This window comes from Tenrec ecaudatus, chromosome 7, assembly GCF_050624435.1.
Source record: "Tenrec ecaudatus isolate mTenEca1 chromosome 7, mTenEca1.hap1, whole genome shotgun sequence".
Taxonomy (NCBI): domain Eukaryota; kingdom Metazoa; phylum Chordata; class Mammalia; order Afrosoricida; family Tenrecidae; genus Tenrec; species Tenrec ecaudatus.
In genome coordinates, this window is record NC_134536.1 from 159,684,164 (window position 1) to 159,828,342 (window position 144,179).

Here is a 144,179-nt window from a genome sequence, read left to right on the forward strand (position 1 = left end):
GCCAATCTTTGACTAGCTCTTCCGTAAAAGTCCCCAGTTAGCAGCCGTTTCTCGCAGATATTGCAGAGCAGGAAGGGCCTTTGGAAACCACAGCGTCCGCTGCTGCTGTGGGGGCGGAAGCACGGGACAGCGTCCCTTGATGCTGGTGTCATGACAAGGAAGACTGGACTTAGCTCTGTACCCCTGTCCTCCCCAGACCTCTGCTCCCCCGCACCAGCCACTCACCGCCACCACTCACTGCCCAGTTGACGTGGCGGACTCGTGGAGAGCCCACGGATGTCCGAGTCGAACTATACTCCATAAAGGTTTCAATGGCTATATATTTTAAAAATACTTTTATGAGGGGCTCTTACATCTCTTATCACCATCCATACATTCCTCCAATGTGTCAAGCGCATTTGCATATATGCCGCCACCATCATTTTCAAAGCATTCCCTTCTCCCTTGAGCCTCTGATATCAGCTCCCCATTTCTTCCCCCTCTCTCCCCCGCCCACTCTCCTCACAAATGCATGATAAGTTATAGATGGTTTTTTCTATGTCTTACATCGTCCTCTGTCGCCCCTCACCCACTTTCCTTTATTCGTCTCCCTGGGAGGGGGTTCTAGATTCATCCTTGTGATCGATTCTACCTTTCTCCCCCCATAACTCTCCTTGGCCCTGAGGGGTTTAGCTATCCTCGACTCCCTGTGTTGTGGGCTCTTGTCTGTAGCAGTGTACATGTTCTAGTCTCATCTGACTTGTAAGTTAGTGTATTAGACAGGGTTTTCTAGAAAGATAAAACTAGTTGCTGATAAGTATATATATATATTTATTTATTTATAAAGATAGATATCTAACATAAGAAATGAACAGTTAAATTATAAAAATAGATATATAATATAAGAAATGAACAGTTAAATTATACAACAGTACAAATGGCTCAGTGTGACTCACTCCCGTGAGAGAGTTGTGAAACATTAGCAGTCCTTCAAGTCTTGAGGGCAGCCAGGTAGTCCTCTGTAGAGAGAGAGAGAGAGAGCTAAGCTATCCCAGCACAGGCAGCAAACAGCAAGGCAGGTCACCAACTGTCAGTTCTCAGCTCTGGAGATGTAAAGTTCATTCGAGGGGTCTTAAAGAGACCTCAACTTACAGCGACACAGTCCACAGGCTAGGTGTCCCACAGGTAGTGTGCCCTTTAAATTGAGGAAAAGACCAAGCAAGGCAGCCGCACACTGGTCCGATGATTATAGAACGAGAGACAAGAAAGGTGAGGCTCACCGAGCCACTTATCTCTCCGCCCTTCAATTAATCCCACTTGTGTTTATCGGCCAGGCTGGCACAATAAACTATCTCAGGTAGAACTGAGGTCATGATAATGGGAGGAAGGAAGCACCAAGAAGCTAGAGGAAAGTTGTGTGTTTCATTGGTCAATAGCTATTGTATTTTACAAGTCTCATTAAGCCTTCCTTCGAAGACTCCTCTAGGTGGCCGGCTTCTCCGTTAGGTGATGAGCAGGTGACCCATGTGGATCACTCCGGAACTCCGTCAGCCGTGCAGGGACCTCTTCAAGGGCCCTTTTGTTTCTACTCTTCCCGGACTCTGTTTCTCTCTGCCCAAATCACGTAGACCTCTCCCAGCTCAGGCTTTCTGAAAATAGTTCCTTGAGACTTTTTCTTTTCTATCACCTCTGGACTCTTCAGTCTGGTCTTCCTGGACTTGTCCCCTGGTGACCCACCCAGACTGTTTGTAGAACCGCCCGTGTGTTTGCTGTTCTTCCCCATGCTCAGTTACTCACTGCCGGTGCCACCCAGCCTCCTGGAATGTGCTCTCCACCACATCCTTCATGGTTTTGCTTAAAGGACTAATGATCCTGCCCCCCCCCCCCACCAATGGTCAAAGCGATGCCTGTTCACTTTGGAAGATCCAGAAGAAACGACTAAGCCCTCATCTGAGCACAGTCCAAATATAGATACCATCATCATCCTGGTGGGTGTTCAGCTAGCATACACCTCACCCCAACTCTTTCCTGCTTCGGGCATTCCTACGCTCGTATTATTTCTGCGCCCTCCCACTCCACCCCCAATCTGCTCTCTCTCATTCTGTGAGTCACGTTGCTCATTCTTATCAGGACCTTCTCAGAAGCCTTCCCTACCCCTTGACTAGATTCCCCCACTACATACTCATAGTAGCCGGTACTTTTCCATATAGCATTCAGCACCCTTAGGAACGTAGAGCACAAACCGACCCCATAGGATGTGCACTCATGTGTCTGATGTCTTTGTGACCTACTTGACTTGATGAGAAGTCTGTCCAAAAGCACCGTGACTGACTTTCTCGTGTGGACTCCAACCACCGCAGTGTCTCCCACGATGCCCCATAAGCAGAATACACAGCCTCGTCGCTCTAAGACACCTTTCTGGGATAACTATGTGTCTGTCCTCAGTGCACTTAAGAATAATCAGTTGAGTAAATACAATTGATCGAGAGTGTGTCATGGCTCCAGATACAGAATGCAGTGCTACGACACACGGAACTCAGGAACAGGAATGGGAGTAGCAATACCATGGGGGAGGGGGGCGCAGGGGGGGAAGGGGGAGGTGTGGAGAGGAGGAGGGAACCGATCACAATAATCGACACTTAACCCCCCCCCCTCCAGGGGGAGGAACAACAGAATCCATGGGGGAAGGGAGACAGCGGTCAGTGTGAGGTGTAAAAGTAATAATAATTAATAATATACCCAAGGTGGCGATGAGACAGCATTGGCTCGATGGCGGTGAGTTGGGTTGGTTTTGGAGACTGTTGAAATCACCCCTCCAGATACCCTGCTGTTCCCAGTGCCCCCTCCCCACCCTTTTCCCTCATTCTGTTTGCAGGCTCTCTCCTCTCTCCCTCTTTTTATTAAATCATTTTCTTGGGAGCTCATACAACTCTGATCACAATCCATCCATCCTTCCGTTGTGTAAGGCACATTTGTACATGTGTTGCCCTCATCATTCTCAAAACATTTGCTTGCTGCTTGAGCCCCTGGTATCAGCTCATTTCTCATCCTTCTCTTGCTTCTGAGACCTTTCTTCTTGCTACTTATTCTGTCAGCCCTCGAGTTCTATTGATTTTCCCCGGGAAAGATCCAGCCTCACTTTCACATCTCCACGCTCCAAGCCACCAGGACCTTGCAGCCTGTGTACAGACGCATGCCTTTGACCTTGTCCCTCTCTGCTTCTAGTCTTGTCCTGCTCCCACCCCTTCTCCACATTGCAAGCAGTGTGAGCTTTCACAGATGGAAGTCAAAGCCGTGCTTCCCACGGGCTTTTAGGGACAAATTAAAATACTCAACGTGGCCTACCTGGTCTTTATGGATCTTTCTCTCCGCCTCTGAGCTTTAATATCTTGGATTTCTTTTAGTTCCATGAGCTTTCTTTTTTTTTCTTCTTCTTTTACATTTTACTAGGGACTCATACAACTCCTACCACAATCCACACACATACATACATCAATTGCACAAAGCACATCCATACATTCCCTGCCCCAATCACTCTCAAGGCACCCGCTATCCACCCAAGCCCCTTGCATCAGGTCCTCTTCCTTTTTCCCCCCTCCCTCCCCATTCCCCCCTCCCCCATATGCCCTTGGTAATTTATACATCGCCACTTCGTCATATCTTGCCCTATCCGGAGTCTCCCTTCCCCCCCTCTCTGCTGTCTCTCTCCCAGGGAAGAGGTCACATGTGGATCCTTGTAATCAGTTCCCCCCCTCCAACCCACTCACCCTCCACTCTCCCAGCATCGTCCCCCACACCCTTGGTCCTGAAGGCATCATCCACCTTGGATTCCCTGCACCTCCAACCCTCAAATGCACCAGTGTACAGCCTCTGTCCTATCCAGCCATGCAAGGTAGAATTCGGATCATGGTAGTTGGGGGGAGGAAGCATCCAGGATCTGGGGGAAAGCTGTGTTCTTCATCGATACTACCTCACACCCTAATTAACCCATCTCCTCTCCTAAACCCCTCTATGAGGGGATCTCCATTGGTCGACACTTGGGCCTTGGGTCTCCACTCTGCACTTCCCCCTTCATTTAATATGATATATATATACATATATACACATATATATACATATACACATACATACACACACTTATATCTTTTTTTTTTTGCATGATGCCTTATACCTGGTCCCTTGGGCACCTCGTGATCGCACTGGCCGGTGTGCTTCTTCCATGTGGGCTTTTTTGCTTCTGAGCTAGATGGCCGCTTGTTCACCTTCAAGCCTTTAAGACCCCAGACACTATCTCTTTTGATAGCCGGGCACCATCAGCTTTCTTCACCACATTTGCTTATGCACCCATTTGTCTTCAGCGATCCTATCAAGGAGGTGTGCAGTCAATGATATGATTTTTTGTTCTTTGATGCCTGGTAACTGATCCCTTTGGGACCACTCGATCACACAGGCTGGTGTGTTCTTCCATGTGGACTTTGTTGCTTCTGAGCTAGATGGCCGCTTGTTTATCTTCAAGCCTTTAAGACCCCAGTCACTATCTCTTTTGATAGCCGGGCACCATCAGCTTTCTTCACCACATTTACTTGTTCACCCACTTTGGCTCCAGCCGTTGTGTCGGGAGAGTGAGCATCATAGAGTTCCAATTTAATAAAAGAAGGTATTCATGCATTGAGGGAGTGTTTGAGTAGAGGCCCAAGGTCCTTCCGCCACCTTAATACTTGACCTATAAATACAGACACATAGATCTATTTCCCCATCCTCCTATATATATTTGCATGTACATGTCTTTGTCTAGACCTCCATGAATGCCCTTTGACTCCTAGCTCTTTCCTCCATCTCCCTTGACCCTCCTCCTGCCCCACTACCATGCTTCATCGCCACCTGGGCTAGAGTATACCTCTTCTCTAAGCAACCTTACCCTTGATCATCTCCCACCAGGCCTGCCACTCCCCCCTCTCCACCATCTGGGGTCCCACGCTTTTCCCTTGTCCCTGGGTTTGTCAGCACCACCCCCTCATCCCCCCTACCCCCCCACCCCAAGTCCCCCCAGAACTGTTGGTCCCGCTGTTTTTCCTCCAGATAGTTCATCCAGCCTGTCCTATTCAGACAGACCTGTGGAGTCACTAACATGCACGAAAACTAGACAGAGGAAAACAAAGCAACAGTATACAACCAGACAACAAAACAACAAAAACAAACCACTGACAAAGAACAGAACAAAACAGTTCACAAGAGAAAAGCTTGTAGTTAGTTCAGGGATCGTTTGCTGGCCCTTAGGAGCGTTTTCCAGTCCAGTCTGTTGGGGCACCACGCCCTGGCCCCAAAGTCCACTTTCAGCATTCCCTGGGGACCTTGCCACTCCATTCCCTTGCTGTTCCACTGCACTCCCCCAGTGACTCGCCCCGGCGTGGTGGGATCAGGTCAGGTGCAATTCCCACACTGTGCCTCTGGTGCTGTCCCCTGTATCACCCCCAGTCACTGAGGGGCATCATGTCTCATAGTGGGGCCAGCCATGTTGTTCTCTCTGTGGACTGGTCCATGAGCTTTCTTAAAACTCTGTTACTGTCAGTCAGGGTGCGATTTAGCACCAACGAAGAACACAGCTTTCCCCCAGATCCTGGATACTTCCTCCCCACAACTACCATGATCCGAATTCTACCTTGCAGGACTGGATAGGGCAGAGGTTGTACACTGGTGCATATGGGAGCTGGAGGCACAGAGAATCCAGGGTGGACGATACCTTCAGGACCAGGGGTGTGAGGGGCGATGCTGGGAGAGTGGAGGGTGAGTGGGTTGGAAAGGGGGAACTGATTACAAGGATCCATATGTGACCTCCTCCCTGGGAGACGGAAGGCAGAGAAGGGCGGGGAGGGAGAGTCCAGATAGGGCAAGATATGACAAAATAACAATGTATAAATTATCAAGGCCTCATGAGGGAGGGGGAAGCAGGGAGGGAGGGGAAAAAAAAGAGGACCTGATGCAAAGGGCTTAAGTGGAGAGCAAATGCTTTGAAAATGATTAGGGCAAAGAATGTATGGATGTGCTTTATACAATTGATGTATGTGTGTGTATGGATTGTGATAAGAGTTGTATGAGCCCCTAATAAAATGTAAAAAACAAAACTCTGTTCCCTGCATATCTCTTCACTTCCTCTGCCTGACTCGCTTCCATTTAGTTTTGGCGAGGAAAATAATCTCTGTCACCTTGGAGCATGCAGATATGATATGGTTTTGCCCACTTTGGGACTTGACTACACGAAGCCATCACATGCCTCTCTGAGACTTATTTGAGAACTCTCTGGCTTTTAGAGAACAGATATCTTCGAGTCACCAGTTACAAGGAAGCATTTACAATCCGCTCTGGGACCTAGAAAAGAGCTCTATGGGGATGAGCTGCTAACCACAAGGTCAGCAGTTCAACACCACGAGTGGCTTCTGGGAGAAAGTTGAGGCTTCCTGTTCCTGTACAGAGGTCCGGCTTCGGGAGCCCACAGCAGCAGGTCTACTCTGTTCTTTGGGGGGTTAGAAAGGACTCTCTGGCAAGGAGTTCGATTTTGGTTTGGGTGTTGAGTGGGACCTAGAGACCCGAATTCAGATTCCTGCTTAATTGGACCTAGATCTGTTGTTAGGTGCTGTGGAGTAGGTTGTGCCCCATAGCCACCGTATGCACACGGAATGAAACACCGCCCTCACAATTGTTCCCGTGCTGGAGCCCATGTTACAGCCACGGGGGGGGGGGGGGGGCTGTCAGCTCATCTCCTTGAGGGTCTTTTTCCTTTCACTGCGACTCTGCTGACCACGCACGATGTCCTTCTCCAAGGACTGGTCTCTCCTGGCAGCATTCCAGAGCATGGAAGATGAAGTCTCCCCATCCTTGCCTCCAAGGAGCACTCTGGCCATACTTTTCCCCAGCCAGATCCAGTTTGTTCTTCAGCGGGCCTCTCCATTTCTGCTCGGGGAGACTCCCTGAACTCATTTCTTGATGGACATAAGGACGCTGTTGCCTGTCCAGCAGCCTTTGCCCCTCTCCATCCCCTCCTCATTTTCTTCCCAACTCTGACAGTCTTCACACTGTGACTTGTCGCTTTCAAATTCCAACGTCAAGGTTGTGGATTGTAGGGAGGAAGAGACCCCGTGTTGAAATATAAGTGATGCAAACACATTTATTAAGTCTTAAATACGAAAAAGGTAAGACGTAGGCAAAAACAGTTTCTTGGAGGAGGAGGCCACCAGCCTGAGGCCATCGTGGTGCGCAAGGGCTCCAAGAGAGTAGCCTGCTTCCATAGGACACGAGACACGAGGTCACCGGAGAAGTTGTCACGAAAGTGAGATTGGCAGCAGATCAGCACATCACAGTTTCAGGTTGGATTACAGAAGCGGGAAAGGGGCCCCGATTTGGATTTGTGCATTACTCTAAGCAGGGGTCCTCAAAATTTTTAAAACAGGGGGCCAGTTCACTGTCCCTCAGATGCATTGGAGGGCCAGAGTATAGTTTAAAAAAGAACTATGAACAAATTCCTGTGCACACTGCACATATCTTATTTTGAAGTAAAAAAAAAAACAAACGGGCAAAAATACCCGGTGGGCCGGATAAATGTCCTCAGCGGGCCGCATGTGGCCTGCGGGCCATAGTTTGAGGACGTCTGTGTCTAGAGAACCAAGGTTATGAGATTAATTGGGGGTCCTCCCACCAAGGACCTTCGGATATGACTCACTGTCATGAAGACCTTGATGTTGTTAAGGGCTGGCCAGTTAGTTCTAACACAAAGGGAGCCTATATACAACCCAACCCAACCCAACCCAACCCAACACTGGTCAGTCCTTCGCTATCTTCACAATTATCGGCATATTGAGTCCGTTGTTAGAGCAACTCTGTCAGTACAAGGTTCTGCTGGTATTCGTGAGGTTTTCAGTATCTGACAATGTTTTGCTACTATTCCGAAGGTTAAAACATTTTTTAAAGCAATTTCATTGGCACGTCATCCACATATCATACAATTCAACAGCTCAACCATATCAAGAAAAGTTGTACCGTCCTTACTGCAATCAAGTTTAGAACATTTTGTTCTTCCTTGTACTCACTGTGAATCATGTAATTATTTTTTTTTCAATTGTGGCATCAATATGCACAAGAAAATATCCTTCCATTCAACCACTGCTACATCTGTAGTTCAGTGCTGTTTCATTATACTCTTCTACATGTATGCTCTTGGTGTCGTATAACCATTACTGAAATCCCTCCAAATTGTTCCATCACCATTAACATAAACTCAATGCCCCCAAAGCAAAAACTCTTCCTCTGGCAGACAGACATTGACTCAGTACCTCAGTGCCTACTTGCTTTCTGTATTAAGACATATATATCGTTCCAGCAGACCTGTGATTGACACTCTCAGTGAATATTATTGAAAGCTTTGCCTGACAACCAATTCCTGTTGTTTGTATAAATGTTGCCCAGTCATGTAAGGATTTATTCTGTACAGGTGAATAGTTGTGATGTGTAGTTAGCCTACCCTGGTGCAATATCCTTCTCTCAATAGTGTCTTACAAATTAGTATCAGGGCCTAATCAATGACACTATTAATGGAAGATCCTTATACTCCAGGGAGACAATGGATAACAAGGGGGGGTGGGGGCGGCTCTAAGACAAGCCGAAGGCGGATCAAAACAGAGATCTGGGAACAGATCTGGGAATGGACTTTTGGCTCACACTAAATCCTAGCTACGATTTGAGGGAAAAAATTAGTTCTTATAACATGGCCCTGCTCGATACATGGCCTCATGAAGGAAGCATAGGCAATATGGGAACAGCAGCAATGTGTAGTGAAGAAACCGGATGGTGTTTCTGGCTACCAGATAGAATAACGTGCCGGGTCTTACAGGCTGGTTTCCAAACAAGCAGCCGTCTGAGCGAGATGTCAACTAAGCCCTCATGGAAGAAATATACCAACATCCACGACCCAAGGATTGTAAAGGACATAATCCAGAGCCGAAGAAGGGACTAGGATCAGGGCCCAAACTGTGAGATTCTGGTTTGCAGATGACAGTGGAAGCCAAGATACACGTGTGAGGTCTACACAGGAAATAAGCCTCCAGCAATTTGCCTCTGTTCTTAACTGAGGGATGGCAATAAAGCAATTACTAAACAGAGCAGATTGGAGAGGCGACTACAGGAAATCATAATGATAAACCGGACTTGACCGGTTAACACCTTGTTACTTGATCCCCCTCTCTGATACCCTTCGGGCCTGATCTGGTTGTTAATAGTGTGCGTGTGTGTTTCATATTGAGGTTTATCTCTGATGTATTTTGTCCCGGGGGATAGCCGTTTTGAATTGTTATACATACTTATGCTTTTTGGCATAGGAAACCCAGGATTGATGAAGCTACAGAGACCAGTAGACAAAGGGTCTCTGGGGGAAGAGGTACGATGGGGGAGAGGGGCGTCAAAGGGAGGTAATATCAAAGAGTTCAAGAAGGCAGAAAAGGTTTTGAAACTGATTGAGGTAGCAATTGCATCATACTGCGTGATGTGATTGAACTATATCTGTAAGAGCTTCGGGAATGGTTGAGAAATAAATGTAAAAAACAAAAAACAAACAAACAAAAAGAGCTTCCAAGATAATGGTTTTGGGGAAACAACACAAAGCCCCAAACTCTTCCTCCTTCCCCCAGGGTAACCAGAGGTCAAGTTTGTGTCCTTTTTCTCTTTTGAGAAGTTTTCTGGATCATACACACCCATAGTTAAATCGCTTTAAAAAAGAGGGGCGGATACACAATCGGGGTCCATTCTCATTCTCCCTCCCCACTCCCGCTTCAGGAGGTCTTCAGAAATGGGCAGCCTGTTTGTTCTTTGCAGGATGTTCTCAGTCTCGAATCTCTGCAGAGACCTCTTCACCTGGGGCGACCCTGCTGGCATTTGGGATACGGGTGACACAGCTTCCTGCATCACAGCAACATGCAAGTCACCACAAACTGGCAAGAGTGCTAGTACCCAAATGCCATCCAGGGCACGCCCAGGCAAGTCCCCAGGGCTAGACTGCTCCTCCCAGGGGTGGCTAGGGAGTGGGAGCGATCCACTTGCTCAGTCACTCTGCCTGGGGGCAAAGCTGTTCACTTTCTGGGTTAAGTTAATGATCTGAAAGAATTCAGTGGAGGCTGAATCCATGGGGAGACTCTGAAACTGAATTTAGAACTTCCCCTGTAAATGTAGTGCACACCCTTCTGCAAACGTAATGTGCGGAGAGCCGGGACCCTGAATCTGGACGACTGATTTCCTAAACTGTGAGAAAATAAATTTCTGTTTATGAAAACCACCTCCTTTTGAGATTTCATTTACAGCAGCACAAGGACGCTGCCAGTCTCTAAGGGAGCTTTTCCTGATAGTGATGGAGGGGTGGACGAGGTAACCTAGGGTTAATAAAAATACTAGATATATAATCTAATTTAAGATTTACTTGTTGGAAGTCCAAAATGTAATTGCTCCTTCCCTGGCAGTAGAAATTTATTTTAATCTTAATCAGTATGGATAGTCTCCTAACGCAAAGTAGCCAGGCACAAATCATAACCCATTGAGATAAGCAAGGAAGCATGTCCTTCAGGGGGTGGCAATCTGGTCACCCATGGAGACACGTAGGTAGAGATAATGGTTTCCTGGGTCCATTACAACACTTTTAAAATATTTATTTATTTAAATGTAGGCCAACAAAACTTGTTTTTGCCAACGAGTTTGGCGCCCACTACTAGCTTGATTTTTTTCACTGGATTTTTGAAGGACTGTGGAGGTAGCAAACACCACTGTCTCCTTCTGTCTCCTTCTTGCAGAATAAACTTGAGTTTCTCTCATCAACCTGATCTCTCTTTGGATGAAACAGTGACAGGCTATCATGGATCCCGTGTCCTTTCCAGTCCCGTGGCTTACTGTACACCCTCTTACGTGACCATGTCCTTTCTCTGTGTTTCATGTCTGTCCTGGCCACCAAGGGCAGGCGCCATCTGTCTCGTGAGGTGAAGTATTCCCAGGACCAGTACAGTGCCTGGTACTCTAATCAGCTGTAAGCAAATATAGCAGATTCTCATGAGAAATCCATTGATTTGTCCTCCAATAGTTTCTCAGACACTGCGTGTCTTTTGTTGTCTAGACTGTACTGACGCCTCTGAAACGGATGTTCCTTGCCTTAACGTTATTGTACTGTGCACCCAAGAACAATGTCACAATTTTCATAATGATTGAAAAATAATTTCATTTCATGAATTCATCTCCTGATGGTAACTTTTCCAATAGGCACCATCTTTAAAAAAAAAATCATTTTATTGGGGGCTCTTACAACGCTGGTTACAATCCATACATCAATTGTATCTGACATATTCATACATAGGTGCCATCTTTGAAGTAGCAATAAAATTGGGAAGATGGTATTCTAGCTGGACAATTGATTACGAACTTAATGTGACAAGAGTAGGTAACATATTAAAGAGAGTTCCATTTGGTGCTTCCTGGAGGGCAAGAACATTATGCGTGGGAGGAGGTGTGGCAACTCCTTTGGGATAATGGGGATGGAAACCCCTTCTCAGACATAGCCTGATGGATCTCTTGGCCTGCATACTTTCGGGGGTTTTGCTTTGGTGGAAAAAGAAGGGTAAGAGCTAACTGTCTCTTTCATGAAGGCAGCCAGCATCTGCGGATAGGTAGGTATTTATTCAACATCTACACTACGTGGACTATAAGGAGTGAGACTGGGATCCCTCCTTCAAGAAAGCGCTTTGCCATCTAACTGATGATTCAGTACATGAGAGAAGTACCAGGAAGGCAAGTGGAAAGCCAGGCATGGAACCACCAAGAAGACTCCAAGAAAACTCCGGAGTCACAAAGTTGGGAGAACACTCAAGTTCAGTTTAAGATGCAAGCACACCAACTCACCGTCGCTGAATCAGTTTTTAAAGCATCGTTGATTCTCATGGTGGCCTACTGAGCTCCGGGTCGGGCTGCGAACCACAAGATCAGCAGTTCGAAACCACCAGCAGCCAGTGGGAGAGAGGCGAAGCAGTCTACTGCCATTGAGTTACAGTTCTGGAAGCCCACAGGGGCAGTTCTACTCTGTCCTGCAGGGTTGTTATGAGTCAGATCTGATTGGTTGGCAGTGAGTTTGGAGTGTTTTTTGAGGACAAATGAACAACACAAAAATAAATACAAACTACAAAATAACCATAGAGGAAGCAAACAAAAAAAGAATAAGGAAATAAACAAATGCATTTTCTCTTTCTTCATAGATAGCCAGGGTTTTGTTTCCTTGACAACCTGAGTTTCCTGACTACCTGAGGGCTGTGTGTGTGTGTGTGCGCGCGTGTGTGTGTGAAAAGGCAAAGGATTCCTGAGTGGTGCACATGGTGAATGTATTCAGCAGCTAACCAAAAAGTTGAATTTTGAGTCCACCCAGAGGCACCTTGGAAGCAAGGTCTGGCAATGTCCCTATGAAAAATCAGCCCCGGAAAACTGTGGCGTAGTACTACCGCGACACATACAGGCTCACCGTGAGTTGACCATTTGGACCGCAATTGGTTTGGCTTGGTTTTTTTTAGAAGGAAACAGATCGACTGAACCTCTTCCACCAAAACAAAATAAAATGATCCCAAACATCAAAAAGCAAATCCAGAAACCCACTCCTAAGCGGGTATCGGTTTTCCTGGGTGCTGGCGGTCTGGCCTGAGAGGGGAGGGTGTGGAAGCAGGGTCCTACCCCTAGGGTGGCTGTTGGCCTTCTGGAGTCTCAGACGAAACAGCCGACGCAGCTCCTTAAGGACACGGGGACGCCTGGCCTGTTCTGAAGCAGGTGAGCCCGTTCATGAAGGTTGAGCTCGAACCGATGAACCAGGAACTCAGCAAAGGTTCCTGACCCCTAGGCAAGGCCAGCTCAAGAAGGTAGAGAAGAATGCAGACTATTCTGCTGCCCACTCCCAGTGCAATTAAACCCCAATAAAAACCCAACTATATGAATCCCTCACTGCTAGAAACTCACTGCCATCCATTCAAATCTGATTCACAGGACAGAACAGAACTGCTCGTGTGAGTTCCCGAGACTGTAAACCATGCACACTGTAACTCTTTACAGAAGTAGAGTCTTGCCTTTCTCTCAAGGAGCAGCTGGTGGGTTTGAACTGCTGACCTTGAAGTTAGCAGCCCCGTAGGTAACCACCACAGCACCAGAGTTCCCTCAATAAAACTCACAGTTGTGCTAAAGAGCTATGATTCCTTATCTCCTCTTCCTCCTCTTCTGAAATAAATTCTTTCCGAAGGTACCTCTTCCCCTCCTGGTTTCGCGGACGTCCATAAGGGTGATGAGGGCCGTCGAGACATTGTCTTATGTACTTTGGACATGTTGGCAGGAGAGCCTTGTGCCTGAGAAAGGCACCGGGCTTGGTAAATTAGAGGGGCAACGAAAAACAGGAAGACCCTCCCTCCGTGAGGTCAACTGACCCAGTAGCTTCAGGCATAGGATGGTGCAGGTCTGGGTAGTGTTTCGTTCTGTTATACATTGGATCGGAACAACAACAACAATAACAACAACCCAAAGCAGCTGAAGGGCTTGGTATTGAATGGTCCTCACAAGTCTAGTCAAAGTGGGGTGGTGGTGGGCGGGGGGGGGGGGGGGATGCTAGCCACCTATGTCAAAGGATTCGCCTGTGTCTTTAGGATGGCCCAGCCCTGGGCACCCTTCGATGACCTAAGGGAAGGAGCCTGACAATTGGGAAGGTCAGGGCTAGTTCCAGGTTTGATTTCATGTGAGTCTATAAAGACTAGATGTCATGCTTGTACCTTGTACCCCGAGAGCTGTGGAGCAAATCTGACCTGTTACGTACACATGGGCATATTTACTTACATATACATCCATGTTTCTAGAAAGACAAAGAACTAATCATCGTCGTGACTCCTGGGAAGTAGAACTGGGTCTCCTTTTAGTTTTTGAACTGTTTGGGTTGTTGTTTTTTAAACATTGAACGGATGTGATTTTTATAATAAAACTGTACTCCAAACATTCACAAGACAACGACGATAAGCTGTGCAGATTGTTCATGTCTTCAGGCTGCAGGACAGCTGGGGAATCTGACTTCTGACCTTGGCCTGGAGTGTGAGTGTGCTGGTCAGTGACACCGTCCAGCTGTGGCGTGTATTGGACTAGCTGGAGCAGAGGCTAAATATAGAATCACTGTGAAGTATGCCAGGGTGATTCAGAGGGCTAGAATATTCCATTACTCCTATCAGAGAGCAGCTGCCTAGAACCTATGTTCCAGACACGGGGAAGGTGGGAGTGAGCAAAACCGATGAATAGCTTGATCTCCCAGACTGTGAAGGAAGGGGTTTGGGGATCACCCTGGCCAGCAGAAGGCCCAGGAAAAAGATATGAAGTGCAGAGGCCCCAGGAGCCTTCCCAGGCCAGGAACAGGGTTAGGGTGGGAAAGGTATTTGGCATTCCCCCCCACCCCCCCACCCCCTTGCAGGGCATTCAATACCTTAGTTCCTCTTTTCCGGATCTCCTATGCTATTTAAGGACTGGAAAGTTTCACTTCAACTTTTTAAAAATTCAACAAAACTACAAAGAAGTCCCCACAGAAGAAGCACCCCAGCCTGTGTGATCCAAGGATTGCAAATAATAGACTCTTAATCCAAAGGAGAGAATGGTACCAGAGCTTAAATTGGGAACACCTGGTTTGCAGATGGCTGTGGATGACGGAGGGAACCCAAAATCTGTTCAAAGGGTCCACACATGGATTAAGTCTCTGGTGAATTCCCCTCTGCCTGTAGTGGAGGGCTCTGAGTAGCCAGAGAGCAGTGTAAAGTTGGTTATAGCAGGTGTACTTTGGTTAAAATGCAATACCCTATCATTTGATCTCCTTTTGGATCCATTTTAAAGTTATTTCAGTGTTTAATATTTTTTTATTTTATTGAGGTTTTTCTTTGTTTTGTTTTCCTTTGTGTGATTGTGTTTGGCATGATATTGTGTATATGAAACCCAGGATAGGTATAGCTACAGAGACAGTAGCGGATAGGGACATGGCAGGGGAGGATGGGGAGTTTACAAGCACGAGAATAAAATGTTCTGAAATTGATGGTGGTGATGACTGCACAAGTCTTCTTAATATGATTGAGTGACCAAATTATTGAATGATATGTGAAGTATATACCAATAAAAAGATTTTTTAAATTAACATGCAAATAACACTCAGAAGAAAGATGAGCCTTTCTGCTCCCGTTAAGAGTTACATTCTCCCGAGAGGAATTCCTGAAACCCAAATGAAGGCTGAACATTACAGTGGGACAAGAGGAAAGTAAAAGGAAAGAGAAGAAGGAACTAGGAGGTAAAGGACATTTATGGAGGTCTAAGTACAGGCATGGACACATGTAAATATATTTTTATATGAGGATGGGGAAATAGATCTATGTGCATATATTGATAGGTTTGGTATTAAAGCAGCAGACGGACATTGGGCCACCACTCAAGTACCCCCTCAATGCAAGAACACTTTGTTCTACTAAACTGGCATTCCATGATGCTCACCTTCCGGACACCGTCGCTGAAAACAAAGCTAGTGCATAAGCAAATGTGGTGAAGACAGCTGATGGTGCCTGGCTATCAAAAGACATAGCATCCGGAGACTTAAAGGCTTGAAGATACACAAGTGGCCATCTAGCTGAGAAGCAACAAAGCCCACATGGAAGAAGCAAACCATCCTTGCAATCATGTGGTGTTGATGGGTTCAGGTATCAGGCATCCAAGACCCAGAACAAAAAGTCATATCACTGTGAATGAGGGGGAGTGCAGCTTGGGGACCAAAGCCCATCAGTAGGCAACTGGACATCCCCTTATAGAAGGGTCACATGGAGGAGATGAGCCAGTCAGGATGCAGTATAGCACCGATGAAACATACAACTTTCTTTAGTTATTTAAAGCTTCCTCCCCCCAACTATCAGGATCCCAATTCTACCTTACAAATCCAGCTAGACCAGAGGATGTACACGGGTACAAGATAAGAGCTGGAAATGCAGGGAATACATGAAAGCTAAACCCTCCAGGACCAATAATGAGAGTAGTGATACCAGGAGGGTAAGGGTAAGGTGGGGGAGAAAGGGGAACCAATCACAATGATCTACATATAACCCTCTCCCTGGGGGTGGGCAACAGAAAAGAGGGTGAAGGGAGACATTGAACAGTGTAAGACATGAAAAAATACTAATAATTTATAAATTATTAAGGGTTCATGAGGAAGGGAGGGTAAGGGAGGGAGGGGGAAAATGAGAAGCTGATACCAAGAGCTCAAGTAGAAAGAAGGTATTTTGAGAATGATGATGACAACAGTTGTACAAATGCGCTTGACACAATGGATGGATGTTTGGAGTGTGATAAGAGTTGTCCGAGCACTCAAGAAAATGATTTTAACAACAAAAAGAAAAAGAGTCACTGGCTCAGACACCCATACAGGCTGCCCTCCCCTGTCCTCTAGGCCACTGAGTTGGCGTCGACTTGGTGGCAGTGCGTTTGGTTTTGATGTGGGATAACTCAGCTAGACGTGTCTCAGAAGACAGGTTTGGTGATGGGCTTCCAAAAGGTCAAAGCCTTGAAGACCTATCTGGCAGTTGCCTGAATGTTGCTGGAGGTAAAAATTCATGCAGTCACCATGGAAATTAAGCTGCAGAGCATGGCTATTATTTCTCCAAACTCCCTTCTGCTCTCCCTTTGGAGTCCCACCCTCCCCTGAGCCCACTGGAAAGCCCCTGGCAGCCACTGATCAGTCCTTGTCCTTGCTGTTTTGTCTTCTCAGGAAGGCCATATCCATAGGCACCTTTTCAGCTCAGCATCCTGCCTCTGATAGTCGCCTACGTTGCTACGTGTCCATAGTTTCCTTTTAGCGCTGAGCCTGGCACGAATGGGAGAAAGGAGAGGCTTTCTACTCCTGCAAAGCGTTCCGCTCTCAGAAACCCACAGTAGGAGCTCTGCCCTGCCTTATGACGTCTCGACCCATATCAGCGAGTTTATGGTACGGCTATTTCACAATTACCCTTTTATGCATTTCAACCCAGTGTGTGGGTGTTACAAATAAAGCTGCGGGGAAGATTTAATGTATGGTTTTTTTGTGTGTGTGAACATGTTTTTACTTCTCTAGGATAAATAACTAGGGGCTTGATGAGTCACCTTTTGCTTAATTTGGCAGGAGTGTAAAATTAAAAAAAAATTTTCCCTCCATTCGGATAGATTTGCAGGAGCCCTGGGGGTACTACCTGAGAAGCTGCTAACCAAAAGGTCTGTGGTTCCATCCTGGTAGTCCCTGGAAGGAGAGCGACAGGACAGTCTTCTCCAGCAAAGACTGACAGCCAGGGGATGTGTACACGGGGTCTATGAGTTGGAGTAGATTCAATGACAGGCTGTTTAAAAATAAAATGTCGTGGTATCGCATCATGGCTTTCATGTGCCCTTTCTGAGTGGTTCATAATGTAGGACACTTTTTATGTGCCCATTTGCTTTCTATATATTCTCTTTGGTGAATTATTTCTCCTTTTTAAAAATAAAACAAAAGTGGGTTCATAAGTGTGTCAGACAGGGTTCTCTAGAGAGACAAAACCAGACTGCTAGTCATTATATGTATATTTTTATAAAGATAGATAGATATATAACATAAGAAATGAACTGTTAAATTATATACAGATAGATAAATAATGCAAGACATGAACAGTTAAATTATAAAGCAGTACAAATGGCTCAATGCAACTCACTCACCTGAGAGAGTTATGAGACACCGGCAGTCCTTCAAGTCTTGAGGGCCGCCAGGTAGTCCTCTGTAGAGAGAGCTAGGCTATCCCAGCACAGGCAGCAAACAGCAAGGCAGGTCACCAACTGTCAGTCTTAAAGGGACCTCAACTTACAGCGACACAGTCCACAGGCTAGGCATCCCACAGGTAGTGTAGCCTGTAAATTGAGGCACAGAACAGGCAAGGCAGCCGCACACTGGTACGATGGTCAAAGAGCGAGAGACAAGAAAGGCGAGCCGCTTGTCTCTGCTCTTCAATTAATCCCACTGTGTTTATCGGCCAGGCTGGCACAATAAACTATCTCAATAAGCAAATTTGGTGAAGAAAGCTGATGGTGCCTGGCTATCAAAAGATATAGCATCTGGGATCTTAAAGGCTTGAAGGTAAACAAGCGGCCATCTAGCTCAGAAGCAACAAAGCCCACATGGAAGAAGTACACCAGCCTGTGTGATCACGAGGTGCTGAAGGGATCAGTTATCAGACATCAAAGAACAAAAAAATCATATAATTGTGGGCTCATTTCCCTGATACTATTGCTGAAGACAAATGGGTACATAAGCAAATGTGGCAAAGAAAGATGATGGTGCCCGGCTATCAAAAGATATAGCATCTGGGGTCTTAAAGACTTGAACATAAACAAGTGGCCATCTAGCTCAGAAGCAACAAAGCCCACATGGAAGAAGCACACCAGCCTGTGCGATCACGAGGTGTCTAACATCATCAGAACAAAAAATCATATCATTGTGAATGAGGGGGAGTGCGGAGTGAAGACCCAAAGCCCATTTGTAGGCCACTGGACATCCCCTTACAGAAGGGTGTCAGGTAGGAGACAGCCAGGGTGCCATGTAGCAACGATGAAACACACAACTTTCCTCTAGTTCCTAAATGCCGCCCCCCCACCACTATCATGATCCCAATTCTACCTTACAAATCTGGCTAGACCAGAGGATGTACACTGGTATAGCTAGGAACTGGAAACACAGGGAATCCAAGGTGGATGATCCCTTCAGGACCAGTAGTGTGAGTGGTGATACTGGGAGGGTGGAGGGAGGGTGGGTTGGAAAGGGAGAACCGATTACAAGGATCTACATATAACCTCCTCCCTGGGGGACGGACAACAGAAAAGTGGGTGAAGGGAGACATCGGACAGGGCAAGATATGACAAAATAATAATTTATAAATTATCAAGGGTTCATGAGGGAGTGGGGAGGGAGGGGGAAAAATGAGGAGCCAATGCTGGGGGCGTAGGTGGAGAGCAAATGTCTTGAGAATGATGAGGACAATGAATGTACAAATGTGCTTTACACAATTGATGTATGTATGGCGATAAGAGTTGTATGAGCTCCTAATAAAAACGATTATACATAAATAAATAACACAGATATTTAAAGAAAAACAAAACACAGCACCCAAACCCCTTTGATTGTGAATTGGGTAGGTTTACAGAGCAGATCAGCTTTCCAGTCAACACTTCACCCACATTTGTTTCATCTCCCTGATTTCTATACTTGCAAACTAACCTCCCTCACCCTCACTGCCTCCCTGGGATGCTTATTTCCATCCCTCCTGCTTTCCTGCCCGTCTTGCCTTCTAAACTTTGTCCTTGGGCAAATGCTGCCCTTGTGACCTTGAGTGCTGTTTATTTTATGGCGGTCTTGCTCCCCTTATATTCCTGCCTGTTGTTTGGCTGAAAGGGAAGTCAGTTGAGTCAAGGGGCGGAGTGCAGTTCCAGGTTTGATGAGCGACTGACAGCCACAGTCTCAGGGATGTCACCAGCCTGTATTTCGCCAGCAAGCTGCTTCTTTCTTATAATATTGAGTTTTCTTCCACACCTCCTCCTGCGCCATCCAGAGCCTTTCAGAGCCATTGGCAGTGGTGGCTGGGCACCACCTAGTTCTCTGGGTCTCTGAGTCAGTCACGGAGGCTGAGGTTTGTGTGGCCCAGTCGTCGCGGGTTCCGATAAAGGAAGACCACTGAAACGTCCCAGTAGAGTCACTGCCGTCTCACTGTTCATACCAGGCTCGCCTGGGCTGCAGCGGAAATGCTCAAAGGGGATCTCGCTCCAGACGGCAGCCGCTATTTCCCCGGCCAATTTTCTTTTATATCATTCCGGGAGGGGAGAAGACAGAAAGCAGAAGAAAAAGCAAGTTAAAATACGGTATCACTAAAGTGGTCCTGACAGAAGTAAGACAAAAGTCTATTTAGGCAAAGTTTCAGGCGCCTTGGTTTATGATCCCAATTCCTGGATTTTCTCTCTAGCTTGTCCTCCTGGTGGAAAAGGGGGTGGGGTGGGGAGAATGGACACTCCTGTCTCTGAGAGAGACTGACAGCATCTCTTGATGAGGGGAGAGGGGTAGTTTAAACAAGAACTGCTCTGAGGGCACTTACACACCTTCATTCTTACACACTTGTGATGTTACACACTTACGCAACTTGTGATGTTACACACTTACACGACTTACACACTTGTGATGTTACACACTTACACAACTTGTGATGTTACACACTTACACAACTTACACACTTGTGATGTTAAAACTCATGACCTCCGACCAGGCAAAGGCTGCTGCTGGTGGTGGTGGTGCACAGAATGCCCTCAGGATAAAGTGTTCTTGGGACAGTTCTGCTTCGATGTGTTGATTTGACCTTGTCTATTTCAGAATAATCCACTGAAATAATGTTTCACTTGCATCTTCGATTTTCTTCACCCCTCTTGTCCTCCAGACGGAAAGACCAATAATTATACTGTAGGTGGCTGCTCAAGAGCCTTTTCAGGCCCTAGTCGTTCCTTGCTGAAGTAGGCTGCAGAACATAAACCCTGTGGGGCCCCTGAACCAAGATCCTTGGTCCCAAGACCCAGAAATCCATTTCCTCCAGGTGTGGCTTTCTAAGATGTTTTCATAACTTTATGCCTTATATGCTCCACCACATTCAGATAGGTTATTTTGTAGCCAAAGTAAATGCACAGACACAAAGATCCTCTGTTAAACACACACACACACACACACACACGATAATGTTCCTGCTCTCCTTCCCATCCCCATTTGGCTTCCACGTCCATCCGCACCTACTCACAGAGTACCATGATTTTAGGATGGTGCATACAACAGTGCTGACCTCTGTGACTGCTTCTGTACATTTTTTTCTGACCTCACACTTATTGTTTGCTCCTTCCCTTTCGCTTAACCACCACTGTCTGTCAGTTTGTCCTGCCACGCTGGCTTGTGTGTGGCTGTCATGCTGGAAGCGATGTTGCTGGTATTTCACCCGCCAGCAGGGTCACCCACAGTGAGCAGGTTTCAGTGGTGCTCCCACCCGAAGAACAGACAAAGAAGGACTCAGCTCCCCATTTAGGAGGAAGGAGCACTGAGAACCTTATGCACAGAATCAAAGCATTGTCCGGTCCCGAAAGCCCAATGATGGGATGTAGAGCTTTCTGTGAGTGAGTGCTGTTGGATGGGCCCCTTGGGATACTAGAAATGTGACCGAGGAGAGTTAATGACTCCGTGGAATCATCCATGGCGACACAAATGGGGTGAATCCTGTGGGAATAGAGCCTTGGGCATCTTCATTTGTTGACAAGGCACAACTCAAAGGAAGAAGAAACGGCTTAAAATAATCTGACCGAATTTGTGTGACATATGAATCTAGGAAAATTGGCAGTTGTCAAAGGTGAAATGAATTAAAGATCTGAGAATGACGAGGCCAATGAATGCACAAATGTGCTTTATGCAATTGATGTATGTATGGAATGTGATAAAGGTTGTATGAGCCCCTAATAAAACGATTAAAAAAACGAAAAGAAAGAAATGCATAAAGATCATCTCCTAGGCATTAGTGAGCTGAAATGGACTGGTATTGGCCATTTTGAATCAGAAAATCATATGATTGACTGTTCCAGGAATAACGAAATCAAGAGGAATGGCATGATGTTCGTTGTCAGAAGAAGGGACTTTGCAAAAATCAGTCATGAAATGCCATGCGGTTTGTGATTGGATCATATCAATCCACCTTCAAGGAGATCCAATCAATACAACTAACATTCACTTTGTGCATCAACCACAAAAGCTGGTGATGAAGAAATCGAAGAAGCGTACCAATGATTTCAGTCAGAAATTGACCAAACACGCCCTGAAGGTGCATTGATCATTATTGGAGATTGAGTGCAGAAGTTGGAAACAAAGAGGATGGAAGAGTAGTTGGGAAATATGGACTTGGTGGTAGAAATAAAGCTGGAGATGGCATGATGAAATTTTGGAAACCCAAGACTTGCTCACAGCAAATGCTTTTTTTCAACAACAACACACACAGACTTCTCCAGAAGGAATACACGGAAATCAGATTGACTACATTTGTGGGCTTCTCAATGATCAGCAGGTAAAATCAGGCCAGGGGCTGACTGTGGACGAGATTAACAATGACGCATCGATAAGTTCGTTCCGGATAAAGCTGAAGCAAAAAAACAAGTTCACGAGAGCCAAAATAACTTTGAGCATATGTCATCAGAATCTTGAAAACATCTCAGGAACAGATTAGATCCACTGACTGCTAATGACCTGATAAGCATTGGAGGACATCAAGACCATCGTTCATGAAGAAAGCAAAAGATCATTAAAAAGATCATTAAAAAGACAGGAAAAGTGGATGTCCGAAGAGATTCTGAAACTTGTTCTTAATCACAGAGTAGCTAAAGCAAATGGGAGAAACGGTGAGGTCAAAGAGCTGAAAAGAAAATTCCAAAAATCAGCTTGAGGAGGCAAAGCCAACGTCAGAATGAAACATGAAAAGACTTTGCATTAGAAAGCCAACGAGAAGAACACACAGCGTGTTTTCAAATGAAAGAACTCAAGAGAAAAAAAAAATCAAGCCTGGAGTTGTAATCTTGAGAGATTCTACGGACAAAATACTGAATGATGCAGGAAGCATAAAGAGGAGATGGAAAGAATATATGGAGTCTTTGTACCAAGTAAAATTGGTCGACCTGCCACCATTTCAGGAGCTAGCATAGGAGCAAGAACCAAAGGTACTGACGGAAGGTGTTCAAGTCGCACTGAGAGCATTAGCAAAAACAAAACAAAACAAAAAAAAACCAACAACAACAAAAAAAGCCAAGCTCCAGGAGTTGATAGAATGCCAATTGAAATGTTTCAACAAGCTGATGAATCACTGAAAACACTCACTCTTAACCAGGAAATTTGGAAGACAGCTGCTTAGCCAACTGACTGAAAGAGATCCATATTTGTGCCCATTCCAAAGTAAGATGACCCCACGGTGTGCTTAAATTGTAGAACAATACCGTTGATGTTGCATGCAAGTAGAATTTTGCTGAAGATCACCCAATAATGGCAGCAGCAGTACATGTTCAGGGAGCTGCCAGAGGTTCGGGCTGGACGCAGAAGAGGATATGGAGCAAGGGCTATCATTGCTGATGTCAGATGTACCTTGGCTCAAAGGAGGGACTAGCAGAAAGATGTTTCCTTGTGTTTTGTTGACAATGCACAGGCATTTGACTGTGTGGATCACAATAACTTTGAGTAGAATGGGAATTCTAGAACACTTCATTGTGCTCATGCAGAACATGGACATTGATGAGGAAACAGTGGTGCATACAAAGGGCACTGCTGTGATTTAAAATCAGGAAAGGTATGTGCCCTCTCACCGTACTTGTTCAATCTGTAGGCTGAGCAAATCATCAGAGAAGCTGGAATGTTTGAAGAAGAACGTGACAATAGGAATGGAGGAAGGCTTATGAACAACCTGCAATATGCAGACGACACGACCTTGCTGGTTGACAGTCAGGAGGACTGGCTTGCGGATGAAGGTCAAAGATTGCAGCCTTCAATATGGATTAGGATTCACTGTAAAGAAGACCAAAACCTTCACACCTGGACCAAGCGGTAATACCATGAGACATGGAGAAAAGATTTTGTCTTGCTGGAATCCATGATCAATGCTCCTGAAGGCAGCAGTTAAGAAATCAAAAGATGACTTGCGTGGGTTAAATCTACTGCACAAGACCTCTTTAGAGTATTGAAAAGCAAGAATGCTACTTTGAGGACTAAGGAGCGCCTGATCCTAGCCATAGTATTTTATTTTTTAAGGATATTTAAAAAAAGATATTAAATACCTTTACTAGGAATTCATGAGAGATAAACCATCGCAAGCCTAATCATTTAGACCCCAGCCCTTAAAAGGGCCGATATGCTTGTACAAATCACAAAAGTCTAAATTCTAGCTTTTTCGGAGCACAATAACCAGGAATATCAGTGCCTGTCCCTCTACTTTCTCCCGGCCAAGAGAATGTTCCACAGATGGCTCACATCTCAAAATCCATTGGAAGGGTCCCCACGTGGATTAAGTCTCTGGCCGTAGTTGATGGATGTGAATAGACAGAGCAGTGTAAAGTCTGTGATGGCAGACTCAGTTGACTCATTGTTAAGTTGTTGCTGTTTTGAATGTTTTCTGCTTTCTCTTTCATTGAGGTTCTTCTATGGTCCCCTCTCCTTTGGCAACAGGTGTTTTATTCACTGTTTGGAGGAGCCACAGAGAAATGATAAACAATGTGTGCATACTTGTTTTGTTTTGTTTGTGTACAGGGGCACCCTGGCTATATTTCTGGTGTTTGGGGCTTGAAGGGAGGATGTGAGGGCAGGCAGCTGGTCCACTCAGCTGCCATCGGCTGATGATGTCTTTAGAAACCGACCGTCGAAGAAGCGATGTATTTGGACGGTGGGGCTGGAGGAGGAATCTTGAAAAGGATCATGGATTGCTGAAAGGACAAACCAATCTGTCTTGGAAGAAGGAAGGCCAGAGAGCCGCTTGGAGGCAAGGATGGCAAGACTTTGTCTTACATCCTTTGGATGTATTGGCTGGAGAGATCAGTCCCTGGGGAAGGGCATCGTGCTTGGTAACGTGGAGGGGCAGCGGGAAAGCAGACCCTTGAGGAGATGGACTGGCACAGTGGCTGCAGCAATGTGCCTAGGAACCATTGTGATTGTGTTGTGCATAGGATCATGATGGGTAGGAACTGGCACCTAACAGCACCAACCTCACCCAAGTATGCCCTTTGGGCAGCCATTCAGCCTCCCTTCCCAAGGCCACAATTAAATCCTGTTTGTTTTCGTGTGAAAACCTATTCTTGACTTTTTCCAAAAGTGGCCACACACAATATTTTCCCTTTGATTGACTAAGTTCACTTAGCGTAATGACCTCCAGGTTCTGCCGTGTTCTCAGGTGTTCCCACAGATTCGTGGTTATTCTTTAACTTGACATAGGATTCCATTGTGTGCATGGACCATAGTTTGTTTACCTATTCTTCCCCCAACGGGCACGCCGGTGGTTTCAACCTTGTGTGCAATCGTGAACAGGGCTTCGAGGAACATAACTAATCACGCATCTGTCATGGCTCCTATTTCTCTAGGATATATACCAAGTGAAGGCATTCCTGAGTCATGTGATATTTCTCGTTCCAAATTCAGGTTGGGTCCAGAGGGAGGTCAACTGGCCAAGTTTCAAATCGCATGCCGCCTAATCAAGATTACGGTGATCTATGTTTGATAGTAAGGCTGTTACAGACCCTTGTCTGTGTATCGAGGGGATCTGCCAGCGGCTTAATCTGATTAGCTATTCTGTGGATGGGTTTGGGGCTCCCACTGGCCTCCACAGCCTTCCACCAATTGGGAGTTCACAGCTCTGATACTTTTCCCTTCATCATCGTGGGATTTTGTCTGTGCCATCTTTGGATCACACAAGCTGGTGTGCGTCCTTCCTGGGCACGTAGTTGACTTCTCACTTAGGTGGCTGCTGGCTTGGATACAAGCCTTTAAGACCCCAGCCATTATTCAGACTCATAGCCGGGCACCAGCTGCTCTCCTGTGAGAGCAGGTTGCTGTAACACCCTTGTCTTCAGTGATCATCTTCATGAGTGCAAGTACCGAGCTGGGCCGTGTAATCAGAACTGACTGTCCTTGTATTGAGGAGCCTGCCTGTTTTTTTGTAGGTTGATCTTGGTCCCTGCCATTTGGCTGACTTTTTCAGTTTTAATAATGTTCTTGCTGAGTCTATGGGCTTTTCTATGTGCAGTATCGTATCATCTACAAATAGTTTTCTTTCATTTCCCTTTCTTGTCTTATAGCCTTTGGCTAAGACTTCCGGCACAATAGTGTATAGGAATGGTGGCAGGAGCATCCTTGTCTGGTCCCCATTGAGAGGGATATGCTTCCAATTTTCTTCTCCATCTCTATCTGTATATCCTTAATTATATTGGAATTTCCCTTCTATTTCTTGGGTTTTCTTGGGTAGGATTAGGGGTCGTATTTTATTAAATGCTTTTTCTGCAGCTACTAATGTGATCATGTGGTTCTTTTCCTTGTTTATGTGATGGATTACACTGATTGGTTCTCTACTGTGAAACTAATGCGATTGCTTTCCTGACATGAATGTGACATGTTACTGGGTTCTATTGTCTAGAATTTTTTTTGAGAATTTTTGTCTGTGTTCATGGGGGATATCGGTCTATATGTTTCTTTTTAGCTATGTATTTGCCTACTCAAAAGTATCAGGAGTATGTTTGCTTTGTAAAGTTAATCCTAGAGTGTCCCAACCTTTTCTACACCCTGAAGTAGTTCGAGTAGAATTGGTGTCAGCAGACTCTCCAGTGAAGCTATCAGACACTGCACTTTTTCTTGTTTGTTTTGGGGAGCTTTTTGATGGCCTGATCAATTTCTCCTTTTGGGTTTTTGAATTTTTTATTATGAGTTAGGTGTAGGTTTATATATCAGATCATCATTTATGTATTCAATAGCTTTAATACCTTATCAACCTTCTGAATAGTTTGCCCTATTTCCCCACCCTGCCTGCTCCCATCTTTCTGTTGCACAATATTATTATCTTCCCTTCACCAAGTTAACACCTGTCTATTCTTTACCCTATTATTTTTTCTTCCTTTCCCACTCCTGCTAACCATGAAAGTCTATTTCTTTCATCATGGAAAAATAGTTACATCGATTTTCTTAAAACAGCGATCTCACAATGTGGGAATTGCGCCCGACCTGATCCCATCACACGGAGGCAAAGCACTGGGAGAATGGAGCGGCAAGGTTCCCAGGGAATGTTGAGGGTGGACTTTGGGGCCTGGGGCATGGTGCCCCAACAGACTAGACTGGAAAACACTGCTAAAGGCCAACAAATGATCCTTGAACTAACTACAAGCTTTTCTTTCTTGTTGTGTTTTGTTCTTTGTCAGTGATTTGTTGTTGCTTTGTTGTATATTGTAGTTTGGTTTTGCCCTGTCTTGTTTTTGTGCATGTTATTGTCACCACAGCTCTGTCTGAATGGGATAGGCTGGATGAACAAGCTGGAGGGGGAACGACGGGGCCGATGGTTCCGAGGGAAGGTGGATTGGGTGGAGGAGGGGGGTAGGGAGGTGGTGTTGGCAGACCCAGGGACAAGGGAACAACAAGTGATCCAGATTGGTGGTGAGATGGGTGTGGCAGACCTGGTGGGGCATGATCAAGGGCAATGTAACGAAGAGGAATTGCTGAAACCCTGGTAGGGACTGAGCATGATAGTGGGACAGGAGGAAAGTCAAGGGAAATAGAGGAAAGAGCTGGGAGGCAAAGAGCATTTATAGAGGTCTAGATAAAGACATGTTCATATGCAAATATATATATGGAGATGAGGAAATAGATCTATGTGTCTATATTTATAGGTTTAGTATTGGGGTGGCAGAGGGACATTGAGCCTCTACTCAGGTACTCCCTCAATGCAAGAATACTTTCTTCTATTAAATTGGCATTCTGTGATGCTCACCCTCCTGACACAACCGCTGAAGACAAAGCGGGTGGATGAACAAATGTGGTGAGGAAAGCTGATGGTGCCCAGTTATCAAAAGAGATAGCATCTGGGGTCTTAAAGGCTTGGGGGTGGACAGGCATTCATCTAGCTCAGGGGCAGCGGAACCCACATGGAAGAAGCACACCAGCCTGTGCGATCACAAGGTGTCAAAGGGATCAGGTATAAGGCATCATCAGAACAAAAAAGTCTTACCATAGTGAATGAGGGGGAAAGTGCAGAGTGGAGACCCAAAGCCCATTTGTTGGCCACTGGAGATCCCCTTGCAGAGGGGTCTAAGGGAGGAGATGAGTCAGTCAGGGTGCGATGCAGCACCAATGAAGAATACAGCTTTCCTCTAGTTCCTAAATGCTTCCCCCCCCTCCCCTCACTATCATGATCTGAATTCTACCTTGCAAGTCTGGATAGAGCAGAGGATGTCCACTGGTGCAGATAGGAGCTGGAGGCACAGGGAATCCAGGGCGGATGATAACTTCAGGACCAGGCGTGTGGGTGGTGACTGATTGCAGGGATCTGTGTGTGGCCTCCTCCCTGGGGGATGGACAGCAGAGGAGGGGGTGAGGGGAGACATTGGACAGGGAAAGATATGGCAAAATAATAATTTATAAATTATCGGGGTCTCATGGGGGGAGGGGGGAGCGGGGAGGGAGAGGGAAAAAGAGAGGACCTGATGCAGAGAGCTTAAGTGGAGAGCGAATGCTTTGAAATTGTGAGGGCAATGAATGTATAGATATGCTTTGCATGGTTGATGTATGTATGGATTGTGTAAGAGTTGTATGAGCCCCTAATAAAACATTAAAAAAAAAGCAAATAGCAGTCTCATGCAACATTTGTTCTTTTGTGATGGACGAACGTCACTCAGCACTATGTCCTCCACATCTACCGATGTCATGAGGTGTTTCAGTTTCATCATTAGTCTTTAATAGTGTGTAGTATCCCATTGTGTGTATGTGCCAAAGTCCATTGATCCGTTTTCCCACTCATGGGCATTTAGAGAGTTTCCATCTTCTTGCTGTTGTGAAGAGTACAATGATGAACACGGGTGTGTACGTAACGGTTGAAGACTTGTCCTTTGTTTCTTTAGGAGATAGGCTGAAGGGTTGCTGAACCCTATGGTATTCCATTCCGAGTTGTCTGGGGACTTGAGATCCTCTTTTTCTAAATGTTGGAGATGTGGGGTGAAGGTGTGGCTATGAGGTCTTTCTTCTTCTTTTGGATGTGTACATTTATTGCTTTACATTTGTACTCTTAGCCCCGCCTTTGCTGTGTCCCAAAGGTTTAGGCTTTGTTGATTTTGTGTCCTGTCACATAATATGTTTTTATTCTCCTTTGAGCCAGTTAATTTTCAAAATTTTAACTTTCTTCTATTACCTTTAAAAATCATTTTATTAAAAAAAATCATTTTATTGGGGGCTCATACAACTCTTATCATTATCCATCCATCCATCAATTGTGTAAAGCACATTTGTACATTCATTGCCCTCATCAATCTCAAAACATCTGCTCTCTACTTAAGCCCCTGCCATCAGCTCCTCATGTTTCCCCTCCCTCCCCGCTCCCACCTCCCTCACGAACCCTTGATCATTTATAAATTATTATTCGTCATATCTTGCCGTGTCCGACATCTCCCTTCACTCACTTTTCTGTTGTCTGTCCCCCAGGGAGGAGGTTATATATAGATCATTGTAATCGGCTTCACCTTTCCAACCCACCCTCCTCCAACCTCCCATTATCGCCACTCTCACCACTGGTCCTGAAGGGATCATCCATCCTGGATTCCCTGTGTTTCCAGTTCCTATCTGTACCTTGTTGTTTTTTAAGCAGGGTCTTTTCCAATTCCCATGTATTTGATTTTTTCCCTCGCTCTTCCTCTTGTTGATTTCCAATGTTATAGCACTGTGATCTGAAATATGCTTTATAGTATTTTGAGTATTTTAGATTATTGAGACTTGCTCTGAGGCTTAACTACTGGTATCCTCTAGAGATCATCCCTGTACACAGGGAAACAATTGTAGACTGTGCTGTTGTTGTGGAGTTCCATGCATGTCGATGACGCCAAGTCAGTTGACTGTGTTGTCTGCTCTTTGCTGTCTTTGTTGATTTTCTTCCTAGTTGTTCTGTCCTTCATGATATATAAGAGTTTCCTAATATTATTTAGAGTTGTCCATTTCTCTCTTCAGTGTTCTTAGAGCTTGATTTACGTACTTTGAAGTTGTTTTCATTGGGCGCATAGATTTTTATTTTAGTTGGTGTATTCTTGTTCAATTGACCCTCTAATCAACACATACTTTCCCACCACCGAGATTAAGGTAGCATCACTCAGAAGACTCAGCATGGTATCTCTTCCCTTTCCTCCCAATAATCACCATCCTGCTTTCTATCACCATAGATTAGTCTTGTCTGGAAGGTTTCCAATCATTGTACTCCATGTTCTGTGACCTATCTTTCTTTCTTGGGGACGGGACATCTCAAGAACAGCTACCTTGGGGGCAGATCTTTATCCCTGTACCCAGCAGAACATGCTCCTTATCATCCTGCTTTCTTGGTGCCATCAAGACAAGCCTCAGCCAGGGCACAAAGAGTTGGTAAAAGATGGCAGGAAACACTGACACATCATAAAGTCCAGTGAAGTGGGAAGGGCCCAGTTCCAGGAATTAAAGACATAGGTTCAGTTACCCTCTCAGACATGTTGTGTCTAGAACAAACTATGTATAACCTCCTGGAGACTCAGCACCTCAACGGTAAAATGGGAAGTCATACTTGCCAGGACTGTCATGAAGCTCGTTGACAAATATTGGAGTCTCTCTCTCCTTCTAGGCATTACCCAGACAACCAGTATCTAAACCAGCCCCTGTGAAGTCTGCAATCGTAAAAATTCAAGGTACCTGCAGTGATTCATAATAACAAACAGGCAAAAAAAAGGGGGGGGGAGAGGTTGGGTCAGTGGGGGGGGAACAAACAGGCACTACTCTGAAATGCTCAACGAAACATGATTATGATGGCTGTATTATTATGTTAAAGATGTTTGTAGTGTATCTGAAAATGTTTCATTAATGCGTTGTGGGTTTTTTTGGCTTAGAGAACTATATTATATATGAAGACACACTTGACTAACTGACATTAGATAAGAACAATATTCCTTATCTATTCCTATTAATGCACAAATTTAACTTAAAGTTCTGGGAACAGAACTAGTTGGTAATCCAGGGACTGCCTGTTCTTGGCTAACCCATTTAACTCTTACCAACAAACCCTGCCACGATGACGCGACTTTGGCCAACCAAAACATGTCTCTTCTGGAGAATCATTGTTTCGGAAGCACTGAGCTTCAGTTTTGGGTGGTGGGGAATTTGGCAAAGATTATGGACGATGGTGGCACCGCATGATTAATTATACACCTGAAAAGTGTTCAATTGGTACATGGGTTACATATGTTTTTAAAAGAAGAAGAAGGCGAGAAAGAAGAAAAAGACGGAGAATGCCTGTCCTGTGTGGAGATTTAAAAATCCAGTGTAAAAAGATAGAAATGGGGGCAAACCAAGATAGGAGCGCCACAGACCAGTGATGGGAACCCAGATAAGAAGTCCCTGAAGAACCCCTATTTTAGACCTCTGACAGGGGGGGGCGCAGCACTTGGTGCCCATCTGAACTGGTTGGGGATTGCTCAGAAGGGCGTCCCACTGAAAGTCACTTCAAAGCAGTGGTTCTCAACCTGTGGGTCTCGACCTCTTTGGGGGTCGGACGATGAAGTAGCAACGAAAATAATGTTATGGTTGGGGGGTCGCCACAACATGAGGAAGTGTATGAAAGAGTCACCACATTAGGAAGGTTGAGAACCACTGCTCTAAAGGCATCAGGGTCACTAGAAAGCTCCATCCCTGATCTCTGGTATAGCAATGTGGTCTTTAGGATGCTCACCTTTCCTACAGGATGGATGGAGACTGAAAGAGTATAAGTGTGGTTAAGCAAGCAGGACCCGGGACAGGTAAACCTGAGAGACACGGGGTCAGGACAGGTGGTTTATAACATGCCCTTCTCGCTGTTTAACACAGATATCAATCTGTTCCATGTCATGGTCCCTGTTAGACTTACGACTGTCTCTATATTGTGTGTGTGATTGTTATCTTTTTGTTTGGTGTTTATGTACACAAGATATGGAGTGTAGGTAATCTTACGGAGACAGTGACTGGACTGATGTGTTCAAGGGGCATGGGAGATGAGGAGGGGGAAGTGAACCGAGTGGGGAGGTAATAATGAGGGGCATAGGGGTACAATAAGTGTTCCAAAATTGAAAGTGAGAAAGGTGTGGCATTCTTTGTCGTGTTTGCTCAATTGATGCTTATCTGGGAGGAATTACTGAGAGGTGAACGATGGGTAAACATGACAGCGGGGTAGGAGGATAAAACTATGTATACATAAAAACATGGGCACATTTGTTTATATATGTTCATATGAAAGGTACCTCCTCCCAAACCGGATTTTTTCAAAGTTATGCATTAAAAAGCCTTTTAACCAAACAACCTTATCACCTTCAAAGTCTTCTCCATGACACTTCATACATTTGTCAAATCTGCGATTCCATTCTTGGGAACATTTTTCAAAGGCATCTGTTTGGATGGCTGACAGCACCTCCCTCGTTTATTCCTTCACCTCTTCTACATTGTCAAAATCGCTGTCCTTTCATTTGCAGAAACAAAAAGACGTCACATGGAGCGAGTCAGGTGAGCAAGATGTGTGGGGCAAGAGAGGCATGCTGATTTTTGCCCCAAACTGGCACACTGAGATGGCTGCATGAGCAGGTGCATTGTTGTGGTGGCAAAACCGGAAGAGGTATCAGAAGTCCAAAAACACAACCAAATGTATGTGAAGGGGTGTGGATGTAGTGGAACCCACAACCCACCCGTAAGAAAATTGGGCAGTCCCTCTCAGAAGGGACACATGATAAATTCAGGATATAGTATGGCACTGATAAACCTCATAACTATCCTCTAGTTCTTTAGTGTTTCTTCCCCTTGCTATTATGGTCCCCTTACCATTATACTACTATTTGTTTCACCTCATTAATCAAGTTTGATTTTCATATGTTCATTTGTATATTTAAGATTATGCGGTACATGAAAGTCAAGATAACCCTTCAGAAAAAGTTACAGAAGTAACAGCTCCCCAAGGGTGTGGGAATGGAGAGATGGGGAAAGAGGGGAAAGAGGAAAAGGGGGAGCTGATAGCAGTGATGACTGTGTAGCCTCAATTGAGGGGAACTGAACAACAGAATTGAATGTGAATGGATATTGTAAAGGCGAAACTGAGGAACAGGGCAGAAGACGGACATGACAGGGCAAGGGAGAGCAGAAACAGAAATAGCTTTATTAGGTGGGGGGGAGCCCCAAGATGAGGTTCCTAGGCCAACAGGTCAGGGAAGTCCTGCTCAGCAGCTGGGGGCGAGGGTTATAAAGGGGTGGGGAGCAATGTAGCGCAATTAGCATATGAGGTCTGGAAACCTGGAGAATTGCTGGCAGACTCCTTGCTGCTTTCTCTGAGCCAGGAACATCTGGTTTCACTGGTTATCTTATCTGGCGCCGGCTGCTGCTGACCTTTGGGATGTGCAGGGAAGCTAGTGCAGGGCCTGGACCTGCTTCCCCTTAGTCCAAAAGGGGCTACCTAGTTCAGATCTGACCCAAACATTCCAAACTTCTTAATATTGGAAATGGTGATATTTTCTGTCTTAACTACTTCCTGCTGAGATATGGTGAAGAAGGGGATAAAGAGTTGGAAGGTTTGGGGCTGGGCCGGTTGGCAGTGGACTGTAAGGGTGAAGAAGCTGATTGAAAGTCAGGTTGGAGATCTCTTTCAACTGTTCCTGCAAGATTCTAAACACACAAAGAGCTAAAAGCAAAAGTACACAGATTATCATCAGAGGCCCGATGAGGGGCATAACCCAGGCCATGGCTGTACTTGGAAACCATGAGAAGCTGGTGGTGCTCCATTGACGTTTCCTGATTTTATCAGCCATAGATCAGAGTACCTTAACATTCTGTTTAATTATGCCCGATTCATGAATGTAATAACAACAGTCTTTATTTAGAAACAAGCATGCTCCTCTATTATCTGCTGTTAATAAGTCAAGAGGTTAGCGATATGATAGGGTGACTCGTGCTAAGGATGTTAAATGCCTTTGGAGGGAGACAAGAGAGTTTTCAGTTTGATGTTCTTTGCAGTGGATGAATGCTACTTCTGCTGGCGGCTGAAGAGCCGGTAAGAGATTAACTATTAAGTTACCGTTGACTATAGGGGACCCTTTGGTAGTCAGAAAATCCCAGCTCCTTCCAGATAGTGGCACGACCACGACCGTGAACTATAAGGAACGCTTAATTAGAATTAGAATATATGTTAGGCGTCTTTTCCCTTAGGTAGATGGAGAGCTCAAGTGAGCAACAAGTTTGGCTTTTTGAGAAGTCGTTTTTATTGGGAGGCATGCAGATTTCCAGAATTGGTCAAGTGAGAGGCCAGCATACGCAGCCTGCGGCCTGCCGTTGCCATCAACAAGCAAAGTTAGATCTGAGTTAGGATAGAGTTGACCAGGGTCTGGGTCGGGGCAGTGTTAGAGTCTCAACTGCCTGGGGACAGGAGTGACCACTAAGTTCCTGGAAGTCCAGGAGCTGAGGCAAGAGGGCCGTTGGCTTTAAAGAGGGAGCCTGGTGCAGAGTTTTGTTAGGGTGTTCCATAAACATGCGGTAGATTTTCTGCAAGTGGCTTGGAGACAGCAAAGACAGGACTCGGTGTGAGAGGAGGTCCTGCAGCCTGTGGGGTAGGCTTTTCCTGGGTTAATTCTAGGGGTCTTTGGGTGAGGGAGGCGGCTGCCGCCAGGGCCCAGAGTCAGGGCTGCCCACCCTGACTGTCATACCTAGGTGCTTAGACAGACAAGCTATGTGGGACAGAGCCGGCTCCAGGGGCTGAGCCAGGACTCCTAGTGCTATACCTTGTTTTTTGCCTGTGCAGAGTAAAGAGGTTTGGCAGGGTTTGGTAGAAGCGGGGGTGGGGGTGAAGGAGGGTGTGTTAGAGTTTGTTAAAGGCAGCTTTGACTTAGAGTTAAACTCTGAGTGGTGAGGGTGGGGCACAGGCTTAAACAGATAGCAGCAGAATGAGATAGGTGTGTCTTGCGGGAGAGAGAAGTTAAGGGAGCTGGGCTGTGTCTGCTTTAGAACTGTTTTAGGAGGGGCTGCAGGTAAAGGCAAAGGAATGCTGACAAGCTGGGTTAAGGGGGACGGTGAAAAAGGTACAGTGGAAGGGGGAATGTGGGATAAAAGAGCATAGGGGTTGGGAGCTACTGGGTGTTTGGGGATCACAGCTTCATTAATGAGGCGCAGGTCCTGGACCAAGTGATAAGTGGAAGCAGCGGGGTCTGTAGGGCCAGTTCTTCCAGGTCGGGTGGAAGAAGGGGAAGGATCAGAGGGGCTTGAGAGAAAAAGTAAGGTGTAAGCCGGTTCCTAACTCATTTAAAATCTTTCTTCCCGACAGAGGGACCCGGCCCAAAGGGATTCTAAGGAGGAATGAGTAAAGGGCCAGTACACCTGGGGCAGGTAGGCTTGCCATCAATATCCATGGCTGAGCTTGAGGAAGGACTGCTTAGCCCAGAAAATGAGGGCAGGTCAGAAAAGATGGCTTCTGTGCAAGAAGGAAATTTACTCACCCAATACCTTGAGCAGTACCCCAGGCTTGGCGAGCGTGATGGGAGTCTAGTCAGGGTCTCCTCAGACCTCGGCCAATCCCAGTAGGGCCAACGGCGGGTCAGGAATTGGAAGGACAGTCTCCCCACGTGGAGACACAAAGGGCCTGTTGCTTTTCCAAGGATAGTCGGACTTCCAGTGTCTGCTTTGACCGCACGCCGGGCAGGGTTTGGTTGGAGCTCCAGGTCTGGGCACTTCTGTGACCAGTGTCCTTCTCTGCACTTGAAGCAGGTGCCAGGCGGTGGTCCTTGTTCCCATACACCCTTGTCCCACACTGCCCTTCTGAGGCCTGGGGGGATCGCCAGCCACAGGGCTGCTAAGTCTTGGGTTTAAAATGTACCTTCTGTCGGAACCAGGCATCACGGGCTGACTGCCTGCTTCTCACGGCTGTTAAAACCTTAAATGCCGTATGCACTAAATCTTGGACCAGGGTTTGAGGGCCTTTCTTCTGCCTTTTTTAAAGCTTTTAATGTAAAGCTTTAATGTTAAGCAGCTTAAAAAGGTGGCTGGATTCTTGTCAGGCTTTTGAGTGATCTTAAAATTTTCAAAATTGACTCCTATATGGCAAATTAGCCTGAAGCCAAGCCAGGACACACTGAAGCATTTTATTACGGTGGGCATGTCTGTCCCTACCTGCTTGATTGTTAATTTGATAACTCTAACCAGGATTTTGTCTGGGAACCTAGGTCAGGGTCAGTTAAGTGAGCCTGGTGGGGTGCTGCTGAACAGTGAGAAAAATGCGTTCCCTCTTATCTGTGGTTAGGGTAGAGGGAAGGATGACAAAAATATCATGTCAGGGGGAGAACCGATCTCGGAGATCTATGTGTAACCTCCTCTCTGGGAGATGGGCAATGGGGAGGCACGTGAGGGGAGACGCCGGGAGGGTGTAAGATAGGATATAATAATTATTTATAAACTATCAAGGGACCAGGGGTGGGATCGGGGAGGGAGGAGGAGGGGGAAAAAAAGGGAAACCAAGCTGATTCCAGGAACCCAAGTGGAAGGTGAATTATGAGAGTGACGAGTGCAACGAATGTATAAGGGTGCCTTGCTCAATTGATGTATGTACAGACTGTGATAAGAGCCTTATGAGCCCCAATAAAAAGATTTAAAAATATATATATCATGTCAGGACAAAGCATAAGCTTGAGTTAAATATCGAAACTCCTTAATATAGGTCGTGGGATCATTATAAAGAAGCTTAAATGCTTTTTAATTTTAGATAAATCAGTAAGAGAGAAGGGAACATTACCCAGACCACTCTTTCAGTTCCGGCCACTTTCCGGAGTGGACAAAGGACAAGGGGGGTTCTGTGATCCCACGTGCTTCCTAACCGGCGGGCAGGCGGACTAGTACAGATTAGGGTTCCTCCCACTAGGCAGGTAGATCAGGAGAAAAGGACATGGGTGGGGGTGGGGGGGCTCTGGTTGTGGCCAGAGTAGGGAGAGCGGTGAGTTGGAGGGGAGGAGAGACAAGGTGTTCAGGTAGGTCAGAAAAGGCAGACACCAGAGGGGGTCCAAAAGCAGGAGGAGAGGAGGAATTTTTAGTCAAGAGGACTGGGGAAGGGGAGCAGGAAATACAGAGAAAGGGACGGAGCTCAGAGGAAAGGCGGCCTGGACTGCAGAATCTCAGATTCTTTGAGTTTACTCGCAGAAATTGTGGAGATTTCAGAGGATATTGACATCAAAAGTGCGGCGATAACAGTTGTTACTTACCGGAGCTTTCTGACCTCTCCCTCTTGCTGGTCTCAGGGTGGCGACCATGCATTTGTGCTGATTCCCTATCTGGGAGGTCAGAGACTTCTGGTGTTGGCTCAGAGGAGGCTGAGAAGGAGGGAGAGACTCCAGGGAGTCTGAGAAGTCTGGCTCTGGGGAGGGGATGGATGTAAGAGGCACAGTGCCTCAGCCTTTGGGAGTTGAGGGGGTAATGGGGTAGGTGATGGCGAGGGGTACCCAGAATATGGAGGAAGCCTTACCGGGGGTGCAGATAAGGAGTCAGGGAGTCTGGAGAAAGACGGAAGGGGAGTACTGTCTGGGCCTGATTAAGTGTGTCTGGCTAAGAGATCTTGAGCAGGGTAACAGGTAGTAGAGAGGGACGGGAGCGAAGAAAGAAAAAAAACCTAAACATCTAGGACTTCTGATTATTTGTGAGTTTGTTGACAAAAATTTTTGAGGTTGCGGAGAATGTTACAATCGAAAATGCTATTTTTCTGGCTAGCGCAACTCAGTGTCCAATTGGTATTGAGGCCAAACTTGGTTACACAAAAAGACCAGGCATTTAGGGCGTAGATCAGGAGCCAAACCCAATTCAGTAAGGTTGGCAGTAGACACCCCAAAGGACTGTCCTTAGGGGGTTGGGACAGAAGACTTCTCATTGTGTCTCAAACTGCAGGGGGCATGGACAGAGGGGAAGTGGGTCCCCTGGTCCATGTTCGCACCCTTCGGTCAGGAGGTGGCCAGGTAACCCTGAGTGGCCTCACGGTCAGAGCTAGGGGCCCAGTGGGAGAGTCCTGGACTCTTCAGAACAGAGAGGTTCCCTGGAGCAGGCCTGAGGCTTTAACCGGCAGGCAGGGACCTCAGATCAGAGAGAGACACAATGGAAGCCGAGGAGAGGGAGGGGAGCCTGGCTTTATGGCGGGTAAAAATGGAGTTTGGTCAGGCCTTTGTTCAGAGTGAGAGGAAGGGGAAGCAGAACATTTTAGAGAAAGCACTGCAGAACTGCAAACACACACACACACACACACACACACACACAAACAGGGAGACCGGGTTCAGACACCCTCTGCGTTCCAGTGACTGCTCAGCCTAGTGCTAAGAGTCCTGTGATCTGCAGGAGTCCCAGGAGGGTGAGCACAGAGACAAAGACTGGAGACCACCTGAGCGAAGGTGGACACAGAGCAGAGACGGCAGTATGCGTTTGCTGGTCCTTGGTGTCCAGAGAGACAAACAAGACAAACGAGACTGAACACACACACACACAGATACTGACCAGAAGTCGCTTGTTCAGACAGGCTCCGGAGGGTCCAGAGGAGAGGAGGGACGGGCTGCGTCCCAACTGAAGCAGGGCCGGGACAGCACGGAGCCCATGTCCCTAACCCTCTTCCGTTTCCGGCTCCAATGTAAAGGCGAAACTGAGGAACGGGGAGGAAGCCGGACATGACAGAAACAGAGATAGCTTTATTCGGTGGGGGGAGGTCCTGGAGGAGGTTCAGTGACCTAGGCCAACAGGTCAGGGAAGTCCTGCTCAGCAGCTGGGGGTGAGGGTTATAAAGGGGTGGGGAGGAATGTAGGACAATTAGCATATGGGGTCTGGAAACCGGGAGAATTGCTTGTGGCCTCCTTGCAGCTTTCTCTGATCCAGGATCATCTGGTTTCACTGGTTATCTTATGTGGCGCAGGCTGCTGCTGACCTTGGGGATGTGCAGGGAAGCTGATGCAGGGCCCGGACCCGCTTCAGCTTTGTCCAAACCCCAGGGCTGCCTAGTTCAGACCCGACCCAAACAGATATACTGGACTGTGTAAGATATGTCAACAAAACCATTATATCAAAAGTAACAATAAAAAAGAAACAATAAAAAACTGAGGAATGGATAAACACACTCTAGCATATTCATAAATTGGATATAATGCATCCTTAAAAAAAAGCGATGAGTCTGTCGAACACCAGAAAACATAGACAAAATTCAAGAACATTATGCTTAACAAAGTTAGTCAATAAAGATAAAGATTTAATGACATCATCATTTTAAAGAAAAATAAAGAAAATTGGTTTCTACACCAAACAATAAGACTTCAAAGACTACGATCAGGTCAGGGCCAGAATGGAGGGGAGAGGGAAGGGATAGGAGAGTATGGAGGGAGAGAAAAGAAAAGATTTGATTTGATGAAACTGTTAGGTTTCTCTCTCCGGGCTAGATTTCAGCCTCGGTCCTTGGCTCCGCGCAAGAAAGATTTCACGCCGAAGCCGGGCTCGTGATCCAAGTGAATTTAATGAGAGTTAAAAGAAGTTTCAGGTTTTACACGGCACCCATAGGATTCCTTTGACCATGCTACCTGGTAGAGACTGCCCCGTGACACGCAAGGATCTCTCTCCTTCCACGAAGACAACCAGACCGCACAAGCAAGACAAGCCCCTCTCCCTCTCTGTCCCTGCCTTTTCAAGGGTTCCCAGGGGAGGCGTGGTGAAGGACCCCAGGTCGATCCCATTGGCTGAATTGCAGTCACCTGGCCCAGGTGGGCTGCTCCAGGTGTAACGCCCATCTGGGCCCACCAGCAGGAAAATCCAGCTTTGTCCTTTGCTGGCTCTCCTGGGCATGCGTCAATGGACTTCCCAATTCCCTAGGCTAAGCTGCCTAAAAAAACGAGTATGCAACCACATAGAATACATGTGGAGTATTATACTCCACAAACAAGAAATTAAAATAATAGAAATAAATGAAAGCAAAACCAAAAATACATCGTTAAAATTAGAAAGCGACATAACAGCTTTAAGGATCCTCCAGAGTCCTTCCCCTCAGATCTCAACGTGGGTCTGAGTGGCGATAAACAGAGGAAAAGTCAAGGTGAAACGGACTTGCCTTCTTCTGTGACATCCAAGTCCGTTTCAAACAAACCAAACCAACAAATTTCGTGTAAGCTTTTCCTCATTTTCTTTCTTTTTTTCCCCACCACGTACTTAAAAAAAAACAACCAAAAACCTCATGCCAGAAGTACACACAACAAAATATTCTCCAGTTCCACAACTTCTGCATGTGTAATTCAGAGCCACTGATTATCCTCTGTGTTATGAAATCATTCTCAATCTCCTTTTCCAAACGATGCCACCACCATAACATCAACCCAGTGTTCCCTCAGCAAGGACGCTCTCTCGTTCACCCAGGGTAACACCACTCAACTTTGGTTTCTTTCTTTTGGTTTTTTTTAAAGTAGTTTTCTTGATGTAATATTCACATATCATACACGTTCATGGTAAAAATCACTTTTAGAAAGAGTTGTACAAAAAAGAGGACTTGATGCAAAGGGCTTAAGTGGAGAGCAAATGCTTTGAAAATGATTAGGGCAAAGAATGCATAGATGTGCTTTATACAATTGATGTATGTATATGTATGGATTGTTGTAAGAGTTGTATGACTCCCTAATAAAATGTTAAAAATAAAAAGAGTTGTACGTATGCCATCCCCATCAGTTCTAATGCTCCCTCTCCACTCCCACATTCATGGTTTGCTTCCCCAAACCCCCATTCTTCCTCCCACCCTTCTCTCATTGTTTTCCAATTGAACCCCAAGGTTAAGACAAACCACAAACCACAGCCTGAGCCAAGCCACCAAGGACATTTCGCATGAGCAATAACAAAATCTTTTTTTTTTTAACAAAATCTTTTTATGGATGAAATCATTGACATTTTGGTGTTGTTTGTTACTGAAGAAGGAACCCTGTTGGTACAGCGGTTACATGCTTGGCCACTTAGTCATCAGAAGGTCAGTTGTTCAAACCCACCACTTGCTCCTTGGGAGAAAGATGTGACAGTCTGCTTTCGTGAAGAGTTCTAGTCTTGGAAAGCCACGGGGCAACTCTCTGTTGACCTCTCAGGGTGGTATGAGTCAGAATTGACTTGACAGCGATGTGTTTGTCCTCTTGGGTTTGGTCTCAAAGCACAACCTGATGTGTCTGGCTGAGAGAGTGTACATTTACTCCCCTCATTATATGACTTAAATGAGTAGAACCTCTTGTGACATAATCTACCTTTCTTTGAATATTTCCTTCTCTCCAGGGATTTCAGAACTCAGGGATACTGTTACCAGTTTAAAGTCCTTGATGAGAGGCAGAGAACAAACAACCCCTCCCCACCCCCAACCACCACAAAAGATAGAGGATACAAAGTGGCAAAGTGTCCAGAAATCTTACATAAAACTAGAAGAGAAACAGCTGCGAGAGAAGGAAGGAGAGACAAAGTAGCACAACAGTAAAGAGTCAGAGGACCCTGGAGACACACAGAACTGATTCTAAAACAAACAAACAAACAAACCAAAAAAACAGAACTACTGAAGCAAATGGAAACTTCATACCAAGGCTTCAACTGGTCAATCCAGTTTTTTTTACCCCCTACTGAGAATCAGGACTGCTTTTCACCAGATCCCCGGGTGATGCTTGGGTATAATAAGCACACCTGGGCATTTGTCAAAAGGTAGATTCTGATTCAGCATATTTGGGGTAGAAATGCAAATTCACAGTAGAGGGGACCCATTGGGATTGGACCCCATTGAGACACCACTAACTGTTATGATAGCCCAACAAGCATGCTTTGGCGATGATAGTTCCTGGTCATTCACTCTGTGGGAAGCAGAAAAGTTGTCCCCCAGGATGTCTCCCCATAATAGATCCCAGACCTAAGGTGGTGATTGTACACTTGGACGTCAGCTGCTTAAAGGTTATCTGCCTGAAGGTTATCAGACATCTAGAGCAATCATACCCTACAGTCAACCCCACTCTAAGAAGCACCCACTCCCTGCCGATAAGGATAATGGATTGTTTTTCTGAAGGAGAGCCCAAAGACTCTAAGGTCAAGCCTAGTCAGGGATGGCCAAGGTTAGGCTGCTATTTTGACTCTAGACCCTACCCCCCATCTTGTTTCGTGTATGCCTTCCTGTCATATGTGTGCCTCCCCTTCCTATTGTGTTTGTGCCCCTAGTTTGTCCCCTTCCTGCCACACGTATGCCTATTGTACGACCCCTTCCCATTACCTGTAATTAGGGGGACTTACATGCCCCCTGAGTGCATATATGCCTTGGTTGGAATTATTCTCTCTCTGTGCAGTTCTGGCTCCGAAGTCATGGCTGTCTGGGAGGTGAGCAATCACGTGCCTTCTCTTGTCTGATGTCTCTTTAATTTTATCCCTCAATTACACAACCGCCACTTGGACCTGATCGTGGGGGCTGGTACCCCCCACACACTGTCACATTTGGAAAAACTGAGTACCTACAATGTGCCCAGGAGTTCCTGGGTAGCGCAAATGGTGAAGCTCTGGGCTATTGACCAAAAGGTTATTGGTTTACATCCACCCAGAGATGGCTTAGAGGAAAGTCCCGGTGATCTGAAATATTACAGCCATGAGAACAGCATGGGGCACAGTTCTGCTCTACAGCACACGAGGTCGTCATGAGTGAGAATCTACTAGATGGCCTTTAAAGAACAACAACAAAACTATATACCTGTGCTGTGTGTGGTGCTGGATTTACCAAGATGAGCAAGACTCACTTGCTGGCTTCTGTCTATGGATCTCTAAGTCTAGTGTGAAACAGGGATGCTAATACTTAGGAGACAATCTGGCATGTGTAATGATACCCCCACAAGGGAACTAGGTCCACTCAGGGCAGTGAGAGAGGGACATTATCATTATGACTGAATTATGATGCTAATATTAAGACCTACAAGTGGACAGGAATAAGGCTTAGCGAATGCTTCCAGATGATATACTGTGAGCTCTCTGTGGAATAAGTCACTCACTCTACCCTCTTAGCAGCCCAACCCTGCCTTGTGGGCATTCGAATCACACACACCCCTCCAAACTCAAGGTTAGGAGGTTGTGCAGAGTGGCCCTTGGCAAGGGGCGTGTTAATTTCATCAGGCTGCTGTCACAAAGGGTCACAAACTGGGTGGCTGAGACAAGCAGAAATGTATGATCTCACAGCTTTGGAGGCCAGCAGGGCCATGTTCGCTCCAATCTTGGGGAAGGTCCATAAGTGCTTTCCTAGCTCCTGGTGAGGGGACCCCTGGTGGCACAGTAGCTATAGTGTTCGTCTACAAACACAGAGGTTGGCAGTTTGAACCCAGCGGCAGCTCCACAGCAGAAAGACGGGGCAGTCTGCTTTCATACAGATTTATAGCCCTATGAGGGCAGTTCCATCTGTGAATCAGAATCGACTTGAAGGGGGTTTCCGGGTTCTGGTAGCGCCCCCTTGTTGCTTGACTTGCAACTCCGACCAATTGTTTTCTTTCAGTCGCTCCTTGTCTCTTCACAACCCAAAGATGGATTAGGATCGACCACTCTGATGTGATCTCATGTTAACCGAACTAACATCAGCCTTTTCAAAGACCCTGTATTCCAAACAAGGTCATTTCCACGGTGGAGAAGCTCGAGTTGCATCAGCTCACTCTGCGGAGGGATACCATTCCACTCACCACAGAGGGGTGAATGGAAAAGCTGTGCGCCATAACTCTTGTGAGGGACAGTCAAGTCCGTCCAAGAAACACGGCCCCGCCCGCGCCATCCTCGCCATCCTCCCCGCTGGTGTGACCACTTGGTCAAGCCATCTGGTGGAAGGTGTTCCTCTTTCTTGGCCCCTCTACTTTACCAGGGATTGTGTCCTTTTCCAGGGACTGATCCCTCTTAATAATACATAAAAAAAAAATGCATCCAAGGAACATGAGCTGAAGTCTCCCCACCCTTACTTCTAAGGAGTACCTGGCTGTCCCTTTCCCAAGACAGATAACTCGCTCGCTGCCCTCGAGTCAATGGCAGTGATCCTATAGGACAAGGTAAAACTGCTCACGTAGGGACCTGAGACAGTAGCTCTATACAGGAGTAAAAAAGCCTCCTCTTTCTCCCTCGGAGCACCTGGTGGTTTCAAACCGCTAACCTCGTGATTAGTAGCCCAATGCATAACGCACGATACCACCAGGACTCCTAGACAGACCACGAAGGGTTAGCAGAGACGCAGTGCATGTAGTGGAAGACGAGGTCATGCTGACCAAGAGGCAGGGTGAGCCAGATGTGTGGGGGTGAGAGGATGCACATTGTGTGGGACCCGCCGGGGCCTTGGGGAGTGGCAGTGAGCAGTACATGGGGCTGGAGAAAGACTCTTGACCTATCACAGAAGCTCTCATGTCACGTTAAGATGTTTGTCTTTTTTTTGTCTTTTTTTACATTTTATTAGGGACTCATACAACTCTTTTCACCATCCATACATATACATACATCAATTGTATAAAGCACATCCATACATTCCCTGCCCCAATCATTCTCAAGGCATTTGCTCTCCACTTAAGCCCCTTGCATCAGGTCCTCTTTTTTTTTTCCCCTCCCTCTCCTTTCCCCCCTCCCTCATGTGCCCTTGGTAATTTATACATCGTTATTTTGTCATATCTTGCCCTATCTGGAGTCTCCCTTCCCCCCTTCTCTGCTGTCCCTCTCCCAGGGAAGAGGTCACATGTGGATCCTTGTAATCAGTTCCCCCTTTCCAACCCACTCACCCTCCACTCTCCCGGCATCGTCCCTCACACCCTTGGTCCTGAAGGTATCATCCACCCTGGATTCCCTGTACCTCCAGCCCTCATATGTACCAGTGTACAGCCTCTGTCCTATCCAGCCCTGCAAGGTAGAATTCGGATCATGGTAGTTGGGGGGAGGAAGCATCCAGGATCTGGGGGAAAGCTGTGTTCCCCATCGGTACTACCTCGCACCCTAATTAACCCATCTCCTCTCCTAAACCCCTCTATGAGGGGATCTCCAGTGGCCGACACTTGGGCCTTGGGTCTCCACTCTGCACTTCCCCCTTCATTTAATATGGTATATATATACATATATACATATACATACATTCATATACACATATATACACATACATACACACACTTATATCTTTTTTTTTTTGCATGATGCCTTATACCTGGTCCCTTGGCACCTCGTGATCGCACTGGCCGGTGTGCTTCTTCCATGTGGGCTTATTTGCTTCTGAGCTAGATGGCCGCTTGTTCACCTTCAAGCCTTTAAGACCCCAGACACTATCTCCTTTGATAGCCGGGCACCATCAGCTTTCTTCACCACATTTGCTTATGCACCCATCTGTCTTCAGCAATCCTATCATGGAGGTGTGCAGTCTATGATATGATTTTTTGTTCTTTGATGCCTGGTAACTGATCCCTTTGGGACCACTCGATCACACAGGCTGGTGTGTTCTTCCATGTGGACTTCGTTGCTTCTGAGCTAGATGGCCGCTTGTTTATCTTCAAGCCTTTAAGACCCCAGTCACTATCTCTTTTGATAGCCGGGCACCATCAGCTTTCTTCACCACATCTACTTGTTCACCCACTTTGGCTCCAGCCGTTGTGTCAGGAGAGTGAGCATCATAGAGTTCCAATTTAATAAAAGAAGGTATTCATGCATTGAGGGAGTGTTTGAGTAGAGGCCCAAGGTCCTTCCGCCACCTTAATACTTGACCTATAAATATAGACACATAAATCTATTTCCCCATCCTCCTATATATATTTGCATGTACATGTCTTTGTCTAGACCTCCATGAATGCCCTTTGACTCCTAGCTCTTTCCTCCATCTCCCTTGACCTTCCTCCTGCCCTACTACCATGCTTCATCGCCACCTGGGCTAGAGTATACCTCTTCTCTAAGCAACCTTACCCTTGATCATTTCCCACCAGGCCTGCCACTCCCCCTTCTCTACCATTTGGGGTCCCATGTTTTTCCCTTGTCCCTGGGTTTGTTAACACCATTTCCTTACCTCCCCTACCCCCCCACCCCAAGTCCCCCCAGAACTGTCGGTCCCGTTGTTTTTCCTCCAGATAGTTCATCCAGCCTGTCCTTTTCAGACAGACCTGTGGAGACACTAACATGCACGAAAACAAGACAGAGGAAAACAAAGCAACAGTATACAACCAGACAACAAAACAACAAAAACAAACCACTGACAAAGAACAGAACAAAACAGTTCACGAGAGTAAAGCTTGTAGTTAGTTCAGGGATCGTTTGCTGGCCCTTAGGAGCGTTTTCCAGTCCAGTCTGTTGGGGCACAACGCCCTGGCCCCGAAGTCCACTTTCAGCATTCCCTGGGGACCTTGCCACTCCATTCCCTTGCTGTTCCGCTGCACTCCCCCAGTGATTTGCCTCGGTGTGGTGGGATCAGGTCAGGTGCAATTCCCACACTGTGTCTCCGGTGCTGTCTCCTGTATCGCCCTTAGTCACTGATTGGCATCATTTCTCATAGTGGGGCCAGCCATGTTGTTCTCTAGATGTTTGTCTTTTAAAAAAAAATCATTTTATTGGGGGGCTCATAAACTCATATCACAATCCATACGTACATCAATTGTGTCAAGCACCTTTGTACATTCATCGCCCTCATCATTCCCAAAACATTTGCTCTCCACTTAAGCCCCTGGTATCAGCTCCTCATTTCCCCCCTCCCTCCCCGCTTCCCCCCTCCCTCATGAGTCCTTGATAATTTATATATTATTATTTTGTCATATCTTACACTGTCCAATGTCTCCCTTCACCCACTTTTCTGTTGTCCGTCCCCCAGGGAGGAGGTTAGATCCCTGTAATTTGTTCCCTCTTTCCACCCCACCATCCCTCCCCAAGATATTTGTCTTTTAGTGAGTGGACCACAGGGAAACTGGAGCTGTGAAGCAGGTTAGATTTTAGCTCAATTCTTCTACTTGCTATGTGAACCATGGGTGGGAACAGCAGTTCTTTCTATGAAGTCTCTTGAGATTAGCCTGAGAGTCCTTCCCTGCCCAGGGGTCATCCAAATGGACACACTGGCCTGGCAGATGCTTCGTGGATGCTTCTTCCTGTGAGGTGAAGCTCTGTGAGCTCCCTGTGGAGTAACTCACATCACGTCACTCTCAGTGGCCCCTCCCTGCAAGGTGGGTATTTGAATCATCCTGTTTTATGGTAAGGTTGTTGTGCAGAGGAATCCTTGGATGGTGCATTCGGAAAAACACAGAAGGTTGATGATTCAAACCACCAGGAGGTGGCTCAGAAGAAAGGCCTGGCTAGCTCTTTCTGGACAGCCACCGCTGGCTAGCCCTACCCTGTTCAGTTTATATTCTGCACATTTCAATGGAAGGCTAGTGGCCGGGCTTAAGATACAAACGGCTTGCACGAACCTGGAAGAAAGTTAGCATTCTGAGCACACCCTGGCGATCTGCTTCCATAAGATTCCAGTCACAAAAGCGTTACTCACGGCTGGCCACTTTGTTCTGATTCAAAGCAACCCTTTAGGACAGGGGAGAATTGCCTCTGTGCGTTTCCGAAACTGTAACTCTTTTTTTGTTTTGTTTTAAACAGTTTTATTAGCACGCATCTGAGTAACAGATCTGGTCCGGGGCTGGCCACCGTTCAAACGCAGGCTGCTGAGCGCCAATCCATCTTCCCCTCTCCGTCCTGCCCCTCTGGGCTTTGTTCCACGCAGGAAGTGTTCCACATGGCCCGTAGTTTACACTGACGTCCTGCGTCAAGCTTACCAAATCCTTCATCGATTACCTCACTCCGGGCTTGCAACAGTGGCGCCGTAAGGAAGATGTCATTTTTCAAGGTTAAGGAAACCCACCAGAGGAAACAGTGATTTGTCAAAGGTCAGGAGTTGGGTGGCAGAGCTCCGACTCAGCTTGACGTGGCCTGAATCTGAGTGCAGTGCTCAGATGTCAAGGTCATTGCCGTCAGCACCGCGCGAGCGGCCTCTCGCTCCACGCATGGGGGCTGGCAGTCAGGGGTGCTGCCTGGGTACCACTCCGAGGCTTTCTGTCGAGGAAAGCGATTTTCTGAGCCGAAGGGGGTGGGCACCGAGGAAGGTGCCCTTGGCATCGCTCTCCTCGGGTTGGGCAATGAACTTCCGCCATCTGGAGCCGGTGACGTCAGCCAATTGTCTGGATGTCTGCCAGGCTCCGCGGTCCAGGAAATGGACTTCCGGCTGAGCAGCCTCAGCCTCCTGCACCCGGGACCTTTCCCTTGGCAACGTGAAGGGCTGACCATCTGATTGCAGGGCAGGTTTGGCTTAGGGAAGCAGGGAACCGTGGAGAAAGGAAGTTTAGAGTAAACCAAGGTGGGGAAGGGGGAAATTGGGGGGGGTTATGGGGTGAGCCCAGAAGCCCCTCTGGGGTCTGGGCCCTTTCTTGGGGCAGGAGAGGATCATGTAACCCGATTGGGAGGCTTAAAATTCTATGACTAAGAGGCATAAGTAAATTGGGGGTGGAGGGGGTGAAAGGTAAGCAAAGTTAAGAAAATCTGGAAAAAGCCACCCAAGCAAGGTCACAGCCATAGGTTAAGATTCTAAGAATAGAATGTTGACGCTCAGCCTCTCGGGAGGGATTTCCCCACCCCACTCCTTCTGTCAGGAATAGACACACCACCTTTCTGAATTATAAAAACAATTCGTGGTAAAGACTAAACCACAGGTAAATAAATTTAGGTAGATGAAGTACCCCTCCGCCCCCCCTCACTCCCCACCTCTCCAGGCTTGGCTCTTCAGTCCAGTACAGTCTTTCTCCCACGGAGCAGCTTGTGGTTTACAACTGCTGAGTTTGAGATGAGTGACTCAGCGGGATCGCTCAGACAGTAGAGAGCTCAGTTGAGGATCACAAGGACTCCTTGGGATTGGAACAATTATTGTGCTTTTTTTTTTCATTTATTATTTTATTTTGTTTAACATTTTATTAGGGGCTCATACAACTCTTATCACAATCCATGCATATACATACATCAATTGTATAAAGCACATCTGTACATTCTTTGCCCTAATCATTTTTTTCTTTTCTTTTTTTTACATTTTATTAGGGGCTCATACAACTCTTATCACAATCCACACATCCGTACATTCTTTGCCCTAATCACTCTCAAAGCATTTGCTCTCCACTTAAGCCCTCTGCATCAGGTCCTCTTTTTTTTCCCCCCTCCCTCCTCGCTCCCCCTCCCTCATGAGCCCTTGATAATCCACAGATTGTTATTTTGTCATATCTTGCCCTATCTGGAGTCTCCCTCCCCCCCCCCTCTTCCCTGCCATCCATCTCCCAGGGAGGAGGCTTTTATTTTTTAATAACAGCTTTGTGGAGACAAAGGAATCCCAGGGGTGCAGCGGCTACGTGCTTGGCTGCTTGTCAATAGGTGGGCAGTTAGAATCTGCCAATCATCCCCCCAGGAGAAGGACAGGGCGGTTGGCTACAGCTTTGGAAGCCTGTAAGGGCATCCCCAGTCTGTGCTAGGGCTTCAGTAGACATCGGGGTTGACAGGGTGGCAGGGAGGGTTGGCTTTGTTGAGAGATACATAATTCATATACCATACAACTCACCCCTTTAAAGTGTTCAATGAGAGGCTTTGGTATAGTTACAGAGTTGTGTTCATCTCTAAGGTCATTTTCAGAACACATTCATCATTCCAAAAAACATAAACCCATACCCATTAGCCATCAACACTCCCCCACCCCTATGTAATCATTCATCCACTTTCGGTCTCTACAGGCCTCCCTGTTCTGGGCATTTCCTCTACATGCTATGTAGCTTTTGTTTTGATTTCTTTCACCCAGCACAACCTTGTCAAAGTTCACCATCCTAGCATGTATCTTTGCTCTTGTTTCTTTTCTTTAAAGAAAAATCATTTTATTGGGGGCTTGTACACTCTCATCACAAGCCATCCATCCATCCATTGTGTCAAGCACTTTTGTACATTTGTTGCCTTCATCATTCTCAAAACAGTTGCTTTCTACTTGAGCCCTTGGTATCAGCTCATTTTTTCCCTTTCCCTCCCCACCATCATGAACCCTTGATCATGATAAAATTATTATTATTATTGTATCGTTCTGGTTTCTTTTCAAGGCGGAATGATATTGTGTGGCATGGAATGCTCCTGGTTTCGGAGAGGTAACATCTAAAGTCTTGGAATGGCTTCAGGGACTGAGGTGACTTGTTATCTATTAGGGCTGCAGGCCACACCTAACTGGAAGGTTATCCTGAGTTGACTCACTCCGCTTTATCAGAAAACTTCAGGGGAAGGAGACATGATTCAGTTTAACCAAATGTGTGGGCTTTCTGCTCCCGTAAAGGGCTAGTCACATGGTCACTTCTCCCCTGTCCTACCGGGTTGCTATGAGTTGGTATTGACTCAATGGCAGTGATTCTTTGACTTTTAATATCAGGAGGCCCTGATAAAGGTTCTGGGCATTAAAAGTTCCACAGGCTCCCTGCTCAGAGACAGGCCTGGACGCATGTGGGTCAGTAGCTTGTCTCTTTTGGACTTGGGTGGCTGTGCCCTAGACCTGCCCTTACTCATACGTGTTTCTTGGTTTTTCATTCTGTTTGCTGTAGTAATTCTGTATCAACGTGTAGCCTTTTCTTGGGTTCTGTGGGTCATTTCCATGAATTTTTTTAATTTGAGGGCATGCTGAGAACAAGCTGGTCAGAAGTGAGGGAGATCTGCCAGAGCAAAGGGAACCCCAGATTTGTAGCCAGCCAGTCAGAAGGGAGAGGAGCCTGGGAATCCCCAATCTCATGGCTGGTATCCAGAGCATTCGGCAGACTTGGCCATCCAGAGACTATGCTTTATCATTGTGAGGTCTGACCTAGCTGGTAGCCACGGCCAGAGGAAAACATGCTATCTGTATCAGCATACTTGGAAATAGAATAAAATAGGGCTTAATTGGCTAGATCTTAACGAGTTTTGGGATTGAATATACTGAGTTTAGTTGATGCCCGAGAAGTGGAATAAAATGGATTGCCTTGATTCTAGCTTTGATTGATGCCACACCTACAATTTACGGAATATTTTCTTCTTCCTTGTAGTCGTGATTCGTGTAATTTTTTTTCTACTTATGCCAATAATCTACACAACGGAACCTTCTCCAGGTCCATAACTTCTGCTTGTATAATTCAGTGTCATTGATTATACTCTTTTTTTTTTCAAGAAAGAAAAGCTTGTAGTTAGTTCAAGGATCATTTGTTGGCCTTTATGAGTATTTTCCAGTCCAGTCCGTTGGGGCACCACACCCTGGCCCCAAAGTCCACTTTCAGCATTTCCTGGGGACCTTGCTGCTCCAATCCCTTGCTGTTCTGCTGCAGTTCCCCAGTGCTTTGCCTCGGTGTGGTGGGATCAGGTCAGGTGCAATTCCCACACTGTGTCTCCGGTGCTGTCCTCTGTAACGCCCTTGGTCACTGAGGGGCGTCATGTCTCATAGTGGGGCCAGCCATGTTGTCCTCTCTGTGGACTGGCTGCTCTAATCAGGAACATCATCCTCATGGCCTGGTGGGCCAGGCTGTGCTCCACTCTCTCCTCCTGCCCCTTCATCTGCTCCCGTGTGCTCTGATCAGATATGTCCATCTCCCGGAGCTGCAGAATCAATGTCATCCTTTGAAACAAATTCTTCTCAGGGGAGGAAGCCACTTAATTTTTGGTGCTGGGTCCAGCCTCGCAGACCTCTCCACTGGTTCCCTACTCCACGCCGGGATATTGCATTCACACCTTGCGGCACTGGGTTGAAATTATACTCTTTGTGCTATGTAACTATTGATATCCTTTTCCAAATCACCACACCAAAATGGACAGAAGCTCAACGTTTATGTCTAGGAACATTGTTCCTTGAGCTCTTTGGCTTCTTTTTGGGAGTTTCCATGACGGTTCCCGGCATGCCACCTGTTGTTTATATGAGCATGCTTGAAATGTTACAATTATGGATGTGGAAATCTGCACAACCAAGCCTGTATTTTCTGGAGGGTGTGCTGCTGTACATTCTCCGGTGCCTCTTCAGTACACTTGTGTATCCATTCTTAAAATTATTGCTTGCTTCTATGACAGCAGCAGGATTGTAATTACCACCCACCCACTGCCATCGTGCAGTTTCCGGGCTCCGAGTCACCCTGTGAGACGAACTAGACCTGCTCTGTCAGGTTTCCAAGGTGGTGAGTCTTCCTCTCATGGAGCAGCCGGTGCGTTCCAGCCATTGACCTTCCAGCTGGCAGGCCGAGGCTGAACTCATTGTGCCACCAGGGCACCGTGGTCATGATCGCGGCGGCCTGCGGTCTGTGTTTCTCTCCGGGTCTCCCAGTGCCTGGTTTAAGTTGTGCCAGTTTGCTCAATCCTGGCCATTGTCTTTCCTTTCACCTTTCAAACAAAAATCACAGCACAAAACAGTTTAACTGACATCTAATGCCCACAATTCAATGGTCTCGCACATGGAAAAGAACTGTGCAAGTTTACCTTTAGTAACTTTTGGGTTCAATCTAGTTGGTAACGTTGCCTTCCTCCTCCATCCATCCCCGATAACCATCCAAGAACGTTTCTTTGTGCATGGAGACCTCTTGTTGGCTTTTTATAATAGTAGGCTTGCCCAGCGTCTGCCCTTTTGTGGATGACTTATTTCACAGTGCATGACGACCTTCACATTCATCTACGTTGGGAGATGTTGCCAAGAAGGGCTATTATTCTTTGTCGTTGCATAGTATTTCATTGTGCGCATGCCTCCTGTTGTTGGCTTATCCATTCACCCATCGATGCACACTCACATTGTCTCCATCTTTTTACTGTTGTGAGCAGCGCTGCAATGAATAGGATACTCGTTTGTCTATTTTTGTGTCTGCTCTTATCTCTTAGGGTAATAAAGATGTAGTGGGGTTGTGGGATCATATGGTATTTCATCCCATAGTACATAGTACATAGTGGTATTTTACATTACATTTTACATTACATTTTACATTCTCACCAGCAGTGAGAATGTTTGTTATCAGAGTGAGATAATACCTCATTGTCATTTTGATTCCCATCTCTCCTTGGGAACTCACAGGGTCTGTCTGTCCACTGACAGGATGGCCATGAGAGAGACAATGAATGGCCAAGGAACCCTGGTAGGACAGCAAATGAAGTAAGCACTTGGAAACTGAAAAGTCAGAAGTTCAAACCCGCCAGCTGCTCTTTGGGAGAAAGATGAGGCAATCTGCTCCTGTCCAGACTGACAGCCTCGGAGCAGCCCCACTCGACCCTGTAGGACTGCGAAGAGCTGGAAACGACGCCACAGTCGTGGTGTTCGTTGGAGACACGGCAAGTGCTTGTGAGCGTTTCTGCCTGGACTTCTCACTTCGGTGAAGTGTCTGTTCATTGGGCTCGCCCACTTTAAAATTGGGTTGTGCGTTTTTAAACTTTCATTGGCATGTAATTCACATACCATACTACGCAGTAGTGCCAGCATATTAAGAAGGGTTGTACGACCAACACCACGATCAATTTTAGAACACGTTCTTTCTTGTACACCTCGTTATGGACTCCCTCAACTTTCCCCAACACCCCCTGCCACACTCCACTCGCTCGTTCGCTCACTGCCACCCAGACAATGCCAACCCATGGTGACCCCAGAGGGCAGGCTAGAACTGCCTCTGGGTTTCCCAGACTCTAACTCCTTTTTTTAAAAATCATTTTTATTGGGGGTTCTCATACAACTCATCACAATCCACACATACACCAATTGTGTAAAGCACATTTATACCTTCCTTACCCTCATCATTCTCAAAACATTTGCTCTCCACCTAAGCCCCTGGCAACAGCTTCTCATTTTCCCCTCTCTCCCGCTTCCCCTCCCTCATGAACCCTTGATCATTTATAAATTATTATTCTGTTATAACTTACACTGTTCGACGTCTCCCTTCACCCACATTTCTGTTGTCTATCCCCCAGGGAGGAGATTATATGTAGATCCTTATAATAGGGTCCCCCTTTCTCCCCAACCTCCCTCTCCCCTCCCAGTATCGCCACTCTCGCCACTGGCCCTGAGGGATCAACCGCTCTGGATTCCCTGTGCTTGACTGTAACTCTTTACAGGAGTAAAAAAGTCCCATCTTTTTCTCCCATACCACCAAGATACCATCAACCCAGTTACTACCTCTATAGATTTACCTAGAGTTCACATGCAGAAAAACAGATAAAACAAACAGAAAACAGTCCATCTATAAAACTAACAACCATAACAAAGCAAAACAGAGGAAACCTTTAATAGAAAAGACAGGGGAAAATATTTTTTTCAAAAACTAGAACAAATTATGAATAGGTCAAATGATAAGGCGTTAAATTTTAACCCATCTGCCACACTCCACTTCCCACACACCCTTCCTGCATGATGACCAGGCTGTTCCCATGCCTGGTCCATGGTCGGAGGGGATTCACAGGAAGCTGAATCCACGGGGATTTTCCCTTCCCCTTTCTTTTTTTAAACTGAAGCAACTTTAAAACGGGTCAAAAGGGAGGTCACGTGACATTAAATCTTAACCTCACCACAGCGGCAGTGATTGACTTCACAATGCGCTCTGTCTGATAACAAGGCTGTTCTCAAATGTCAACTCTAGCCAGAGGGGGTTTACTGGGAGCTTACTCCACAGGCATCCATATCCCACATCCTTGGTGTTAGCGTCCTCGATTCCGTTCTGAGAAGGAAGCCAAGTGGCGTAAGCCTATGATGGACGCATCTCTTAGGATGAGGATGGGGGAGAGCTGTAAGTGGAAAAGCAAGTGTTCACAGCGACCCTGCGACCAACAGAACTGAACGCTGTTGCCTAGTCTTGTGCCGCCCTCACAATTGTCCCTAGACCTGAGCCCTTGGTTGCTGCCCCGTGTCATGGAGGGTCTTCCTCTTCTTCGATGGCCTTGCATTTTACCAAACACGGTCTCCTTCTCCAGGGACTGGCCTCTTCTTCTTTGTTCTCTGTTCTCAGCCTGGAAGCTCTGCTGAAGCTTGTTCACCCTGGGTCACCCTGCTGGTGTTTGCGGGAGTTTTTAGTTTTCTTGTGAGCGTTCCACCTTTCACAGGGTGCGTTCTTATCATTTTTCTGTTGTTCGCGATTAAGAATCCTCCCTTACAAAACCTAGAAAGTGTCACGTGTTGGTTTTATAGGACTGGAAAGCAACCAAACCGTTTTTGTTTCATTTGCACTTTTTTTGAAACCCATTATTGTCCTTGGAATGATTTCTGGTGTTCACACCTGTGCAGTATTCAGGTTTCAAGGCTAACAGTGTTCTGTGTCCTTCAGGTGTGACGGGCTCTGGCTCTCAGAAAATATCTCTTCGACTGAAGTCATTTTAGTGGAAAATATTGCAGTTTTCCTTGTCTGACAGGTTTCCATTTTATACGATTTCCGGCTTTCATGGAGTTTCTAAATAGCACCTAGGGTCACCTTCATTCTTTCTTCATTCTAATATTGTTTCAATATTATTGTACTTTTTCACAGATGGATCGATTGTAAGCTCCACAGGGAGAAGGACTAGGACCTCGTTTGCTCACTATTGCCTCCCAATGAGTCAATGTGCCCTGTGCCTGGTACATGTAGATTATCTGTAACATAGAGAAGGGAAAACAGAGAGTGCAGATTCTCTATCTGTGACATAGAGAAGGGAAAACAGAGAGTGCAGATTCTCTATCTGTGACATAGAGAAGGGAAAACAGAGAGTGCAGATTCTCTATCTGTGACATAGGCTGAGTGAGTGAATGCCTGAGTGGCTTAGACTCAGACTGAGTAGCGTGCACAGGTAAGTCACCTGGGAAGTGGCCAGACAGGGGTCAAACCCAGAACTTCTATTCATTTCTAAGTAAGATTCTTATACTTCAGAGTTCTTGGCCTATCACAACCTATTTGCCACAAGAAGCCCGATTTCCTCAAAGTTTCATTTGTTGCCTTTCTCTGTAGTATTACCCCAATATGCCGTTGTTTGTGAACAGCCCGACCGCCCAAATACAGTGAGATTGATGTCCCTTGAGCCTCCGACTACTCCTCCCCCCCCCCATTCCTCTCCACCACCACCACCCCCCCCCACACACACCCCTGCTCAGGCTGTCAACCCAAAGATCCCATTTCCTGCAACGGCTCTTTGATGATGGAAAGTTCCTCTAGACATCGGACCACGACTGCATGTTTGACTGAATCTCAACTGTGATTTGGTGGAACACATTATGGTGGGGGCCGGGTTTGATGTGGGAGATTCCCTTGGGGACATGAAGGCTGTCTGTGCTCTGCACGGCGATGTCCGCGGCCTGGCTTAGGCCTGAGGCCCTTGCTCCTCCCATTTGGACTTTGTGTTTTGATTCGGGGTACATTCTGCTATCGCAGAAGGAGAAGGAAGCCAAGTGGCGTAAGCCTGTGATGGACGCATCTCTTAGGATGAGGATGGGGGAGAGCCGTAAGTGGAAAAAGAGTCATTCATCTCAGAGGTCTGAAATTGGAGACCACCCGACCTTTGGTTGGACCGCATGCCCACCTAGACAGTACTGAGTTTGGGCTCCCTCTGGTGGACATTTGGAAAATAAGACAATTGGGTGCTTCTCTGCACTATAGTAGGCGTTTCACATAAGCATTGCAGTTTTTCCTCAACGTTATCCTATAAATTGTTGTTTGCTTTAGGGTCGATTCCGAATCACAGGGACCAGCAACAGGGTTTCCCAGGCTGTGGGCCTTCGGAAGCAGATCTGGAGGCCTGTCTGCGGAGCTGCCTCTGGGTGGCTTTGAACCACCAGCCCTCTGGCTAGTAGTCAAGTGCCGAACCACTGTGCAACCCGGGGACACCTCCCTTCAGGTAGGCTTTATCAATCCTGTTTTGAAAAGAAGGAAGCTGAAAAGTCACCCCAAATCACACAAGGATTTGGACTCCAGAGCTTCCCCGACTCCCCAGAGCCCGTGTTCTTTCCAGTGCCCTGAGCTGAGGGAGCCAGAGAGGACGCAAAGTGAGATTCCCTTCGGATTCCAGGGGGGTAATGACTTTGTTTGTTAAGATGTTTTGGGCTCCCCATGCTCTGGCATTCCCCTAAATCCACTGGTGTGCTGGGGTCGGCTCAGGGGGCTGGTTCAACAGGCAGGAATTTTATTGTTTTTTAAAAACGTTTTATTAGGGGCTCATATAACTTATCACAATCCATACATACATCAATTGTATAAAGCACATCTGTACATTCATTGCCCTCATCATTTTCAAAGCATCTGCTCTCCACTTTAGCCCTTTGCATCAGGTCCTCTTTTTTCCCCTCTCTCCCTGCTCCCCCCTCCCTCATGAGCCCTTGATAATTTATAAATTATTATTTTGTCATATCTTGCCCTGTCCGACGTCTCCCTTCACCCCCTTTTCTGTTGTCTGTCCCCCAAGGAGAAGGTCACATGTAGATCCTTGTAATCGGTTCCCTCTTTCCAACCCACCCTCCCTCTACCCTCCCAGTATCGCCCCTCACACTCCTGGTCCTGAAGGTATCATCCACCGTGGATTCCCTGTGCCTCCAGCTCCTATCTGCACCAGTGTACATCTCTGCTCTATCTAGTCTTGCAAGGTAGAATTTGGATCATGATAGTGGGGGTGGGGGCGGGGGAGAAAGCATTTAGGAACTAGAGGAAAGCTGTATTCTTCATCGGTGCTACATCACACCCCAGGCAGGAACTTTGTAAGTTGGTTGTTATCCTGTTGAAGGTGGAGCTTGGCCGCGGTGGGAGTATTTACTTGGCAGAGATTAGCCAACACTGTAAATAGAGGGTCACTATGAGTCAGACTGGACTTGATGGTGGCGGGTTTTGTTTTCTGGTTTAGTTTATAAATCTGGGTTTCCACTCCCAACCCCCACCCTGCATGCTGGTTTATGAGTGTTCCACCATCCTGGACTCTCCCCTGGGGACCCAAATGTCCCTTATCAGAGCACTAGCTCAGAGCCCTAGAGTGAGAGCTGAGGACCAGGCCCATGAACTTTCTACTGTGGACAAAGAGGGATAGGCGTATGGACTGGAAAGCGAGGAAGTGCATGCTTGAGGGAGAGAGAGGGGGGCTGCAACATCCTGGTGAGTCCCATACAAAGTACCTGGGTTTGTAATCACAGGGATTTCCGGGGAGGACTTGGAGCAAGTCCTTTGTCCTTTTCTTCCAGAGTGATGGAGCAGGAGGTCCGATGTCCGCAGAAACGGGAATAGTGACATCATCAGGAGGGACCAGTCCTCAGAGGATATCATGCTTGGTGAAGTGGAGGGTCAGCGGAAAAGAGGCAGCCCTTCCGTGAGACAGACAGACAGACACCGTGGCTATAACAGTGGGCTCGGACATAACAACAAGGATGGTGCGGGACCAGGCTGAGTTTTGTGATGTTGCACAGAGACTGTGTATTCAGAGGCACCGAATGAAAACAAGTACAGTGGGGCAGGGGAAGTGCTGCCCAGCCCAGGGGCCGGCGGAGGCTTCAGTGTACCCTCTGTGGGAGGAAGGGTGACTTTGCCTTGCTCTGGAGCTTTGAGGCAGGAAGCAGCCAGTGGACCAGATCCCAGACCCCCTGAGACCACGGTTGGGAGCCATTTGCCTGGCAGGGGATGCTGGGATCTGCGAAGAGCCGAGCAGCAGTGAGCCTAAGCATCATCAGATGTCATCACCATTTGAGGACTGAGTCAGGGGCTGCCCCGCCCAGCATAAAATGAGGGTCACGTCCTTCGCGGTGGGCAGGGGAGGGGGGCATTTGTTAAGCTGGACTCCCCACTCTGACATGCTCCCAGAGGTTGCCCGGTTCCTGTATGCTTATCAGTAAACGCTGAGGAGGTTATTGCCACGAGAGAGATACCACGCAATTAAACAAGACTTCCCTAAAGGCTAAGGCCCACCGATCCGTCCGTTTGTCTGCCGGGTTGACTCTAATGTGGGTATGGTCATGGAAGGCAGGGCCCCTAGTTTAAATACCAGCAGGGTCCCCCGTGATGAACAGGTTTCAGAAAAGCCTGGTGATCTACTTGGAAAATTAGCCATTGAAAACCCTATGAATCCCGGTGGGACATGCTTCCACCAGTGCTAAAAGATGCGTCGTATGGGTGGCAACAGATGAAAAAAAAAACCTCAGTGGCAACAGCAATGGCCAGGAGCCCACAAATGACCGGGGAGGTAGCCCAGCCCCAAGTCCATCGGGCATCCAGGCATCAGAGCAGACTTGAAAGAACTAAGAACAGGAGCCAAGAGAAGAGACGAGAAGGTGAAGAAGTGAGCACTAGGCAGCTGAGCCTCGGAGCCCCCTGGCACGTGGGCTGCTTGATCCTGGCCTGCTGCCTTCATGGCCAGAGATGCCCCTGAGCTCTGATCCTCGACCACAGAGAGATACACAAGTCCTCCGTTTGCCTGCAGGTCTCTGAACACTCCTCTCGCCCATGCTTGCCTGCTGCCACCTTGTCCGTCTGCTTATCCCTAGCTGTGTGGCTTGATCCTGCACAGCCACCATCTCCAGGCAACGGAATAACTGCGTTGTGAACCATCGGGGGGGGGGGGGGGGGTGGAGGGAGGAGGGTGTTGGCTTTGGGGTTCGGTTTAGGATTAGAGGCTGTGAACAAAGGGGCACCTGGGTTGGATGGGCGTGCACAGAGGAAGCCTTTGTGGGACTCACCTGACACTTAAGGCTAATTAGCCATTGTGTACGGAAGGCTTCAACTTGTTGGGGCCACTCCCAGGTTGAGACAGGCCCGGGAGCCCTGGCTGGCAAGGCGGACACAGGAAGAAGGAGGAGGCGCCCAGTCAGAGTTGCAGTATTTGCTCAGGAGAGGTGAGCACCTGGGGCGTAGAAACTCATAGTCAGCGAAATATTGGCTGGTCACCAACCCCCCCCCCCCCCCACCTCCTGCCTTCCCTAACTACTTCTACTTCTTGGAGAGCTTCTCTGTTTGTGAACGATTCGTCCAACAAACAGTTCTCGTTTCACTTAGCTACCAGACACGTGCCCTGGCAAAGGGCAGGGCAGTCCATTTTACCCCCGCAGAGGTCACAGAAAATGGGAAGGAACACACAGAAGCAGTGATGACAGGGCGATGGGTGTGATCAAGGGAAAATGAAGGATGCCTAACGAGGTACCCCATTGCACCGGGCCTGACAAGGAAGGACCAGTGAAGATGTCAACTGTAGGGAACTGCGTGTCCCCCCACCCTGGGTTTAAGCCATGTACGACCTTGATGAATTTACTCTCAGCTTCCTGCCACACAAACTGCCCTGAGGTTTTACTGCCCTTTGCTCCTTTCCCGCCAGAGGGTGGCTGCCTTGACCCTTGCTAGGATTGGTGCTCTTTCACTAGCAGCTGCTATGTTCATTGGTCAATACATGACTGGTGGCATCTCCCCCCAGGCGTAAGGTATGCTTCATTAGCATATTTACCTGTTTGATCAGTTGCCCGCCATTTCTTCCTTATTTAGAGATGCACGACTATTGGCTACCTCAGCTGTACCTTATTTTACATGTGATGTAATGGTGCCCGCCCTTCGCTGGCTATTTAAACCTCTGCTCTCAACTCAATAAATGAGGCTTGATCAGATTCCTGTCTTGCCTCCATCTCTCCGCGCCCTTGCCCATCTTCATTCCCAGTCCCTCTTTCAGGTACCCACGTTGTTGATGACCCGCGGGACGGGACAGTCAACATCCCAGACAATTTTTAGTAGTTATTATTAGCACTTATGCGCCCCGAGTTTAATACCATAAAGAAGTTTACTAAAAGTAATACATTTAATAAATCTACATATCATTCACGGAGAGTTTAAAGCACCCCAATGGGCAGGTACAGCACTCTATGACATCTATGCAGGGAAAGAAAGGTCTTGACCTTGGAGCAGCCCCTGCCCGACCTTTCTAGAAGAGACCAGACGTACAGCAACACCTAGCTGAGTTTTCTGGGCCTTTAAAAATGGTGAACGTGCCCACGCTAAACGAAAGGCCGCAGTTCAGGAACACCCAGATCCGCCTAGGAGGAAAGGCCTGGTGAGCTACCTCTGAAAAAGCAGCCGTGGAAGCCCCGTGGAGCCCAGCTCTGCTCCGACACACACGGGCCCACCATGACGTAGAGCTGACCGCACAGGGTCTCCTCGTTGGATTTGAGTGATTGCCTCGCGGTCTATGTACAGGCTTTGTCTGAGCACAATGAAGTGTTCAGGAATTCCCATATAAATATAATAGTGTCCCATATTTGGGGGGGGGTATTTTGAAATCTCTGAGGCTCCGAGAATCCACATTGGGTTCCCATTGGTTCAAACTCCAGAATCACAGAGGTGATAAGATAAGCTTCATGGAAGAGTCCAGAACCATGTTTTCCATCAAGTGGTTATTGACTTGTCTGGGGAACAGTCTGAATGACTAAGCCACCTCCTTGTCCCTCCCATCCAGCCAGCCTCTGGACCACGTGCCACAGAGGAGGAGAAGCCAGTGGGGGGTGGGGAGATGGTGGGTAGTTGGGAGGGGGGGACTCAGCCACTCAGAATGAGGCTCCAAGCAGGAGCTCCCAGTGGTGGCTCTCACACAGCTTTTGGGATTGCCCATGAATCTCTCTACTGAACACATTCGCTTATGTCAAGGGAGTTGATGTTCTTCTTGATCCCAATTGGACCTCGGATTTGGGAAGGGAGGTGGTTGTGATGCTGTTCTAAATACTGCAGACGGGGGTACCGTAAACTGGGCAATCGAGGGTGAAACATGCCCCCCTGGGCTGACTGCTCTTAACGTCAGAAGATCCAGGAATCAGCCACGATTCCCACCGACACAAGCCACCCTGGAGGGATCGTGAGCAAACCAAAGACCAGGGGTTCAAGTCCCCTGGGCGCTGTGGGAGAAAGCTGTGGCAGGCTGCGGCTGGAAGATGATGCTCGTGGAAACAGTCTGCTGCAGCCTGCTCAGTCCTGTCGGGGCTCCAAGATGGGACAGGCTTTAAGGCACACACCATCATAGCAACCCTTTAACCATCGTCTCCCAAATCACTTGCTTCTGCAGAACTGGGTGTTAACGACCCCGCTACACCACGAACACCCTGTGAACCAAAGGTTGGCAGTCTGAAATCACCAGCCGCCCAGCAAGCAAAAGATGAGGCTGTCTAGCCTCACCTTGGAGAAGGAAGGTCAGTACTACTCTGTCCTATAAAGTTGCAATGAGCCGGAAATGACGTGAGGGCAGCGAGTTTGAGTTTGAGTCCAACAAACCGAATGGGCGAGACATGACTGGGCTCAGGGGGATGTCCTGTTGAGCATCTGAAGCCAAGGGGGCTGCAGTTAGTGGGCTGCTAATAATATTACCACTATTATTGGTAGTAATATTATTACCAATATTATTACCACTAATATTACCACCATGTATGGAGTCCTTTCTCCATGCCGTGTGCAGGCTAGGTCCTCGGTTGGCATCACCCCACTGAATACCCTTAACAGCCCACTAGGTAATAGTCTCCATACCCAGTGGGGTCACTAGGGTGGGTGTCAACCAGTCCTCAGGGTGTCTTGCCCATTTCTGCATCCCCCCATCCCCCCAGGAGGCTTTCCCCATGCAAAATACTAGCAACTGTGTTGTACCTGAAATGCAGACACCAGGAATGTCGAGAAGATCAGTAACGATGTAAACACCAGCAGCGATGAGTGGGTAAAGTCATGTGATTTGAATGATCATTGTCATTGGGTAACAATGATAGCTCCGACTGGCAGGCATTGGAAGATTCAAAAAGTCAGCATAGACTTTAATGTGGTAAGATATGTAGTTGGAGGGAACTGATTACAAGGATCTACATGTGACCTCCTCCCTGAGGGATGGACAACAGAAAAGGGGGTGAAGGGAGATGTCAGATAGGGCAAGATATGACTAAATAATAATTTATAAATTATCAAGGGCTCATGAGGGAGGGGGAGCGGGGAGGGAGGGGAAAAAAGAGGACCTGACGCAAAGGGCTTAAGTGGAGAGCAAATGCTTTGAGAATGGTGAGGGCAAAGAATGTACAGATGTGCTTTATCCAATTGATGTATGTATATGTATGGATTGTGATAAGAGTCGTATGAGCCCCTAATAAAATGTTAAAAAATAAAAGATATGTAGTTGGATTTAGGATAAATGTTTTTGTTGGTATAGCCACCTACACCACCCCCCAAAAAAAGCAACAACCCCAAACCAGACAAAAGCCACTGCCATCGAGTCAATTCTGACTCATAGGGACCCTGGATAGGGAGTCTAAGACTAGGCATCTTTACTGTGCTGACAGCTCCATCTTTCTCCGTGGGATCGCCAGGTGAGTTTCAGTCACCTGCTTTTGTGATCGGCCATCCAGCACTATCCCACAATGTCAGCAAGAAACAGTGAAAACGCTCCACAGAAATTGGATAGGTAGTCAGTGTTGCTGGGACCATGTTCCCTGGTGCAGTCCGCATTCCCCACCCCGCCCTCCCACGAGGCCCTTGTCCTTACTTCCCTCTGGAAAACTCCCTCATTCACTTCCGATTTCATACACTTGGCAGGTAGAACTAATAACTCAGGGTTGATGGAATGGGAAGCAAAGTTCTGGGGAGGCACTCAACCTAATGTGGGTGGTCTGAGGTCAAGGGGGACCCATGGGCTTCCAAAATACAGCCATCACAGGGTCTACCATGTAATCTTCCAGCTCTGGCCGATAAAAAGGAGCAGGTTATCTCTGCAAAAGATGTCTAGGAGATGCCAAGCGTCTGTACCCAGTGTTTGTGTCCAACATGCTCTGTGGCCAGCCAGCCATTGCTTGCTTCTTAGAGGTTCATGGGATCATCTCCTATTTTGGATCATTCACCCCGTTTCCCCCTCCCCCAAATCCAATAAGAAATGCTTGAACTACATCTCTAAACAGAGGCCGTTGGGTCTCCTTGTTTCTATGTACCATCAAGTGGACTGTGAGTCACAGTGACTTCACATGGCAGTAGGACATGGCATAGGGTTTCCTTGGCTGTAACCATTGCTGGAGTGGATTGCCTGGCCTTTTCTCCCATGGATTGGCTGGTTGTGTCTCGTACAATTTAAGGATAAATCAGTGCAACTGCGAGTGGTGCATTCATTTGCCAAAAGTCACCATGCGTTAACAAACACAGACCGATTGCATTTTCTCATCGTTTTCTCAAAGATTGCAGAACATCCCCATGAGAATGGTAAGAAAAGGAGAAGCGTTTACCTGGGAGGTAAAGAGGCAAACTGTTTTCTGTAGGATCTGTATGTCCCCATAAGAGGAATCACGTTTGAATTATGTTACCATTAATTCATAAACAAACAAACAAAACAAACCTCATCATTAACAATGCGCCTTCCCAGAGGATCCAGCAATATCACGATTGTGCATGTGCCCCAAAGACCTAAGAGACACGACACAAGTGGGGGTGTGATCACCTCTCCCATGTTCATAGCAGCACTGTTCACAGTGGCAGGACATTGGAAGCAGCCCCGATGCCCAACTGAGGAAGAACGGATAAAGAAACTATGGGACACGCCCACACCAGAATACTATGCATCCCTGGCAAACAGTGAAGAAAGCATGAAACACAGCATGGTTTTGGATTTCTAATTTTTTTTTTTTGTATGTGAAATCCAGAAAAGGTCAATCTATAGAGACAGGAACTGGGTTAGTGATTCTGTGGGAGATGGCAGGGGAGGTTGAGGCGAAGCGGGGAGCCAGTAGCGGTTAGTATAAGAATGAAGAAAGCATTCTAAAACTGACAGTGGCGGTGATTGTATAATTAATTCTCAGTGTAGTAGAACTATTAGATTGTATGCTATGTGAATTATATGCCAATAAAACTGTTGGAAAAAAAATTAACAATGGGCCTTACCTCTGTATCGACAACTAATCATCTCTAGAATTATTTCAGTGGATCAATGAAGCAATAAAGGGGCACATGGCTTTCTTACTCATGTGTCCTTAAGCATCATTTCATCCCCTGTTGCATTTGAATTAGAGTGCTGGCAAAAACAAACACAACACAACCAGGACAGTGTTGTTGACTGCCCAAAGCACAAACAAGTCTGTTTGGGAAGAGGTTCAGCCAGAATGCTCCTCAGCAGAGAGGACAGCGGCACTTCCATCTCGTGGACTTTGGACAGGCCACCGGGGCGAACGGTTCCAGGAGAAGGATGGCATTCTTGGTGGAGTCGAAGGGAAGAGACAAGGAAAGAGGGCGTCAATAAAAGGGATTGACATCATGGCTTCCACAACGGACTGCAACGTAGCAATATTGCGGAGGCTGGTGCAAGGCCCGATGAGGCCGTGTCCCGCTAAGTTGTACAGAGGACCGCTATGGGTCAGTGCCCACTGGACGGCAGCATGCATCCTTACATTGGAGATTGAGCAGTCAGCACGTGCCATGTAGTTAGTTGATTGTGCCAACCTGGCCAATAAACACAGGTGGGGTTAATTGAAGGGCGGAGGGATAAATGGCTCGGTGAGCCTCACCTTTGTACTTCTCGGGTCTCTTGCTTTCTGATGGTCGGACCAGGGTGCAGCTGCCTTAGCCAGTTCCCTGCTTCAGCTGGCAAGGCTCACTTCCTGCAAGACATCCCCAAGGAGAAGCCGCATAGACCTACCCCAATGCAGCCCTGGGTGCTGGAGCAGCCACGTGGAGACCCCTGCCAGTGCTGAGATGTTTACACGTTTACTGACTCGGCTTTCCTCCTGCAGTCGGCATCATTGCATGTGTTTTGTGAGATGGAGGAGGACTTTGTGAATTGGTGTCAGACATATGGGTTAATGTTGGACTTGTGGGCTTGGGCAGCACTGGGTTGGGATGTTTTCTTGATGCGCACTTAACCTTTATATAAAACTCTCTCTTATACATGAGTTTCTGTGGATTTGTTTCTCTAAAGTACTCCGACTAACACAAGTACCGTGTTGAAAATCACTTTTTCCAGCTTTTTTTTTGTAATGTCCATAGCGTTTAGATATCCCCAGGGATATATATAGTCAAATGACTATGGTTTAAATTTACTTGAAGTAGTTCTTTTCTCTGTGATTATACCACTAAGTTACGGTGTTGATTTTACTGAGATGATTTTATTTTGCATTCGAATTTTAGGGAGTTGCTTTAAGATATAGGTTTGCTGGTTATGATTCAAAATATGGGCAGGTCCCTAAGTCAGATCTAAAACAATAGTGTGCACCAGCTAAGGGGACCTTCCATTCCTCTCTCTTCAATCCTGCTTCCTCCATCCCCCAGCCCCCCCATCCTCCCCCATCAGGAAACCTTTCTAAAAGGTTTTGGCTTATCCTTCATGGAATGCATTCTTTTGTTATGCTGTGGCAAAGACGCCAAATGTCCCCTTTTTCCCCTTTCCCAATGCAGCATCTCAGATTGGACATTACGAGCTCCTCACTGCCCCATCTGGCCAATTTGCCTTTTCCCGTGCCTTTCCCGGATGCTTGGCAACCACAGGCCACGGATCACAAGAAACGTCTGCTCAGCTCCCTGCATCTGGTTTTGCTTTGCTGTCTGTTTTCCTCTCCTGGCCTCTGTGATTTCTGCTCCGTGTTTTCCCAGCGGTCTAAGGGAGTCATGGCCTCTGGGGTTTGAGCCCGGTGGGCTGACTGCTGGTCCAGAAGGGGGATGTAAGCTGGAGTCAGGAGGGCCCTGTGGGTTGGGGGCTGAGGGGAGAAATGGCTTCCCAGGAGGGAGAGGGGTGCGCTCTTGGGCGGAGTCCTCTGAGCTCAGTTTGGGTTGATGATACGCGGTTGATCGGTGTGACCGCATCCCCTCTGACCGATGGTGACCTTGGATAGCACAGAACAGCACGTGACCTTGTTCCACGCCATCCTCACCATCCAGAGTATGCTTGAAGCCATTGTTGGGCGACTGCGTGCATCTCACGGAGAACATTCCTTGTTTCCACCGAGGCTCTGCTTTAGCAAACGCCGTGTCCTTGGCGAGCAAGTAGTCTTTCCTGAGGACATGTTCAAAGGAGCCCAAGTCCAGGCTTGCCATCTGTGCTCTTCTGATTCCATTGCTTCGAAGATGGATCTGTTTGCTCTCCTGCAGCGTTCCGGTGTGCCCATCATGAAAGGACATTACAGAAGGCTGAAGGGGGGTGGCGGGGGGAGGAGAAGAGGTCAGGGAAAGGAGGAATAGAAAAAAAAACACAACCCAGAGCAGAATATAAAGAATTGCTTTTCCGCTGCATTCACATAGCACCCGGAGCAGATCCTTATCAGCCACCTGACACACAGTGATGAGGCATTTTCTGCCACCCATGCAGGTACTGTGCTGAACACTTTGCAGGAGGAAATCATTGGTCTGTCAGTTGGGTATGGGGGCGATTCTCAGGGGACACGCTTGGCGGGTGAAAACGGTTGCTGCCAACTGCAAGATTGGAGGTCTGCCTGGCAATCCACTTCTGAACACCCAGCCACTGAGAGAGCCCTGTGGAGCCCCGTTCTACTCGGGGCCCAGCTGAGTTTGCCGTGAGGAAGAAAGAAACTGGTGATTCCGGAAGGACAAACAGGCCCTGCGATGGAGTGTCCACCCATCTAGACACAGAGGCCCTACGGGACTCAAATGAGACTCAAATTCTCAAAGCCCCAAGTCTGTGGCCTCTATTGAAAGGTTTGTGTGTGCTGTATTGTCTGCTCATTTTTCTCAAGACTGACCTTGCCCCACTTGCCTGGGAAGATCCGCTAAGCTCAGATGTGGCCAGTGGCTGGCACTAGACTTTGGGATGCTCTGTGGCTTTGGAAGGGGCCCTTTTTCACCCTATTGCCAGTGTGAGGTCTGGCGCATAAACAAACACACCGAATGGACCTGTTGCCAACAAGTGGATCGTGACTCTTGGCCTGGAACAGAATCTCAGAGAAACCAACTCACTGCCATCAATTGGAGTGGACTGATAGCAATCCTATCAGACAGGGCAGAACAGCCCCTTGGGGCTGTAAATCCTTACTTTTCTTCTTAAGGGTGACTGGTTGGTTCAAACTGCTAACCTCGTGGTTAGCAGCCCGATGCGTAACCCACTCCTGAGGCTCCATGGCCTGGCACACACATATTGGGCACTGGCTACCTATGTGTTAGGTGGTTGAAGGAATGAAAAAGAATAGGGAAACGTGTGTCCTGACCATGGACTAAGCCTCCGGTGAATGCCCTGGGATCACAGTTGAGAGATGTGTAAAGTTGATTATGATGTGTAAAGTTGATTGTGGCAGAGGAGCTTAGGCAAAAAATGGAGCATCTTATGGTTTGAGCTCCCTTTTGGCCCATTGTAAAGCTGTTTCAGTTTTTTAAAAAAGCAAAGCGAAGGGGAAATACATGTGGATCAAGCTTCTGGTGAATCCCTTCTGATCATGGACAGGGGGTGGGAACAACCTTGCGAACATGCAGAAAGCACTGGAACGTGAATTGTTGCAGATGCAGGTAGGGTAAAAATTGACCACCCCATCATTTGATCCCCTCTATGATCCATTTAAATTTGCTCTAGTTTTTAATTTCGGCCTTCTTTCCGATTGGACTTTTGATCTGGTCGACGTTGGAATCCTTGATCGTTTTTCTGTTGATGCAATCCAGGATAGGTAAATCGATAGAGACGTAAATAGTTTAATGGTTCGTCAGGGGAAGCCAGCCCCTAACACGTCATTACGGGTCCGGTAGGCACAATTGTACAGTGATAATAAGTAAGTCACAGTAAAGTTATAGAGAGCATGAGAGATAGGAGTGAAGTATTGAAATAAATGGGAGTCAGACACGTTTCATGGTAGCATGCTCACCTCTGCACCGCTTGATGGTCCACGTGGAGGGAGAGAGCAAGATTTAATGCTAACCCAGGCCTTTTATATTCTCTGGGGACATGCAAGCCCCCTAATTACAGGTGAGGACATACGTCACTGGAAGGGGCTGTCCTATAGGTAATACAGTAATGAGAGGGGGGTGGTCTAGAGACATACATGCAATAGCAAGAGGGATTGGGGTATACATGTGACAAGATGGGCAGATCCTAGGTTTAGGATGGCGGCTTAACTTTGACCTATTCCCTAGATCTCCATAGGAACCATTGTCAGTAGGGTGTAAACCCCACCTACTGGAACCAAATAGATGACTGGAGGCGTCCATTGTCTTTAACAGCAGGGAGTGGGGCCACTGCAGTCTGGCAACTGGGAGGATGGTTGTGAGCATCTGACCTCCCCCCACAATGGTTCCTTGGGAGTGTGGCCGAAGAGCTTGGGGGTAAATGGGGAGCTATTTATGATGAGCACAAGCATGAAGACAATGTTCTAACATTGATTGTGGAGATGATTGTGTAACTCTTCTTGATGTGATTGAACGATCGGACTGCTTGATATGTGAATTATATGCCAATAAGACTGCCGGGGGAAAAAAAGACTGCTGCAGGAAAGATTAAATGACATTAAAAAATAAAATGAAAATAATGCATGTTGAAGATGAAAAGACAGGAGGTGACGAAAAAGAGGACAGATTGGGGGCCCACCAGTGGGGCCTGAGGGTTCTTGGAAGGTGATGGAAGGAGCCGAAGATGCTGTTGCTCTTTGCTGAGATGCACAGACAAGGCATTACTTGAAGGTTAAGAGTGGTTTCAAGTTCATGGACATTTTATCTTTGAGAGAATGACCTAGCCGGTGGTCATTCTCTGCCATTCACCTCTGTTTGCAGCAACGTTTCGTGTGGCTTGACCTCTACTTGGAAAATGTAATTAAATTAAAACACAAAATCATAACCCAGAAAACCTCTCCAAAAAGGCAGAAGAGAATCAAAACAGCCTTATTATTAAGCATTGAGCCGGAATGTGATGCCCCCTGGTGATGTGCTAGAGAAACTGCAAAGAAACCGAGCCTCCAGATCCAACTGCACTCTTTTTTTAATTAATCGTTTTATTAGGGGCTCATACAACTCTTATCACAATCCATCCATCCGCTGTCTCCCTTCACTCACATTTCTGTTGTTCTTCCCCGTGTGTGTGTGTGTGTGTGGGGGGGGGGGTGTTGTTTGTCAACCATTGCTATTGGTTCTCCCTTTTTCCTCCCACCTTCCCCCTACCCTCCTAGCATCACTATCATTATTGGTCCTGAGGGGTTTATCTGTCCTGAATTCCCTGCGTTTCCAGTGCTTAGCTGTATGCCATGGCATTTTCAATCACCGCTGATGTATGAAAAAACTGGATAATGAATAGGAAGACCAAAGATCATCGATACATTTGTTGGTGAAGAATATTGGCTATACCATAGATTAACAGAACAAATAGAATCCATATGGGATGAAAACCACGTGAATGCTCCTTAGAAGAGAATATGGGGAGATTTCCTCATCTGAACATGTTATCAGAAGGGACTAGTCCGTGGAGATGGACATTCAGTTTGGTAACGCGGGGGGTCAGCAAGATTGATTGACACAATGGACTGCGACCATGGGTAAAACCGGAGCACGAATCATGAGGGTGCACAGAAGCAGGCGAGGTTTCCTTCTGCTGGATCGAGGGTCCCGAGGAGTCAGACCTATCTCAGGGGCACTGAACCTCAGAATTCCTCCTGAAGGTGGTCTTGAGCTCAACCCAGGACGCACCTGCCCGTGACTGTGTGTATGGACCTGTGGCTCCATACCACAAATGGAAGGGGAAGCGGGAGGAAGACTCTCCGTACTCCTTCCTCAAAGGCAGGACTCTCAACGGAAAGGCTTTGGTGTGCAGAGTGCAGGAGGGTGCTCCCCTCCCCCCCAAGACAAGTTAAGTCACACACGAGCTGTGCCCCTCATACTCTGCCCAAAGGCCCCAGCCAAGGAGACGGACTTAATTCCTGCCTGCGCTTAGCCCCGTGACCTTACAAGCAGGCACGAGGCACGGGATGCCTGCCCAGGGGAAGGGTCCCTTTTTTAGAATTTTGCACACAGCTGCCCTGGGTTGCCAGCCTTGTGTGGCTGTGGGATGCTTGTGCCGTGGCCCTGTCTGTGTTTTCTCATTCCATCCACTCCAGAGGGAGGATTTTCTTGTTCTTTTTTAATTCACTCAAAGCCTCCCTGTAGGTTGCCAAGATAGTGAGATTTATGCTGGATAAAACAGGCCAGCTTGCTTCCTTCCTTTGGATACATCCTCATGACTGACTAAACGGTGGACTGGCCCGAAGAAAGGCTGGGAATTTACCTCCGGAAAACCAGCCCTTGAGCCGCCTATGGAGCACGGTGCTATGCGGACACACGCGTGCTCTGGGACACACACATGTTCTGGGACACACATGCTCGCCTTACTCAGAGTGACCTCGGTGGCAACTGGCTTTTGGTTTGTTGGCCCATCTCACTGCAATGATATTATTGTAATCATCCTCCCCCCCTAGTCCCGGGATCTGGCCTCGGCTGTGAGAACATTTCTTTATTAGCATTCTCTGTTGACTTGGCAATTCTCGGAAGATATTCTTCCCATAACCGTTTGCATCCATCATTCCTCGCTCTTTGTGGGGCGTTCTCGCGACTTCCTGCTCGGTCCTCACTCCCCGACGTCTGATCTGGCCTGCAAGGTCTGCTTTAGATGGCTTGAAGAAGCCAACCTGGACAGGTACAGGTCTCTTCTCCAGAATACGTCGCACGTAGTTGGTGCGCTGTTTGTGACAATGAGTCAGTGCTGCCTCCTACACATTGGGAGTAGACTGACCTCTTGCTCCGCCCTGTGGGTGCTTTGAAGCAGAAGCTGTTCTGTACTCAGCCCTGCCCTTGGCATTGCGCTGGCTTGATAAGTGTTCCTTGGATCCAACTAGACATTCCAGTCTGGGAAGCAAGGACACATGGTACTCAGCACGATACATTTTAATAAAGGGGGTATCATGTTCCTTGAGAAACGAGCCCTACATTGACCTAGATTGGCAACAGAACTGATACCGGGAGGGTGGAGGGAGGGCGGGGGTGGGAAGGGGGAACCGATTACAAGAATCTGCATATAACCTCCTCCCTGGGGGATGGACAACAGAAAAGTGGGTGAAGGGAGACGTCGGACAGTGTAAGACATGACAAAATGATAATGATTTATATATTATCAAGGGTTCGTGAGGGAGGGGAGGATGGGGGAGATGAGGAACTGATGCCAAGGGCTCAATTAGAAAGCAAATGTTTTGAGAAGGATGATGGCAACAAATGCACAAATGTGCTTGACACAACGGATGGATGGATGGATTGATATAAGAGTTGTATGAGCTGAGCCCTCAATAAAATGATTTTTTTAAAAAAAGAGTTCTGTGAAGAAGACATCCAAGCCATAAAATAAATCATCACTTCCTCACATGACCTGTAGAAAAGAAATTCCAAATAGCTCTCTCCTGGGGACCCACTGAGTCACACCTGGCTAGGGAAGGAGTGGGTGTGATCAGGGAAGAAGTGAAGATCCTTTTGGTTGCAGCACCCAGTGTCACCTATTTATATATCAAGGACCCAACTTTCCATCTCGAGAGCCCTGGGTTTTGTTGAGAGTGGCTTCACATACATGTTCAAGCAGGACCAGCTAGGAGAGCTTCCAGGCAAAGGAACCTGATGGAGCAGGCTCAAAGGGCCCCTGTTCGTCTTTTTCAGGAGGATGAGCCTGGTGGGGAAGAGGTGGGACGTCTCTGCACAGACAGCTGTGATGTGGTGGTCTCCAGTCGTGTAAGAGGGAGGTGGGCTTGAGGGTGTACTTCAGTCACCTGCGTGGTGCATGGGGCTACACACTGAGCTGCCCCCCACAAAGCCAGCAGTTCAAACCTAGCAGTCGCTCCAAGGCTATTACTGCCTGTAAAGACAGAAAGTCTTAGAACCCCAAAGGGTAGTTTGACCCTGTTCTATAGGGTCTCGGGAGAGAAAAGATGGGCCTTTCTATTGCCACCAAGAGTTACAGTATCGGAAACCCACAGGGGCACTTCTACCCTGTCCTATAAGGTTCCTGTGAGTCAGAATTGACTCAATGGCAACGAGCTGGTTGGAGTCCCTGGTGGTAGAGTAGGCTAAATTTTGGAGAGGCTGTTAATAATAAGACCAGAGGTTCAAACCCACCAGCAGCTCCACGGGAGAAAGAGGAGGCTTTCTATTTTCATGGAGCCCTGGTGGTGTTGTGGTTACACGTTGGGTTTTTATTCGCATGGTTGGTGGTTCAAAACCACCAGCAGCTCTGCAAGAGAAAGACTGGGCTTTCTATCCCTGTAAACAGTTATGGTCTCTGAAACTCACTGGATGGCAGTGAGTTCTACTCCCATAAAGATTCAGTCTCAGAAAACCACAGGGCAAGTTCTTCTCAGCCTTGTACAGTTCCTATGATTCAGAATTGACTTGATGGCCGTGAACTTGGGCAGCCCCTAGTGGCACAGTAGTTGTGTTAGTCTGGGTAGACCAGAGGAACAAATTCATAGACATTCACGTGTGTATAAGAAAGAGCTTTATATACAAGAGCAATGGAATATTGAGAAAACATCCCAGCCCAGTCCAGATCAAGTCCCTAAGTCCAATATTAGCCCATATGTCCAACACCAATCTATAAAGTCCTCTTTTGATTCACGCAACACATGCAATGATGCTGAATTCAGGAAGATCACAGCCCAGTGGGTGGGAGGTCTTGTGGATCCAGTGGTGTTGTAAGCATCTCAGTGCTGGCAGGGGTCTCCAGGTGGCTTCTCTGGCCCAAGAGGTCTGACTCCATCAGCCTCTCTCCATGGAGATGTCTCGCAGGGAGTGAGGAGGAAAAGAGAGGAGAGAGAGAAAGAGAGAGAGAGAGAGAGAGAGAGAGAGAGAGAGAGAGAGAGAGAGAAGACTCCCATCTCCAAGGAGGAAATACAGGAGGTGCCAGAATCCTCAGGAGGCGGTCATGCCCACACAGAAGCCTCATTGGCTATGACCTGATTGACAGCCTGGACTCCACCCCTTCACTCTGAATCCTCACATAGACACCAGATGATGTAGCTACCACAGTCGCTAAGTGCTTGCTCACTGGCCGACTGAAAGATGAGCCATTGACACACACACCCACCCAGCTCCCCGATGGGACAATCACAGTCTGGGGCAGATCGGCTCTGGGAGTCAGAATCCACTTGGCAGCAAGAGCTGTTGTTTTCTTTTTGTGAGCCTCTGGCTGGCACAAGTGGCCGTGAGGGTAAGACTTTGAATGCACCCAGAGGTGCCCAGGATGAAAAGCCTCTTGCTTTGCCTCCGGAGGACCACAGCTGAGACACCCCACAGACATTCCCACTCTGCCACACATGGCTGCCCTCCCTCCACTGAAATTCCCTACATGGCTATCGGCTTTCACTGGGCCCCTGGGCGGTACAAAAGGGCAACACACGCCCCTGCTGACCCAAAGCTTACGTGTCCTCGTCCACCTAGAGACAGGTGTCTTGTTAGAAATGCCAGGTGATCCGCTTTGGAAAAGCCCGCCATGGAAACTCCCAAGAGCAGGGGATGGCGGACCTCTGAGACGGAAGAGCCAATCCTGTCCCTCACAGCAGTTTAAAGATTATTTGAGAGCCACACATCAATTTGGACACATGAAATCACCATTATCTGAAGAATGCCCTTGGAACTATGTATCGCCGACACCAGGATCTTTGGTTTTCCCTTTTGGTTGCACGTAAGTGGCCTGGGAGCTGCGTTGGTTGACGCCTCTTCTGGAGCACAGCTTGCCTGGGACACACACGATTTCATCATGCCGCCGGATCGTCGGGTGGCAGCTGGTGGGCGAATGAGTGAGGACCCAAAGCCCTGACCGTGGGAAAGACCCTCCTGGGAGGGCCGAGGGCTGAGAGGATGCCCCAGGGACCCCACCCCTTCAGTGTCCCCACGTTCTTGAGGAGGCCAGGCATAGGCAGCTAGAATGCTTAAGAAGCAGGACAGAAGTTTATTATGGACGTCAAAGGTGAAGACAGATGAGTGAGGGAGAGAGCGAGCAAGAAGGGAGGATGGTCTTGGATGCAGCAAAGAGATTCTGAAAGGTCCAATCAACAACCCCGACATGCCCACTGCACTTGACGGAGGTGGAGGAAAGAAATGGACATGGAAGACTCCAGGGGGGAGAGTGAAGCAAGGAGAGGGCGATCGGTTCTGAGATGGGTTGCCCAGCCCCCTGTTCCAGTCAGCCTTCAGCCATCAACTCTTTTGTGGGTCTTCCTCATCCGGGGTCCTGTTCTCACCTTAGGAAGTGCTGTGTGGTGACTGAGCCTGGCCCTTCCAGCCCAGCTTGGTTTATTCTGAAGGGACAGACTGGCTCCAAGCTCTTGTCAGAGTTACTAGAGGTTCTGTCCAGGCTACATCAAAGTTCAGCATCTCCCTCGGCCCAATCCTGCTCTCCCTCCTTTACTTCCTCATCAACATCGGTACCCCCAGCTCCACACCAGTGGTCTCCGCTCCCAGAGAACCCAGTCCATGACAGGGAGGGAAGGAGACAAACCGTGTTGATGACCTTGGCTGAGAGCAAGAAGAGAAGGGCATTCCTTATGCACAGAGTAACATATCCTAATGGGAAAGTGGTGAGATATGAAAAAGTAGGACATAGCTAAAAAAAAATAGTACATGTACATGGGTGCACAAGCAAATGCGGTGAAGAGAGAGGATGGTGCTCGGCTATCAAAAGATATAGTGTCTGGGGTCTTACAGGCTTGAAGCAGCTATCTAGCAGGGAAGCAACAAGCCCACATGGAAAAAAGCACACCAGCTGGAGCGAGCACGAGGTGTCATTGGGACCCAGTAACAGGCATCAGAAAACCCATAACAAAAACACATTGTTGAGAATGAGGGGGGTTGGAGCAGAGGCCCCAAACCCATCGGTAGACAGTTGTACATCTCTCCACCGAGGGGTCATTGGGAAGGGATGAGCCAACCAGGGTCCAGTAAAGCACCAATAAAACACACAATCCTCCTTTGGTTCTTTGGGGATTCCTCACCCCCTACTCTCATGACCCCAGTGCTGCCTTTCACTGTGGGCTAGACCTGAGCATGTGCACAGGTACAGATAAGAGATAAGAGCTCACAACACACGGAATCCAGGAACAGGAATGGGAATAGTGATACCAGGAGGGTAGTTGGAAGTGGGGGGAAGAAGAGGGAGCCAGTCGCAGTGAATGACACAACTCCTCTCCCCCCACAGGGGGAAGAATAACAGAAACCATGGGGGAAGGGAGACAGTGGTCAATGTGAGATAAAAAATAACAGTGATTTATAATCTATCAAGGGGTCCCAAGGGTGGGGGGAAAAGAGGGAGGGAGGGAAAAAAGAGGAGCTGATCTCAAGGGCTCAGTAGAAAGTAAATGTCTAGAAAAGAATGGTGGCAACATATGTACAAATATGCCTGATACAATTGATGTACAGATTGTTTAAGAGTTGTCAGGCCCCCCCACCAATAAAATGATATTTAAATAATAATAATAAAAAGATACCTGCACAGCTACTGCCCGGCAACTCCATAGTTCTCTGACAGTGCAATAAAAAAATAAACCCCAAAAGTCCTGGGCCACAGGGGCTCCCCCACAATGTCTATTCCGCTGTCGTTCCTGGTGTGGCCACCAGACGGCGCGCCTGAGGCCAGACACGAACTACATTGGCCGTGGCCCCGAGAAAACTGGATCGTTTATGCAGACGAAAGAAGGACTCCGGTAGCGCAGTGGTTACGACCTTGGCTGGGAACCTACCGGCTGCTCAGCGCCAGAAAGACGTGGAGGTCTGCTTCGGTCACGATTACAGTCTTGGAAAGCGCCGGGCCGGTGCTGCTCTAGGTCAGAATAAACTGCACGGCCAGCGGGTGATGTTGACCATGCGCGTGGGAGCGCACAGTCTAGCCCCGTTCTCAGTGCCACATCCACGTGGTGTGCGCTGTCGCGAGCCACGGAAAGCCAACTAGGAGCCCGGAGGTGGGGGGGGGGAGGAAGGCGTGGTTTCCTGGTCATCCAGGTACAGATAAATCCTTCTCTGAAACTTCCGCTTCCACGGATGGGCATTCTGATCCTCTCTGTAAGGACCACTTTCCACCGAGTCGATTCCAGCTCCCGACGGAATAGATGGGCAGGACTTTCTTCCGAGGTGCCTCTGTGTGGATTCAAACTTACCACCTTTCAGTCAGCAGCGCAGGCTCCTAGCTGTTGTCAGAACTCACCAACTCCTTCTGACCCTAGGTCGTCCTGGGTTTTCTCCCCAGCCTGTGTATAGAGAGCCATCTATGGGTAAGAGTTAGAAGTGCACTGGCCTTAATCAGCTTCTCATTGATTGGGTGCCAAGCCCTGACCCGCAGGGAGAAAGATGTGGCTTTCTACTCTCGTAGAGAGTTACAGTCTCTGAAATCCACAGAAGCAGGTCTGCTTTTCCCGAGACAGGTGCTGTGAGTTGGAATTGACTCGATGGCAGTGAGTTGGACTTTGATTTTTCATCGACTCGATGACACACCATGACACAGCATGCCCCCTCCTTGTCTACGGACACCTCACTATTGCACCACGGATGGGAAACCACCAGAAATTCAGGCTAGATTCCGCAGAGCCTGTGGAACAAGGGGTCATCGCTGGCGCCACCTGTACCTTGGCTGACATCAGCGCACACCAAAAAGATGCTCACGAGGAACCTGAACATGGACGGAAAGCAGATATTCCAACAAGGGAGTCCTGCGTGGTTTGAAACCAGACCCAGTGGGCTCGCAGGGTTGCGTCCCCTCACCATGCTTATTCCATCTGCATGACGAACAAATGTTCTCAGAAGCTGGCCTATATGAAGAAGAAAGCACCGGAGGAAAACTTAGCAGCAACCTGCATGTGCCCGCCCAACTCTGCTGTCCAGAAAGCTAAGCAGGTGTCCTTGCTTCTGCGCATGCTCGGTGGAGGCGAGGGGCCACAAAGATGGATTTTATAGGCGCTTGGATCGCCTGGCTCTCGGTAACGCAGGCACAGCCTGCTGTTTGCTCGGTCCCCCATTCGGATGCAGCTTTCCTGCCAGTGGCGTTATGGATGGGAGCCAGCGATATTCCCAGATGTGGAACTTGATTCCTCCAAAATCCAAACAGGCAAACCAAATGCTGGGCCTCCTGCTTAGCTCGGGGGCGGCGGGTTGGGGTGTGGGGGAGGGAGTAACAGCAATTTACTCTTGGTTGCCTGTGGAATAGCCCTCGTGGCTCCTGTCCAAGTTAGTCCCAAGGATTTTGCTGTTTGGGCAGGGCCCTGTCTTTGAGCTGGATTTATTAAACCCTCTCTGTTGATCCTGCAGGCTTCCAGGAGAGCATGTGGGTGCAGTCCACGGAGCAAGAGAGCTGCAGCGCCTTCAGGCAGGGGCCCTGCTGGCAAAATTCCTTTCTCAGGGTGGATTGTAAAGAATAAACCAAGAGGCAACCTGCATGAGATCATGGCCTGCTTCTTTAAACACACACACACACAACTTTTTTGGTTGTGAATTATGAGAAGATTTACAGAGCATCCCCAAACTTAGACACATTCGGCCTCCCCTCATCCATGGCAACCCCCTCAGCGGGCCATAGCTGCCCCCACTTCCTTCCAGGGGCCCCGTTCTTAGGCAATGAAAACACTGAAGATTTGCTGAAGAAAGAAAAATCACAGGAATTGTGTTGCAAAAATGGAACCCGTTCACTGACGAGAGATGCCAGGCTGCTGACTTTGACGACGGAAGAAGCAGCCATGAGCCAAGGAGCCCAGGCGGCCTCTGGGAACTGGAAGGAGCAGGGAGACATATGCTCCCATAGATCCTGAGGAAGGAGACAGCCCTACCGTGTTTCGACCTATTGGAAACCCATGTCAGGCTTCTGACCCACAAACCTGTAAGATAATCATTAAGGTGCATTGTTTTTAAGCCAGAAACCCACCCACCCCCCCCCCCCACACACACACACAGCTCCCAAATAGAAGGCAGATTGGAGGGATTGGAGAATGTGGGAAACAGAAGGATTTCTCCCAAGCTGTCTCCCCCAAATATATGCCAAACTTAGCTGCTTGCGAATGATCAGGGGTTGTTTTCCCTAAGGGTTATCAACCATCTAGACCAAGCAGTCACCACTGTTTACCCCACAACAAGTAGGGTCACTCCCTTCTGATAAGGATAGTAGTTGTCTGTTTCCTTGTCGGAGACCCCAGAGAGGTCAAACCCACCCAAGGATGACCAAGGTTAGGCTGCCATCCTGACTCTAGGATTGCCCTTCTTGTCACATGTGTAACCCCAATCCCTCCTCTTCCTATTGCGTGTATTTCCCTAGACCACCCCCTCTCATTACTGTTTTACCTATAGCACAACCCCTTCCTGTGACGTAGTTCCTCACCTGTAATTAGGGGGCTTGCATGTCCCCAGAGAAGATAAAAGCCTGGGCTAGCATTAAAGATCTCTCCCTCCACGTGGACCATCATGTGGGACTGAGGCGAGCATGCTACTATGAATCGTATCTGACTCCATTTATTTCAATACTTCTATCTCTGTAACTTTACTATGATCTTTACTTATTATCGCTGTACAATTGCGCCCACCGGACCCGTAATGACGTGTTAGGGGCTGGCTTCCCCTGACAGGAGAGGAATGCGCTCAGGGAAGTAGTTGGGAGGCTCCTGATGTCACTGGAGGGTGAGAGGTGGTGAATGCTGGAGTTAGTACAGGCATCAATGGGGCAAGCGAGGCAGCTAGGAGGCAGATCTTAGGGTGGGAAGGAGGTGTGCAGAGGAAGGATGACTCCGGCAGCCAGTTAGACTGTCTGTCTTCTTCATCCATGGCTGAATGCGTTATCATAGAGTGAGAGCCCAGTGGGGGTCCAACTCGTCCATTCCATTTGACTAGGGAAGACTGAAGCAGAACCGATGCCTTTGAATATGGTACTGGTGAAGAATATTGACACTACGATGGACTTCCAGAAGAATAGTGAGTCTTGTCTGGGAAATGTACAACCACAATACTCCTTAGAGGCAAGGCTGGGGCGACGTTGTCTCATGTACTTTAGACCTATTATCAGGAGAGATTGGGCCCCGGAGGAGGACATGGTGCTTGGTAAGTGGAGCAGCAGCGAAAGAGGGGAAGGCTGTGGACAAGGTGGACTGACCCAGTGACGTCCACAGTGGGCTCATCCATAAGGACCACTGTGAAGAAGGCGTGGGGCCGGTGGTCCTTCTGTTGCACATCGGTTACTGTGAGCTGGAGCCCACTTGATAGCACCCACCACCACCAACACGCTGAAGTTCTTGGCTGTCCTAAAACTGTAATTTGGTGGAGGAGCTAAATGTGGAAGCCAGATCCCTTGCCCCTGACATGACCTCTTTTCATGGCTTGGTAATAGGGCATGCCTTACAATGGCCTTTCCAGAGGGCACGTGCCTGGGCCACAGCCCAGATCCTGAGAACCAGATCCCTGGCTGGCCTGGAACCAGTGGCTTCTTCTAGGCCAGTGTACCTTCTGGAAGACGCTCCGCCTGGACCACTCTTTATTGTGCAATACATAATCCCATCGATGCACCTAAGATCAGGGAAGCACTGAGCATTTGGAAGGAAAACTCTAAGCAAACACCACCCCCATTCCAAATCCTAACCACCAGTAGTATCAAGCCAGAACGAAAAAAATCTTTTAAATCATTTTATTAGGGGTTCATACAACTCTTATCACAATCCATGCATACATCAATTGTGTAAAGCATATTTGTACATTCATTGCCCTCATCATTCTCAAAACATTTGCTCTCTGCTTAATCCGCTTCCCTGGCATCAGCTCCTCATATTCCCCCCTCTCCCTGATGAACCCTTGATAATTTATAAATTATTATTTTGCCATACCTTACACTGTCCGATGTCTCCTTTCACTCACTTTTCTGTTGTCCGTCCCCCAGGGAGGAGGTTATATGTAGATTCTTATAATTACTTTGCCCTTTCCACCACCCCCCCACTTCCTCTACCCTTCCGATATCGCCACTCTCACCACTGGTCTTGAAGGGATCATCTGCCCTGGACTCCCTGTGTTTCCAGTTCCTATCTGTACTAGTGTGCATCCTCTGGTCTAGCCGGATTTGTAAGAATTGGGATCATGATAGTGGGGGGAGGAACCATTTAGGAACTAAAGGAAAGTTGTATGTTTCATCAATGCTACACTGCACCCTGACTGGCTCGTCTCTTCCCCCAAGACCCCTCTGTAAGGGGATGTCCAGTGGCCTACAGGTGGGCTTTGGGTCTCCACTCTGTGCTCCTCCCCTCATTCACAATGACATGATTTTTTTTGTTCTGATGATGCCTGATACCTGATCCCTTTACCATCTCATGATCACACAGGCTGGTGTGCTTCTTCCATGTGGGCTTTGTTGCTTCTGAGCTAGATGACCGCTTGTTTACCTTCAAGCCTTTAAGACCCTAGACGCTACATCTTTTGATAGCGTCTGCCAGAATGAAAAATTTAAGCATCTCATTGAAACTTCGGAGGAGCAAAGTTGGGCAGCTCTGCAGTGAGAGGGTTAATGGACTGAAGGTGGACGGTTCAAACTCACCTGCGCCTCCTCGGGAGAAAAATGAGGCTATCAGCCCACGCAAAAATTGATAGCTGATGCAGAAACTGTGAGCTGGAACTGACTGTGGCAGTGGGTTTGGGTTGAGGTTCTGTTGGTTCGTTGGAGACGAACTAGCTTGTCCCTCAAGACTCCAAGTCCATGTCCTTTCTCCTTTCCTTTATTTTAAGCCACTCAGACCAATATTTAGATAAGGAATCTGGAGGGATTTGTTTTGTTTTGAAAGAAGCTCAGTAGACGGTTTACACAGTCCACCTCAAGGAATGAGATCAACAACAATATCCCACTAAACCTTCCGTCTATGTGGTTCTTTATCTGTTGGTTTGGGGGCTTAACCTTGTAGTAACCAGGTACTGTTCTGCCGATCATCTGTTTAGGGGGTTATTTCAGTAAAAAGAGTTTTAAAAAAATGTATATAGGAAAGATTTAGAACTACAGAGGCTTACTAAAATTGTGATCACACCATCGAGCTGTGGCGGCATCCGTGAGTTTCGCAGCCGTTGCAAACCACAGCAGTTGGGGTCCACCCGGGGGAAAGGGGAAGCGTTCTACTCCTGCAGCAGTGGTTTATGGTCTCAGGAACCCACAGGGGCGGCTCTACTGGTCACCACAGGGTGACTATCAGTTGCAGTTAGCTTGATAGCGGTTGAGTGAGGGGGGTTAATTCCTCCCCTAATTTCCCAGAAATTTCTAAAATTTTTAACCGCGCCGTGTTTTCTTTCAGGGGATTTTTAAGGTCCCATGGCTGGGAAAATAACACTCTCTTCTTGTTTTCCCCATTTTTTTTTTGCCAACTTGAAACGTCGAAAAGAAAACGTAACGTGAGTTCATTATTGGTAGAGTTGAACGCTTCCCTGGTAATTGTTGGTGAGCGATGGCTGATCTGCCGTGGCTTGTCTGCGCCTGGAGTTCACGCACAGCACAAGGTAAAAGAGAAATAACCACCGAATATTTTCTATGAGCCAACGGGTTTTACTGCCACCAAATTGATTATGACTCACGCAGAGTCCTTGTTTTATGGAGTAGAATTTCTGTATAGGGTTCCCCCCCAAAAAAACCCATCTTATGGGGAGCTAATACAGATATCATGTCACTCCTTAGTTCGATCACATTGAGCAGTTCTACACAATCGTGAGCGCAATCGGGTTCAGAACATTCTCTTCCTTCCTGAGCTCCTTAAAATCCCCCCCCCCATTAACACACACGCCCCCCTCCCCCCAGGAACCCTGATTCCCCTTGCTGTTTCTGTAAGTTCGTCAGTCCTGGGTTTCATCTACGGAAAACCAGGAAAACACATAGCAGACATTCAAGAGGGTTACCCCAGTGACCAAATACATCTGAGATTAACCCCAATATGAAACAGAAATAAAAACGAAACCACACGGAGCTAGTTAGTGCATCTGAACCAGGAGGCAGGTGCGAATTTTAGTGGCATTTTTTGGAAAGAGACAGGGCCTGGAAGGTCAAGTAACCTGGAAGGTCAAAGTCATCCTGGGAGGATTTGGTGTCCTCAGCTACAAAACTCCAGATAGTGCCCTAATGTTTTTACTTCCCTTTCATTTTTAAAAATATTAAATATGAAACATAAAAACCAAAAATTTTTTTAGTGGTTAGAGCAATCAAACACTCCTTTCTTTCTTTTTTGGGTGGGTGGGGGGGGGAAGTAATGTTCTCCTTTTGACCAGCTGAGAACTTTTTTTCTCTGAAATTCAGAGATCAAACACACTTGGATTTTGAGCCCACTTTGGCTGCACATACACCGAAACTGGAACGATACAGAGACGGCCAGCCTGGACTCTGTGCAAGGATGGCACACCAATCTGTGAAGCATTCCATATTTTATTAAAAAATATGCGCGTATCATTGGATTTGTGGAGGAAGTGTATTAGATAAAGTGAGGGTTTTGCATATGCAAGCCCCAAACAAAACCCAAACTCAGGGGCCATCGAGTCAATTCCAACTCGAAGCGACCCTGCAGGACAAGCCGCTGTGGGTTTCTGCGAGGGGAATTCTACGGAGCAGCAAGCCCGTCCTTCTCCTGAGGTTCCGCGGTGCTGACGGGTTACTGGCCAGCTGGTACTCACTAGGCTACCAAGAGTCCTTCCATGGACAAAGGGGCTTCGAAAAGTTCAACGAAAAATCCCATTATCTTGTCATTCCATTGCCCCGCCCGTCGTATGTAAAAATACAGCTAGCATCTCTCCGGTCCCTCTACTGGCATGCATCCATGTCCAGAGTGTTGATGTGCGCTGTCTTTCTCAGGACTGGTGGTTGGGAATTTGGGAATTCTAGATTCCGGGCGTTCTTTATTGTTGGCGTGTTCTTTCTCTCTGCCCCCCTCCCCCCCCCCCCCATTCCTCACTTCTCCTCCGTGCACTGGCAGCATGGGTGAGCTGCTGCCCAGAGCTCATTCCTCTATGGCAGTGGGCGAGGTGGAGGGGGCGGGGCTGCCCTGGACTGACCCTGGATGTGACTCAGAGGCGTCACCGCTGCCAGGGGAGGCGTGGTGAAGCCCAGGTGCAGTGCTGTTTGGGCCTCCCTAGGCCACAGGCCCAGGCCTAGCCGGTAGCAACATGCTTCTGTTTCTTTCTTGCCGAGAGTGAAATGGTTTTCTTTCTTATAGAGATCAAAAGAAAGGACAAGGAGTGAAACAGCGCATCAAGTTGACTGAGCCTCGAGGTAAGGGCTTGTTAATAGAGCAGAGCTGTTCAGTCACGTTTCCTTGACAGTAGACTTTACAGACGTAGATTGCCAAACTTTTCTTCTGTGGCACTACTGGATGGGCTCAAATGACCATCCTTCAGATTAGCCAACCCAAACTCGAAACTCCCTGCCAACGCATGGATACTGTCTCATCGTGAGTCTACAGAACAGGGGGGAACTACCTCTGTGGGTTTTCAAGACGGACTCTTTACAGGAGTAGAAAGTCTATCTCCCACAGAGAGGCTAGTGGTTTCGAACTGCTGACCTTGTGGTTAGAAGCCCAACATGTAACCACTGCACCACCAGGGTATAAATCCCTCCTGCCACCTAAAGGCCTATCCAAACCTTGAGATGGTTTGGCGAACCTGATGCTAGTTCTGCACCCCAAGTGGGCCATTTAATTCTTTGTCATCATTCCAGAGGACCTGGACGTCCCAGCTGCCCTTGGCCATCGGACTCAGAGACCAACAGGCCACTCTTTCATGCCTGCTCATCTTCTGCATGTATGTCTCATTTCTGAGGGTGTCCAGGGGGATAATCTCCCGTAGCTGAGCGGTGGGGCCTTTTCGTTGCCTGGAGCAGGAGGCCCCTGGGCTGTCTATTCTGTCTCACTGATGCACCTGCCCATCTCGGCACAGGCTTTAAGAGAGTGTTGCGTTTTATCCTGGGCATTGAGGACCACTCTAACACACCCCCTCAATCATATTCAACCAGCCTCCTCGAGGTTGGACCAGGTGGGAGGCGCTGCAGCACTGACCTGAGTGCAGAATGGAGAAGTGGGGCCCTGCCCCACCCAGCCTGAGGATGCCCGAGAGGAGCCCCACGTGACTCCACTTGGACAGAAAGACAATTCCTGTGAAGACAGAGAGGGGACCTTGCTTTGTGACCGAAGTGAACCGTACTGATGAATTCTTTACTCCACTTACCACCTCCCCCCCAAAAAGAGGCAGTTATTGCTCAGGAGCTTCGTGCCAACATTTTCCCATGAGTCTCCAGTCAGGCAAGAGTCAATCCTGGGGAAGATATATGGGAGCAAACACCCAAAGCTTGACACGCTCCCTGGATGGGGTCCCCCACCCTCCAAAATATGGTGCACGTGACAACCAGGAAGCACCCGAGCTGTTAGCAATGCGTACGGAGCCCCGGTGGCACAGTGGGCTGCTAGTTAGGTTGCCAACCTCAAGGCCAGCAGTTGGAAACCCCCAGCTGCTCTGAGGGAGAAGACCGAGGCCTGCTGTCTGCACTGCCACAAAGAGTCACTGTCTCAGAGATGCTGCCCTTTGGGGTTGAACTCAGTGGCTGCGAGTTTGGATTTTGGCTTAAAGATTTGCAGTCTCAGACATCTGCAGGGGCAGTTCAGCGCCGTCTTGTCGGGTCGTTATGAATTGGAATGAACTCCAGGGACGTGTGTTTTTCACATAGACAGTAAGCCTGACCAGGAGCGCTAGCGGTGCGGTTAGCAAGGTCGATGGATCAAACCCACCGGCTGCTAAAAGGAGGCCAAGGAGGGGCAGCTTTGGGAGCCCCGTGTGGGGTCAGAATGGACTCCAGGAGCGTGAGGAATGAATGCGTAAAGGACCTGGCATGCCCTGTGTGGGGCTGGTAACAACGTTAGTAGTTCGAACCCCCTAGCTGCTGCATGGGAGAAAGATGAGACTGTCTACTCCTGTACAGATGGACCGCCTTCGAAACCCAAGGGGGGCAGTTCTACTCTGTGTTCTCCAGGTGCTACGAGTCTGAATCACCCGATGACAGTGAATGAGCCAAGACCCCTCAAAGGAGCCCCCGGGGTTGCATTCGCTTAAGTGCTGGGCAGCTAGCTACCAACGGAAAGGTCGGCAGGTCAAACTCACCCACTGCTCCATGGGAGAAAAAGGAGACAATCTGCAGCCTGGGACCCCTCTGTGCCAGTCCTGCTCTGTCCTACCTGTAGGGGCACGCAGTCACCGCCCACTGGACGGCAGTGGGCCGTTTGTTTGGGTTTTAGGTTCTGAAGACCCCGAATGGTACACGTGGTTCAGGCGCTGGGCCGCTAACTCGGAGATGGAAGGTTTGAGGCCGCTCAGAACGCATCTACTTCCCCAAACACGGCCATGGGAAACCCTCTGGAGCGCAGTTCCAATCTGGCCCACATGGGGTCGCCGTGAGTTAGAGGGTGTCAATGGAACAGCGCCTGATTTTAGGACTTGGTAAGGGAATTGCCCAGCGTTCCAAATCCACCCTGACCTGGGCCAGCCAGGGACTCCCAGGGACACAGGTGTGTGTGTGGTGGGGGGGAGGGGGGGTGCGCACGCGCCTGACAGATTCCAACCTCCGGCTCCACCTGGACATTTCTCAGGGGCCGAGGCTCCAGTCGTTTGTGCAATATAAACAGCAATGTCTCCTGCTTGGGCGCTCTTGAGGCCAGCCATCCCCAGGGCAGTGCCGAGCCGCCGCCTCCAGCCCTGCCTCGCTGCCCTGGCTGTCCCCCTGCAATGGGTGAGCCAGGATCAGGCCCAGCGGGGCTGAGAAGTAGACGTGAGAGGTCTTCTCCAGCTCCAGACACACTGGGCTCCCAGCTTGGCCAGACTGTCGCCTGGGGCGCCTGTGCCAGTTGGTCCCAGAAGCCAGCTCTTCCTGGAACCGGGTGTCATTTCAGGACAGGGAATGCCAGCAGTCCAAACTTGGCCCGGCAGCCAGTTTTCCAACCCCGCCTGAGATAGGGAGACTGCGGGCCTGCCAGGGCGAAGCCTCCGGCAGCCACCAGGGCGCACCGCTCCGTGCACCAGGGGGTCCGGGCCGCGCTCCCAGTGTTTCACCACGGGTGCGTTCCGACTGCGTTCACATGACCGCCATATACAACTGCGACTCGGTTCTCCTAATTGAGCCGATGGCCGACGTTCAGGTCCTCCCGTGTGGGAGGACAGCGGTGCAGCACGGCAGGAGCTCCTGCCCATGCAGGCTGGGTAGAAACACGAGGGGCTGTGCGTCTTCCTCTTCCCGTCCTCGGACCTCTAAGCCCACCCAGAGGCGCTGCGGAACAAAGGCCTGACAAGCCATCAGCCTGGGCACACGGGCTGTCCAGACGGACTCGACGGAACCGCTGTGTGTCTCTCTTCCCGAATGCCCCAGGGCGGCCTCCTCCGGTAACCACGTTTATGAGACTCCCTGGCAGCTGGCGAGACCCAGAAGAATGCGGGCGCGGGAGGCCGCCGGGAGGTCCAGCGGGCCTGGGTCTAGCTTAGCCATGCTGCTTTCTGAGGAAAGAGGAGCCCAGGGTACCTATTGGGCCATCCCGGAGGTCCGAGGTTGGAGACCAGTAAGTTGCTCTCCAGCAGAAACCCTGGAAACCCACGGGGCCCTAACAGGGTTGCTTGCAGCAAGTCAGAATGGATTCCAGGGAGGCCTGAGTCCTGAGTCCTGGACTGAGGGTGGGGCTGCAGCTGAGCTGCCTCTGAGCTCTGCGGGCTCAGAGGACTGCCCTGGACGCTGGTTGGTGAGGAGAGGGTAGCCACACCTAAGGGGAGGGGTCCTCCCACCAAGCAGGTGGCTAACCTGTTTCAGGTATGCAGGAGAGGAAATAGAGGGGGGGAGGGGGGAATAGGGGGGGGGGAGAAGGCTGTCAGCGAGGCTGAGCAGGGCCACAGCACCCTTTCCGGCTTGAAACTCATGGTCTTGGAAAACAGGTTGGCGTTAGAAACAATTGACTACGGGATTTCTGAGGGAATTTCAGGGTCATGGGGTTAGCTGTTTTCTGGTGAAGACTGAGAAAATGCCAAGCTCTTCCAGGAAAAGGGCAGCAGTCAGCCTGGCGCAGCCCGCTGCACTTCTCCAGAAATGGGGGCAGGATGTGGGAGGCCAGCACTCGTCTGTCTGTCTGTCCGTTTGCTGTGCTGTGGAGGCTTGTATGTCACCGTGATGCTGGAAGCTAAGCCACAGGTATCCGAAAGACAAGAAGGGGAACCTGTGGTGGGCAGGTTTCAGCAGAGCTTTAGGCCTAAGGTAGCCTCAGAAATAAGCCCGCGGCTCCACTTCTGAAAATTAGTCTGTAAAAGACAACAAAATGCTGAGTGGGGCAAAGTTGGAAGACGAGGCTCCTCACTTACAAGTCACTCAATGCACAGAGGCCATGGCACTGAGCTCAAACATGCCAACGGGCCTGAAGACAGGCCTCAGTTCACCCTGTTGGACACGGGGTGGCCATGAGCTGGAGTTGACTGGGCAGCAACTAATGAATGAATGAATGAACGAACCAGCCAACCACCTACCAACCCATCCAATTCACCAACCAACCAACTAAAGTGAAGGGTGAGAGAGGGGAACCTCCTATGGTACCTGTGAGGGGCAGAGAGCATTCCTGGTCACTGTTGGGGGGCACTTGGAAGGTCGCTCCATTGACTGCCTGCCCTGTGGCATTTGTGAAAAGTGAACCCCGGAAACCAGGGGTCCCTGAAGGTGTGAGATGAATCAGCAAGCCGGAGAACACAGTCACTAATATTGCAGGGCTGGGCTTCAGCAGAGGATGCTGGGAGGTTGCCTAGGAACAGGGAGGCCTGAGGACCCAGGGCTGCACAGAGCCTGTGTGTGTATCAGATGTCTCTCTCACACTTGCTGTGAGAAAGGTACACTCCCATTCCGCCAAGATGTGACTTTGTATGAGCGGTAGTTACAGACTTTCATGTCAGCTGGAAGATACGACAAAGTGCAGGGGTGGTGTTCAACGGTCGATCGGGTTAGGCCTGATGGTGCCTCCTTGCAGGCGTGGGAAACTCTCCTTCTCCCTCTGTTTCATTTTCCTGCTGGCTGACCCTGCTGCCTGCCAGAGTCACTGCCATTGGATCCACACGACTTTGCACCCACCAGCCTGTGCCAATCCTGCATTCTGCATCATTGCATGTGGCTGCATGAGTCTAAAATGGGCCTTGTGAACTAGTATCAGACTTAGGGTCTTGAGCTGGACTGTGCTGGGATGTTATCTCAATAGATGATTACTTCTTGATAGAAAGCTTTTTCTTACACATATATGAGTGTCACTGGGCTTGTTTCTCTAATCAACCTAGCCTGACACAGTAAGGAAAATAAGGGGCAGAGGAAACCCTGAAAGATGGGGCATTGACCTGTGAGGGATGGAAGTGTAGATGGAAAATATGGGATTTCCTTAATAGCAGACAGCCACAGCCTCCCACCGAGGAGCAGCCGTAGGGGCACGGGGTTTTCTAACAAGATGGGAGGATGTTTCAAAAATAAAGGCTGCTTTAAAAAATGTATTATCTTGATATGACAAAATAACAATCTGTGGATTATCAAGGGCTCATGAGGGAGGGGGAAGCGGGGAGGGAGGGGGAAAAAAAGAGGACCTGATGCAGAGGGCTTAAGTGGAGAGCAAATGCTTTGAGAGTGATTAGGGCAAAGAACGTACGGATGTGCTTTATACAATTGATGTATGTATATGTGTGGATTGTGATAAGAGTTGTATGAGCCCCTAATAAAATGTGAAAAAAGAAAAATTATATATTATCTTAATACTTCAGACATTAGTAAGGAGTAAGGACCTGTCCATCTGCTTTTTTGACAATGATCTTTCTCCCCTCCCCCCCCCCAAAGCCCTGGGAGCAGTTCAAGTGCGCACACATCGAGGGGCGGGTTGCCATGAGTCTGAAGCCTCTCAGTCCTCTTAGCTCTCACAGTCTACCAGGCAGGAGTTGTAGGTGGGGTGGGTCCCCTCACTGGTCCCTGCCCTTATGGAATCTGGTCCCTGCCCTTCCTCAAGTCTGACCCTGCCTGGGGCATTCAACCAGCCAGCTGTTCTTCAGCCACGGCGGGCAGGCGCTGGCCTCCTTAAAGGCTTGGCCAACTGGGGTTTCCTTGCTAAGCTCGGGAGCAACGACCTCTCTCTGTTCCCAAGACCCGAGTTCTTAACTTTTGTTTCCTTTGGAAACCCTGAGCCCCCTCTCTGTGTCTCTGTGTGGGAGCAGAGATTTTTCTTCTTCTTAATTCTCCAAGTAGCTGTAAAATTCCATCCCTGGCCGGGATCTGCGCATCTCCCCCTTTGAGTCCCCTGGGTAGCTTTGGGTTCCTTCATGCTGACATGCTCACCCCTAGCAGAGAGCCCAGGGCAGCATCCCTACCGCTTCATTGGCTCAGGCCACACAAAGGCCTCTGGGACAAAGGATGCACAGGGGCTTCCTGGGCTGGGCTGGGCTGGGCCTATGCCTGCACCAGGCGATTGCAGTAAAGCCCCTGGCAGGCTCCTGAAGGCTCTCTCAACAATAGGGTTCATCATCCCTCCGACCGTGAGCAGAATATGCTCCCCAGAAAGGGACCTTGTGTAGCCCCACCCCCCCGTATCCTGGTTCTGGACTCAAGTCTCTGGGCTCTGAAGGGCCCAAAGGTCTCCCCAGGAATTGGTCACGAGCATGACCCAGCTTCCGTGTCAAATGACCCTCAGAAAGCTCTTGAGATGCGTTTTGGTCAAACATCCTTGTAGTTCTAAACGCAGAGGGATGCTATTTTGAAATATTGGTACATTTATTTCCCCCGCTTCACTGATCCCCCTTCCTCTGCATCCCTCATCCTTGGGGAGGGGAAGAGCCAGCAGAAAGCAGAGTAAAAGCCCTCCTGGGAAATGCAAGGGCTCACAGCACAGGGCAAATAGTAAGGCTTCAGGGTCTTTCTTTGAAAAGGGAAGTGGGCGGGGTGGGAATCCTTTGGAGTGGAGGGGCTGAGGCGAAGTGATGAGCCTGCAGACAGTTGTGGGCCTTAGAGAGAAGGGTCCTTGCATTCCAGGTGCCATGTGGTTGTGGGACTCAGTGAGATGTTCTTTGAGCCCCAGGGTCATGGAAGCTCTGAGAGGAAAGCTGTGAGGTGCTGCCAGCCAGGCTGGGACTCAGCTCACAGCAGGACCCCAGGATGCAAGCAGGTGCAGGGGGAGTGGGCTTCTTTCTGACAGAGATGCACCAGCACCCCCCAGGGGCCCGGCCGTGGCCTTAACTCCAAAGCCCTTCCGCAGGAGCGTGCAAAAGTAGAGAGATGGTTGCCTCTGCACCGAGCAGGATACTCCTCAACAACCTGAACGAGTCACCTGAAGCTACTTTCCACTTAAAGTTGAAGCCAGGGGCACGAGGACACATCGTGTGGATGTCAGTCTGGGTACTTTAGAGAAACAAATCCACAGAAACTCATATGTATAAGAGAGAGTGTTACATAAAGGGTAAGTGCGCATCAAGAAAACATCCCAACCCAGTGCCGCCCAAGTTCACAAGTCCAACATTAACCCATATGTCCGACGGCAATCCACAAAGTCCTCCTCCATCTCACAAAACACACACTAATGATGCCGGCTGCAGGAGGAAAGCCGAGTCAGTGAACATATAAACATCTCAGCACTGGCAGAGGTCTCCACACGGCTGCTCCAGCACCCAGGGCTGCATTGGGGTAGGTCCATGTGACTTCTCCTCAGAGATGTCTTGCAGGAAGTGAGCCTTGCCAGCTGAAGCAGGCAACTGGCTAAGGCAGCTGCACCCTGGTGCGACCATCACAAAGCAAGAGACCCGAGAACTGGAAAGGTGAGGCTCACTGAGCCATTTATCCCTTCGCCTTCAATTAACCCCACGTGTGTTTATCGGCCAGGTTGGCACAATCAACGAACTACCTCAGTGTGTCATTTCCCTGACATGAAGAGAAACTGGGAGAGTGGGTTTGCAGGAGCGGGGGGAGTGGCTACGAGGGGACAGGGTTGGACATCCTGGGAACGTTCTGTTTCTCCTCTGCACGCTGGCTGTGGGGCCGGGCTGTACAAGAAAGGACATGGAGCTGTGCACTCGGGACCTGTGGCCTTCTGTGTGTGTGTGTGTGTGTGTGTGTGTGTGTGTGTGTTATATTCACAGACAACACTTTAAAAAGATTGCCGTGAGACCCGTGACTCTTCGGAATGGAGGGGGCGGGGCAGGGAATGAACTTGTGTCGCTTATCTCAGCAAGGGCCGTGTTCTGTTCCTTCCGTGGAGGCTCGCTGCTCTGGTCTCTTCCCTGGGCAGAAGGGAGGGGCTTTGACATCATGAGGGACTTCTGCTCTTTCTTTCTTGGCCTCTTCCCGGAATTAATCTTCTTTTTGATCGCCATTTTATTGCTTCCTGAATTCATCGCATGCGTTTTTTCAGCTCCTGTGAGAACTAAAATGGGTTTGTGTTTGTATTAGTCTGGGTACTTTGGAGAAACAAATCTACAGAAACTCAGGTATAAGAAAGAGTTTTATATAAAGGTTAAGTGTGCATCAAGGAAACATCCCAACCCAGTGCTGCCCAAGCCCACAAGTCCAACATTAACCCATCAACTCATATGTCCCACACCAATCCACAAAGTCCTCCTCCATCTCACAAAACACACACTATGACACCGACTGCAGGAGGACAGCCGAGTCAGTGAATGTGTAAGCATCTCAGCACTAGCAGGGGTCTCCACATGGCTGCTCCAGCACCCAGGGCTGCATTGGGGTAGGTCCATGTGACTTCTCCTCAGGGATGTCCTGCAGGAAGTGAGCCTTGCCAGCTGAAGCAGGGAACTGGCTAAGGCAGCTGCACCCTGGTGTGACCAACAGAAAGCAAGAGACCCAAGAACTAGAAAGGCGAGGCTCACAGAGCCATTATCCCTCCGCCCTTCAATTAACCCCATGTGTGTTTATCGGCCAGGTGGCCACAATCAACGAATTACCTCAGTGTTCAAGAGCACTTTCATAAAAGAGCAGCTGTATTCCTGAAGGAGAAGTCATCAGCCACTTCTGGCCCCGGTGAGTAGGGAGGCCTGGGGGCTGCTGCCATCAGCCAGAAAGACAATCAAGTTTGAGCCATGAGGCCTTGGCATCCACCCTAGTGCTACCGGGCCACAGGTGACATCGCTGAGGCAAGGACTCTGGGCGGCACAGACTGGGGACCTAAGATTGATGGTTGGGACTGCTCTGTGGTGCCGTGGAAGAAAGAACTGGAAACATCCATGAAGCATGAAGACTGGCCAAGAAACCCTCACAGAGCGCAGCTCCACCCCGTGGCACCCGGGTTGCCATGAGTGGGGATTGACTCCAGGTTGTGGTCAGGTGCCCTCGACCTGGTTCCGGCCCATAGCGACCCCAGGCACCGCCAGGAAGCACGGCCCAGTCTTGTTCCACGCTCACAGCTGTCCCTGTGCCGCAGCCCACTGATGCCGCCGTGGTGTCAATCCATCTCCTCAAGGGTCCTCCCCGCCTTCGCCGGCCCCTCCACTTTACCAGACTCGACGTCCATCTCCAGGGACTGGTCTCTCCTGCCAACATGTCCCAAGTATATAAGACCAAGTCTCACCATCCTTGCCTCGAAGGAGCACGCTGGCCCTATGTGTCCTCCTTCCAGGACCATGTACTCTGGCAGTAGGCTATTGTGGAGGGAAGGAGACCTCCACTCACCTGACTCTCACCTGGAAGAAAGGGACTACTTAAAAAAAATTTTAAAAACCAAAAGAATTGTGGTTCAGGTGAAAGTTGGCAGAGCAAATTAGATTCCCATGGCACAGCTCATGCACACATGTCCCATGTTTGGCTACCATGGGCCACGGTCCCTGCAGTACACATGCCATTTCTCCCCAGTAGCCTGTTCCCATTCACCCGCTTCTCCTGCTCCGCCTCGACTCCCCGTCTTTGCTTTCGGGTAAGCGGGACCCATTTGGTCTCGTACTGTGTGTTATTTAAAGCTGCAGGTTGCTCCTGGGGGGTTTAAATTGTATTTTACAAGCCAATGCACCATCTTCAGGCGAAAGATGAGGCTGTCTCCTCTCAGAACTATTTACTGCCTCGGGAATACAATCGAGGGCCCACTCCGGGCTGAGCTTCCTTGGCTCTGTGGGCTCATCTCTTTCAACTTCCTTTGCCAAGTTGTAAGCTACCCTGCGTGCCAGCCCGCCCGCCCTTCCACTAGAACTAGTCGAAGCCCCCGTGGCTCGTTGGGGCAGAAGAATTGATTGTGGAGTGTCTGCTGTGTTGCATTCTTGCTGCTGTCTGCACTTTCTCACCATGAACATTACTAAGCATTTTGCTCCCGACTCTGATGGGGAGGGTGGGTGGGTGTTGGCATTTGGACTATTGTGCTAACACCTACACCTGGCGAACTTCTACAGAATCTGGAAATCTGGTGTTTTCTGCGATCCAGGGCCCTGTGTCCAGGTTGGGAAACCGCTGGAACACGAGTGGCTTGACCGGGCAGGTTTCTCCCAGCTAGGGCCCCCTGGGGAGACTCCATGAAGGGGGACACCTGGGAGGGTGCAGGGCCCGGCACTCCAGGGCGTGCCGGCAGCGGAGCAAGGGGAGCAATAGAACTGATGCCACCGCCAGGGAGGAAGCATGTGGCCGCTCTGTTTTTCTGGTTCCTCATAAACCCCAGGTTTGCTGTTACCCCGCCGAGGGAGGTTAGGGCCCCAGTCATGTTCCGGATCAGATTTCCTCCCTGTCTGGCAGGTGGGAACACAGCAAATTACATGGGAAGGGGAATGAGGAGTGGGACACGTCTTGCAAAGGTCCCCACCCCAAACAGCGATCATAATGTACTTCTCCGGTCACCTGGAGCCCGTGTCTCTCAAAGTCTGAGTATTTTCTTTGTCCTGATTTTTTTTTTTATATGTCATGTCTCCAGGTTTGGGGTTTGTTGTTGTTGTTGTTGTTGTTAAAGAGACAGAAGGAGTTGAAAGAAGAGAAGGTGCTTGCTCAGAGAAAGAGTCTAACTCCTTTCGTCAACTGTCTTGCTTATTTATATATAAATATATATATTAATTTATATGGGTTGTTTTGTTGGGGGGAGGGGAAGCGATTCGTTTCCTTTTATTATTTATTTATTTATTTTATTTGTTTCCTTTTAATAAATCCCCCTAGACATGAGATTTTGGAAATCTAATCTTGCAAATAGGTATTAAATTCTCAGAGTTTAAAAAACAAAACAGATTCAGGAGTAGCACTCCCACCTACGCCCTTGCCGCTGTCTTCCTCATCCTGCCCCTCAAAAGCACCAATTTTATTAGCATGACATCGTCACTGGTGGCTGCGCTATTGAGCACAACTGCTTCCTGGGCTTCTCAAGGCTGTGAGCCAATGGAAGTGTGCCTGGCCTTTGGATCCACAGTACCGCGGGGTGGGTTTGAACTGCCAGCCTTTAAAAAAAATAATTTTATTGGGGGCCTCGTACAGCTCTTATAACATCCACACACCCATTGTGTCAAGCACATTTGTATACATGTTGCCATCATCCTTCCCAAAACATTTTCTCTCTACTTGAGCCCTTGGTATCAGCTCCTCAGATTTCCCCCCTCTCTCTCCCACCCTCCCATGCTCTCAATCCTTGATAATTTATAAATTATTATTCTTTTCATATCTGACACCATCCGCTGTCTCCCTGCACCCACGTTTCTGTTGTTCATCCCCCTGGGCAGGGGGTGGTGGTTATACGTTGACCATGACAGTGACTTCCCGTTTCTTTCCCATCTTCCCCTACCTTCCCCCTACCCTCCTGGTATCATTACTCCCATGACTGATTCTGAGGGGTTTATCTGTCCTGGATTCCATGTGTGGAGAGCTCTTATCTGTACCAGTGTACGTGGTCTGGTCTGGTCTAGCCGGATTTGGAAAGTAGAACTGGGGTCATGATAGTGGGGTGGGTGGTGGAGGAAGCATTAAAGAACTAGAGGGATGTGTATGTTTTGATGGTGCTGTGCTGCACCCCTAGCTGACTAGTTCCTTCCTTGTGACCCTTCTGTGGGGGGATGTTCAATTGTCGACAGATGGACTTTGGGTATCCACTCAGACCCCCCCCTTGTTCACATTGATATGATTGTTTGCTTTGGGTCTTCTGATGCCTCATACCTGATCATGTTGACACCTCGTGATCACACAGGCTGGCGTGCTTCTTCTATGTGGACTTTGTTGCTTCCCTGCTCGATGGCCACTTGTTTAACTTGCAGCCTTTAAGACCCCAGACGCTATATCTTCTAATAGCTGGGCACCATTAGCTCTCTTCACCACATTTGCTTATGCACCCATTTTGTCTTCGGTGATTGTGTCAGGAAGGTGAGCATCACAGAATGCCAGGTTAGTAGAACAAAGTGTTCTTGTGTTGAGGGAGTACTTCAGTAGAAACCCAATGGCCATCTGCTACCCTAATACTTAACATATAAATGTATGTTCATAGACCTATATCCCTATCATTATGTATCAATATATTTACATATGCACATGCCTATATTTATACGTCTATAAATGTCTTTGCCTCCTAGTTCTTTCCTCTATTTCCTTTTACTTTCCTCCTGTCCCACTGTCATATTCAGCCTTCATTCGATTCTCAGTAATCCTTCTTGGCTACTTTGTGCTTGATCAAACCCCACCAGGCACTCAAGGCCCTCCTCACCATCAATTTTAGATCTCCTGCTGTTCCCTTGACCCTGGGTTTGTTGGCTTTCCCCTCCCCTCCCTTCCACCCTCCCCCTCTCCCCTGTCCCCCTTGAACCATCCGTCTGTAGCTTTCTCCTGGGGATTGTAAGCAATCTGGCCTACTTTGTCTAGATACACTTGAACAAAAGAAAAAAAGTTCCAGGTCTGTCTTCTGCTGACCCTTGGGACATCTCTGATTGGGTTTGATGCGGTGCCAAACCCTGCCCACCCCCAGTCAGAAGTCTGTTGTCGGAATTCCTTGGGACCTTCATTGCTTCACTCCCCTTGCTTTTCTGTTAAGCCCGCTTCATGTTTGGCCCCAGTATGGGGTGGGGGTGTCAGACTGGCCACAATTCCAGCACTGTGTCTCCAATGCTGTCCCCTGCAGCACTGTGGGTCAGTGAGGGGACGTTGTGTGTCCTGGTGAGGCCAGCCCTATGGTTCTTTCTGTGCACTGGCTGCTCTGAGCAGGAATATCGTCCTCTGAGCTTGGTTGTCCTCGACACTCCGGTGCCAGGATGCGGTTCTTTCGCTCTCTCTTTTCCTCTTAGTTTGCCCCCATGTGGTCTGGGCAGACCCGCCACCCTCCCCAGGCTATATCTTTGGTGTTGTCCTCTGTGGTGTATTCTTCAAGGATGGGGGGCTGGAGGGGCTGTCAACGTAGCTGGGATTAGGGCCGGCCCCACAGTCCTCTCTGTTAGTTCACTGCTCCATGCCGCTTATTGCCCTCAAGCCTTGGCTTGCAGGATAAGCTCTGGTCCCTCTCTCCCTTGCCTGTGGAGACATAAACAATACCCTCCCTGTGGGTGGGTTAGTGCCCTGTCCCCTACTACCCTCATCTTTTTATTTCTTTCCTCCTGCTTTTTTGTTGGCTGCCACATGCATCCCTGGGTTGGCGCTGACTGCTGCCAGAGCGGCTGGACCTCACCCTGGGAATTTATGCATCTGGTGGCTTTCCCCCTGTGCCCATTGTGTGTATCAAGCCAACCTCAGTGGACTCATGTTGTACTTGTCCTTTGTGTTTGCCTTACTTCACTTAGCATAATTTCCTCCAACTCTTCCCATGAGACGATGTGCTTCATGCATTCATCCTTGCTTTTTAGCAATGCAGAGTACTCCATTGTATGTATGTGCCACCGTTTTTTAATTAATCCGTTCGTTGATGGAAATTTGGGTTGTTTCCAACTCCCTGAAATTGTGAACTGTGCCGCAATGAGCATTGGAGCACAGATGTCTGGACGTGGTTTGTTTCTTGCCTCTTCTGGGTATATGCCCTGTAGGGAAAGAATTGCTGGATCGTATGGTAGCTTGATTTCTATCTGTTTTAGATATCGCCATATCGATTTCCATCATGGCTGCACATACCTACAGGTCCACCAGCAGTGGATGAGACTTCCTGTCTCCCCACAGCCCCTCCAACACTTGTTGCTTTCTGATTTTTTGAATTGGGCTACCTTTGAGGGTGTTGGATGGTATCTCATAGTTGTTTTAATGTGCATTTCCCTTATGGCTAATGATCGGGAAGCTTTCCTTTTAAAAAAAATAGGGGCTCACACTCTTATCACAATTCATCAATTGGGTAAAGAACATTTGTACATTCATTGCCCTCATACTTCTCAAAACATTTGCTCTCCACCTAAGCCGCTGGCATCAGGTCCAAGTTTATTCCCCTCCCTTCCCGCTATCCCCTCCCTCATGAACCCTTGATAATTAATAAATTATTATTTTGTCATATCTTGCACTGTCCGATGTCTCCCTCCATCCCCCAGGGAGGAGGTTATATGTAGATCCTTGTAATCGGTTCCCCTTTCCACCCCACCTTCCCTCCACCCTCCCGGTATCCCCACTCATACCACCGGTCCTGAAGGGATATTTGCCCTGAATTCTCTGTGTTTCCATTTCCTATCTGTACCAGTGTACATCCTCTGGTCTGGCCATATTTGTAAGATAGAATTGGGATCATGATAGTGGGTGGGGAGGAAGTATTTAGGAACACGTTGTATGTTTCATCATTGTTATATCGCACCCTGACTGGCTCGTCTCCTCCCCGAGGCCCTTCTGTAAGGGAATATCCAGTGGCCTACAATTGGGCTTTGGCTCTCCACTCCACACTACCCACCTCATTCAGAATGATGATATTTTTTCCCAATGTCTGATACCTGAACCTTTTCGCACCTCGTGATCGCACAGGCTGGTGTGCTTCTTCCATGTGGGCTTTGTTGCTTCTGAGCTAGATGGCCACTTGTTTACCTTCAAGCCTTTAAGACCCCAGGGGCTATGTCTTTTGATAGCCAGGCACCATCAGCTTTCTTCACCACATTTGCTTAGGCACCCACTTTGTCTTCAGCAGTTGTGTCAGGAAGGTGTGCATCATAGAATGCCAATTTAATAGAAGAAAGTATTCTTGCATTGAGGGAGTACTTGAGTGGAGGCCCAATGTCCTTCTGCTAATGCTAAACCTATAAATCTATGCACATAGATCTATTTCCCCATCCTCATATATAAATATATTTGCATATGTACATGCCTTTATCTAGACCTCTATAAATGCCCTTTGCCTCCCAGCTCTTTCCTCTATTTCCTTTGACTTTCCTCCTGTCCCACTATCATGCTCAGTCCCCACCAGGGTTTCAGCAATTCCTCTTGGTTACATTGCCCTTGATCATGTCCTACCAGGACTCCCACACCCACCTCACCACCACTTTGGATCACTTACCCACCTCACCCCCACTTTGGATCACTTGTCGTTCAATTGTCCCTGGGTTTGTTAACACCACTACTTTTCCCCCACCACCCCCTCTCCCATGTCTCCCCAGAACTGTCAGTCCCATTGTTTTCTCCTCCAGATTGTTCATCCAGCCTATCTTATTTAGACAGACCTGCGGAGATAATAACATGCACAAAAACAAGACAGAGCAAAACCAAGTAACAATATACAACAAAACAACAGCAAACCAATGACAAAAAAACAAACAAAAAAACACAACAATAAAGAAAAGCTGGTAGTTAGTTCAAGGACCGCTTGTTGGCCTTTAGGAGTGTTTTCCAGTTCAGTCTATTGGAACACCGTGCCCTGACCCCAAAGTCCACCATCAGCATTCCCTGGGACCTCACCGCTCCGTTCCCTTGCTGTTCTGTTGCACCCCTTAGTGTTTTGCCCGGTATGGCGGGATCAGATCGGGTGCAATTCCCATACTGTGTCTCCAGGGCTATAGGGCTATAGGTCTGTGAAGGGACATCATGTGTCATAGTGGGGCCGGCCATGTGGTCATCTCTGTCAACTGGCTCCTCTGAGTGGGAACATTGTCCTCAATGCCTGGTGGGCCAGGATGTGTTCCACTCTCTCCTCCTCCCCCTTCACCTGCTCCCATGTGCTCTGATCAGACATGTCCCTCTCCCGGAGCTGCAGTTTCAGTGTCGTCCTTTGAAATAAATTTTTCTGGGAGACGGGGCAGGTGTCCACATAGTAGTTAGGATTGGGGCCAGCGCCTCAGATCTCTTCACTGGTTCTCTACTTCATGTGTTGTATTCACATCTTGGAGCACTGGGTTTAAGTCTGGTCCCTCTTTCCCTGTGGAGATATAAACAATACTCTCCCCTTGGGTGAATTAGTGCCCTGTGCCCCCGCTACCCATTTATTTTTTATTATTATTTTTTTTCCTTTCCCCCCTTCCTTTTTAGTTGGCTACCATATGTATCCCTGGATTTGGTCTGGTCACTGCCATACTACCTGGTCCTCACCCCAGGAATGTTTGTATACAGTAGCTTTTTCCCTGTGCCCCTTTTGTAATTTTTTTTAAAAAGCTTACCTCAGCGGACTCATGTTGTACTTGTCCTTTTGTGCTTGGCTTACTTCGCTTAGCATGATTTCCTCCAGTTCTTGATAGGGAATCTTTCCTTATCTGTTTCTTGCCCATTTGGATTTCCGCCCTTGTGAAACTTCTGGTCAGGTCTTTTGCCCACCTCTTCAATGGGCTATTTGGTTTCTTTTACGTATTATAGATTTTAATCTAATAATAAAGACTTAGTTTGTTGTGTCGTTGCTAAACATATCTTCTCAGTCTGTGGACTCTCTTATTAGTCTCTTGGAAAAGTCTTTCGATGCACACAGGTGTTTTACCTTCAGTGTATCCTACTTGTCGGTTTGTGCTTCCTCTGTGTTTGTGTCCTTCCTTACAAAGGCCCCTTGAAACTGCTGCCATGGAGAACTCATTAAACCTTGGGTGGAAACCGCTTCCCACAGTTACTTGTGAGCCAAATAACAGCTGGGATGCACCAGAGAACACTGCGGCAGGCGTTATACCTGCTGAGGCTGTTCCAGGTGTGGCCCTGGCTCCTCCCACAGCATGGCTGGGCGAGAGGATGCAAATGAGGGATATGGAGCACTAACGAAGGGGCCGGTCCAGTTTGCCACCATGCGAGGGTTAAAACGAGCCATCTCGGCAGCAGGAACCGAGGATCTCACGGCCAAGAAGACAGAAGAGCCGGGAGTGAAGCACTTCTGATTGCTGAGACGGACAGAGGGACAGAGGGCTCTGAACCAGAGACAGGGTGCACGTGTGGACGTGTGGTGGCAGTAGAGGCAGCAGCTCCAAGAGCGGGAGCTGGAGACAGGACGCTGTGTGGCAGGAGGCTCTCCTGCTCAGTGGGATGCCCTTGAGAGGCCCTTAATCATGGGGATTTGGTTTGCTGAGCCACAGAGCCGCACGCTGGGTGCCTTCAGGCTGAAGCTTATTATTACGGAGTGGTGTGTCTTTTGAGCATTCACTGGCAGAGCTGAAGGAACTGCGACATTCCCCTAGCAGAACAGAGGCCCAGGGGCTGAGGACCAGCGACAGGTTTGCCTGTGCACAGCTAAGGAGAGGCACTCCGGACCAGTCGCACTGATCTTGGACTTGCTACCTTCCGTAGTAGACCCCTAATCAGGAGGATTGTCTGTGAGTTCTGCGTGGCCATTGCAATGATTTTTTCCAATGCAGCAGAAGAGCAGAGGGTGCCCTGAGTGGGGCGCTTGGGGTCCGAGTTGGTAAAGCAAGTTGAAAAGTGGAGGCGTGTCTGCCTTGCACTCCGCAGGGACCGGCCTCAGGCTGGTGGGTTGGCTGCTCCTCGTGTGAAGTCGGCGAGTTCAGACATCACCCGCGCGTGGTCCTGCGCTCCATTAGAGCGTGTTCTCCGCGCGATCCAAGTGGCCACCGCGTCTCCAAACGGTAGATGAGGTGTCTGGCTGCGGGGGTGGGAACGGGGGTGACGACAGGGAATTTGTGTTTGGAAAAGGGGGTTGAGGAAGCTGGCACACCGTTCAGAATCTACCAATGTCCCTGAACTGGGCACGCAGACGTTGCCCAAGTGCGCGGGAGGGGGCGTGTGTGATTGTGTATATGTTCACCAAAAACGACTCACTAAAATGAACCAAGAGGTCAAAAATCGAAAAAAGAAAGCTGCACGGTCTTCTTTTTTGGACAGCTGTCCTAGAGAGGGACTAGGGCTGTGGTCCGGCCCTTGGCTGTTCCTAATCAGTTGTTAATAGATGCGCAGTACTGAATCACTTTATAGCTCAGTGCCTTTGTGCCTGGGCATGGGTGGGGGCTGGGCTCGCTGAAAGGAGCTTGAATATGGAGAATGGATTCCCAGAAGGGTGACTGCAGGGTAAAAGAGGATGTGCCTGAAGGATGCTGGTGGATAGGGCAGGCTCTGTCCGTCCCACAGGACGGTGCCATCTGAACTGCTGCCCGCACCGCGCGTTTGCACGTTTGGCAGCTCATGAAAGACCTACCTGCCTGCTCCTCACCAGCTGACTGTCTCATTGTCCGACATCCCACATTTCCAGCAGTGCTTGTACCGTCTGACTGTTTTGCGCGTGGATGATGTGTGTCTGACGGTAAGGAATGCCAACATGCCACGGGAGAGTGGCACGGGCTGAGACGGTTAAGGTTCTGTGTCAGCTTAGCTGGGCCATGGGTCTCAGGGATTTGGCAGTTACGTAACGACGCAATTTGGCAGATAAATAATGATGTAGTGATCGCCCGTTCTGTGAGCGGATTCACCAGCCCCCCACGTCGGTATGTTTCTGATGTTTGCCTAAAAGCGCAGTCTTTGGAAACCAGCCCTGCCGATCAATTAGAAGTGTAAGTTTATCATGGATACATTTAAGCCAATTGTCCTTTGTAAACATCCGTCCTCATTTGTCTCCTATCAGATATTAGCTCTCACAGGTCATCACAGAGGAACCCAATTTTTTAAATAGATATCAACATTTATTAGTGGTTACTTGGGTCAGGATAGAGAAAATGGGGGTGGAGGGTAAGGATTATGGAAAATCGACATTCATTATGGAATGGTACACTTGCCAACAGATACTTGTAATTGCTGACAAGACTTAAACCTGTATATAAGTGAACAGGCAAAAGTTGTGTGGTATACAGGGGACTTCACAAATTTGTGGGAAACTTTCATTATTTTAAAACTCATTGGCTGCCATCACTGGGGCTGTTTCTTGCTGCCGATTTGTTTGCTGGCCTACTCTTCCACCTGCCTGGTCAGGCACAGGGCCTTGATGACACGTTACAGGACTGAGACGTGCTTGGTAAGCTCAGCAAGGGCAGATTCTGCTTTGTTCACAGTGGTCTGCAGGCCATAGCCAGTCTGCTTGGTCATCTCAGAGAGCTCAGCCACTGCTCTGAGCGGAAGAGGGTGCAGGGAGTCTTCGGGAGGTGGCACCGCTGGGCCCTCGACTACACGGCGCTCAGGCTGCGGGCGCTTCTCTCAGGACCACAATTTCTGTTTTTCCTTCACTCTCATCATGGTTATCAAAACACTGATAGGTCGAGCGACTGTGGTCCAGTACTGGTTACTGCAATGAAATCAACAGCTCTCTCACAGACTGCCATCGACTTGACTAACAGTGACTAGTAGAACAGGGTAGTGTTCTTGATATACAATTCGTACATAGTACACTTCATAGTTAAGTTGCTTTGAAGAGGAGTCATATAGACCCCATCATCATCAGTTCGAGTCCTCCGTCCCCCCTCCCAAATTCATTGTTTTCTCCCTAAATCCCCTGCTTCTCCCCATCCCCCAGCCCCGTCCCCGAGAAAACATTGCATCAGTTGGTCTTTAAGCTCATTTCTTTTCAGGGCTAAAGAATATTCCATTGTATGGATGTACCATAGTCCTGGTCTACCCAGAGGCTTCTAGAAGGCACCTGGTGGTCTACCTCTGGGGGGGCGGGGGGGGGAACCTAGTCACGGAGCCTCCTATGGAACATTTGGGTCTACTCTGACACACGTGAGCTTGCCGTGAGGTGGAATAGGCTCGGTGTCGGCGTATTTATTTGCTGAATGGTTGTCTCACAGCTTGTGCACCCATTCACCTACAGCAGGGCATCTTGGCTGCTTCCAATCGTAACATGATGGTTGGAGCGGCTATAAACCATAAACCCGTGTTTATGTTTTTGTGCGGATCCCTTCTCCCTGCCCCATCATTTGAGTGTGTTGGCTTCCCTCTCCCAGGCTGCTTTGTGGTCCAAGATGGCTCTAAAGAGCTCCTCTCCATGTGGATTGGAGTCCTTGACGCTCCCATCGCCAGGGTCCTCTCCCATCTTCGGAAGGTGGGGCCTCGTCGGCTTGCCCACCAGGTTTGTGGTCGTTCGGTGCCCTCCAGTGGGCTCCCGCCCACAGCCAGCCCAACGGACAGCACAAGGAGCCACTGCCTGGTCCCGTGCCATCTTCACCATGGTTTCTCTGTTTGAGCCCATGGCTGCAGCAAAGTCTTTGTGCGTTCCGGGGGGGGGGGGCCAGGTGCCCAGGGCACAGCTTTCTGAGGAGTCCAGGGCACAGCTTTCTGAGGAGCCCAGCTTTCTAAGGCTTTGTCAGTGGTCAAGGTGTCCCCGGGGGTGGAGTTGGGGAGCGTCTCACCCTCACAGAGCCCACCTACCTCAGCTCCTTTCACCGGAGACTCTCTTTCTGCCTGTCCCAACGGCCTCCAGGTACTGGGCTTCTCCGGACGCGCCGCCCCACACCCTGTATCCTCCCAGAGAAGGGGTGAGGGTGAGTGGAGGGGTTGGATAGAAGGTTAAAAAGCACCCTCCTCACTGCTGTAGAGTCGATTCTGACTCGCAGCGACCCGATAGAGCAGAGCAGAACTGTCCCTGTGGGTTTCCGAGGCTGCGCATCTTTTTTCTGGGAGGGACGGGGAGCAGAAAGTCCCATCTTTCTCCCTTGGGGGGGCTGGGTGGTTTGAACCGCTGTCTTTGGGTTAGTATTCACTACATCCTTCGCCTCCCTGGCTGTGAGGTGCAGCAAGAACAATACTGAGAACCACAAAGTAGGGTCACCCTAACCTATCCAGCCACAGTGCTCCCTAAGAGATTTGTTCTCTTCCCTCCAAACACCCAAACCCAAACCAACCCTAACTCTGGAAGGGTTAAGTGTGACAGGGACACGCAGCAACCAGTGCCAGGAGGGCCAGGGGCAGAGGCCAAGCGGTCTGCTCACAGCGAGAAAACCTGGGGTTATTCCTGGTAGTCAGCAGGGAAGAACACATTGTCCAGTCAAATGAAGAAGAGAATAAAGTGATGGGGGCAGGGGAGCCAAGCAGTTCAGCCCCCCCCCCCCCACACACACAGAAAGGACCGCTCTGAGGGCCTTCTGAGCCTGTTTGTGGTTGGAGCAGGCATGGTGTGTGCCTTGCCCCTTCCCCTTCGCTCTCTGTCATCAAGTTGATTCTGACTCATAGTGACCTGACAGGACAGGGTGGCACTGCCTCTGTGGGTTTCCAAAACCCTAAGTCTACAGGATATAAGATCCCGGTGGAAGTTACTTCATCTGTTGTCCATTTGAGACGTAAGAGTGAAGGGGTGAAGGTTAACCTGTCCATCAGGTCGCAGTTGATGACCTCATTTGGAGGTGCTAAGGAGATAAATAGCTAGTTGGAGGTGGGACACAGGCTCACCCCCTGGGAGACTTTGCAGCTGACAAGACACATGGAGCTTGGCTAGTGCCCTGAGCTGGAGGGGCTATGTGGAGACCCCTGCCAGCGCTGAGATGTTTACAACACCACTGGATCCATAAGACTTCCCACCCACTGGGCTGTGTTCTTCCTGCATTCAGTGTCATTGCATGTGTTTCGTGAGTCTGAAGAGAAATTTATAGATTGGAATCAGACATGTGGGTTGATGTCGGGCTTATGGACTTGATCTGGGCTGAGCTGTTTTCTTAATGTACAATTAATCTTTATATAAAGCTCTTTCATACACACATGTGAGTGTCTGTGAATATGTTTCGCTAGTCTACCCAGACTCACACAATCCCCACGAACTAGAATCGACAGCACGCACACCCGGTGTCACCGGAGTTTCCCAACTAGATTGGGAAGAAGAGTTAGCGGTCTCCTTCCCAAAACCACCCACTGAAGATTATATTTAAAAATACAAACCCCACTGCCATGGAGTTGACATAGACTCCTAGCAAGCCCACGGGGCTGCCCCTGTGAAGTTCTGAAGCTGTAACTCTTGATGGGAGTGGAAAGCCTCATCTTTGCCCCCTCATAACAGCTGGTGGTTTTGAACTGCTGACTTTGTGGTAACTCACTATGTTCCCAGGGCTCCTTCCTTTGTCCTTGAGACCTGGCCATCCTGTTGACACTCTCTGACCAACAACTTTCCTGCTCTTGGCCACATTGGTCCTGTAAGGCACGGCAGCCCTGGCACAATGGGATCAGATTGCTGTGACCCCCAGATTTTCCAAGGAGCTTGGGTGGCACAGCCGTTACACCTCGGGCTGCTGCAAGGTCAGTAGTTCGAAACCACCAGCCACTCTGTAGGAGACAGATGGGCCTTTTTACTCTCCTAAAGAGCCACAGTCTCAGAAACCCCGAGCAGTTCCACCCTGTCCTGCAGGCTTGCTAGGAGTCTACATCAACTCCGTGGAAGGGAGGTTTTTAATAGAATTTTCAGGGAGTGGGTTTTGGAAGATCCCTAGCCCTTCTTCTCAATCGAGCTAGTTCAGAAGCACCCGTGGCACCTGTTGGGTGCAGTCGTGAGTCCTGTTCAGAGGAACCCTGCAGGACAGAGGAGAACGGCCCCAGGGTGGTCCCTAGGCTGTGTGGGGGTGGGGGTAGGGGTGGGCTTTTCAGAAGGAGCCCCGTGGTACACATGGCTGCTAATGGAAAGGCTGGGCATGGGGGGGGGGGCACCAGCTGTCCTGAGAGAAAAAGATGCTTCTGGATAGATTTACAACTGTAGGAACCCTGTGGGGGGATTCCAGGGGGGACCCCAAACAAAACTCTGTTGAACTGAATCCGTTCTGACTCATGGCGACCCCCGTAGGACAGGGTGGAACTGCCCGCGTGGGGTTCCCAGAGTGACTGTGCGGGAGTAGCAAGCCTGGCCTTTCTCCCATGGAGCCGCTGGGTGCTTTTGACTCGTTGGCCTTGCGGGTCGCAGCCATGGTCCTGTAAATGGATGATGGAACAACCAAATCATTACAAAAACACTCGGCAAAAAATAATAAAAACATTTAAAAAATAAAAACAGACAAAAAATTTTTATTAAAAAAATTAAAAAAAACAAAACACTGGGGGTGGCCGATCAATAGTCAGAGTTGCAGGTTAGATGACAGAAGCCGGAAAGGGACCTGGATTGGGATGCAAATACTACTGGAGATTGGAAAAGCTCGCACGATTGGTCGGGGCCCTCCTACGAAGGCAGGAAGCGAATGTCTCACGACCATGCAGACCCAGACACCCCAAATGTCATCCAGGGCACACCCAGGCTCATCCCCAAGGCTGCCTGCCCCGCCCTGGGCTGGCTAGATGAGTTGTAACAATCCACTTTCAAACGCCCTCTGCCTGAGGACAAAGCTGCTCACACTGCTGCCTGTTGGCCAGAAAGAATTTCAGCGGAGGCTGACTCTATATGGAGATGCAAACATAGATCTAGAGGTCTTGCTGTAAACCCAGCCTTTCCTCAGATCTAGTGCTCACCGTTTACTTTCAAAAATAGAAGGCAATTCTACTCTGACCTACTTATAGGGTTACCGCGAGTCAGAACCAGCATGGTAGCAATGGATGAAGATAGACAGGTCTTTTCTACCTTGAGCTGCTGAATGGGTTGGACCTGCCGACCTTTCCATTGGCAGCCCAGTGCTTAATCGCTGTGCCACCCGGGCTCCATGTCCGGGTAACACACAAGCCTCTACTGGGCATGAAGGGCCTGGGCCTGGGATCAACCCAGGTCTCCGGCATAAAAGGCATGCATTCGACTCTTGAGCCAGTAAATGAGGAATGAGGGGGACTTGGCGCTCTGGGGGTCTCCCTCAACAAAATGGGCTTTGGGGGGTTATCATTTCGGCTCCCATGGGCAGGGTGGTTCTGTGGCATATCGTGTACAGGTTTTTAAGAGTCCCGAGCGGAAAGGCAAGGAAAGTACCTGACAGAGCAGGTGGGGACTCCAGGGAGCTGCTGCTGAGAGGGATATTCAGGGTGTCTGGCCTGTCTGTGTCTCCACATTATGAACAGACCTGGTCTGGTCCTATTTCTCAGGTCCGATCACGAACCTGGTCATGCTCACCCCACAGCTGGGTCTTGCGCCGGCACAGACAGAGAAGTAAGCAAGCCATGGGTCAGCAGGAAAAGTCTCGGGCTTGCTAGCTTTGGAGTTTGAAATCAGCCTGGGGGTCTGATGCCTGTAGGTTGCAGGTTTAAATTGTCCTAGGCTGTGGAAATCAGCCTTCCAGACATCCTGTTGCCCCCCAGACTCTCGCCAGGCCTCTTTTTCTTCACCTTGCCTGTGGGCTGTCAATCGATCATCCCTTATGCCCACCCCCACTTCAACGCATCCTGGGATGTCCTTCTTATTCCGTTTGCCTCAACTGTTTGTCTCGGAATTGGCGTCTGGAGGAACTCAACCTGAGACAAACCCCTTGGTCCATGTGTGCCAACACATCTAGACTCTTCGTAATAATGCTTTCGTGGTTTCAAGCACAATTCATAGAGCTGCAAGGAAATCAATCAGAGTGACTATCATTCTAAGCATGGGATACTGCGGGGTCTGGGCAGCTGCTCGGGTCTCTCTCCTACTGGGCTCAGTAAACATGGTGAGAATGCATGGAGGGAGCATTACAGAGGCTGGGAGAAGGGCTGAGCCTGAAACCAGAGACCCACAGGGGCGGGTCCAAGGGGCACTCCTGATCAGAACCGAATAGGCTAAAGGTGGACAAAGAGATAAGGCTTAAAGGTGAAGAGAGAGAGAGAGAGAGAGAGAGAGAGAGAGAGAGAGAGAGAGAGAGAGAGAGAGAGAGGAGAACAAAGAGATGAGAAAAGGAGAAGAAATGATTTGGAAGCTAAAGAACTTCAGCGGTCGGTGAGGCATACGTCGGGGAGCGGGTGCCTTTCCGTCTCTAGTTTGGGGAAGGCTGGTTTTGGGGGTGGGCCAAGGCAGGTCACCTTCAAAGCCCTCACTGTTCTTCTCCTCCTTCCAAGTCTCCAGGCTCTTCCTTTCCCGCTGGGATTGTGTGGAATGCTGCCCAACACGGGGGTGGAGGGTGGGGTGGGGTGGGGGGTGTGCAGCTGGGGCCTGAGCAATCACGGCTCGCTGGAATGTAGCACATCCAGGGTGCTGGGGTGGGGGCAGGGGGTGGGTGGGAAGTGGTGCTTCTTGGAGTGGGACACACTCAGGAGCTGGACAGGCTCCACGTCGGAAAGGAAGGGGCTGTGGGTGGAAGATGGGGCTGCAGGGTTAGTGAAGGGCCCCCCCCAGGATCATGCCTTTGCGTGTATAGCTCTTCTGTAGGGACCGCTTCCCAGAACACGCAGCCTGTGGAGGAAGTCGTGCTGAGGACACAGACCGGAGCCCGCTAGTGTCCAGTGGCCTCTGGGAGCCCCCCTTTCATGCCTCAGCGTCAACCTAGTCGAGGTGGGGTTCTTTACCTTGTCATTCAGTGAAGAAATGCAGGAGCGACATCCTGTACTCTCCAGCCTTACTCTCCAGCCTCTGCCTGCCCCTCCTCTTCTTTTGACCGCTCTGGGGTGCGCTTGGAGGGAACAGGTCATTTGAGCCAGCCTTCAAGGTTAACCCTCTCGGATGCCTTCTGGGAAGAACTTACCAGCGCCTCAGGATTCCGTGACCTTCAGCTGTCCCTCAAACCCTCCGTCCACTTGTAACTTGAGACCGTACATGTTGCTTAAGAGGAACATTCGTTGACTTCCTCCTCTCTCTCTCTCTCTCTAATTAAAAAAAGATGCTTGTCCACTTACAAGTTTTCAATCGTGTTTTTCAGAGGAAGTGAGTGTGGTATGAGTTGGGGGTGCCGGCCCCCCACCACTAATCATGGGTTCAGTAAGCACAATTGTATGGTTGAGATATGCTTATATATAGATTTATTATATTATATTATATTAAAGTCATCGAGAGCATGAGAGATAGAGGAGATATTGCAATAAGGAGCCGGAACCTCAGCCCCCGCTAGATGGTCCACGTGGAGAGAGGGGGAAGGGAAGGTGGACAAGGAAAAAGGGAAACAGGGGAGGAGAGGGAGCCAAGGAGAGAGGGGGGAGAGACCAGTGAGATGCAACCAGCCAGAGGCCTCGATTGCTAACCCAGACTTATATACCTTGGGGGGGGGGGCATGCATGCCCACTAATTACAGGTAAAGACATATGTCACAGGAAGGGTTGTACTATAGCTTATACAGCGATGAGAGGGGGACAATCTAGGGACATGCACCCAAGAGGAAGAGGAGGGATTGGGGTATACATGTGACAAGATGGGGGGGGGGATCCTAGATTTAGGATGCATCTCCATAGGAACCACTATCAGTAGGGCGTGAACTCCACCTACAGGAACCAAGTCAATGATTGCAGGCGTCCATTGTCCTTAACAGCAGGGAGTGGGGCCCCTGTGCAGTCCAGCAACTGATCACCCTCAGGGAGGATGCCTGTGAGCATCTGACCTCCCCCCACAAGCGAGGAAGTTAGTGGTGGATTTTCATCCTGAAAAAGCTATCTTATGTGTAATGTGAGTCAGAGACTAATAAATTAACTGTGAAATACTCAGAAGGACCCAGGTTTCCCACAGTCATCATGTAAGCAAAGTGGCTGGGTGGGGAGGGCAGGGGGAATGGGGCCACACAGAGCAGTGGCCAGGCTCTCATCTCTCGTGAGTCTCTCGTGGGTCAGCTGTTTGCCACTTTGGAGAGGATGTGTCTACGGCGAAAGGGGCCATAGATGTCAAGGAAGCGAATCATATGTATTTTCCACTAGAATGATAGGATGAGCCAATAGAACAACATGATGTGATGGTTAAGGTTTTGTGTGAACTTGGGCGGGCCAGGATTCTCAGTGGTTTGGTAGCTAAGGCCTATCAATTCCTCACGATGTGACCTAATGCAATGTAATAACCCCCAGAATGAAATCAGCTATGAGAAATCAATTAATTAAGAAGGTTCCGGTGAGATGCAACACATTCGGGTGACGGCTGCTGCTTCCGATGAAAGTGAACATGGTGGAAAAGGTTGCTTGCTGTGCACTGGGCCTGGATCCTGCTTGTCCTCCGACCTCCAGTTCTTTGGATGTGAGCCAGCGGCCTGCCCGTACCTGCCATGCATGTGCGCATAAATAAGCAGCCCGGCTTTTGCGTCTCGTGAGAACCTTCCCTGAGACATGGCATGGGTGAGGAATCCGAGTTAGGCTGTTAGTTGGGTGCAGGACTCCATGACTGGTGCAAATGCTACATGTTCAGCTGCTAACTGAAACATTGGAGGTTCAAGGCCACCCAAAAACACCTTGGAAAAAAGGCCTGGTGATCTTACCCTAAACCAGCTCACTGCCAGCAAGCCGATCCTAACGCACAGTGAACCTACAGGACACGGTAGAACTGTCCCCGTGGGTTTCCAAGGCTGTAACTGTGTTAGCTGATATGGAAAGCCTCGTTTTCCTCCCACAGGGAAGTTGGCAGTCTTGAACTGCGGATCTAGTGGGTTAGCAGCCCAACATGTCACGGTAGGAGTCCCGACTAGGTGCATTTTTTGTTGTTGTTGCTGATTTGCAATGAATGACGATTTTGAAAGTTCATCAGAGAACCATTTTATTCCTGTCTGATTTTCAGCATCTCCAGGGTGAGTTGGTAGGCCTGGGAGGGAACAGGACAGATAAGGCCACAGCGGGCAGCAGACACAGAAGAAATGCAGGCGTGTAGAACAGCTGGTGGCCAGGTTGTCGGCTGTCAGCACGCTGTCCTCGGGCGCCCTGCAGGGAGCAGGCTTCACTCAGCATGTCTCCACAGTGGAACCCCCGTGAGTGGGCTTCCAGGGTGTCCACAGTTGTCCCCTTGGCAGATTATGTAGGCCCATCGCGGTGGGTGAGCGCTCACAGATTAGAAGGACGTGGATCAGATCTGAACCCTTTGTGAGTGGGACCCCAGGATGTCCATGGAGTCGACCCCTTAGCAGGTAATGCAGCTCCATCACGGTGGGTGGATAGTCATCCATTAGAAGAATAGGGATCAGTTTGACTGCTTTTCTTGAAAGGCCCCATAAAATTATATGGGGTCATTAAAATTCCTGCCCTGGAGCTGGAAGTAGTGATGGGGAATTAATAAAGGAGCCATTGCACCACCCCGACTCAGAGGGTGGGCGACAGTCTCAGCAGCAGCATCCTTTTGATCCAACAGAAGCCAAGAGTGAACGGACTCAGAGGGTTGGCGACGGTCTCAGCAACAGCATCATTTTGACCCAACAGAAGCCAAGAGTGAACGGACGCCATTTTGAGAATCAGCTGGAGGAACGCTGTGAAGTGAGGAAGGAGGGAGGAGGTAAGAACTCAGCGTGTGACCCTTGCTGGGAAGTATTGTGGTGTGCAGTGGAAATGACAGGAAGTCCCACAACTCTTGGCACAAAGACCAGGTGGGGTTGGAAGCCCCGGACCAGGCTCGGTGGGTGGAGTCCGGCCGCACAGCTGGTTAGCCTCAGTTAGGAACGGCTTCTCTCATGGAGTGTAAAATGAGGAAGCAGAATGTCCTATCCGATTCGGAGAATGTCAACATGTAGCTGCTTCCATTTCATGGCAGTGGTCAGCATTTTACAATACTTGTTCCGTAACATCTATTCATTGCCTTCTTCTTGGGAGAGGAAACATCAAGATGATTGACCTCTTGGCAAAAGGTCAAGACTAAGGAACCTCACACCACCTACAGGCCACTGAGGAAGTTCTCCAAATGAAAAAGAAACAAACTAGAGGAAGCAGGAACAATGTAATCTACAGGACGACAGGCTAAATGTATGCGATTCTGTTGTCAGTGGTTTCCAAAATCCGAGTCATCTAGAGAAAGCAGAAGGACAAAAAATCAGAGCAGATCATTGATTAGCAAGAAATTGTCCTAAAAGTTAATAAGGGGTATCAAAAGGCACTAGAAGTTTCCCTCTGCGTAAATTTGTCCTTAATGATGGTGGCATCTCCAGCAACCTTTATGACACCTCCCAACTGGAGACAGCACATCAAGGAATCGACGAGGAAATGACAAGGATGTGGCCGGACTCGGGGGCACACACTCCTGTAAGCAAAAAAAAAAAAGTATTGCTTCCAGAGTTCTAGTTTATACAAGCGCAGTTTATTCCAAAATGTTCGCACACCTCTCTGTGATTGGTGGAGACTGAAGACAAGTGCTTGAAGGTAGTAGATGTGTCTTACACTTAGTAGAGTACCTTCAAAAAAACAAAAAAGGTCCACTCAAAACAGGGGGTTTTGAGGGGTCTTCTGGGCCAGTTACATTCAGGCAGAGAGATCAGATTAGAAGGTTACGGTAATTGCTTTTGGGGGATTCCAAAGAAGTACTCGTGATAGATTTTCTTGAAGGATAGTGGATGATCACAGGGGGTTATGATGAAGAATTTTAAAGAACATTAAAAACCACATTGATGAGAAAAGGGACTGAAAAGTTGGGTGAGGAATTTTTTCCATCGCAACAATTTACCTGTTCATTCTTTAAAAAAAAATTATTGGGGCTCGTACAACTCTTATGGTCCATCCATCCATCCATTGCGTCAAGCACATTTGTACATCTGTTGCGATCATCATTCTCAAAATATTTTCTTTCTACTTGAGCCCTTGGTATCAGCTCCTTGTTTTTCTCCTCCCTCCCCCACGCTCTCCCACTCACAAACCCTTGAAAATTTATAAATTATTTTTTTACTTAAAAAATCATTTTATTGGGGGCTTTTACAACAATCCATACATCAATTGTATCGAGCATATTCGTACATATGTTGCCATCATCATTTTCTTTTTTTATTACTAATTTATTATTATTTTGTCACCTGTTCATTCTTAAAGGAGAGCAAGCACTGTCTCACAAGATTTTCATTGGAAAACCTTGTCTCATTCACCATGCAACTGATTTTTCTACTTCAGACTTCTTAATCCCCACATCCAAAGACCGTTTGAAAGGAACATGATTTGAGTTCCACAAGAATATCAAAACTCACAGAACCTGGGTAGCTCAGTCAGGAGAGTGTCAGACTTCTAATCTGAGGGTCCTAGATTCAAGTCCTTGTTCAGACGACTTTTAAAATTCCAGCTTCTTCTCTTTTTTTATATATATATATATATATATATATATATATATATATATATATATATATATATATATATATATATATATATATAGAATACCAAAACTGCTGGGCTTAAAAAAAAATCATTTTATTGGGGGCTCACACAACTCTGATCACAATCCATACATACATCGATTATGTAAAGCACATTTGAACATTCATTGCCCTCGTCATTCTCAAAACATTTGCTCTCCACTTAAGCCCCTGGCATCAGCTCTTTGTTTTTAATCCTCCCTCCCTGTTCCCCACTCCCTCATGAGCCCTTGAGGTTGGGGTGGGAGGAAGTTCCCTCAGTCACTGGGTCCACAGAGGAAAAATAGGATCTCCCCCAGGCACACAGACAGGAATTCCCCAGTAAGAAGTTGGGCGGAATATCCCCCCACCCCCCACCCCAGGTCAGCCTGGCTTTCCCCAGCCTCGGGCTACAGCTGCACAGGGTGGAGCTCACCTAACTGGGTGTGGGGCAGGCGTAAGTGTCCTAGGCTACAGGGAGTGGTCTGGAGGTGGCAGTTAAGGGTCAGAGAACAAGGAAGAGACAAAGAGGAGGAAAAAAATTTTAAAGACTAAGCCCAGCTGAGACTGGGGTGGTGGTGGGGGGGCATAGAGAGAAGGGAGGAAAACAAAAGTAAAAGTAGCTGAGCCCAGGTGCCTGCCCGTGGGACTGCGAGGGTTTAATTCCTGCCCCTAAACCGCAGCAAGCGGTAGCTGTGTTGAGATTAAGCCCCTGTGCAGGCTCCAAATGATCCCAGTCCTGGCAGAGACAGTGGCTGGGCTAAGGTCAAGCCCTAGCTGGCCTCCACTGTGGTAAACCAAAAGCTCACAGCCCCTCAATACCTTGTGGATTGGTGCCGACTTATCTTTATGTTGCTCCTCCTGCGATCCAGCAGTGTTCAATTTCCCTCTAAGCAACTCTCCTGGGCTGAATTCTGCGGAGTCCCCCTGGTATGTGTTACTCAGTCACCATCTTCCCAGAAGTCTCCGAAAACTGCTGTTTTGACATGGTCTTCATTGAAGCATGTAGAAGGATTTGGAGAAGGATTCGAGAAGTAGAAACAATGCCTTTAGAAGTGTGTAAACTTAGATGATGGTTATGTCTAGAAACAATCACTTCACAGTCTGACCCTTTGGTTGAATAAAGATTCCTATGATGTGTCCACCACTTGTCTGCCACTTTGCTGTACTGTGATACTTTGATATCACTTCGTTGTGCATGAGTGGTCCTGCGACACTGGGAAGTCATGCCACTACGATTTCCATGACCCACGGAGTCACTCAGGTGAGCAGGTTTCAGAGGCGCTTCCAGAATAAGACAAACTAGCAAGTTGGAATAGTCGGTGAGGAACTACCTTCAGAAAATCTTACAGGTAGACAGAGAACATGTCTGGCCCAATACTGGAAGATAAGCCCCCCCACCCCACCCCCGGAGGTTAAAAGGCACTCCAAATACAACCGGGGACCAGCTGCCTCCTTAAAGAAACGCCTATCGTGATGATGTGAACGTAGCAAAGCTTTAGGGACCTTCATTTACTGACGGAGCACAACTCGAGGTGCGAAGCAGCGGCCGCAAACATTCCACAACCATCAGAACACGGAATGTACGACGTATGAAACTAGGAAAATGGGAAGAGTAAACAATGAAATGGGATGAATAGAGATCAGTCTCCTGAGCATCAGTGAGTTGAAGTGGGCTGGTATCGGCCATTCCGAATTTGACAATCAAATAGTTTACTAAGCTGGTAATGACAAATTGAAGAATGATGGTATCGCTTTCATTGTCTAAAAGAACATTTCAAGATCTCTCTTGAAATTGATATCAATATGCCTACAAGGAAGACCAGTTAATATGACTGTTACTCAAATTTATACTATATTAATTATATTATATTATAATTAGTCTTGGTTGACTAGAGAAACAAATCCAGAGACAGTCATATGGGTACAACAAAGAACTTTATATCAAAGAGTAATTGTATATTAAGAGAACATCCCAGCCCACTCCAGATCAAGTCCAGTATGTGCAATACCAATCTATAAATTCCTCTTCAGACTCACGCGACACATGCAATGGTGCTAAATGCAGGAAGATCACAGGCCAGTGGGTGAAAGTGTTGTGGATCCAGTGGTGCTGGGAGCATCTCAGGGCTGGCGTGGGTCTCCATGTGACTCCTCCAGCTCCTGGATCTGGCTCCATCAGCGTGTCTTCCTGTGTCTTGTCAGCAGGAAGACGAAGCAGAATGTGGGCTTGGCCTTCAGTGAGCTATTTATCTCCATAGCGCCTCCAAATGAGATCATCAAGCTGCGACCTGATTGACAGGCTAAACTCCTTCACTCTTAATAGTCTCAAGTTGACACCAGATTATGTAACTACCTCAACCACTAAAGCTCATGATGAAGAAACTAAAGAATTTTACTAACTTCTTCAGTATATAAGGGGCCACCCCTAAAAAACTGGGAGGAAAAAACTCTGCTGGACAGAGCTTTCATAATATGCATTCCCATCCCAACCACCCCCACTAGGCGAGCATCTAGCAACTCACTCTGAGTTAGTGCACCCAGCAGCATCACCTGGGAAGATTCTCGCTGATCACCGGGAATTTTTCCACAGTAAAAGCAGTCTCGTTAGAACCTCGGTTTTTGTGATGGCCAATTGAAGAGAGCAGCATGTGGTTGTGAAATTTTATTTCCTGCTCAGGAAAAATGTTGCTAAAACTGTTGAGATGTTGAACACAGCTTACAAGGACAGCATTATGTGAAAAACCCAAGTGTACGAGTATTTTTTTTTCATTTCAAAAAAAGGTGCAATGCCGATCGATGGCAAACCTCGTTCTGGACGTCCATCAACTTCCTGAACGGACGAAAATGAAAACTCATAGTCCATTTGGAGTCCGTTCCACCAGGTCAGAGGGTCAGGCTTTCTATTTAGAGGTTCTGAAAGGATTGTGCAAGAGTGTATGACAAGGAAGACCTGATTTATGGCACGTGGGGGATTGTTTTGCCACCATGACAACATACCTGTTCACGCAACCTTCTCAGTGCGCCAGTTTTGGGCCCAAACCAGCATGCCTCTCTTGCCCCACACACCTTACTCAACTGACCACACTCCATGCGACTTCTTTTTGTTTCTGTGAATGCAGGGGGACATAAAAGGACAGCAATTTGATGAAGAGGTGAAGAAAAAAAGAAGGAAGTGCTGTCAGCCATCCAAAGAAATGAGTCTGAAAAATGTTTCCCAGAATGGAATAGCAGAGTTGACAAATGCGTTAAGCGTAATGGAGAGTACTTTGAAGGTGATAAGGTTGTTTTGTTAAAAAAAAAAAAAGTTAAATACATAGCTTTGGAAAAAAAAATTATATTTTTGGGTGGGTACACCCTCGTAAAATTGATCAGGCATACAATCAAGGTGCATTGATAATTATGAGTGATTAAAATTGGAAAACGGGAAATAGGGAGGAAGGATCAGTAGTTGGAAAATATTGCCTTGGAAATGGAGCTGGAGACGGCAGGACAGAATTTTGCAAGGCCACGGACTCATTCCTTACACAGCCCTTTTTAACAAGATCCATGGCAAGTACACACATCGGCCTTGCCAGATGGGATACACAAAAATACAATTAATTACATTTGTGGCAAGAGATGACGAAGAAAGACAATATCGTCAGCTAAGACACGGCGAGGGGCTGACTGTGGAACAGACTATCAATTGCTCTTCTACAGGTTCAGATCGAAGCAGAAGAACATGAAAGTAAGTGCACATGAGCCGAAACACAATCTTGAGTATATCCCACCCGAATTTAGACACCGACCCAAGAATAGTTTGAGCACTGAACACTACGGACCAAAGACAAGCTGAATTGTGAGGTGACATTAAGAATTCCAGACATGAAGAAGGGAAAAGGTCAAGATTGTATAACTCTGCTTAATATGATTCAACTACGGAATTGTATGAGATATGAATTATATGCCAATAAAACTGTTAAGAAAAAAGACACAAAAGAAAGAAGAGACCAAAGTGGATGTCGGAAGAGATTCTGAAACTTACTCTCAATCAGAGTAGCTAAAGCAAATGGGAGAAATGATGATGTAGAAGAACTGAACAGAAATTTTAAAAAACCGTTTTATTGGGGGCTCGTACAACTCTTATCACAATCCATACATCAATTGAATCAGGCATGTTTGTACATATGTTGCCTTTATTCTCTTCTAGACATTTACTTTCTATTGAGCCCTCGGTACCAGCTCTTTCCCCTCCCCCCCTTCCCCGCTACCCTCATAACCCCCCAATTGATTGTACATTGTTATTATTTGCATCTCTCACACCAACTGCTGTCTCCCTTCCCCCATGGTTTCTGTTGTTCTTCCCCCTGTAGAGTGGGTTATGTGTCAGTCATTGCAATCGGTTCCCCCTTTCTCCCTTCCTCTCCCTCTCTTCCTCCTACCCTTCCGGCATCACCATTCCCACTCCTGCATTCGGTGTGTCGTGACCTCCCATCCCTTTCTGTACCTGTGCATATGTTCCGGCCTAGCCTGAATTGAGAAGCAGCACTGGGGTCATGGTTCTGGGGGTGAGGAAGCCCCAGGAACCAGAGGAATGCAGTGTGTTTCACTGATGCTTTACTGCATCCTTGTGACTCATCCCCTCCCTGTGGGCCCTCTGTGGGGAGATGGTTCCACCAGCTACAGATGGGCTGAACAGACATTTTTGAAAGACAGCTTGAGAAGACAACGCATTACAATGAAATTTGCAAAGACCTTGAGTTCGGAAACTCAGAGGGAAGGAAGAATTCAGCATATCTCAAGCTGAAATACCTGAAGAAACATTCCAGCCTCAAGTTGAATTATTGAAGGAATCTATGGACAAAATATTGAATAATGCAGAAAGCTTCAAAATGAGATGGAAGGAGTACCCAGAGCCACTGTGTCGAAAAGAATCTGTCAGCACTGTACTGTTTCGAGAGGTAGCGCATGACCAAGCACCAATGGTCGTGAAGGAGGAAGTCCAAGCTGCACTGAACGCATGGGCCAATGCAAACAAACAAAAACTCAAGACTCCAGCGATTGATGGGATGTCAACTGCAATGTTTCAGCAAACTGACGCAATGTTAGAAGAACACGCTTGCTATGCTGGAAACTTGGAAGATTGGAAGAGATCCCTGCTTGTACCCATTCCAAAGAAAAATGACCCAACAGGGGGTTGTTGTTGTTTTTGAAATGATTGAACAGTGTCATTAATATGACATGCAAGTAAAATCTTGTTGAAGATCATTAATAGCTGCAGCAGTGTATCAGAAGAGAGCTGCCAGAAACCAAGCCAGATTCCAAAGAGGACTTGGAGTAAAGGCTCTCGTTGCTGGTGCCAGGTGGGCCAAGAGTCTGGGAAGCAGAGCTACATAAAGAAGGATTTGGCGTCAGGACTGGAGGAAGGCTCATTAACAATGCTTGTGAACAACCTTGCTTGCTGAACGTGAAGAGGACACGAAGCACTCCCTGGTGGAACTCAAAGACCGCAGCCTTCAATATTGAACAATAATGAGAAGAAAAATCCTCACAAGGGGACCAATAAATAACAACCTGGTAAATGGATCAAAGATTAAGATCATCAAGGACTTCATGCTGCTTGGAGTCAGTGTCAAAGCTCATGGAAGCGACAGTCAAGAAACCAAATAGGATTTTGATTTGGGACAATCTAGGCCATTAGACCACTTGAGAGTGATAAAAAGCAAAGGTGTCATTGTGAGGACTCAGGCATTCCGGATCTAAGCCAGATATATATATATTTTTAATTTTAAATGAAACATCTTTATTTTGTGTGAAATCATTTGATTCCTAAACATGTCAACTTTTCCCCCCTGATTTTTAAAAATTGTTTATTTATTTATTGTTTTTTTGCATGGTTTCTTTTTATTTATTTATTTATACGTTTTATTAGGAGCTCATACAACTCTTACCACAATCCACACATATACATACATCAATTGTATAAAGCACATCCATACATTCTTTGCCCTAATCATTTTCTTTTTTTTTAATTAATAAATCTTTTTATTGGGGCTCGTATAACTCTTATCATAATCCACACATACATCAATTGAGCAAAGCACCCTTATACATTCGTGGCACTTGTCATTCTCAAAATTCACCTTCCACTTAGGTTCCTGGAATCAGCTTGGTTTCCCTTTTTTTTTTCCCCTCTCCCTCCCTCCCCGTCCTGATTTTTTTATAAATCATTTTATTGGGGCTCATACAACTCTTATCACAATCCATACATATACATACATCAATTGAGTAAAGCACCCTTATATATTTGTTGCCCTTTAAAAAAATCATTTTATTAGGGGCTCATACAACTCTTATCACAATCCATACATACATCAATTGTGTAAAGCAAATTTGTACATTCATTGTCCTCATCATTCTCAAAACATTTGTTCTCCACCTAAGCCCCACCTCCCTCTATGCTCCCAGTATTGCCACTCACACCACTGGTCCTGAAGGGATCATCCACCCTGGATTCCCTGTGTTTCCAGTTGTTATCTGTACCAGTGTACATGGTCTGTTCCAGCCATATTTGTAAGGTAGAATTGGGATCATGATAGTGGGCGGGGGTGGGGAGGAAGCGTTTAGGAAGTAGAGGAAGGTGTATGTTTCATTGTTGCTACATCGCATCCTGACTGGCTCATTTCCTCCCCGAGACCCTTCTGTAAGGGGATGTCCAGTGTAAGCTGGGATATTTTCAATTATCGCACACGAATATATCCCATGATATTTTCAACAGTCTGACAAACAAATCTGGGTTTGAAGAAGGACAGCCGGCATGCTCTTTCGCATCGAGGATGGCGAAACGTATCTCCAATACTTTGGCCATTTTATCACACGCAAGTGACAGTCCCAAGAAGAAGACTTTAGACTTGGTAAAGTCGAGGATCCGCTTAAGAAGAGGAAAGCCTTCAACAAGATGGGTTGATACAGTGGCTGAAAAAAAAAAAAATGGCTGAAGTATCAATGATGAGGTTGGCGCCGGACCAGGCAGTGTTTCGTTTCAGGTGATATAGGGATGCTACCAGTCAGAATCGGCACCTAACAACATGTGTGTGCAGCAGCACTGTTTGTCTTACCCTCATGACAACATGCTATAACATGGAACAGTAGTTGGTAGGTGCCAACGTGCGTGGACTCTGACTAACAGCGACCCTGTGCCCAACAGAATGAAACTCTGCCCGCTCCTGCACTGTGTGCCTTGCAGACATCGTGGCGATGGACCCCATTGTGGCAGCCAAGGTGCCAGTCTGTCTTACGGATGGCCTTTCTCTCTGATGTCTTTAGAAGCCGATCCCCAGAGCTTTAGACAGCTCCTTCTCAAATGCTAGCAACTATCTCATAAAAGAAGCAAGCCACAGGCAATGTTATTGCGATAAAATCATAGGCCCCATAAGCTCCTTGCTTCCCGGTTTTTGTTTTTTTTGCAAGAATTGAGAAAATGCAGTTAACAGAGCCCAGGGCGGTGTGAAGGAGTTGGTGCACAGAAGAGGCGAAAGATTGAGGAATATATTAAAAAGCAAACGGGAAAGATAGTATCGTGGTATTAGGAATGGAACAAGAACATTGATCAACCTAGAGAACATGTCAGGAGCTTGGCTTTTAGAAGACATACAGCCATGTCTTCCTCCCACACTCCATTCCGTATTTTCATTTTTTCCCACACTTAGCTCCTCCCACATTTGCATTCCTTTGGAATTGATTTGGACCATACAGTGGCGATAGCATGAATTATTACTTTTCAAATGGTCAGCATATTGAAGCAATGCCATTTATGTAACGAAAGCATGATTGCTTCCTCTGGCTTGAAATGCAGATTTTGCCATACATCAGCTTTTTAGGTACACTCAGGTCTGTGGGGGAGGGGTTGGAGTTGGCTCCACTGAGCTGCTTGCTCTTGCACCAATGTCACTTAACTTCCACCATTGGAATTTTCCAGTCTATGAAGGGGCTTCACAACGTTCATGAAAAAATGGAATTAAAATATAATGGATTTTTTTAACCACTAACGTTTTGAAGCCCCCATATATTTTGATGTCTCACCCACTCTCTACCATTGAGTTAATCCCAAGGCATCATGACCCTATAGGAGAGGGTGGGGCTGCCCCCGTGGGTCTCAGAGACTGTAGCCCTTTATGGGAGTAGAAAGCCTCTTCTTTCTCCCTGGCAGTGGCTGGTGGGTTCCAACTGCTGACCTTGTGGCTAGCAGCCTGACATGTAACCCTGCACCACCAAGCCTCCTTTTTAATTCTAGGACTTAGGATTTCCTGCATTATTATTAGTTTTCGAAATTTTCTTTGAAATCCATAATATTAGGGGAAAAACACTATGATTGGGATGATCGTATGTTCACATGTAATCTGGGGGCGGGGGGAAATGATCTATTTGAAATTTTAAGACTTCTTAGTCAAGAACTTAAGATATTTGTAGTAATATTTATAGTCTTTTTAAAGTTTTTCAGAATCTTCTTGGAATGGAGATGACTATTTCCTTGGCGTCTGTTCCAGAGCCTTTTATATATTGATATCATGAATGGGATTAAAAAAATTATTTCTCCAATGTTGTTGTTGTTAGGTGTCATGCAGTCCGTCCTGCCTCATTGTGACCCTCTGCACAAGAGGACAAAACACTGCCGGGTCCTGTGCCATCTTCTTCACAATTGTTCCCCTGCCTGATCCCATTGTTGCAGCCATGGGGCCAATCCATCCCCTTGAGGGACGTCCTCTTTGACCCTGACCCTCCCCTTTACCAAGCATGCCGTCCTTCTCCAGACTGGTCTCTCTTTACAATGCGTCCGAATTATGTAAGGCCAACTCTTGCCATCCTTGCGTCTGAGAACCTCTCTGCCTTACTTCTTCGTGTACAGATCGGTCCTTCTGCGGGCCATGGTTCTTTCACCACACTTCAAACACATAGATTCTTCTTCAGTCTTCCTCACGCAAACCCTATCGGCATAAATTGGAATAGATCTCAATTTTGAAAAGTGAAACTTGAATGTATTTTAAAATATTACACTATGCTCATATTCTGGCAGATTGCCATCAATTTTTTGGTACTCCTTTCAGACTAAGGTTTTACTTGTGGACTGAGACGCTGGTGATCTTAAACCTTCTTGCACAGACTCTTCCGCTAGCCACTGTGTTCCCAGAACGTCGTCTTCAAGTCACCCTTCAGAAGGAAGACCTTTTCCTTTGCTCTTTATTCATTGTCAAAGGACACCTCCAAGTCCCAAGTAAGACAGGCTTCTAGCTTAATGTCTACAGATCAATGCTGGGGATCACCATACAGAAATAACAATACCTATAAACAATTACTCCGTATGAGGCCCGGGGCTAGGAGGATGTAAGTATTGTCCTATTTATGTCTTAGGATGACCCTCAGTTTCTTTCAAATGTGTACTAGATTAACGAGTAAACAGAATCTCCAACAATATTCTTATAACAAAGATGATCGTGCATTTCTCTTTTTAAAAAATTTATTGCATCTTACTTGTTTGATTAAATAAACAAACACACCGAGAAGGCGGTTATGGTATAGATATCTTATTTCTATAATAGATTAAGAAGCCACTGATCGATTTCCACGAACTAGCTTCGGTGATCCTTCTTATCTTCATGCTGGGACTTCAGGAACTACTCAGCTCCTGCCGCTATCACGAAGGCAGCACATCCCCATTTGAATCCTTTTAATATTGCACCAAGGAAGGAAACATTTTTTGGAAATCCACCCATGTATCTCCAAGCTTTATTGCGGCCCCATGGATCTCTTAGCTCCTGTGCAGCCAGCTTCTCCTAGACAATTTCTAATGGTGTCCCTTCTATCTTCCACTGTCTATAATCTGGAAGTTCCATTTTATGATGGCCATGTCCAGGGGCCATGTGTACAGGAAGAGATACTGACGGCAATCTGACCTCTCAGGACATTCAACGGGGCATTTCTTATAGGTGCTTTAAAAATCCTTTGTTTATGACTAGAATTTTTAAACGTACACACAAGTAGTCCAAAGAGTAGCAGGACTCTCCGTGTCTTATCACAAAGCTTATGCAGGGCAACATTTGCCAGGCTCCTTTCATCTACCGTACCACCTGTCTCCTTCCAGAAGTCTGGGAAGACAAGTTCCTGACATCGTATCATCCAATCAGGCAATTCTTCAGCAGTATGCCTAGTCCTTATCGAGCCCCTACGTACCGAGAGCAACAATTCTGAAGCGGTCAGAGACTCTCCAAACTGAAAGCAAACCCTCCTGCAAATCATTGCCGACCAGTCCATTCCCACCCAGGGTGATCCCATGAGTCTCCGGGTAGAATTGTACCCCATAGGTTTCCAATGGCTGATTTGGGGGGAAGTATATCACCAGGTGAGTCTTCTGAGGGGCCTCTGGTTGGACTTGAACTAATGGCCTTTTGATTTGGCAGTCTAGAACATTAACTACTGGCACCACCCAGGGATTACTCCCTAACAGGTTCTATTGAGGGTTTAAAACCATACGACCCAATCTACCAACTTCAGCATTGGGGTGGAGAAATATCTAAGCCAAATCCCACCTGTCATGAACTCTCCCTCATGCCTAACCACTTTTTGCTGCCCTAAGAGGCCGGTATCTGAATTTCCCTTCCCTGTTGGGAGGATGATAGAAGCTCAATTAATATATGTGGACGATGCTCTAGGTCCCGACTAGACTGAGAGTGGGGTGTTTTAGCTGAGATAACTGAAGTTGGAAGAGCCGAGTGGGCTCAGGATAGGAGCTGGAGAGACAGGGCTGAGCACCAGGTCAGGGAGGCTGGGGAGAGGAGCTTCAGTTAGTGGTTACCAGGAATGGGAGCAGTTGGGAGCAAAATGGAAGATGGGAAAGAGCTGCCTTGAACGGACTCTGCGCGGCTTTGCCATTCATCCGGACAGTCCACGGAGCGCTGTGCTCCTGGGCGTGGCAGGCTGATTGGGAATTCCGAGGCAGGGAAAAGCGCCACCCACACTTGTGCTGAGAAGCTGTGGCTTCCGGAACGTCTCCAGTGGCCACTCTGGTGGGTTCTGGACTGTGTCGGCGGGGAGCAGCTTTACAGAACCATATTTCGGGGACTCGCCCTTCCCGTGGGCCCAAGTATTTGGTGCTGGCCGTGGTGTTTGATCCAAATGCTCACGCCACTAAAAGGGCTTGGGGAGTCTTGTGAGTGGCCGTCTGGCATTTCCTAGCACCTGTCAGCAGCTCATATTTTCTCAGTCACGAGGGGTTTATCAGGGCACTGTGACATTCTGCCAGCAATTAGATGGTGATCCCAGAACTGCTTTTCCCTGGTGGGGCTAAGAAGCGTTCCCATTATGCTGGCAGCCTTTTGGCCACAAAGACATGGTTTTAGGACGCTAATGTGCAATCATTCATTAAATATTAGTAAGCAAGCACAAGTAAGCTTGGGCTTGGCTTGCATATTGGATAATCCATCTGGTTCCTCAGCCTTGTGATCACTTGCAGCCCTGACCTGAGTTGTAAATCCCCCCTTTCTTCTCTCATCTGGTATCGGTGTCACTAATCTCTGGAAAACTTGATCGATCTTTCTTGACTTGATGGGGTGGCACTGATCCGGCCTCTCTCATCCGGGTCCCTTCCCTGCCTATGTTTAGTCAAGAGGTTTCCAGCAGCTACTCTTGGCGATTCTTCTTTTACATGCTAACAGTTATAAAATGTAATGGTATGACCTCCTGACTCTCCACAATGCAGTCCTGTGTCGCTGCCCCCACATCCTCACCTGTTTCTGGGAGGTTTCTGGTGCGGGACCCATGAGTTCCCCACCACCACTCCCCTCCTTGTCTTTCCCTCTAGGACTCTGTCCGTCCTCTAGCACCTTGGAGAAAGTTTTAGACAGCATAAAAAAACACACACCAAAAAACAGCCCATTCTCCGAATCTGCTACAACACCCTAGAGATCACCTTCCATCCAAGGACTTGGGGAATTCGGTTGTTTACTGAGTCACCGGTTTAGGAATCAAGAATCCTGGGGCATGGAGCGGAGACCTACACTGACCCACAGGAGGGTGTGGTGAGTGGCGTCATCATGTGGCTTTGGAAATGATAAGGCAGAAGAGGGCCATGTGCACTTGGCCGAGACTTCAGCCTCTCTTGCAAGTAGGCGTGGCCATGTGCCCAAAGTCTCTCCCAGGGGATGTGAGCAGATGTGCAGGGGTCCAGTTGTAGGCCTGGCCGCTTGAGAACCTCCCACGCTGACCCTTCATTCTCTTGACACCCCAGGTGACCCCAGAAGCCATGAGTAGAAGATGGCAAAGTCCTACTCGACGGGGAGGAGAGCTGTCCTGGAGTCCCAACCTGACCTTGGAGTAAAATGTTACACCTGGAAATGTCAAGGTCTTTTTGTTCCCAGCGCCTCTCCTACCCGAACTAATGGAGGGCGAGATCAAGAGGAGGCGATGTATTTTCATCTCTCTCTGTCTGCTAAAGCCACTGTGTGGGATCCATTCTCCCTCGGCTCCTAGCTGAGAGTTAGGATAGATCTCTTGATTGGTCAGTTGCTTTGTAGAGAGTCAAAGGTCATCGAATTCCCCAAAGAGTTCAGGATTTCGTGATCTCATCTCTGTCAAAGGTAAAAACCCCAAATTTCCTGTATATTTGAGCCCTTTGCCCTTCCTCTGAGTGTGCTTCTCCGTGAGCTCTGAGGGGTGTGGGGTGCGCAGCTGGGTCAACCGGAGGCACTCACCAAGAGGTGATTTTATATGAAGAAGGCATCCCATCGCAGTCTGACTCAAATTCCTGGGTCTGATGCTGGCTGGAAGCCTACTCTGGTTTATGGAGCTGCAGGCTATGGTGCAGCAGGGGGAGTCGGGAAGCAGGGAGATCACAGACTGGCAGGTGAAGAAATGAGTAGACTCAAGGTTGGTGGGAGCATGGAAGGGCGAAGAAAGCTCCCTGAGTAGGCAGCCCCTATAGAGTTGCCCCACATGGTCCCAGCTATGAGGAAGGCAAAACCCAGGGAGCGGGGGTCTCACTGTCTGCTTAAAAATGGCCACCCCCCAAAAAAAATGGCCACACCCCAACAAGGCATCACCAGGCTCCCACCTGACTGACAAGTCCGACACCACCTCTACCACACAGGTACCATCACATGATAATCTCTTTATACCATTTATGCTTTGTAGCAGAAATAGATAGTGTTCTTTCATGGTTTGTCTCCTTATTAATCGGATGCCCAAACTTGGGCTGCACCTGTAGCTATTTGGAGTAAGTTGGAACCAGATTTCCCCAGCATCCCGGGCATCTAGGTGTGGCTATGGGAAGAACTTCTGGCCACCTGGGCTCCGAATCACAGTGATGTGAGCAACCTGTGATTAGCGGGTGGGGGTGGGGCGTCATCTCGGATTTCACACTGAGGCCAGCCCTCTTGGGACTGGCAGCACAGGCAAGATGTAAGGAGTAGGGTCTCACCCCCCCTGGAGTCACTAGTTATGCAGACCACGGTCCTTAGAGATGAAACCGTGCACGACAAAGGCATAGACTCTTGTCTCTTTTAAAGCTGGAGACATTGCCCACTGTCCCCCAGCACACCAGCATGTCCCTGATCACCCTCCACTCACCTTACTGTCAGTGGAGAGTTCTTGTGTGGCATAAACATTTACTGGGTGGGTAGGCATAGCTGAGTCTTCCTCTCATTGGGCATGTGGATGGCAACCCTTCCCGTTGCTAGAATTCCCCTCCCGCTGACTTCTCCACATGGGCCAATGCCTTTCCCTAGATTGTTCAGTTAGATTTCTTTCTTCAGCCTCTAAGAGCCTGGCACTTCACACCTCTCTTAGGAGCACCAAATCCCTCCCAATGGCCCTCTTGGGATCTAAGATAATCTGACCAGCTCTCTCTCATGGTGGCTCCACATCTGGTTTGCAGGAAACCTCCTATACTGAGGGGTCCCTGGAATCGGAGATGGCTGGTTGCCTGGCAGCCCAGCAGCCTCTCAGCTCCACCATGAGGGCAGCTAGCCAACATCCCGTCTTTTCTTTTGGTTGTTTGTTGAAAACATACACAGCTAAGCCTATTGCAATTTGGTAATACTGATTACAACTTGGGAGTTAAGCAGCCCACTCGAACGCCCCTTTCCTGACTTGTTCCTCTCCCAGGAATGTCCACTCCCTGCTGGAAGTTCTTTAAAAAAAAAATCATTGTACTGGGGGCTCGTACAACTCTTATCACAAGCCATCCATCCATCCATTGTGCCAAGCGCTTCTGTACATTCGTTGCCATCATCATTCTCAAAACGTTTGCTTTCTACTTGAGCCCTTGGTATTAGCTTCTCGTTTTTTCCCCTCCCTCATGAGCCCTTGATAATTTAGAAATTATTATTATTTTGTCATGTCTTACACTGACCGATGTGTCCCTGCACCCACTTTTCTGTTGTCCATCCGCCTGGGAGGGGGTTTTATGTATATAATTGTAAACAGTTCCCCTTTCCTCCCTGCCACCTTCCCCTTCCCCTCCTGGTATGGTTACTCTCGATATTGTTTCTCAGGGGAAGCCAGCCCCTAACACATCATTACGGGTCCGGTAGGCGCAATTGTACAGCGATAATAAGTAAAGATCATAGTAAAGTTATAGAGAGTATGAGAGATAGAAGAGAAGTATTGAAATAAATGGGAATCAGTCATGATTCATGGTAGCATGCTCACCTCTGCCCCACATGATGGTCCACGTGGAGGGAGAGAGAGTTTAATGGTAGCCCCGGCCCCTTTTACATTCTCTGGGGACGTGCAAACCCCCTAATTACAGGTGAGGACATACGTCACAGGAAGGGGCTGTACTATAGGCAATACAGTAATGAGATGGGGGTGGTCTAGGGACAAACAGCAATAGGAAGGGGAGGGATCCTAGGTTCAGGATGGCGGCCTAACTTTGACCTATTCCCTAGATCTCCATAGGAACCATTATCAATAGGGTGTGAACGCTTGGTCTCAGGCCTCAAGAAGGAATAGTTTATTGTCCCCAGTAGCAGGGAGTGAGGCCTGCCCTATTGTCTGATTGACTAACTGCCCTAGAGGCCTACACTGTAGTCTGGTGACTGACTACCCTGGGGAGGATGTCTGTAAGCATTTGACCTCTCCCCACAAGTCCCCCCTTTAATTCATATATAAAAGTCAAAAGCCACATAGGCGACATGGTTATTTTCTATACATTAAAAACTGTCAAGGCAAAACTTCATGATCCAATTGATATAGCCAAAATTCAGGCTTAATAGCAACATTTTGAATCCAGGTGCTGGGGGAAAAGTCCCCTATGTCTATCCGCTATTGGAGGAAGGCTAGAGATTGGATACTGCGGCGGGAAGAAATAGAGCCAAATAGGAATGTCTGCTTCTATAGTTAAAGCCGCCGGCCACACAGCAACCAGCTATGTGCTTGTAAGAGACAACCTTTGATCAGCACCATATAGGAAGGTAAATTGAGGAACAATGTCATGAGAATGTGATTAGGACTTACCAATTACTCACAAGGGTAAGGGTCCCTCCCTACCACTAAAAACCTAGCCTTCCAGGCTCCTTTGCGAGACAATGAAGGATTCATCCTTAAACACTCTCTTCCCATTCTCTGCTCCTCACAGTATGCACGAAATTCAAAAGTGCCATAGAGGCCCTGTGACTCTCCTTCATATGCCTTAGCTTTCTATAGAAGCAACATGTGACAGCCAGGACAAAAATTGTGATAATGAACAGCACTGTTAGGCTGGAACTCAGGCTATGAGAAATACTTTGAACCCAAGCACGAGGGTCCAATCCTTCCATGCCCTTCACCAATTGCTTAATTGTATCAGAGCCAGGAGTTGTCTCAAGCCTCTCTTTGAAGGTATAGAAAATATCCTTTTTAAGCTGATCAACATCTAATGAAATGTTTCCCTTAAACCCTTGCAAATGTTTCCTAATCAAATCCCAATCATGCAATGTCTTATTATATGGGTAAGGGGTTATACAAAAAGCAATTACATTCCAATCACATTATAACATTGACAAGTCCAAAATCTTGATCTTTCAGCAAAAGTCTGCAGTAATAGTCCAGTCACTATTGTATACAATGTTCAGTTATGATAGCGTCCCAGAGTTTCTTTTACACAGCGTCAGCAATGGAAGAAATATCTCAGCAGTCAGCAATCGCCATTCTCAGGAATCTGCCAGGTCTTCTTGACGTTTTGGATAACTTCAGCAACAGGACAGGGTCAGATCACACATCAGCTTCCCTGCTTTCTTCTGGGCCTTGCTGGCAGAAGAGAAACCCACCTATCTCCATTGCTTTGAAAATATAAACAAATAGCCCCTCTCTTCGGGGTGTCATTAACCTGAAAAAGGAATTATGATTAATATTGGGTGTCTTCTCCATCTCTTCCTTGTCCATCTTTCTCCAAACATGGTTGCGTCCTTCTAAGGAGAGTCCATCAGTTTTATTCTGTAAAAACATAAATGCATAACCCTTTCTCCAGGTGTATGGACCTGGATCCCAAACGAGGTTTCCATCATCTTCAGATTTCTTAGGATCAATTTTCTCTGTAGAATTGAAAACGTGTTTATCTTCCCTAGTTTTATTACAAGCTTTTAGTAAGGAGAAAATTTTTTTGGTTAAAATGACTAAATGAACTTTGTCACACATAAGATTCCTCTTCTCACCCTTCTGTTTTAACAATTCAGATTTTAAAGTGCTGCTGGCAATCTTAGTTAACTTGCTAGGCATTGACTCAGTATAAGGACTAGTTAGATAGCCTTCATTAGTAAGTAAATTTTGGCTTCCAACTCTCAGGGAATGAAGAGAGCTAAATTGTGAGAACTTCTTACTATACTTTGAAAGACTGAAAAAATTCTTAATAAATTTGTTCATCTGTTCTTTAAGTAATTTACCAAACAGACATTTTTTCTCCAAGCTTACTGATAAGGTTACAGGCTCAATTAAGCCACTTTGCCCTTCAGGCTTCTTACACTGGATGATTTTACAATCTTGCAATAGTCTCTCTTGGTTAACTTCACTCATTCCTTCCATGCTGGATTTAGGGGAAGTTAATGGGAGGGTTTTAGGCCCTCCTGAATGCCCTAAAGCAATGACCCTACATCCAAAGTTTAAAAACCTTTTCTCTTCAACTTCTAATTCCATGTGGGGGCGCTGTCGTTTCCCCACAACAGCATTCCAAAAGACCCCTTGATTTAAAGGGTGGTCGAACTTCTCAAGTACTCTTTCCTGATAGACATACATTTTTACTCTAGGAATGCAAGGAAGCAAAAATTGGCTTAAGCGATCTTCTTTTATAAACCATGATATATCAGAATTCATCACTGCCTTAACTTTTTCATAATCTCGTTCGATAATTCCAGCAACAATCAGAACACCTTGAGAATTTACATTAGACTTTCCTGATAAACATCCCATAGTTCTTTTAGGTAGCAAATCCCAACCGCCGCTCTTAATTTCTGATTCAATCACAGCTTTTGACTTTACTTCACAACTCTGATCAACTCCAGTAGCAACTTTAATTTCTTGAGTACTTAGGTTAAAACTTCCTGATAACAACTGTATTACTCTTTCAATAAAAGGCTCCTGTTCTTTAGAATCAGCAAACTGCTCTGAGGGCTTCTGAGCCATCTCTTGGTTACTCAAACCAACTGCAGCGAGAACAGAGGCTGGGATTTTGCCCGTTTGGCTAGGTCTGGTCTCCTGCTGTGAGACTGGGAGATACCTGCCATCTCTGCCATTCAAAGATTCTCTCGCAGGGTTGGGCAGAGGCCTTGCCTTCTGCGCTCTGTTAGGCAGGACCTAGATCAAGCTCCCTCCTCTATTTTCCCGCTGGGAAGCCTTTTCTAATGGCAACCCTTCACTGTTGAACTTTGAATGACATTGGCTCGCCCAAAGAGTTCCCTTCCTACAGCGGGGGCAGAGTTCAGGTTCTTTTAAACCGCAATTAGGTGGCCCTGGCCCATGCTCTGGCGCAGGCCGCCGTTTGCTTCCAAGCCCCCCCCCCCCCCCCCCCCCGCAGGCTGATCGGCCTGTGCTGTCTGTACTCTCTTTGAAGATGACCCGTCTTTCCGCAACTAAAGCACTCTTTCCTAGGTCTGATATAATTTGCCAAGGCCACTGCCATGATGTCTGCCTTGTGTTCCTCTGCCTCTACACTCCTGCATATCCTAAGATAATCCAGCAACGTGCCCTGTTCCCTGTAGGGACGCAAGGCATTTTTACAGTGCGTATTAGAGAAATCCTAAGATAGCTTATGCACTAGGTCTCTTACTGCCTGCACATTCTTCACACATTTGGAAACAGCATCTTCCAGTCGGGACACAAAGTCAGCATAAGGCTCATCATTCCGTTGTCTTATAGCCGCGTAACTCGGCTTTCTCTCTTCTGATGGAATGATCTTTTCCCAGGCACTTAAGCAAACCTCACGTATCTGTCCTATTGTCCGTTCAGTAAACTGTAGTTGAGATTCAACTGTGATATAGTTTTCATCTCCTAGTAATTGATGAATCCCTATATCTATTCCATCTTCCGCATTCTTGCGTGCTTGTGCAAGGGCTGCTTCCTTCCACAGCATTTGATATTGCAAGGATTCTGAAGAGGAAGGGCAAGTTTTCACTACAACTCTCCAGTCTAGCCGTCCAGCTCTCAGACTCTGCTAAGGCCCTTACCATGCTGATTACAACATATGAGTCTGGGCCATAATCGTTGACTGCCTGCTTAAGATCTTTCAGTAGCTTAAAGGGAAAGGCAGTATGTCGCCTTTCTTGACTCCCTTCGGGGTGCTGCTCGTCGGGCTCCCTGTCTATAATTCTAACGGGATAAGCTATTCTGAATTCTAAATCTGCTTCTTGAGCTATAGTCTTCTCCACCGGTGAGAGCAAAGGTGCTTTGCCTCTCACTTTCCCCGCCTCACTTGCTAGGTTAAATCTCTCTATTTGCATTCCTTTGGATCTAATCTCTTCTCCTCCAGCACTGGCTGGCTTGATAGTATTGTAATTCCCTGCGCTATACTCTGGTGGGGCAGATGCTTCTACTTTGCTATCTCCTGATTTGAACTTTGCCTTCTCAGCTACATCTAAAATTTTCTCATCTGCCTGAAACTCATTCTGTCTGCTTCTCACCTGATTTAAGTCTGCGTAGCTTAGAGGTTTCTCACTACTCTGCTGGTCTTGATCTTTCATTCTCTCACCCTGCAGCGGCTCCAATACGGCTTTAATCTGCACCCACAGCTCCCAGGTCTCCATGGGTATGCTCTGTCCTTCCCTGTGAGCTTTTCTTAAGTTAATGGCTACCTTATCCCAGATCTCCATATCGAAGGTTCCTGACTCCGGAAAAGAAGGGTTAAATTTCTTTACCAATTGAAGAAACTCTTTCATTTTCTTATTTGTTACCCTTACATTTTGTTTCTTCAAGAGGTGGCAAAGAGTGATACCACACTCTGTATCCTTGCTCTTTGCCTGACCCATATCTCACTCGGACTAAAACACACTTAAAAAAAACCTGAAAAAATGTCCCGATTCACCCTCACTGTCCGATGAGGCCGTACAATTGTTACACGGGATGTAACTCAAGAGAGTTCTTTTCCTACAAGCCCCCACGTAATGTGCACCAACTGTCAGGGGAAGCCAGCCCCTAACACATCATTGCGGGTCCGGTAGGCGCAATTGTACAGCGATAATAAGTAAAGATCATAGTAAAGTTATAGAGAGCATGAGAGATAGAGGTACTGAAATAAATGGGAGTCAGACACAATTCATGGTAGCATGCTCACCTCAGCCCCACATGATGGACCACGTGGAGGGAGAGAGTGTTTAATGGTAGCCCCAGCCCCTTTTATCTTCTCTGGGGACATGCAAGCCCCCTAATTACAGGTGTGGACATACATCACTGGAAGGGGCTGTCCTATAGGCAATACAGTAATGAGAGGGGGGTGGTCTAGGGACATACAGCAATAGGAAGGGGAGGGATCCTAGGTTCAGGATGGCAGCCTAACTTTGACCTATTCCCTAGATCTCCATAGGAACCATTATCAGTAGGGTTGAATGCTTGGTCTCAGGCCTCAAGAAGGAATAGTTTATTGTCCCCAGTAGCAGGGAGTGAGGCCTGCCCTATTGTCTGGTTGACTAACTGCCCTAGAGGCCTACACTGTAGTCTGGTGATTAACTACCCTGGGGAGGATGTCTGTAAGCATTTGACCTCTCCCCACAATTGTTCCTGAGGGGTTTATCTGTCCTGGATTCCCTGTGTTTCTAGCTCTTATCTGTACTCATGTACATCCTCTGGTCTAGCCAGATTTGTAAGGTAGAATTGGAGTCATGATAGTGGGGCGGGGAGGAAGCATTAAAGAACTAGAGGAAAGTTGTATGTTTCATTGTTGCTACACTGCACCCTGACTGACTCGTCTCCTCCCCAAAACCCTTCTGTAAGGGGATGTCCAGTTGCCAATAGATGGGCTTTGGGTCTCCACTCACGCTCCCCTTTATTCACAATGATAGGACTTTTTTTGTTCTTGGTCTTTGATGACTGATACCTGATCCTATTGACACCTTGTGATCACACAGGCTGGTGTGCTTCTTCCATGTGGGCTTTGTTGCTTCTCAGCTAGATGGCCACTTGTTGATCTTCAAGTCTTTAAGACCCCTTTAAGCCGCTATATCTCTTGATAGCGGGCACCGTCAGCTTTCTTCATTTGCTTTTGCATTTGCTTATGCACCCATTTTGTCTTCAGTGATTGTCTTGGGAAGGTGAGCATCATGGAATGCCAGGGTAATAGAACAAAGTGTTCTTGCATTGAGGGAGTACTTGAGTGGAGGCCTGATATTCATCTGCGACCTTAATACTAAACCTATGAATACATGTACAGAGCTCTATTTCCCTATCGTCACATATAAATATATTTACAGATGTTCATGCCTGTATTTAGACCTCTATAATTGCCCTTGGTTCTTAGGAAACCTTTTGAGTTGCTGTCATCAGTTTGATCTCAAAGAGACAGTTCCTCACAGAGCATAATGCTCTTTCCCTAGTTCAGCTGAACTATCATTTCAATTCAAGAAGACTTCAGGGAGCAATTTTGGTTTGATGTTGAAAGATGACCTCAGGCCACCATCTCAGGAGCTCATCCAGCCTTCGTGGCTCCGGAAAGCCTGGAGTCCCTGATAATTCAAGATTCTGCTCCACACTTACCCCCTTCTGCAGAATCTTTGATGAAACATCGCCTGCCTTTCTGTTTTCAGACATGCGGCAGTCTACATGTCTCCCACAGCGCAGAGAAGTCATGTGCCATGGTCTGAGGCGGGGCGGGAGGGGCGTGTGTGTCACACTGAAGTCCCTTGCCCTGGATCTGAGTTTAATACAATGACTATTTAATGCCCACAGCTTTGTCATCGGGTCAAGTTTACTGTACGTGGCTGTCTCTTGCCTTAGGAATGAATGTCTCTGACTTCTTCAAGCCCTTCAGGAGACTTCCTGCCCATTCTAGCCCACTGTCTGACTTTCTTTGGGGATAGTCCTAGGCTTGGAATTGTAAAGGTGCTTTCCTACCTAAGGGTACTTAATCCTCTGCCATTTTCCTCGTAGGGAGAGGTTGGGGTTTTGACAAGATCCTTTTAGAAACTCACAGGAGGGGGAGGGGGAGCGGGGAGGGAGGGGGAGGGGAAAAAAAAGGCAAACGAGCTGATTCCAGGAACCCAAGTGGAAGGCGAATTTTGAGAATGACGAGGGCAACGGATGTATAAGGGTGCTTTGCTCAATTGATGCATGTATGGATTGTGATAAGAGTTGTATGAGCCCCCAATAAAAAGATTTATTAAACTAAAAAAAGAAAAAAAAAACAACAAAAAAGGAAACTCACAGGAAAGGCGTTGGTGCCACCCGTTTCCCCCCACCCCGCCCCCAAGATCGCAAGCTCCTCCCACTTACCTTGAAATACTATGAATTTGTACCACAAGTTCCCAGATATTCCAGGGTTCTCAGAGGACTTTACATCCCCCTGCAGAAGCTCCTGAAAAATTCTAAACTCACTGCCATCGTGTCGATGCTGACTCATAGCCACCCTAGGGAGCAGGTGGAACTGCCCCGTGGGTTTCAGAGACTGGAAGGCTGTCCATAGTCGAAAGCCTTCCTCTCAAGGAGGGCTGGTGGTTTCCAGTGACACACTGTCCCATGTCCCTTTAGCAGCCCAGCGTGTGACCCCCGACCTCACCAGGGTTGTGTCCAGAGGCTCTGGTGATGTGATATTCATATGCCGTTTGTGTTCCCGTCCACCTCACCCAGGGTGGCCTCTCCTTCCACCTGTGGTGCAAATGCATAGCGTTTCCAGACGGAATTCCAAAAGTGTAACCTACGTTTCCCCCCAGGAACCAGCAGGGATATGCAAATGGGGTCACCTGACAGCGCCGTAGCCCACTGATGGACAATGAGGTCAGCTATACCTTTTGGCGGTTGTGAACTGGGGTGTTTATGGAGAAGGATGTGTTCTTGACTCATTCTTCTACTTCGCAAACCTGTCCCGAATTCCTCTTCCCACTAGACCCGGGGCTTCAGCGCCCACGGCACAAGCAGCAAACCTAATAAAGAAGATCTGTTTCAGAGTTTGCAGCCAGGTGCAAGATGGAACAAGAGCGAGTCTTCCACGTTAACCTTCAAGCCTGTGCTGTGGGTCAAGTCCCTTGGGCTCAGCTGCTGCTTCTGCTCGGGTGAGTTCTCTTATGGGAAGTCGGTCAAGTTTCAGGAAAATAGGCCCTGACCCTTTGCCATGCCAAGTGGAGTGCTATTCTTCTTGCTCCACTGCTACGTTAATCTGCTGGGGCGCGGGGCACGAAATTAACCCTAGCTGTGCTCCCAGGCCCCCACAACAAAAGGGAGGGGAACGAACCAACCATCTCCTTCCCACATCCCAAACTCGAAGCAGCAGCCCTGGACGGTCAAGCGTCTGGTCGTTTGGCTGTGCTGTGAGCAGAGGAGGTCAGTGGTCCTGAGGGGATGTGGGTAGCCCAGTGCGGGGGCATGGCAGACGTGGAAGAGTTTGAGAGGAAGGGAAAGAAAGAAAGATTTGGGGAGATGAAGGTTGGAGAGGAGGCACGGCGAAAGATTGTGGGAGGCCCAGGAGGGGCATTGGAGAAAACCTGCAAGCAGACATGGCCCCCAGCCTGGAGAGGCAGTGCACTGGGGGTGGTGACTGGTTTATCCCAGAGCCTCCATACTTGGATTTGGTTTGAGCTCTGAAAACTTTGATTAATATCCTTGCTTGGGCTTCTCTGGGTGTGAAAAGGTCCCACGACCCCCCAAACCAACAACCAAACTCACCTGCCATTGAGTTGATGCTGACTCATACTGAGTCTGCGTTTCTGAGACTACAACCATTTATGGGAGTAAAAAGCCAGGTCTCTCCTTCACAGTGGGGCTGGTAGTTTCAAACTGCCAATCTGATGGTCACATCCCAAAGCACAACCACTACACCACCAGGGCTTCTGCACGACCAGCCCCTCCACGTGACACAGAAAGATATGTTCTTGCTTTTGTGAGACTACCATTGAGGAAAGGCTCTCAGGGAGAAAATCCCCATAGAAAAATAGTAAGGCTGAGCCCCCTGGTTTCCCCTCCTAGTTTCTGACTTCCCCCCAATACATCCACCCCCAACTTCAGGGCCAAGAGCGACAGAATCTATTTTCCAGGGAAACTCAGCTGAGGCCGCAGCTCAGGCGGACCATCATCCGATGGTGAACACCAGCCTGGAATGTGAGCTTCATTTCCAGGAACAACAAAAACAACAAAACCCCCCAAAAAACCCATGCTATTTATTTAGCTATTAGGAATTATGATTCCTTTCTGATTTGCTTGGTTTGTGGCTCAGAACACAGAAACTTTCCACCCCCCTTCCCACCTCTGTTAATCGTCTATCCATCTGAAAACACATGCTTCAGACGCCATTCAATGGGACCTAGTATTCCCTTGTTAAGTGAGGGATTCACTCATGATTTGCATAGCTTTACTCTGTTTGCAAGTAGGAGGTTCCGAAGCTGATGTTACAGTTGGGCGATCCCACAGGGAGGGAAAGGGGAGAAAGGGGAAACTCATCACAAGGTTGGACATATAACCACTCCCCACCCCCAGGGGATGAACAACAGAAATGTGAATGAAGGGAGACAATGGACAGTGTAAAATACGAAATAATAGTAACAATATATAATTGATGAAGGATTCACGGGGTGGGGGGGGGGGAGGGAGAAAAAGAAGAGCTTATACCAAGGGCTCAAGTAGATAATGTTTTGGAAATGATGATGGCAACATACGTACAAATACTCTTGACTTAATTGATGTGTGGAATATTATAAGAGCCCCCAATAGAATGATTTTAAAAAATAAATATGTAAAAGGGCCGGTCTTTCTTCCGCAGAGGCGAGATCTCTGCAGAGCTACTTCCTCCTCCCCTCCTCCCTTGTATCCCCCAGCCCCCTGCAGGGGTTTCCTGGAGAACACCTGCCCCGCCTTGTTCCTGATGAACTGAACCTCTGCTGGGGCGACTCGAGAAGGTGGTCAACATAGTACATCTGGCCACTGGTGGGCAGTGGAGAAACCCCGGAAAGAAATGATACAGACCTCAAGCCTCTGTTGATCATGTGGCTGTGTCCCAGGGGGAAGACCATTTCTTCCATGAACAGAACTCAGGGAACCAGATTCCTGGGACAAAGGAAGCCAGGAGCCACTTTCCTGATGTATGTATCCCTATGGGGTATCCTCTGGCCGGGAGGGGGGGGGACAGGTCACGATGAAGTCCTCAGCAATGGTTTCCCAGAAGGGCGTGACCCTTGGGCACACCCCTCCCTCCCAGGTACATGTGTCAATGATGGGGGTATTGCTCACGGCTGAAACTAGGCTGGTAGGAGTCTTTGGCCTCTTTACTACAAGGAGGAAGCCTGCTGGGAAAGCCCTGGTGATAGAACATAGCTTTTGTGAGCTTTGATCCTGTGATTCAAACATTGCCAGCTCCCCTGTAACCCCTACATCGGTGCTTTCAGGTCCCCCACCTTGCAGATGGTGCTGAATACCCATCAGGCACCAAGAGACAATTGTCTGTACTTGGGGTTAGTTCCACCCCTGGCTGAAGGGCTGTGAAGTTCACGGTAAAGGAACCCCAAGAGATGCACCAAGTGTGATGGATTAACCACCCACCCACCGGTCCGCCTGCCCTGGTTTGCGCATGATTTGAGAACCACACGAAATATAATCATATAATACCCCCTTCTCCTGCCCCTGCACGGAATCTCACTTCTTCTTCAAATTGCCCTTTACAGCAGTATGCAAATCCGATCATGCCCAGGCGTAATTTTTATTAACATGCTCCAGAGGCTACTGGATAAAATCCAAACCCCTTGGTAATGCGGGCAAGTTCTTTCAAGAAAGCCTGTCCGAGCTCATGAAAGTCTTTTGTGGAAGGCATTTTTGGTGCCCGTGAAACAGCGACCCCTTTCTTCTTGGCTGGCAGAGCATTGAAATAGCTTTCAGTGCTGCCCTAGCAAACACTCAAGACTAGTCCCTTCCTAGTGCAAAAGGAAGGGAGTCTACACCAGCCCTCTCACTCGCATTCCTTTTGCCATAATGGGCTCTGGCCCCAGGAGATGTGAGGAAAAGTCCTCTGGGTCGCTTCTGGGAGAGCTGTCAGCATCCACTCAGGGGGCCTGGGGCTGTGATGGCTGCCGCAGTGGCAGCGGATCCAAGTCTCTGAGACTTCGAATCCTAACACACCACACTGAGGCTAGGAGAGCAGAAGACTGAGGGACAAATTGGGCCCTCATGACATCGCTGAACCACTAAATGAATCCAGAACCTCCCAGAGTTTTTGGGTAAGCTACTTTTCCGGAACTCACCATCATCCACATGGTGGCTGACCTAGCTCCCCAATAGCATCTCACCCCTTTTCCTTCCTTCCGCTTGAAGCCTGGAAGGCTTACAGTGTAAGTGGTCTTGTTCACACCTCCAAGCTCCTGAACATGCCTGGAATGCTCTTTCCCTGGTCTTCTGCCCTCTGTATGGTGGGGTGGGGGTGGGAGGCTTGGAGGGGGAAGGGACTCCCCACTTATCTTCTCAGATCCCACCCTAGGAGGGGCAGCAATATTGTAACTTTGCTACAATCGTCTGAGTAGAAGTCTGTGTGGGGACACCCTTCTTCCAGGGTTGGGGTGGAGTTGGATGCTTATCTTTAAAATTTTTTATGGTGTTTAGCTGGGGTGTGTGTGTGTGGCGGGGGGTGAGGGGTGGTGGTGGCCGTTTCTAAGGTCCCCGCATTGGATCTTAAGGCTGAGAAAGATTTTTGTTTCCATAGGGATTCAATCCCCGAAGGTTCCCTTTGGAGAAAGCACAGGAGGACTAGAACTTGAGTCCTGTATGGATCCTGTGGAAAGGAAGGCAATCCTCATGGATTGTACTGAATTGCTTTGATGCCTTAAAGGTGTGCAGACTACGTGTACTAGCTAATTCTGATTTCCTTATGCCTCAGTACTTCATGCAGCACCAAGCCCCAAACAAAGTAGCAAATACACACAAACAAAACTTGAAAGACAAATGCATGAAAATCAACAGGACCATCACAGCACTGGCCACAGTCTGTGCTGTTTTGTGGATATGCTGGTCATGTGAACATGCTCTGCCCATTTGCATTTGGCATGAGAGTCCACCGTGTTTCCAGAGATGACTCAACTCTGCCCTCACGCTCCCCAGTCCTGCCACTTGTGTTTATTCAAAGATACTAGGAAGCCTTCCTTAGCACAATGGTACTTTTCTGTATTAGCCCAAGACAATTAAAGAAGTGTTGATGTGGCCATTCGTAGGGAAACAGCAGTGCAGGCACTCACAGAACAGGGCAGGGATCAGTTACAGGTGATCTTGAACATTCTATAAGCTAGAAGCTTTAGAATACTTTAAAAAAGTTACCAGGGAAATGAAAACGTGGCATTTTCACCCGGCATTCTTGGGTCCTTGGGAGCCCAGGGATCTCATGGTTTGAAACATAATATCCTAGCATATTTCTGAGGTTGCAAATAGTTTGCATGCAACTACCCGCAAGATCTTAGAAGAAAGGCCTAAAGATCTGCTTCCATAAAGATCACAGCCAAGAAAACCCTATGGAGCAGTTCTTCTCTGTTGCACACGGGATCACCATGAGTCAAGGGCAGACTCAAGGGCGGCTAACAATAACAGTCTATCTAATGACCTTGACTTCCAGTGTGACCTTGAGCTAATCATCTGCCATTTTTGGACTCTGTGCATTCATTTATACACAAACAAGAGGGATATGGGCCAGTAGCATTCTTGGGAGATGAAGGAAGTTGGAGCAGAGCTAAAGATTGTGTCCCAAGATCTGCACGCCCTATAAAGGAAGGGCGCAGACTTTATCATACATGTGTAGAAGTGGCTAATGGTGGCGACGACTCCCAGTCTAGCTTTGGCGCTGGAGGAAAAGTGTGAATTCTAGATCTGTATGGGTCAGTGGGCAAGTTATTTGACTTCTCTAACTCTGGTCTTCTGCCCCTTAAAAGCAAGGGCAGTTCAGAGGCAGAAGCAACGTGGGAGAGAATCTGAGAAGTCAGCCAGCATCACGAGCCTCCTCAATACACCCCAGAGAGAGATGACACCCCAAGAGCTGCAGAAACAGAGGAGGAAGAGTCCAACACGGGGCCTCCCGGTGCTCCCGCAGTCCGTCAAGAACAAGGCCCAGGCGCTCATCACCTGTCACAACAACACGAAGCTTCTGCACCGTGCAAAGACCTCTCACAGGCACTGCAACGTGGCCCTGGAGAACGAGGGCTGTGGACCGAGATCCCTGAGAGCAGCCAGGGCAAGAAGAAGTCCAAGGCCGTCCACAGGGACCGCTACATCCTGCGAGGGGACTCGGTGGTCATTGTGGTGCTGCGGGACCACTCATCGCCGGCAAGTAGGGCCGCACCACGCGCCCAGGGGAGCCCTGCCCGGTGTATGCACACGAATAAGTGCCCAGGGCTGTTGAGGAAAAAGTGAGGACATCTCAAAATGTCATGGCAGAGAGCTGCTGTGAGTGTCAAAGGAGATGGCCGTCGGAGCTGGTCAGTGGCCATTAACAGAAAGAGGTCTAGGGGTTGTGAGATCTCCTTGGGCTTTCAGCCAAGGCCAATAGAAGAGAGAGTGATGTGGATGCGTCTAAGATTCAATCTAGATGGTGATAACTGGTATATGAATATTGGAAGATTTTCCTCCAACCAGCCCCATAACCAATCTGTTTACATCTCCCTGTCCCTCTGCCCGTTGTGTGTTCTTTCACACCTGACCACACCCACACTGGAATCTCTGTCACTTCCTGTGCCAAGGTTCTGCCAGAGTTCGTGTCGGGCACCTGTTCAGAAATGTCCCCCCTAGTGGTTTGCCTCATTGCTGCCAGGGCCATGGTTAAGTGTCGATCATGTGCACGACAGAGGGGAAGCCCCACCCAGTCTTGAGGCATTTTGACCCCTGTAGGCTACCGTATATACTCGTGAATATGCCGAGTTTTTCACACACACAAAAAAATGTGCTGAAAAACTCGGGTTCGGCTTATACACAGGTCAGTGGTACCCCAGCGAGGTGTAACATCTCGTGGGTGATAGCCATTCCTCCGCTGTTCATTCAAAGCCCCACTGACACTGCAGGGCTTTGAATGTTTATTTACTCACATCTAACCCATCAAAGCCTTCCCATGACGTGGACGGCTCCAATTAGCAGAAGCACCCGTGCTGATTCAGTAGTGATTCACTTACGCAGGTAGCTGAACTGGTAAGGATGTGTCTGTGGCTGCGCTCCGTCTCTCCCCTCTGGTCTCTGTGTTAATTCACATCCTGCATTTCCCACCCTAGGCTTATACTCGAGTCAATCAGGTTTCCTGGTTTCCCAGGTAATAATTAGGTACCTCGGCTTATATTCGAGTGTATACGGTAAGTTGTAGCCTCTGGGCCTGGTTTCTTTTTGATGACTAGCCCTGCACTGGGCTACAGCCAAGGGGCACCTAAGTGAGGAGGTGGGAACATGGGACGTTCCTAGCCCGTGCATAACTTTCTTGGAGATGCCCCGTTTCCTCAAGGTTTTCCTGGGGCTAAGGGTGAGACAGCAGCCGGGTATGGACAGAATACAGCTGAGCTTCATTCCTTCCGTTTCCCCTCAGTCTAATAAGAATTAAAACAAACCCTCGGTGCTGACTACATGCTAGGGTTTCACCACTTTTGGTGGGGTCAGGCTCCACGTCATGAGATGCGCAGGCCCCACACAATGCACCGCTGTGCACTCCTGCACCATCCCCGTGAGCAGCTGCTGAAACCTATTCAGCATCTCTGCCACACATAAGTCACCACTGACAGGCAGCTGGTGGCTGTGCATGAGGTGTGTTGGCTGAGAATCAAGCAGCGGCCTAATGCATGCAAAGCCAGGACTCTGCCACTTAAACCACCCAGAGCATCAGCTGAGCCCCAGAGATTCCAGGCCAGTCAGCCAACCAGTGGGCAGAACCACTGGCTTGCTTCTAATTCCCACCCCTAAGCCATTTGCTTAGCTATATAGCCATCACCCTGCGTCCTTTCAAAATACCCCAAATCTAATCATGTCATCTCCCGCTCAGACTCCGGGGGTCTGACAGGGTAAGCCAAACTGCAGCAAACTGTTCCAAACCCAGTGTGTCAAGCTCACTCTCCAGAACAGAACCCCATCTTCCAGGCACAAGCCCATTTTCACGGAGCCTTAGTCACCCCTGCCTACCCTTCCTCTCTCCACATTCTCAGTGGGGAATGCTCCAGCTCTGCCTAGGGCGCCCGGCAGATGCCTTATAAGGTAAGTTATAGCCTGGACCGGGTTTCCTTTTTATGAATACCCATCACGTCTTCCCATGTGATGTAAGACATGCGCCCGACATCACCTCTGGATGGTCAATGCCCAGAGAACAAGGAGTGGGTCCCGTTTGCCAATAGTTTCTAAATAGCAGAGTCCTGCCTGGGGGCGAGCCCTCTGGAGGAATTGTGTGTGGAATGAATTGGAAGCAAAACTCAGAGAGACTCAGAGGGAGATCATGTTGGCGTCACGGGGGGGGGGGGGGTGGTTTCTTCCATCGTATTAGGGCATCCTGGTGGCACAGACATGGAATGCGCAGGGCTCCTGACTAGAAGGCCTGAGGTCTGAGC

General features: G+C 48.2%; 1 long non-coding RNA gene, 1 other non-coding gene and 1 pseudogene across 2 annotated transcripts; all 3 read left to right on the plus strand.

The window, feature by feature from the left end:
* Positions 1-47,553: 47,553 nt before the first annotated feature.
* On the plus strand, positions 47,554-59,314 carry LOC142453016 (uncharacterized). The gene is made up of 3 exons (XR_012785358.1): positions 47,554-47,715; positions 56,500-56,671; positions 57,999-59,314. It is a non-coding gene; the product is annotated as an uncharacterized LOC142453016 (long non-coding RNA).
* Positions 59,315-83,011: 23,697 nt separating this feature from the next.
* LOC142453955 (U6 spliceosomal RNA) lies at positions 83,012-83,116 on the plus strand. The gene has a single exon (XR_012785505.1). It is a non-coding gene; the product is annotated as a U6 spliceosomal RNA (small nuclear RNA).
* A 58,515-nt stretch (positions 83,117-141,631) lies between these two features.
* Positions 141,632-141,941, plus strand: LOC142453017 (small nuclear ribonucleoprotein Sm D2 pseudogene; annotated as a pseudogene).
* Positions 141,942-144,179: the final 2,238 nt, after the last annotated feature.